The sequence below is a fragment of the Pogoniulus pusillus genome, chromosome 14 (genome assembly GCF_015220805.1).
Source record: "Pogoniulus pusillus isolate bPogPus1 chromosome 14, bPogPus1.pri, whole genome shotgun sequence".
Classification (NCBI taxonomy): domain Eukaryota; kingdom Metazoa; phylum Chordata; class Aves; order Piciformes; family Lybiidae; genus Pogoniulus; species Pogoniulus pusillus.
This window is the reverse complement of record NC_087277.1, coordinates 6,944,456-7,088,634: the sequence shown is the minus strand read 5'-3', so window position 1 is coordinate 7,088,634 and position 144,179 is coordinate 6,944,456. Positions and strand designations below refer to the sequence as shown.

The window sequence follows — 144,179 nt, the reverse complement described above, 5'->3', positions numbered from 1 at the left end:
TGATGTGGCTGTGGCTTTCTTGCCACATACCCTGGAAAGCAAATGTATTTCATGTATCTTCTCCTCAAGACAGCGTAGTGCAAGGATATCAGGGAGTGACAGGTCTAGGGGGAATGGAGTGAAGCTAGAGATGAGTAGGTTCAGACTGGATGTGAGGAGGAAGTTGTTCAGCATGAGAGTGGTGAGAGCCTGGAATGGGTTGCCCAGGGAGGTGGTTGAGGCCCCGTTCCTGTAGGTGTTTAAGGCCAGGATGGATGAGGCTGTGGCCAGCCTGCTCTAGGGTAGGGTGTCCCTGGGCATGGCAGAGGGGTTGGAACTAGATGATCCTTGTGATCCCTTCCAACCCTGACTGATTCTATGATTCTAAATAAAATAGGGCATTGGATTTAAAAGAAGAACAATGATAAGTCTGTGTCATCCCACTCGTTTGCTGGTTCAGGATGAACAGGCAACAGTATCAGGAACTGTGTGGCCTGTAGGACAAGGTAGTTTATTCTTCCTCTGTACTCAGCATTGGCCAGGACACACTTTGACTATTGTGTCCAGTTCTGGGCTCCTCCATTTAAGAGAGATGTTGAGACAATGGAATGTGTCCAGAGAAGGGCAATGAAGCTGGTGAGAGGCCTGGAATACAGCCCGATTTGGAGGGAGCTGGGAGTGTGCAGCCTGCAGAAGAGGAGGCTCAGGGGTGACCTCATTGCTGTCTACAACTACCTGAAGGGAGGATGTAGCCAGGTGGGGGTTGGTCTCTTCTCCCAGGCAACCAGCAACAGAACAAGGGGATATAGCCTCAAGTTGTGCCAGGGGAGGTCTAGGCTGGATGTTAGGAGGAAATTGTTGGCAGAGAGAGTGATTGACATTGGAATGGGCTGCCCAGGGAGGTGGTGGAATTGCCATTCTTGGAGGTGTTCAAGCAAAGACTGGATGAGACACTTAATGCCATGGTCTAGTTGATTGTCTAGGGCTGGGTGCTAGGTTGGACTGGATGATCTTGGAGGTATCTTTCAATCTGTTTGATTCTATGAAGTGTGCTGCATAAACTGCTCTCCTTTTCACTTCTTCTGTCTGCCATTCTGCTTTGCATTGCTCCCTTATCTCTTTCTTGACCTTCCGCTGGCAGACTGCATCTTTGAGGTACCAAAAAAGGGAGGTACTGAAAAGGGAAGGAGGAAGAAGGGAGGCAGGTAGCCCATTTTGGGTTTATTTCTGAGTTGTAGATAATTGTAAACATATGTAAATATATTTCATTCATTGTATTTTATGCTTTTAGATTTTAGCTTTGCTGTAAATATAGCTTATTTTTTTCTTCCAAATCTTCTGAGCCAGTCTGGTGATTTTGTTTTTGGAGGTAATTTTAACTGTACCACAGGAACTTTGCCTTTTTTTCTGCTGTTACCAATTGTCACCAGCATAGGCTATTACTTAGGAGAGAAGGTAAAATTTCTCTTAGCCAGGGTGGCTGCATACCTGATGTAGTACCACCAGTAATCAATGTCATTCCCATCTCAGCACACTGAAATCCTGTGAGCTCACTGGATTGCACCAAGCAGAGTATGATTCCTTCCAGATGAAATCAGTGTTATGGGATAATGACTGGCAGTTCAGCCTGCTGGGCATAAACACATCACATCTGGCAGAGCTGTTGGGATTGTGGCGTCACTGGGTAACTGCAGAGAGCTGGGCAGGTAATGGTATCCCTGCCACAGCCTTCTACGGGACAAGTGAAATATACCCAGGCAGGATAGTGTTCTGTACTGGATTTGATGCTAGAAAATATCCTTGGTAAATTCATTAAGACTTTTCTGTGGGGGTCTCTAACCAGAGTCCCACAGCTGGGCTTGCAGGATCCTGAGACAAGATGTAGAAGTTTTCCCCTTGGATGAGGCCCAGAGACTATACTGGAAACATAAATGCACACTTCTCATCTTCTTTCTTTCTCTGTAAAACGTTTAGGCTTAGATCTTCCCTGGAGATAAATTGGCAGAGTTTCACTTGTTGCAGCAGAGCTGCAATAATTTATGAAGGGCCTATGCATTTTAAATCCCATCAGTTATGGCAGAGACAGAGGGGATACTGCAAATCCCAATCCCTTCCAAATGACCACATCCCCTCCAACTCCTGGTCCTCACTTTACCTCTTTCCCTATCTCTAGTTACAATCCAGGCCTGCTGGAACTTTTCTCATCCACCAGCACCCTAGTTTGACCTGGGGACAAAAAGCACCTGAAGGAGCATTGGAATGTGCTGCCCAGCAAGGTGGTTGAGCCACCAACCATGGATGTGTTCAAAGGTCTTTTGGATGTCTACAACTACCTGAAAGGAAGCTGTAGCCAGCTGGGGGTTGGTCTCTTCTCCCAGGCAGTCAGCAACAGAACAAGGGAACACAGTCTCAAGTTGTGCCAGGGGAGGTCTAGGCTGGATGTTAGGAGGAAGTTGTTGGCAGAGAGAGTGATTGGCATTGGAATGGGCTGCCCAGGGAGGTGGTGGAGGCACCGTCCCTGGAGGTGTCCAAGAAAAGCCTGGATGAGGCACTTAGTGCCATGGTCTAGTTGACTGGCTAGGGCTGGGTGCTAGGTTGGACTGGATGATCTTGGAGGTCTCTTCCAACCTGGTTGATTCTATGATTCTATGTGGTGCTTGGGAACATGGTTTAGGGGTGAACCTTGAAGAGTAGTAGGGTTATCAGTTGGACTTGGTGCTCCCAAGGGTCTTTTCCAACCTGAATGTTTCTGTGATCTGTGATTCTGAGCAGACCTGCAGTCAGAAGCAGCTCAGTGTCTGTGTGCCCACCCTGGCCAAGCCAGTGTGATCCCACTGGCTGTTCTGAGCATATGCAAAGTCACTGCTGCCTGCAGAGCTGTGGCCCAGGGAGCCCACAGTGCCTCTGCAGCCATCCCCAGGGCTTGCAGGAGGAGCTCAGGTTGCCTCACATCCCTTCCACTTCGCAGCCTGAGAGCAGGGCCCCATATCCAGCCCGGCCTCAGCAATCCCCCAGCCTTCCCCTGGAGCCACTGCAGGCTTTGGGGGTTTCCATTTAGCAGCCCTCTGAAGTAATTAATACAGAGGGCCCTATGCTGATTCTGCAGAGCCCATTAATCACTTTGCTGAGACAGAGGGACTGTTTGTACAGAGTTTGCAGAGATTATCGCCCTGGCTCTGGGATTTGTCACTTTGCATTACAAATGGTGTTTTAGTGAGCTTCTCAGATCCCAGTGGGCCATAACCTGTCTGAGGCAAAGTCAAATATTGTTGAGCAGCAGAGGTTTCCCAAGAATGGGCTTAGCTGTTCCAGATTGCATGATTATATATATAGGACTTCAATATGAGATACAAATGCAATTAATTCCTCAAGGGTTACTTCTGATAATGGCATAGAAATTAATCTTCAGTCACAGCAATAACACTGCCTGTTTCACATAGTTTGAGGAAAAGCCTGTAGAGATATCCACTCTCCCCCAAAATATTGCTATTTTTCCCTTTTAAAAGCATTATATTATTATTCTTTTAACCTATTGAGATTTCTTAATTTAATATGTTTTAACAAAGATTAATTTGCTAGTAAGTGATGGAAAGGGCACAGCAGTCACAAGCTCTGTCCTGCATTAGTAGGAGACTGAGCCAGCAGTTTTCAGATCTACTCCACCAACCATAATCTGGTAAAAGGATGAACCAAAGTTGAGTTCTACATAGTCATTTAATGTGCCTAAGTACTCCAGTGTGAGTTAGCTGCCTAACAGCACTGGGGAGCTCATGCTAAATACCATAACAGGTCATTTCCCATGGGCAACTGGGAAACTCTTCAGTGATTCTACGGGGAGGTGCTGATCATAAACCTGGAAAAGTTTACCAGCAAGACACTCAGATAGGTAAAGACAGACTAAAAGTTAAGGGCATTTGTGAAGAGTAAATGTTTTCAGGACTGTATTGTACATTTTTCAGCCATTCCTTCTGCTCCTAATGGAAGCACAGAATTTTCACTTGATTTTTTACTTAAACTAAATTCAGATAAACTTAGAATCATAGAATCAATCAGGGTTGGAAGGGACCACAAGGATCATCTAGTTCCAATGTCCCTGGCATGGGCAGGGATACCTCACATTACATCAGGCTGTCTAGAGCCTCATCCAACCTGGCCTTAAACACCTCCAGGGATGGGGCTTCCACCACCTCCCTGGCCAATCTATTCCAGGGTCTCACCACCCTCATGGTGAAGAACTTCCTTCTAACATCCAGTCTGAATCTACCTGTTACTAGTTTTGTTCCACTCCCCCTAGTTCTATCGCTACCTGACATCCTAAGAAGTCCCTCTCCAGCTTTCTTGCAGGCCCCCTTAAGATACTGAAAGGCCACAATAAGGTCACTTTAAAGCCTTCTCCTCTCTGTGAAATTTACTAATTATTAGTACTGTAGATGCCTATTTTTAAGGTTAGATTTGCTTTCATGGGCAAAATCTACTTACACATGTAAATCATCCAGTGCCTTCCCTAAACTCTTGGTCTCCATGTACTGTCAGCTATGTTCTGTTCAAAGCCCATACACTCTGCTTGTCTGTACAGAAGACTGAAGCACCTAAATGCCCCAGAGAGAAGAAAACATGGGAAGAGATAAAGGAGTGAGAGAAGAAGGGAAAGGAAATGCCAAGTCTGATGAGAGGCTGATGCTGGTGCAGATGTACAGCCAAAGGTAAGTGGTGTTCATGTCTCACCCAAAAATACCAAATAAATGGTGCTTACTTCTAGGCAGGTGAGTATGACATCAAGACTGAAAAACAAATGCTGAGAAAACCTGCAGAAAAAAAGTAAGGAAAAAAAGGAAAAGATGAAAACCTGAAGAAAGTCAATGCAGAGCACTAGCCTTCTTCAGCATAAGGTCTTAAGCATGAGGGAGCTGGGGAGGCCTTAAGCATGAGGGAGCTGGGTTTGTTTAACCTGGAGAAGAGAAGGCTCAGGGATGATCTCATTGCTGTCTACAACTACCTGAAGGGAGGCTGTAGCCAGGTGGATGTTGATCTCTTCTGCCAGGCAACCAGCAACAGAACAAGGGGACACAGTCTCAAGTTGTGCCAGGGGAGGTCTAGGCTGGATGTTAGGAGGAAGTTCTTCACAGAGAGAGTGATTGGCATTGGAATGAGCTGCCCAGGGAGGTGGTGGAGTTGCCGTCCTTGGAGGTGTTCAAGCAAAGACTGGATGAGGCACTTAGTGCCATGGTCTAGTTGATTGTCTAGGGCTGGGTGCTAGGTTGGACTGGATGATCTGGGAGGTCTCTTCCAAACTGGCTGATTCTATGATAATGGTACTAGAGTTGTTTGTGGTGGAGGTAAGCTTGTATATAATAAGAGAGAAACCCTTAATTGAATGTAGTTTAAAGGAGAAAACAACCAAACATCCATGAAATAGAAGTTTTGTTATTTAGAAGTTTGGTGATTATGTATTTTGAGCAAACCTACCACCTGCAGCTTGAGTCAGCTAGCTACTACAGAGACTTCTGGAAGGCACAAGTGAACAGATGGTATGTTTGTGACACCATCAGATAGTGGGCAGTGAATATTAGTAAACTGGCAAGTATCCATCAAAAAGTATTCCAAAGGAGGTAATTAAATAAGTTATAAATAACAACAACAAAATCTCAATCACTGAAAGAAATGAGAGGAGGAAAGCAGTAAATGTTCAGATTAATTATACAGCTTTATTATGTACCTTTCCCTAGGCCACAACACACAAAGATCAATTAAAAAAAGCCAAAACACTAAATATCTGTATTTAACACAGATAATTGTCTGCCACTCTGCCATGGTCAAGCATATGTAATAACAATGTTCTGGTTTTCATTAGCATTAAGAAATAAACAGCAATTTGAAATCAAAATTCTCCAGACATTACAAAAAGCAAGAGAGATGGAAAAAATATTCCACTGATTGGCATAGAGCAGTGGTTTGTATGAAAGCCATATACTCATTTTAATGCTACTATCTTTAGCCCAGAAACTTGGCAGGCCTGGGTTGTGATAGCACAGACCTTGGAGGTTTAGTGCAAATTTCTCTCTGTCTCAAGCTTGACACCAAAAGCATGGCTCTTACTTAGGGCAACAGAGGGAAGACAAGGGGCAACAGGAAGAAGGTGCACTGTCAGAGGGAATATCAACATCTGGAATGGGCTGCCCGGGGAGGTGGTGGAGTCACCGTCCCTGGGGCACTTTAAGGCAAGGTTGGACGTGGCACTTGGTGCCATGGTCTAGCCTTGGGCTCTGTGGTAAAGGGTTGGACTCGATGATCTGTGAGGTCTCTTCCAACCCTGATGATACTATGATGATACTATGAACATAGAAAAGATATTTTTCACAGAACAACCTTCCCAGGGATGTGATGGAGTCACCATCTTGGAACAGACAGCTGTATTATCTTATTATCTTGGCTTGCCTTCCCATGACAGGTTGGACCATATGATCTAAAGCTTCTTCCAACCTGGGCTGTTCTATCACAGTATCACAGTATCACTGTATTCTATATGAATTATCATTTATATCTGCACTTTAGTGTATGGGGATACCACTGCAAGTCTAGCATACAGATGAGTTTTATTTAGGATTTATTCTGCAATGGGCTCTTACAACAGTGCCAGTGCAGCAGCCTGTTGACTTGTGTATGCTAGTGATCCCAACCACTAAAGTGCTTGGGAGCTCAGAGAAATATTTACACAATCCTTGTGTGGTGCAAGAAGCCATTACATGTCCAAGGGCAACAGCATTCAGCTCAGGGACCTGAGGAGTGGGCAGCAAACCAATAGCTGAATGCAGAGTTCCTGTCCAACCTCATTGCTGTCTACAACTACCTGAAGGGAGGATGTAGCCAGGTGGGGGTTGGTCTCTTCTCCCAGGCAACCAGCAACAGAACAAGGGGACAGAGTCTCAAGTTGTGCCAGGGGAGGCATAGGCTGGATGTTAGGAGGAAGTTCTTCACAGAGAGAGTGATTGGCATTGGAATGAGCTGCCCAGGGAGGTGTTGGAGTCACCATCCCTGGAGGTATTGAAGAAAAGACTGGCTGAGGCACTTAGTGCCATGGTCTAGTTGACTGGATAGGGCTGGGTGCTAGGTTGGCCTGGATGATCTTGGAGGTCTCTTCCAACTCGGTTGATTCTATGATTCTCACAAGACTCCCCTTGTCCATGCTCTTCCTCAAAGAAAATCCATCAGAAAGCAAAGACATTCCGGTCTTCCCAAGTGGGCTTGAATAAGTTGGAATGTGCTTCCCTGTTAGGTGCTGCAGAAGACACTTCAGCCTGGAAAAATGCTGAATGAAGAGAAATCTCACAGAGGTCTATGCATTCGTGAGTGGCATGGGAAGGATGACTAACTGCTTAATGTTTCATCCATTACAAGGGCTAGCTGGTAGGTAGTGCATACCAAACAGGCACATGACAATGTTTTTCCTAAGATGCATTCCCTACCAGAGAAAATCAGTGGCTTAAAGGTTACGTGACCTCCAGTAGAGACTGTACAGAAATTAATTGTACACTGTTGAAAACAAAATATTTTTCCTGGGTCAGGAACTCCCTAATGAATTGTCAGAAAGTTGGAAATTCATCTGGGGAAGATGAAAATAATGTTTTGTCCATTTTCATTCTATCCCTGAGGAACAGTTTTTGACCACTAAAGCTGATGCTGGGCTAGATAGATATTTGGACCATCTCGGAACAGCTCTGCTTGTGTTCTTGGGAGCTGACAGAGGTCATGGGTGGAAAGAGTGAGCCAAGAATTCTAGAGAGCTGCTTTCTTCACTTTTTTTTTTAACCCTGAAAACCTGCCTGTGAAACTGGTGCCAATTCACAACATGAAAAATCTCCTCAGTGTTTCTGCAAGACAGGCTAAAAGAGTAACTGCCCTGAAGAGTCAAATCAGTAGCATCTTCGGCCACAGAGGACTGAATATGGCAAAAAGATCATTCTGGATCAACCAGAAGTCAAGACTGAAATGACAAACTTTTTAAGTCCCATACTGCAATGCTGGAAGGAGATTAGACATTAAAAAAAATACTTATACCATGCTTTGGGTCATGGTTTCCACATCCAGGAGAGCTTCTCTATCCTAGGCTATTGCTCTGAGTACCCTCAGGAGCAATTAAAATACATGGATTCACCCTATCAATAATGGAATGAGAAAGGCTGCTCCTAGATGTAATATCTGCTTGCTGGGCAGTGAGCCACGAGCAATGTCAGACAAACTCCACAGAAGGATTTGGCTGCAAACCTGACAGTGAGTATTTGGCACCATGAGACCTACACTCTGCAGGAACTCTTGGGCTATCAGCACAAGATCTGTGAAGTGGGTTAGTACAGCTCTCTGCTCGGAAAAGGCAGAAACCGAGTCAGAAAGAGTAATGAACTGAAGGGAGTTGGAAAGGTGGGATTTCTAAAATTTGTTTATGGTTTATTACTCTGTTCCTTGCTCTCCCTGACCTCTAAGCCATTTTTGGTTCACCTTTCGCTACTGACCAATTCTTTCATCCACTTAACACTCAGAATTCCTCATATATACTTCTCTCTCTCCCTTCATTCCTTTCAAATTCCAGTGACTAATCTGCTGTCTCTTTTCTTCCTCCCAGTTCTCAGTGGTTTTTAATTGGACCCTTGTTAGCAGCTTTGTTGTTTCCCTGTATCCATACACGGAGCGCTCCCTCTCAAGTGCAGCAGAAATCAAGTCCTCTTGAGAAAGCCCAGCCTGTGAGCACTGTAACAAACCATATCAACTTTAGCAAATGACGACCTCCGTGGGCAGACAGCTGAGCTCTCCAAGACAAATTTGGGGCTTGGAGTGCACAGACATAATCATTACCAGAAATACATCATAAGCCCCTCTCTCAGCATAGTTAGGCATTCCTAAATCACAAGATGCAGTCTCCCTCTCTCACTCGGGTACAAAAACTTCTGCTTTCTGCCATTCTCTCTCGGTACACTGCAATCTTTCTCCCTGAAATTGTAAATGATAACACCTGCTGGGGCTCTTATTTGTTCATTCTCTGTATCTCCGGCTGCTCCCTGTGTGAGATATTACGCCCACATAGAAGCATAAGAAATACAGTGGCTGCTCATGAAACTTCTATATGAAAGATGCAATGAGTATAAATAATGGCACTGTTCTGATGTTCTTCATCTTATATCTGACAGAATATGTTCGAGAAACTCCAGGAACACTCTAAAGCTGATGAAGAAGTCATTCAGGGTGTATCAGAGTAGCTGAAAACAAATGAGGAGGACTGCTCTGGACATCCTATTTTCCTTTCACTATCACAATGTATTTATTCTACAAGTCATACCATATTTCATATTTACTTTAATGATTCAAAAACATCCCGGGCTCCAAAAGCTTTTAATTAAATCATCTATTTAGTGCTGTTAACAGATGCTCAGGGAGTGATTTATTGTACAATACCAGATCACACCAATGCATAAATCCAGCCAACTGAATTGGCAGGCACTCTGGGTAAGTATCTTCTGCTGCTGGTAGATGAGACCGTCCTAAATTCAGCGTTAATGCCCTGCAGACTGGGGCTGAAGTATTAGTTTTCTTCTTCCATTACTCTGCACATGTAGCATAGATTGTACTGTACAACACTGTTTATTTCCATATTAAAAATAATAATAAACAAGAAAGATTTAGTGAGGTACTGTGTAGAACTCAGGGTATACATTTATCCTGAGAAGAGAGGAAATTGATGGCCCCAAAGAAGTTGTCACTCAGGCTCCTTTTCACTTTCTTCTGACTCCTCCTGATATCCCACAGCAAAACAACCCTAAACTTTATTGAAAAATTCACATTGGGAATTCCATCTCTACTGGAAGTATGACCAGCCCTCCAAATCATTTATTGCTAAACAAGAAGTGGGACTGGCCACCACAGTTTTGGGCAGATCATGGAGCTGAACACCCACAACAGCAAAGGCACTTCTGCAGTGGCGTTTCACATGCCTCGGGATGCTGCCACTGACTCGCACTGCTGAATTACTAGAGTCCCCAGCATGGTTTCTAGCCTGGGCAAGCTTAACTGCGACCATATCTTGGCAGGCAGATGCAACACAACCAGAGAGCATCTACTGGGGACCTTTTGCATGTAGCCATGCTGATGCACACCATGAGAGCCCAGCATGGACAGAGCCAGCCCACACCACCTGGTCTCAGTGCTACAGCCTGCTCTGAGTGTTACCCATTTAATGACAAAAACACAGCCTGTCAGCCTCGCCCTGCCAGTCTTAGTTGGAAACTCAGGTAGGTCATCCTTTTTTTCACCTTTTAAAGGGCTAACACCACAGTCTAACTGCCTCTGGTTGTTGACTGAGTGGGAGCTCTCTTTCAAACCTGAGAAGTAAATTATTCACAGCACTTGAAGGAGAGTTGCAGCTATGTGGCAGTCAAATTTCACACCCTTTCCTAGCTTCCTTTTTCATTCCAGCTTTTCCCAACAGCAATGTCATGACTCAGTTTGTGTGGATAAAAAAAACACTAAGGGAGCCTACAGTAAAGATGGAGAAAGATTTTTCATAAAGTTGTCTAGTAACAGCACCATGGGGAATGGCTTTAAGCTGAGGGAGAGTAGGCTGAGATCAGACCTTAGGAAGAAGTTCTTCAGTACAAAGGATCTGAGACTCTACAATAGGTTGCCTAGAATGGTTGTGAATGCTCCCTCCTCAGAGGTGTTTAAGATCAGACTGGATGAGACCTTGGGCAACCTAGTTGAGAAGCATCCCTGCTCATGGAGAGTGGTTGGAGTAGATGACCTCTGAGGTTCCTTCAACCTGAGGCACACTGTGAAGAATAAACTAAAGTGGACATGATAGAGATGTCATTATAGTTTCAGCAATCACCTTCCATGATCTTCTTAACAAATACGGATCATGAAAAACAAACATAGGAGTTTATATGGAGTTTACAGAGTAATTTAGGCTAGAAGGGAGCTGGTGGAGTCAGCGTCTATGGAGGTGTTGAAGAAAAGACTGGATGAGGCACTTAGTGCCATGGTCTAATTGACTGGATAGGGCTGGGTGATAGTTTGTACTGGATGATCTTGGAGGTCTCTTCCAACCTGGCTGATTCCATGATTCTAGAGGGCATCCAGCCACTTTGCAAAAGAGTTCACTTTTGTATTCAAACAATACATGTAAATAAGTTACTACGATCTTTTAATGTAGTTGCATATTCTTTAACAGTACAACCATCAAGACCAGTTTTAGGAAGAACAGTAGAAGAAAGAGGTCTAGTATCCTACCAAAACCCAAATGAAACCCAAGAATCGTTTCTAAAAGATTGCTACCAATCATGTGAACTCTCTGGAAGTAATCAAGACATTGGAGAGAATAACGAACAGTGAGGGTTCCTACATATTTTGTCACAAACCCAATTACTAAGCAACAGAATAAATTACTAGGAAGAGACTCTGCAAATGTTGAGATGCAGTTAATAAGCAGTCCTGCCTCATAAAAAAATAATGCATACTATCAGTCTGATTACAAACGTATCGATCTTTCTTTTTGCAAAGTTCAAACAATGTTCAGATCCTGCACTGTTTACAAAGATGGGTTTTATTCTTCTTCATTCTTCTGCACTGATTGCATGCCTTCTGCTTTAACCCTATTTCGTTTTCTTTTTCTTCTTTTCTTCTTCTCTGCAGAAGGCTCCTGACCCTCTTGGGTTTTCTTTTTCTTCTTCAGACAGCTGAGAGGATTGGGGCCACCTGCCCTTTTACGTTTCCTTCTCTTTGCACCTTCTTGTTTAGCTAGTCCTTCTTTTTCTTTAAGCTGCACAATACTTTGCTTCTGGTACGCTGGAACGAGCTGATCTGTCTGCAACTTTTGAACAAACGTCAAAGATTTAGGAGAAGGTTTATCTAGCACCATAGTGTTCTGAATAATAAAGAGGAGAGGAACGCCGGCCTTCTTTTTCACTTTGTTTGCTAAATCCTGATCCTGTAAAATTAAATACTTTAGTCAATATTTTGGGATTAAATGGCATTTGCAAATCAAATGCACATACTTGTAATACAAAACTATGAAGATAAATTACATTATGAAAAAGAAACAAAACTTCATCTTGTAAATATACATGTCGGTGCCTTTCAGAGCAATTTAAATTTCAGTTTATCTCTGATTAGCTGTACTTCTGATGGAAAATTTATTAGCATTTTCTTTTTAAATGCACTTATAAACATAAATGCATTCTTGAGGAAAAAGCCCAAGGTCATTAGTATGCAGTCCAGCACTTCACAGGAGGCAACATAATTTCTTCTACAAGTCACTTTAAACTCCTTCTGTCTTACATGAGTGTACAGAACTCTACTGTAATCCATTTTATATAATTTATACCTACAGTCTGAAAAAGAGACCTAAGAAAAAAACCTGCCTTTCTTATTTCTCCACAAGTTCCACCTTTATTTAGTTAAAACTTCCCAAGCTTCGTAAAATTGAAGTTATTTTTCTCATTTAGTACTACTGTGCAAGAGAGTTCAGAGCGGGAGACGCACGCACAAGCAGTACATAAATGAACATGAATCAGCTGTTTTCTTGCATCTCAGTATGTGGTCAGTATGTTTTCTACACTGTCTGCTAAACCCTTTTACCTTCTAGGGTTAAAAGTTGTTCAAGACAGAAGATTCCCTACTTCAGAATTAGCAAACACATCTAAAGAGTGAGTAAGGCTTTAAAAGACTCAAACCAGGAGAACAATTAATTCCCATGAGCTACTAAAAAATCTCACAATCAAGGGTCCTGTAGTTTCCCTTATCCTCATGTATGAAGGATCATTTCAAATGGAATTATGTTGCTCAGAGGCATTTACCTGTGTAGCAATAAAGAAGTGATGAGGATTGCCATCTTCAATCATGGAGAGTAAACAGGCTGAACCACTCACAGGATCCTTGTGGTGAGAACAGTTTCGAATTTCAGATCTTTGGGCAATTAATTTTGCTCCATACAGTGCCTTCCCCAGTGATTGCAGTTCTTTTAGAACACATCTGAAAACCAAAAGCAACAATGATTTCTAAAGGAGGGAATAACTGCATGTTTTTTTTTTTACAACAGAAGAAGGTTGGCATGAGTCAATTAGGAATGAGCAATGGCCAGGTGCTCAGGTTCTATGATGGCCCCCCAGTTAGGGAGGCACATTGAGATCTTGAGCATGTCCAGAGAAGGGTGATGAGGCTGGGGAGAGGCCTTGAGCACAGCCCTATGAGGAGAGGCTGAGGGAGCTGGGATTGGTTAGCCTGGAGAAGAGGAGGCTCAGGGGTGACCTTATTGCTGTCTACAACTACCTGAGGGGAGGTTGTGGCCAGGAGGAGGTTGCTCTCTTCTCTCAGGTGGCCAGAACCAGAATGAGAGGACACAGCCTCAAGCTGTGCCAGGGGAAATTTAGGCTTGAGGTGAGGAGAAAGTTCTTCACTGAGAGAGTCATTGGACACTGGAATGGGCTGCCCGGGGAGGTGGTGGAGTCGCCGTCCCTGGGGCTGTTCAAGGCAGGATTGGACGTGGCACTTGGTGCCATGGTCTAGCCTTGAGCTCTGTAGGTTGGACTTGATGATCTATGAGGTCTCTTCCAACCTTGGTGATACTGTGATACTGTGTAAATGGCACCTGGTAATCTGAAGGCAGTAGCCCACCCATCTGAAGACAGCAGCAAGGTTTCCTTGTTTCCATGTGTTCATATGATTAAAAATCTCTGAAGTTTATGGTTCCACAATGCTCCGACAAGAAAATGCAAACCTAAAATCTTCCTCTCAGCAGCACTCAGAGCAGATGTTCACACCATAGCAGTCTGTGAGAATGCTAGCTTGGATACTCAGAAGTGAACAGGAGATGAAACTTAACTTACTCCAGTCACTGAGTCTTACAATTAAATGTAGGCAGGGGTAGGAACACATGGCCTTGAAACACAGCCTCGGGGATATGGCATCAACTATTTTCTTTTCAGAGAAGAACGTTTAACCTTTGAGGGCAATTTCTGGGGAGACTTGAGCCAGTTCTGTTTGCAAAGACTCTGACAGCAAGCCAGCGTATTTCCTCAGGGAAGTTCTGATCATGTCACCGAGGTGCTGCCTCACCAACTTAGTATTCTGTCAGCAGGGAAAACAAGTCTATTAAGCTACCCCAAGTGAAAACAGGTCAAAAAGACCAATAGGTATTGCTGAAAGAAGGAAGCAAGATGTGACATTTAGACACGACTGGAATATATGTTGGATCAAAGTGATTCGTAAACCTTTTGCAGCTAAGGTCATCATTTGGTGCTTTCTACTGTCTAGAGGCATGGGCTAGTCTTGTGTCTTGTATGCTTTGCACGATGACTCAGTGTTTCTTTTTTTCAGTCTGGGGTATGTATCTCCCTGGTATCTCCAGTACTTGCCTGCAGGATGGGCAGCTGGCTATTCTGTCATTGTAGAAACCTACGTGAGGGGCATTTTATCGGAGACAATATACACACTCAAGTGAAAACAAAGGCAACTTCAAGGTAACTTAAATTATGTGTGTACACTTCCACGCCCGTCTAACGTATCTTGTTCTCTCTTAAAAACAGCTACTTTGGGAACAACTCCGAACTGGCAGGCTGGGACTCCAGACGAGTAGGAATTCCTTCCTTGTCCAAGAGATCCCAGTTTGCCTCCGTTGTTCTCACACTGCCAAGAAGACGCTGGCAGTGGGACAAAGTTCACCCAAGCATCTCTCGTACATGGGGGTTACTTCTCATCCCACTTCATCGATGCCTCGACAGTTTCTGCTATCTTCGGCAGGGCGGATGGTATTGTAACAACTTCCTATTCCCCTGCACGCTAACTGCGGGCCAGAGGGCTGTTTTTTCACGACAGCTACCGCCATCGCCACATAACCAAGGCGGCCTAGAGCCCCAAATCCCCCACAAGCATCCCAGCAACTCGCCCGCATGCGCGCCTCGCCTGGTCGCAGGGCCGCCGGGCATGCGCGGCGCGGCTGCCGCCCGCCCCCTGCTCTCTTACCGGGTGGTGCACAGCTGCGTGATGCCGCCGAGGTACCCCGGCAGCTGCTCCCGGATCTGGATCTTGTTGCGGAGCGCGGCCTGGCAGAAGGTGCCATCCAGCAGTACCTGGAAGGGCTGGCAGAAGTGGAAGTTGTGCTTGTAGAAGCCCATGATCTTCTTGGCGTGCTTCTGCCGCCGCACCTTCATGGCTGCGCCGCCGCCCGCCCGGAAGCTGCGCCGGGCCCTGCCGGGGAGGGGGGCGGGGCCGGGCTGGGCTTTCCGCCGCCTTCCGCGCCGCTGGGGCCAGGGGAAGCCGGAGCTGGGGTGAGCGGAGTGTGTGCGCAAGGGCCGTGTCTGTGGCTTGGCGAGCCCTGCGGGTGCCATCCCGCTGCGGAAAGCGGCAGGCACGGCCCGCGCCTGGCTCTCTCGTCCCTGGGCGGCCAGGCTGCCGTGCAGGCGGCCCAGGGGAGCTGGCCCTGCGCCCCCTCGGTTGTCTGCAGACGGGTTCATTGCTCTGCCTTCTCTGGTGCTGTGCTAGCCCCTCTCCTTTGCTAAGATAAGAAGAAATACGCGCAATTTGCCTTTTAATGTACCACAACGGTTAATTTAGAACTACTGACCCAGAGACTGTAGTTTTATTAGGCATTGGCATACTTCGGGAGGCTTAACATCTGTTTACATTGTTTGCCTGTGCTAAGAGTCAGCATAAGCTCTCTGCTCGAAACTGAAAAGCGTGTAATAAACATTACAGTAGCGTGTCCCCTCCCACGACAAAGAGGAAATCAAATTTCACTGCAGTCTGGGAAAACGACGTCTTCCCGAAACACGGGATTGGCCAAACCTCTCCTGTCCAGCTCGAACCAAGAGCGCACCACGCACTGAGCAGTTAAGGAACGGAACCGAATGCCTGTATTTTAGGCAGGCAAAGGGATGTGCTATGCCCACCTAAATGGTAATTGGAGACGGCTGTCCTCCTACGCAGGTACAGCGTTTCTCTGCCAGAGACAACTTCAAGCAAACCTGCGGGTTCTTGCCAGGTAGCTGTAACCGGTCAGAGCGCTCTGGGGTCATTTAAGCAAATAGCCAGCCGTCATACTGGTCTTTCTGCGTGCAAACAGACATGGGCAACATCTGCTTCCAGGGAGGTCAGCTAGTGTTAAGAGAGAAAACTGAAAAATAATGCATTTAATTGCTGTTCTAGAAAGTAACATGTTTGAATGGGAATATGTTTTAAAGTACTTAAAAGGATGAAAAGTGGCAAAAAAAATAGGTGATTATTTTCCATAGCATCTGAGGATCAGATCTGAATGGAGTATCAGTGTACTTGGCACTGATGAGGTCCTACCTTGAATGTGTCCTTTTGTTCTGTGTCCTCAGAACAAGAGGACACAGTCTCAAACTGTGCCAGGTTTAGGCTGGCATTAGGAAGAAGTTCTACATGGAAAGAGTGATTGCCCATTGGAACAGGCTGCCTGGGCAGGTGGTGGAGTCACCATACCTGGAGGTGTTTAAGAGGAAGCTGGATGAATCAGTGCCATCATTTAGTTAATTAGAAGGTTTAGGTGATAGGTTGGACTTGATGATCCTAGAGGTCTTTTTCAACCTGGTTAGTTCTATGATCCTGTGATTATTAGGTCATTTTTGGGGCCCCCCACTACAAGGAGGATATTGAGTTGCTGAAGCAGATTCAAAGAGGAGCAACAAAACTGGTGAAGGGTCTAGAGCACATCTTACAAGAAGCATCTGAAGGAACTGGGGTTGTTTAGCCTGGAGACCTTCTCACTTTCTACAGTTACCTGAAAGGAGGTTGGAAAGAGATGAATGTCAGCCTCTTCTCCCAAGTAACAAGCAACAGGACAGGAGGAAATAGCCTGAAGTTGCACCAGGAGAGGTTTAGGCTGAATATTAGGAAACACAGAAAGGGTTGTCAAGCCCTGGAAGAGGCTTCTCAGGGAAACAGTGGAGTCACCATCCCTGGATGTATTTAAAAGTCCTGTATATGTGGTACTGAGAAACACAAGATTAGTGGTTATCTGGCAGTGTTGGCTTAATGGTTGGACTTGATGATCTTAAAGGATCCTTCCAAGCAAAATAATTCTATGAATCTGTTCTATGCATCTATGATTGTGACAGTAGTCTGTCATTAAATCCATCTTTCAGCTGTCTTAGGGGACAGCTGTGTATGCTCTTGAGTATCTTGGACATAGATAGACCCAATTCACTGGTCTTTATCCATTCCTGTATCACTGTATTGGTGGGTTGTCCCAGTTCTTCTAACTGCATAGTTTCATAATTTAAAAAGAGATGAAAACAGTGAGTTTCCAGAGTAAAACCTTAGAAGATATTTATTTCTTTTTTGGTCAGGTAGCTTTTTATTTTCCCTTATTTTTTGTTTGTTTGTTTGGAGGGGGAGCACAGGCAGTTATTTCTTATTCTAGGAATGCTTTCCCCATTCCATTATGCTAGGATGCGGAATCTGCAATGGTAACAGCTGCTGTTGCAAAGTGGAGATGAAAAGGAGAAACAAGTAAATAAGAGCTTGAACTAATCATCATTTTGAACTAAGTGCAAAGTAAACTATAACCCAGAGCAGAGTGTTAAATACTGTTGTGATGAGATACCCTTTCTTGGTAAATAGTATCATCACAGACAAGTTGTAATGTGATTGGTATGGCAAAATATGTTCAGAAGGCTGGCTAGCAGGCAAAACAACAGCACAGATTTCTTCATTGTGCGGAAGAAAGCGTTAATTGTGTGAGAAACTATTGCAGTACCATTCTGTTAATTTGATTTCACTTTTATGCAATTCTTTTAAAGCATCTTTAATACATTTTAAATGTTAATGTCTATAAGAATATTACAGCAGTACTGAGAAGTTGCAGTGTCACAACACCCTCACTGTAAAGAATTTCTTCCTAATACCTAATCTAAATCTACCTTCCTCAAAGCTTTCTTGTAGGTCCCCTTCACATACTGGAAGGCTGCTCAAAGGTCTCCCTGGAGCCTTCTTTACTCCAGGCTGAATAGCCCTAACTCTTTCAACCTGTCCCCATAGGCAAGTTGCTCCAGCCCTGTGATCATCTTCATGGTTGTCCTCTGGACTTGCTCCAGCAGTTCCATGTTGCTCTTATGCTGGGGTCACCATAACTACTCCAGATGGGGTCTCATGTAAATAGAGAAGACCACCTCTTGGCGTGTATGAGTTCAGCTCTGGTTTTGAGATGCTAGGTAATACTATCAGAATTAATGACCATAAAACTGTTGTGACATGGATTACTTTTAAGTGAAAGCTGTTCTTTATCAAAAGAGCTTTGATGTAGGCCTGGTAACAAGAGTTTCTTTTACAAGCTGGCACCTGTAGCTTGGCAAGAAAAAGATCTCTGCTCCTGATTCTCGAAACTTGCTATGTGTCAGACTTTTTTAATCTGAATGTGTTGCTTTTGGGCAAATGTTGTGCTCTGTGGTTATCACCATGAAGTTTTAGCACCAGACATGCTTAAATATGAAAAATTATCTGGCATACAAGAAAGAGAAAAGGGTAGGGTTTTCAATTAGAACATTTGGAAATGAAACTATAAACACACGACAGGAGTGTGTCTGAAAATGCTGAGGTGTTTTTATGAGTTTTTCTGAGTTGTATATAGGATACAGAATAAGGTTCAGCAGCATTTAACATCCTAAATTTTATTTGTCAGTATGTTTATTATTCATGGCTGGCTCCTTCTGTCATTGCCTTGGGGCTGCTTTTGAGCTGTTGAATTTTAGCCTTCATCCTGTACATTCATCTTTTCCAATACCTGTTTTTCTGTTACCTCATGGGAATGCAGCATCTGGATTTATAATAAACATGACTGTGACAAGCTTTTTTTTTAATGTATGGATTGCTGCAAACTCAGCAGATGACAATATTGTATACAGTAAAGCTTTCTGCACCTTCCTGGCTATACTGTTACCAAACCCTTAGTAAGAAAATGAATCCTATAACTGTCCATCAGAGTATGTCCTACATTAACTATCTTGTAAGTTGTGTATCATAAGAAGTACACATTTACTGTAGAGTTTAGGATTTTTATGCATGTAGAAGTTAGGTGTTAGCATCTTCTCCCAAGTAACAAGTGACAGGTTGAGAACAAATGTCCAGAAGTTGCACCAGGAGATGTTTAGACTGGATATTAGGATAAATTTCTTCCCTGAAAGGATTGCCAAGCATTGAAACAAAGTTGCCTGGGAAGCAGCTGAGTGACTGTCCCTGAAGATATATAAAAGACATACAGATGTGGCACTTAGTGCTAACAGTTTAGCAGTGGACTTGGCAGTGCTGGGTTCATGTTTGAACTCAATGATTTTAAAGGTCTTTTCCAACCTAAACATTATATAATTCTATGATTTATTTTCACTATATACTGGTGACTTCCATGAGTAAGAGTATCTCTGCAGCAGATATCTATACAGGTATTTAAGTGTCTACTTACAGCAGCAAATACTTTGAGACTGTTCTATATCTAATCTAAGTCTACCTTTCTCGTGCTTAAAGCTTTCTTGTAGGCTTTCTTGTAGGTTGCCTTCACATACTGGAAGGCTGCTCAAAGGTCTCCCTGGAGCCTTCTTTACTCCAGGCTGAATAGCCCCAGCTCTCTCAACCTGCCCCCATAGGCACGGTGCTCCAGCCCTTATATTAGATAATATGGGTTCATACTAAATACAGATTAGATATAGATTAGAAGGTTGCTACCTTCAGCATGTGATAGTTTGTGTGTGGTCATTAGTTGGTTATGAAGGTGAGGCAGAACAACATGACATCAAGAGGACAATGTTTCTGCAGGGAACTTTAGCTTTCTTACTAGAGCTGGAAGAAATCACAGGGCTGAAAATAATCAGTGAGATTTTTGCTATCTTTTCTAGTGTTATCCCAGCTTTGTTTTTCTCTCTTTTGACTTTGAACCAAATTCACATGAGTAAAATCAGATGTTACCTCCTTTAAGTCTTTTGTGTTTTTAAATAGATACCACTTAGTTTACGCAGCATTATTTTGTTGATGCATTTACGCAGCATTATTTTGTTGATGCAGCTCTTTATGGTGTACATGTTAAACAACAGGTTTCATGCTGCTGCAAGGACATGCAAGGGCATCTGCTCAGAGGAGCCTTTCCTCCCTGCACTGTTCATTGAAATCTGCCCTAGTTAGTTGGCATTCTAATCTGTGTATACTCACAGAGCTCACAGAAGCCTTTAAGAGTGGTGTAGAAGTACCATAAATGACAAAACAGGAAGTATAGGAAGTCTGCATGGAGTACTGGAATTGTAACTTCAATTCGAGTAGCAGGAAGAGTGGAGAAGAAAGATATCTTGTAAAACACTGATTATGTGATAGGTGATGTGCTAGGTAGAGGAAGAAAATGCAGTGATGTTTTACAGTGTCTCCTATTATGCCTATGAAAGGACCCACTGCTTCATTTTAAGTATAACACCCCTCTTGTCCTTTCAGTTTTTCTGTCAGAAAGTAAATATATAGGCTCTTGTAAACAACTACATGGTTTTACTTTGGAGATTGCAGGAAAATGAAAGACATAAGGCATTTGGGATTTTTGGGATGCTTTCTTCCATGTTTCCTCATTTACTGTTCTCCTTAGAGAAGGCTGTTACCTTCAGCAATTGATAGCTTGTGTGTGTCCTCAATAATTATAAGGTACAGTAGCTGATTATGAAGATAAGGCAGAACAAACTGACATCAAGAGAGAAATTATATAGGAAGCCTATCTCAGACAAGAAATTAGCTTTGTGACCAAAATTCTGGTTTGTGCAAAAGTATTTCGATTGCTTGAGACACTCTACATATTTTCTCACTCTTACTGATTTCAGGGGGAAATCAGTTATCTGGGAACAAAGAAGTGGTATCCTTACATTGCAATGATAAATTGTATATATTCTTTATGCTTACATAATTTTCTAACTTGATGCTATAGCAAGAGTCTGGTGTTGCTCAGACACACATAATACCTTTGTATAAGTAACTTTCCTTTGTTTTACAGGCCAAAATTAGCACTTAAAATGTCTCAGTCTCTTTCATCAATTGTGTTGTCAATTAGATAATTTTACTGTTAATTCCTATATTCCTTTTCCTTTCTGTTAGTTGTGTGCTAAATGTTTTGAGGTGCTATGCTAAGAGATACATTAGCAATAAAAAATAGCTATAAACAGCTGTAATGTAAAAAGAGTGGATCAGAATATAGGGTAGCTAACAATGTTTATTAGAAAGCAGAGGAAAAAAAATGTGCAGTGGAAAAAAACCTCCAACAACTTTCCTAAGAGAAGAGCTTCTATTAGTATTATTTCCTTCATGGGCAGAAATAACCTTATTGTGCTACTGTCCAGGATAGCTGTTCCTTTTATATATATATATATATATATATATATAATGCTTTTACATTTAGTCAAGCAAATGCTAAAAGGTTGCCTCTCTAAGAGCATGGCTGAAAACATGTTGGCCTCTGAAACCTCCATTCTTACAAGAAAGAAATTGAATTTTCAGAGCTCACATTCTGGTCCTGTAGTTCCTTTATTGCGTTTCATGTTTGTCCTTGGGGGTTTTTATGCTGCTGCAGCTCCCACCTTTACTGTTTCTCTATCACTTCAGCACCTTATTACTTTCCATTTCCTATTTCAGATAAAAAACCCAATAACACCAATTTCTTCACTTTCTTTCTCTTGAAGAAAATTAGAAAAAAAAGTGGAATCAAGTTCAGTATTAGTACCAGTAACTTCTGAAGTCACAATTAGTCTCATGAGAAATAATAGTACTTAAATATTTGTTGGCATAAAATGTCCATGCAATTATGTAGCCTGATAGTAAATTTTCACACTAAACTCCAATGTGTGAGGTCATAGAATCATAGAATCAACCGAGTTGGAGGAGACCTCCAAGATCATCCAGTCCAATCTAGCACTCAGTCCTGTCCAGTCAACTAGACCATGGCACTAAGTGCCTCATCCAGGCTTTGCTTGAACACCTCCAGGGACAGCGACTCCACCACCTCCCTGGGCAGCCCATTCCAATGCCGATCACTCTCTCTGGGAAGAACTTCCTCCTAACATCCAGCCTAGACCTCCCCTGGCACAACTTGAGACTGTGTCCCCTTGTTCTATTGCTGGTTGCCTGGCAGAAGAGACTAACCTCCACCTGGCCACAGCCTCCCTTCAGGTAGTTGTAGACAGCAATGAGGTCATATTAAGCACTGGAATATCTGACACTAAAGATTGTTATTTATCAGTGAAACAGAATCCTGTAGATGCTGTACACAAATACAGAAAGGGTCTTGCATCTGGGTGATTTTTATCAGTAATATCTAAACAAAGTAGGTGTAGAGTACTACTGTATTTATCAGTGAGAACTTTTTTAACATGGAAGCTGATATGCCAGTGAATATTTCTTTTCCTTTAGGCTTAAAACACTGTGATCAGCAGAACACAAGTGGCTGAACCCCCTGAATTACACAAGATATATATACACAATGCTGCTTTCTGAAGCTGTAGTTGGTATATGGAATTACCTGTGCATGACATGCAGCACTACTGAGTATAACTGCAACTAATGGAAGAGTAATAACATGCTTGGAAAAACTTCATGCTCATTGCTGTCTACAACTACCTGAAGGGAGGCTGTAGCCAGGTAGGGGTCGGTCTCTTCTCCCAGGCACAACTTTGTATTTGAGGTGGTGGTGTGTTTCACTTCAAGTCTGGACTGCTGTATGTGTATCCTAAGTGATTCTTCCTCTACTTTGTGATAATGAATTGAAGTTTGTTAAGGTCTCCCTGAAGCATTCTCTTTAGCCCAGAGAAGAGAAGGCTTTGAAGAGACCTTATAGTAGCCTTCCAGTATCCAAAGGGGACCTACAGGAAGGCTGGGGAGAGACTATTTACAAAGTCTTGTAATGACAGGATGAGAAGTAATGGGGCAAAACTGGCAGAGGGGAGATTTAAACTAGATATTAGGAAGAAGTTCTTTACAGTGGGGATGGTGAAACACTGGCAGAGGTTGCCCAGGGAGGTTGTGGATGCTCCCTCCCTGGAGGTGTTCAAGGCCAGGTTGGATGAGGCCTTGAGCAACCTATTCTGGTGGGAGGTGTCCCTGCCTATGGCAGGGGATTGGAACTAGATGATCTTTGAGGTGCCTTCCAACCTAAACCATTCTATGATTATGTTTAGAAATACTTGGAATTGCTGAGAGGGAAGGAGAACAGAATTCAGGCATGACCCATTTACCAAGTGGTAACAAGTCATTGCAGGTTAGCCCATCTCTGGTAACTATTCATGTGCACAGTCTTAGCCCGCAGCATACACAAACGTAATTCAAGTTGGTTTAGCCCTTAGTCTGACAGTTTGGAAGGGATTACATCCTTGAACCCTTAATGAGATAATTTCCATTTAGCAATGCTAGTCCTGCTCATACCACTGATACAGTGTAGCAGTGCTATAGACATAAATGACACCTGAATTATTGCAAGGTTTTGCTTATGCACGACTGGAGAATAAAAGTTTCATTTGATTCCAGCTGTGTTTTGATTGAGAGTATCATTAAAAGATGATTAATTAAGTTTGTGCACTACTTGAATTTTATAAAATATTTTGTGATGGAAGTCTTCTGTTTTGTGGTTTTCCTGACTACCTTGGGCAATGTTGCTAAATTTTTTGTCTGATGTCCTTTTTATGGCCTCCTATTCAAGAATTCAGTATTTGCACTGGTCTCTTGCCTCCAGTGCTCTGAGGAGTCCTGTGAAGCAGGAAGTTGATATTTGTGTTTCATTTTTCATATTAATCATAATTAACCAAATTGAGTGAATGATTCTGGCAGTGCACTAAGTAACCTAAGTCCTATGCCAGTCCCTCAACTAGAGCTATTTTGGGTGCCCACAGCAATGTCTTTGAACATGCTGTTCTGTGCTGCAGCTACTTGTTGGTTTGGGTGGGTTTTGGTTTTGTTTGGGTTTTTTTATTTGGGATTTGGGGTTTGGTTTTACACCCCCCCCCCCCCCCCCCCCCCCCTTTTTTTTTTAATTGCATTGGGTTTCTGTCCAAAGTTGATAGGCAAGAGCAATGTATCAATATTTGTATTATCCAGTTTAATTCTTTTCCATATCCCTAAGAATTGGACAGTGGTAAAGCACTGTGCATTTTGTGACTGAAGGCACATTCTTCCTACTTAAAGACCCTTCAACAGCATCTCTACAGTAGCCCTCAGATCTCCAGCAGTCACAGGATCACAGGATATTAGGGGTTGGAAAGAAGTCCAACCCCCCTCCCAGAGCAGGACCATACAATCTAGCACAGATTAGAGAGGAACACATCCAGAGAGGCCTTGAAAGTCTTCAGAGAAGGAGACTCCACAAACTCTCTGGGGAGCCTGTGCAAGTGTTCTGTGACCCTTACAGTAAATAAGTTTCCCCTTAAGGTAGAACCTCCTGTGCTGCAACTTACACTTACTGCTCCTTGTCCTGGTGCCAGGGAGGCAAGTGAACAGAGCCTGTCCCCCAACTCCTGACCAGCCCTCAGATGTTTATAAACATGTATTAAATCTGGTCTCAGTCCTCTCCAGGACTAAAGAGCCCCAGGTCGCTCAGCCTCTCCTCATCAGGCCAGTTGCTCCAGCCCCCTAAGCATCCTTGTAGCTCTCCGCTGAATCCTCTCCAGCTGATCCCTGTCCCTCTTAAACTGGGGTGCCCAAAACTGAATGCAGCACTCAAGATGTGGTCTCACCAGGGCAGAGTAGAGGGGAAGGAGAACCTCCCTTGATCTGCTGGACACACTCTTCTTAATACACCCCAAGATCCTATTGGCCTTCTTGGCCACAAGGGCACATTGCTGACCCATAGTTAACTTGTTATCCACCAGCACTCCCAGGTCTCCACAGGGCTGCTCTCCAGCAGATCACCTCCCAACCTGTACTGGTGCAGTTTATTATTCCTTCCCAGGTGCAGGGCTCTGCACTTGTCCTCGTTGAACCTCATTTGGTTCCTCTGTGCCCAGCTCCAGTCTGCCCAGGTCTCTCAGCCTCCAGCTCTATCAGCCAAGCCTCCCAGCTTGGTGTCATCAGCAAACTTGCCGAGCAGACTCTGCTTGTCTGTGTCCTCAGCAATGTCATTGATGAAGATGTTGAACAGGACTGAACCGCACACTGATATTTGGGGGACTCCACTGGTTACAGCTCTCCAGCTGGACCTGGCACCATTGATCACCACTCTTTGAACTCTCTCTTGTAACCAATTCCTAATCAGCCTCACTGTCTGCTCTTCCATCCCACACTTCCTGAGCTTGCTCACTAGGGTGTCATGGGAGACCGTGTCAAAGGCCTTGCTAAGGTCAAGGCAGGCTACATTCACTGGTCCATGGAGTGGGGCTGAAAAACACTGTAATACTGTTTTCTGATTGCAGATGATGCCCTCAGCCCTGCAAGGGAAGCCTCACTGCAGCCCACTGGGCAAGACTATCCCAGTGTTGCGGCTTGTAACTCTGGATGACGGTTATCATCGGATCGCCTGTGGAAGCCACGCAGATGCACAGCCCCAGATCCCCAGGTTGTCAGAGAAAGCTGCCAGGCGCCAGCGGGCATGTGGGCGGGAGGGGCAGAGGAAGGGCTCCTCTTCCGCCGCAGCTCGGGTGAGTTCGGATGGCCACCGGTGCCCGGCAAAAGGCGCAGGGTTTCTGTTGCTCAAGGTACACCTGAGCGCCTGTGCCGGCTGGCCAGGCCCAGCGGGGACCGAGCTGCCGCAGCGGGCGGCCGCATGGTAACTCCGCCACTCCCGCACACTTGCGCCTCCCGCCGTGTGCCCGGGCCCGTTTCGCTGCGCGCCCGCCGCCGCCGGCTCCGCTGTTTTCGCTTTCTCTTCCGGCCGGTGCGAGGAGAAAAGATGGCGTCGCGCAAGGAAGGCTCCGGAGCTGCCGGCAGCGGCTTTGGCGCCTCGAAAGGCAAAGGCAAGGCCGCCGCCACAGGCGACTCAGCCGTCAAGCAAGTGCAGATCGACGGGCTGGTGAGTGGGGGGGCTGGGGCTGCCGCTGGAGGAAGGGGCGGGCGGGGAGGCCGCGGCCGCGTGGACCTGCCGGCGGGGGACTGGCCCCATATGTGGGGCGGTGTCGTGGCCCAGCGACAGTGACCGTCCCAGGATCGGGGTCGCCGTGGCGCCCCGAAGGGTAGGAGCGATTTCATCCTCCCGAGCTTCCTAGCCTGTTGCCAGACTTCGTCTATGCACGTCCCTCTCCGCCGAGAAAAGTGACACTGCCCTGGGGAAGCCAAGGCCTGGGCAGGGCAGGAGTAGTTGCTTTTAAATACTCGTGTGCTGACTTGGGCTGTGCTGGTGCCTCGCTTTTCAGCTTCGTTCTTCAAACCTTAGATAGTTGAAAGCTACACGGATAGAAGGACTGGCAGGCATGGCCTGCTTTCCTCTCACCCATTGTGCTTTTTGCTTTCTCTGTTAAGATTTGTTGTCTTTTACTAATAAGAAATAAAAGAAAATGGTGGCTCGAAGGGATTTAGAGAATGAAGCCACCCTAGTTGAGTTGTTCTTTGCAGAACTAAAGCAGAAGAGTGTCTACTGAAATTGGTTCTTGACTTTGCTGCTGGATGTTTCGTGTGCATGTCTCACACGATTGATCTTACTCACGGTGACAGATAGAGGAAAACTGCTTATCAGCTTCATAAGGATAGAAGTGTTTGTTGTTTCTTCATTACCTTTCCCAGGTGTCACCAGAACACTATACAGCGGAAGCATGAGGGAGAGCCAGGATGCCAATAACAAGAAGGAAGATTCTCATTCTGGGGCAAGCTGTGAAGCCCAGTTGACGTTTTTTAGTGACAGTACCCAGTCATGATTGTGAACTTAAAGAAGTTCAGCAAAGCCAGGTGCAAGGTGCTGTGCCCCTCGGTCAGGGCAATCCTTGGTGTCAGTGCAGGCTGGAGATGAAGGGGTTGATAACAGCTTTATGGGGAAGGGCTTGAGGATGCTCATGGATGAAGACTGGGACATGAGCTGGGAGTGTCCTGCTTGCAGACCAGCTATTTCCTGGGCTGTATTAAAAGCTTGACCAGCGTTTTGGGTTCTGTTGTGTTCTGTTTCACTAGCTTGAACCTTGTCTGTTTCCTGATTATTTTTGAGGGATTTGTAGCAGGAAGGTTATGCAAGCATACGGTTACAGTGGCAGTTCTGAATTAGCAATGCCTTTTATGAGGTGTGGTAAGCAAAAGTGGATGGTGTTCTTCATCCAGCTTGACTGCAATATCAAATAAATTTGACTGCATCTAGTTTGTTTTACAACACAGAAGATGACACTTTACTGAATATGGATTCAGAGCCATTGATGTTGAGGAGGTTTGTTAAATAAGGCATCTTTGAGGTGCTCTCTTTTAGTAACTGATCAGAGTAGTCACAAGGAAGTATGTTGTTGCTGGGAAGCCATTTCATTCCTTCCAAATCCTCTCGACATGAGGATATTCTCGGAAAGTAGAAGTAAGGTAAAAGAGTTCTTCATCTAGTTAAATTCTTAAACATTAATGTATTTGTGTTTTGTTTTTTTTTCCTTCTCTTTGGAATCCTAACTTCTTGAATTTAAGTACACATTCAGGAAATTCTGTTCTTCAAAAGTATTATTGAATACAGCATTGACAAAATAAGTTTTTCACGTGCATTACTCTTGCATAACAGTGTAACTGGAGCCATAACAACGTGAAGGTGACACTGTTTTGGGGCAGGGGTGTTGATCTGCTTGAGAGCAGAAAGACTTTGCAGAGGGATCTGTACAGGCTGAGGATCTGATGGGCTGAGGCCAGTAGGAGGTTCAACAGGAACAAGTGCTGGGTCCTGCGCTTGGATCGCAACCATCCCATGCAGCACTATAGGCTCGAGGAAGAGTGGCTGGAAGGGTACGTGGTGAAAAATGGACCTGGAGTTGTTAAATTGACAGCCAGCTGAACATGAACTATTAGTATACCCAGGTGGCCAAGAAGGCCAACAGTGTCTTGGCTTGTATTAGAAATAGTGTGGCCAGCAGAACTAGGGAAGTGATTGTACCCCTGTACTTGGCACTGCTGAGGCCACATGTTAAATACTGGGTTCAGTTTTGGGCTCCTTATTAGAAGAAAGACATTAAGATGCTAGAGCCTGAATAAGTGCATTATTTTTTGTGCCATTAATGGGATGTTTCCTCTTCTATTAAAAACACTGCATGTGAGTTCTCTTTACAATTCTATACACCACACAGAAATTTTGCATACTGTAGAAAGTAGTAACAGTTATGTAGACTTATCAAATTAACTATAAGTTTCTCCTCCTTTATCTTCATAGCTGTTAATGTGGACAGCCTTAAGACCAGTAGCCAATTGCCATTCTGTAGTTGATAAAATGGCTAGAGCTTTCAAGAGGAACCTTCATGGATAGCAGTGGCTGAGGGATACCTGAATCTTTAAGTCATCACATTGAAGATGAAGGTTAGAGGCCATGTTAATACTGTCAGGTAATACTTGTTCAAGTGATTTAATTCTGTGAGTCTTTGAGAATATATTTAGATGTGCTTCTTAGAGCTTGCAGAGAATTTAATTTAAGCCTTTAGATATCCATGTAATTTAAAATACAAACACACATTGGCTAAAACATAAATATGTCAAGAGATGGGCAGAAGTTGTAGGCTTTGTCGCATTTGTATTTGCACCAGGGTAGCCATAGTGTGGGTATTTCTCTGTGTCAGATGTGTGGTCTGGTATAGGTGATCCTGCTCTGGCAGGGGGGGGGTTGGACTAGGTAATGTTTTGAGTTCTCTTCCATCCCCTGACATTCTGTGACTGATTTGATCAGTGATGATTACTTTGAGCTTCATTGCATCATCTCTGATTTGGTGACGGTGGTAGTGTGCCTAATTTAGGTTTGTATTCTTGTCTATGGTGGGTGCAGGTTTTTGATTTTTGATTTTACTCTCTTTTCCAGACATACATAAAAGCATATGGATCAGCCTTTTAAAAAACACCCTAACATTATTGTTCATTAGTTACTCGTAGTTCTAGCATTTAAGTTGCCTGTGCCTTGTTTTCTTATCATCAGCCATCTACCAGCATATGATAGAATTGTATCCCCAGCTATTAATAAGGAAAGCTTAGTTATCTTCTTGGGTGAGGAGCTCTTTAGGATGATATGTTTGATCGTTGCAAGTGAAATAAAGTACCCTCTTTACTGAAAATTGATTTTTGAGGCTCGTCTTACAAATGTTTAAATACTTTTTAAAATGCCAACTTTGGGCATTCTTGAGAAGAAAACGATTCATTTCCTTAGTGTTTGAGTAATTGGTAATAATAGTGAAGACTGTATTGAACTGGCTAAAGATCTTTGATATTTCTTAAGCTGTGAGGATTGTACTCTGACTAGCTTTTCTGTACTTTTCTCCGTTCTCCTTTACCCTTCTGAGGACTTCACAAGAATGCTCAGATAGTGTGTTCTGCCTGCTGTTCTCTGTACAGTTTCTTGATGTTTCAGAGCTGTAAAACAGCATTTTAGAACATAATGTCCTTCAGGCTGCATTGTGTTTTCTGTGTCCTCCAAAGGAATTCAGTGGGATTTTAAGTTGAAGTTTAATCTTCTCGACTTTTCTTTGCCCTGTTCTGCTAAAAATTTAGGTGAGGTTGTGCTGGCACTGAGCATTAGTGGTGAATTTTGTACTGGCGTGATGTGGTCATGGATGCCTTGAGAAGACAGAAATGTTTTGTATTAGCTGAGTGATATGTATATATTTTCTGTTGATCTTCAGGTACAATGAATTGCATGAATCTAACCCAGAGGGGAACTTCTGACACAATCCGAACTTCCATTTAGAAGAGAGCATTGTTATGTAATAGCAAGTTGAAGGGGCAAGAGCCTCCTTGGAACGTAACACTTTGCAGGCTTAGTGAAATACCCACATCATGGTCTGAGGATTAAAATTTCAGTGTGTTTTGTCAATGAATATCAGGTATACTTGCTGATAGAGCACAAACTTTAAATGATTTGTGAGAGTGTGTTGGTGCACTCAGCATCTACTACGTGTCGGGATAAGTATACTCTAGTGAGGCATTTAAAACCAGAACATCTGGTATCGCTTCATGCCGTGAAACTAGTGTGCTGACAAAAGGAGTTAATCTAAATGTGGAGGTGGCTATAATGTGTTGAACAGTATTACACTTCAAGACTTGAAGGGGAAAATATTATTTCAGAACAGCCTTTTTTTTTCTCCTTTTCAATGTGCAAGAAGAAATAATGTGTTGCCCTCTACACTGCTGTCATCAGTAGTTAAACTTTTCATTGTTTTTTGTTCCTGTTCAGTGCATACCAAACTGATGCCTTGCCTTGTAATTATGTATGGGTGTCTGTTGAAAGCAGTAAATTGTGCTCTTGTGATGCTTATTTAACTGTCTTAATACCAAGGAAAAGAGTGTTTCCACCAAATATCCTTCAGATAACTTACTGCGTGTTAATGATTAAAATGTTAAGTCAGAAACAAATGTGATAATAAGCATTAGCTTTGTCCCTTATTCAGGTGTTAAATTTTACTTGGCCACCTATGAATTTAGAGACGACTGACTTTGTTCCTGAGACAATGCATTATGTCCTCTTGCACTTTGAAACATGTTAAATGTTCTCCTTTTGTTTCTAGTTTATTGTAACAAAAATAGACCTTTGCAGCTGACATGCAGCATGGTGTAATTCAGGGAAGCATACAAGATACAGCAGCAGGCCACAGGTAGAAAAAAAAGCAGATACAGATATTGAAAGGCCCTTATGTATAAAATTAAGATCTTTTATGCCCTGTTATTTTTTAGGACTTCTCATTCCACCTTTTGAATAAATGTTACAGACTTCATGAGCAGCCTCCTAAAAAGAGGAGCAAGTCTTCCATTTTTTTTCCTTTATCTTTGAAAAAGGTTGATGGATTTTCAGCTTATTGCTTCTGTACATGGTATGAATTCTTCTAGAGGTGTTTTTTGGTATGAGTGCTTTCTGTGTTATTTTTCCATATTTAGACATGTGCTCAAAATACATGCTCAGTGATGATGCATTTCTGAGCATGCTGTTCTTATGTGCTTGCTTTAGTTTTCAGGCAGCATTAGGATTGCAGAGTTGTGATACCTGCTGTAACATGCTTCAGAAATAATGCTTAACAGTTTGTTACCACATAATGAAATAGAAAGGAAATAAATTGTCAATGTAATAAATTGGACATTTTTTTGGGCTTGTAGAACATTCCTGTTAGCATTTTTTGTAAGACTATCTAGTAATCTAATAAGAAAGCATAGCAAAGACAGTATGACTTGTCTAATTTGGGTAATGTTCTGTAGCAATCATACACAACACTATTTAGGAGTGAGTGTGAGGGTATTCTGGAACGGCTTGTATGTGGCTACTTATTTGAAATTAGCATTTCACTAATTTCTTTTGGCTAGTGTAGTTTTAAAGTCAATATTGAGACTTAACTTGCTGAAGTTTGAAGATGCACTTGAATTTTGCTGTATGCATGCAATCACAGGCTATATATGTATAAATATTTTGTCTTTTACTGGTAAAAATGAGATTTAAGATGTTTGAGCATATAATGTCTTTGGCTTGGTTCTGCTTGAACATCGTATCCTGCTTTGCAGTCCATTTGCTGCACATCCTGTCAGTGCAATATGCAATATATATACCTATTCATATTAAGCAAGTGTAGTGGTCTTTGGTATTTATGATCATGGTTGGAGGTGTATGTTACTTTTTGTCAGTATTTGGGATTTTTTTGATCTGAGGAAACTAAGCAAAGTTATTGACAAAATTCTTCATTAGCAGAGGGATGAGTGTTGAACACTTAACTCAGTTAATTTTTTACTGTTTCATTATTAGAAATGCAGAAAGTATCCATTTTGAATGCTTTTATAACTTTAGATGACAAATGGAGTATTTACTGCAACTATCATCACTTTCTGGGAAAAATCTAAAAGGCTCACTTGTTGGTGCTCTAAGTGATAAAATTAGAATGGTTGCTTTTAATCTCATTGTCACAGTAGCTGTTACTAGAAATAAGAGCTCTTTGGGAAGTGGCTCTCAGTTGGCCATGTCTAGATGGTGGTACAAAAGCAAGTTTACCTGTATTTGAAAGACGGGGAAGCTGAAGCTTATCAAACACTAACTTTCATCTCTTTTCCTCAATTTCATACTTTAAGTCAGAAGGAAAACTGAGTCTCAGTCAAGGCTCGGTTCTCTGGATTACACTACCTGTTATGAGGAGAATCTGTCTCTTGTTGCAGCCCCTTAGCACATAACCAGTGCTTGAATGTGGAAAAAGTTGTTTCATAGAAGGTTGTAAATTATTAAAATGACATGGAAGTTGTGTCCAGTAGGGATTTTACTAGTTTCTTAGAAGCATCTGTTTAATGCATGTGGAAGTTGTGATTTTTCAGACACACCCATAAGTAGTATTTTTTTCCAGTTCTGTTTTGCAGGGTATAGTCTTCGAAAAAGATCAGTAGTTTCAGCTCATCCACACCACTCCCCTTCTCCCCATCTAGCTCTACTTTATTTTACTAATTTTTTGAAGGTCATATAGATAAGAGTAACTGTCTTGCAGTTTTTCTTGAACTTCAAAATGATAAGTTTGGCACAATCTGATACAAAAAATAGGCTGTTAAATAAAATTTTCTACTGCTGCTTTTGGCTGTCATCTTTAAATCTTTATAAGAAGCTGCTAGAAGTTGATACTGAGGAGAAAACCTTTTACTTAGAAATACTATGTTAGCTCAGTGAGCACCATGACTATTTGAATGATGGTGATTGACTAATACACAGAACATACTTATCAGCTGATGCTGAAGTAAAGTAAGGCTCTGGTGTATCGAGCGGAAAGTGAAACACTATCTGCCTTTGCTGCTTCTATATAGTTTCCATATGTTGTGCTGTAAAGGAGTATATTAATCAGATTTCATTCTTGAAATGATGGTTAGGTATTGAATTCATTAAAAATAATAAATATAAATGGTTTTAGCAATTTAGGAAGATTGGAGTACTGAATGCCTTCAAAAGATTTGAATTCAGTGTGATTTGTGAAATAAAAGAACTAATACACTAAGTAGTCCTGGGGAAATACTACTCCATCTTATTTGTAGCAAGTAGAATTTTGGATGTTAATCTTATTACGGCCTTATCACTACCTCCTGACTGTGTGCTAATAGCATCTAATGCCCTACTGCTCATACAATTGAAATCCTGGGGCTGCCTTATAAAAATGTTTCTGCAAGGAAGTGATTCTGCAGTGCCTGTGGCCCTGATGGTTTCCATGGGAATAAGTATGAATCCATGTACTGTGAAATGTGTTATGAAACTTGGCATTGCAGGTAAAAACATTATACCAGTGTGTGAACAGGGCAATGGAGAATTTAAATACACAGATGTAATGATGTATGTTCACTTATATTGAGGTCACATTTAAAGTATACTAATGTGTTGTGAACAACAATGGAGATGGTTGTTAACCTGAACTGTTGTGCAGTCTGAGAAAGAATAAAAATGGGAACAACAGAAAATAGACAAATTGGAAAAGAGCATTAGTTAGTTTGGTAAAACACACCTTAATTAACAGTTGATATCTTTTCAGTGTTTCTGTGGTTTATTAAACTTTACTTTTCTCCCCTGTTTAATGACTTTTTCCTTCAGTCCATAGCAGTCTGTGTTTAACTTTTTCCCTTTGCATGAACAAGAAGCTCACTTGGACATAAGTAAATAAATGACTTAAACAGATGTTTCATGGTACCTACAAGACATTAGCTAATTAATGTAAGTTCCTAACAGAATCAAGAAGAACCACAGCATATGAAAAACCAGCAGGCCTCTAACCAAAACCAGTAATCACCCCTTCTGATGTTGTATTTGTACAGAAACAGGCTTAGTGTCTGTACTATTTCAGTTCTTCAGGTTGAATGATACCCACATATTTATATCAGATATTTACCAGTTCTAGGTATTAACTAATGGTTTGTTTCATGTTCTGGGCTTGGTTTTATGTCAAATCAGTAATCCTTTACAATTTGGAGAATGTAACCTGTGTTTACAGCAACAGGGTGTGCTCCCAGTGCATGCAATGTATGTGCCAATCATTTGGCAGCGTCCTTAGAGAACATGGACTTGCACTGTGTGAATAATTACCTTCTCTGAAAGACTGGGACTGTTGGATGGTGCAGCAGGCTGGCTGTGCTGCTGCAGAGTAAAGCTGTTCTCATTAGATTGAGTTTCTGACCTTCATAAAGTGGAGAAATAACAACTGGAAGATCAGATGCTTAACAAAGCATTTTGTATTGGGCATTTCCAGGTGGTGCTTTAAGCTTTGCATTTGTTTGCATTGAATGTGTGGCTGAATAAGTTACAGAAAGTCAAAAAGAAATGGAATGACTACTTTTCCCAAAGTGAGCTTCAGAGTAAGCAGGGTACAGCTTTTCTAGCTATGCCCCAAATAATGCACATAACCAGCTCATGTATAGGAAGGGATGATAAAATACTTCTTGTCCTGTCACTAGATTTCACTTGTGCTTCAAGTCAGCTGCTTGCTGAGATGAAGTGGCAAGATATATTCTGTCTAGCTTAACACTGTTTATGGATTTTGTTGCCTTTTCTGTATTGTTGGGAAAAAGACTGACTCAAAGGCAAGTGTTGAGTCAAGTGGCCATAAGCACTTCATGAGGCAGGAGGTAATAAGGAAAACAGTTGAGATTCCTACAATTACAATGTAATAGGGTTCCAAAACCAAAGAGAAATCAGTGACAATACTACTGTGAAATCAGTAATCAGTTATAATTTGAGTTGTTTTCTTCAGCCTCATTTACATCTTGTAGAACTGCATTTTTTGAGGATTACTGATGTTCCCTTTTGTACATAAATCTTGAGGGTTACAAGTGAAGCACGTGATACGATACCAGCTGGTGTAATATAAGTCATCCAGGGAACAAAAAGCTTTGAATGCTTTTCATAAATTTCCTAATACTCAAAAATATTCAGATGTTACATGCTCCTGTACTATTCCTTCCTTGTCTCCCATGTCTTCCCTCACAAAAAAAAAAGCCAAAAAAAAAAAAAAGCCCTATAGTTCAAGATGTATTTCCAAAATAATTTTGTATGGAGGACCTACATGAGACAAAACTAAAAGTATTCCATGATCTGTAATGGCTATGTAAAAATGTATGTAGTCTCATCATATGTACTATACTGCTTTGAGTACCACCTCAGATCAATATGCATTGTTTGTGATAGTTGAATTCAGGCATGACTGCAGGAAATTTCCACTCACATGAGAAAGAGATTTTAGTATTTGCACTGGATTGAGATGATATGAAATGGCATACACCATTCTTTTGTGCCTCCTATATAATTACTGGGTTTGAGCCCCAGATTTCTGTCAAGTTCAGAAATAAGATTTTAACATCTGGTGTTTATTAGCTGTTGAGTGACATAAAATTTAAGCTAACTATTCCAAGAGCTGTACTTCCAAAGGCTTTCTCTATGTTGGTGTTAAGACTAGCTAGTGAAGATAAAGGCAAAATATTGTGGATTTGTTGAGGTCTTATATCCAAAGGATGACACTCATACTTGCTTGACAGAACACTGGGGGCTAAGACTCACTATTCTGAACTTACTGTTCAGAAACAATGTTTTTTTAAAAGTCACCTTGGTTTTTAGGTCTGCTCAGTCTTGTCCTTTTGGCTTTAGATTTTGTACAGTGTATTCAGATGAAGTATTTCTGATTACCTGTCAGGATAGAAGATACCTGTCAAAGAATAGCACATTAATGGAAAACAACGTGAGTTTTTTGGTTGGTTGTTTTTTGTTGGTTTGTTTTTTTTTTTTTTGACTTCTCCTGAGATAAAATTAGTCTAACAAAGAGCTTTTATTGCAAAGTTAAGGAAGAAAAGAGTAAATGTTTAGACATCATGTGAGGAATGGTTAAAAATCAGCGTTCTTGAATCAAACAGTCTAGAAGATTTAAAAGCTCTCTGCTGATGACCTAGAATGTGCATCTAAGTCAATTTAGAGTTTCATTGTCAACAGAGGTTGGCATATTTCTCACAATTAGTGTAACATGAAAAATTCAATTTGATCTCCCAATCTTCATTTCACCTCATGTCATGACTTTGTGGTGGCAGTCTTATATGTGAAGTTTCATATCCATCATCTGAAGGACAAGGGTATCAGGCCATTGATTTTGTGCCTTTTGACGCTTACTAAATGCTTTTTGATACTTTCTAGAATATGTTTGTGTGGACTGCACTGATTAAGTTGGAATTTTTTATGCGTGTCTGGAAACATCTGTCTCCTTAATCATCTGAAGGAGAGTGTTATGTATATTAGACATATGTTTTCTTACTCTTAACTGTTACAGTGGTATCTTTAATTTACTTTGGAGGTTCTCTTCTCCTGATAGGAAAGTAGAGAAGTTTCCTTGCCATCTTATCAAGTAGTGCTTTAGCCAGGAGACAGATCAGCTCAAGATAGGTTTCTGCTTGGTCAACTTCAGAACTTGTCCTTTTGTGAGTGTAAGATAAGCATTTATCTGTCATGTGTGAAGAAGGAAAGAAAAAACCCAACAAAATAACAAAACAGAACAAAAAATCCCAAACCTACACAAACTTCCCCTCTCATCTGAAACTATTAGAAAAGTGTTAACACTACCCACATTTCACTATATCTTGCTCTAATTATTTTTCCCCTCAAGTATTTGTTTAGGAACAAGGCTGTTCTGTGCTTACCTGTGAATTTCAAAAGTGTTTAATTAAATTCATTTTTGCTGACTCCATTCTAAATGTGTAGGTTTCAGTACAACACAACTTGCAGATTTGTATCCGTAGCCTGTATTTGTGCTTGGGATTGTCCCAACCCATGGGCAGGATGTTGCTCTTGGCTTTGTTGAACTTCATGAGGTTTATGCAGGCCCACTTCTTAAGCCTGTCAGGGTCCCTCTGCATGGCATCCTTTCACTGCAGTGTGTTGACAACACCACAGCCTGGTGGTGTTAGGAAACTTGCTGAGGGTGCACTCAATTCTACCATTCATGTCACTGATGAAGATATTGGACAGTATTGGGATCCCACCAACAACCCCTAAGGAACATAGCTTGTCTTTTGTCTCCAGTCACATAGTGAGCTGTTAAATGTTGCTCTTTGCGTGCAACCATCCAGCCAGTTCTTTATCCACTGAGATGTCACAGAATCACAGAATATTAGAGTTGGAAGGGACCACCCAGAGATTGAGTCCCACCTCACAGCCAAAAGCAGGATCACATAGGGTAGGTTGCACAGGAACACATGCAGGCATGTTTTGAAAGTCTCCAGAGGAGGCTCCCAATTCCTCTCTTGGCAGCCTGTTCCAATACTCAGTCCCCCTTTGTCCATCCATCAAATCTATGTCTCTCCAATTTAGAAACAAGGATGTTTGTGCAGGACTGTGTTGTATACTTAGCAATGAAAGAGATGAACTAGCATTAAATAAATAATAAAAACCAGCATTAAACATATTAGCCTTCTTTTTTTCCCCAAGAATGTTATATATACCTTTTATGTGTATCAGGTAGATGTATTCTTGACTTTAGCATAATCCAAGCTTAGTTGCAAGACTTAATGGCAGTGTTAGTTGAGATCTATCTATTGAAAGAACTACATTAACCTAGCACTTGTCTGTGCTAAGGGTATAAGTAAAATTATTCATGCTGTCATGCTTAAATGTTAAAGTTTATGGTTTGAGTTGTAAGAATCCATATGGAGAAGGATCCATGTGCAGTATGGATGTATTCAAAATTTATTAAACTGTAGTAGCTTTCAAGTCTCTTTTGCCAAGCTAAATATTGATCACAGTTTCACTAGTGTTAAATGCTGAGAGGATGTGGTCGTCGTGGCGCCTTCCACATTTGATGTCCATGTTGGTTATGGTTGGTTTGAAAAGAGCTACACAACAGTGTTATTTACACTCTCTCCCCATCCTTTCCCCAGATGCTGGCAATTGGTGCTTGTGGTTGTGCCGACAAAGCTTTCTTGGGTGGAAAAAAATGTTCAGCATTCAAAAAGATATAAATACTTGATTTGAGACTGTAAATTGTCTTGTTACATCATGTATCCAATGGGCCAACAGAAGCCATCTCTCGTTTGAGATCACATCTGTAAGACACAGCACAGGAACTGGAAATCTCGTTTCAGTGTGGTGACTTGAAGCTCATTGGAGCACAGTGATGAATGAATCTTCCACACTTTGATTTGCTGTTGTCTCTCTTTAGGGAAATACAAAAATGTATATCTTAGCATATTTGTGTCTCTGCAGCAGAATCTTCCTAGGACCCTTCAAAGGCTCATGGTATTTCAGCTGATGGTTCATGTTATAGCTATTTCTGTAATGAAATACAAACCTTTGAAATTTACAACTGTAATATTGGGATGTAACCAAAGTTAAAATTTAACATTATGTTCTTACAGCTAAAATACCTATCTTTGAAGGGTTGGGTTGTTTGGTGATTGGTTTTTTGTATTATAATTTAATTCTTAACATTTGAGCAATACTTTGAAGATTAGAAGCACTGCCCAACTGCAAGCTTATTGAAAAAAAGCCATTGAGGGTAAATGGCTATTAAAATTTGACAGGTGGCTACTCCAAGTGATTAAATTACTTCAGTATTTTGAACAATAAATTTACAAGGCTGGGGGATTGTTGAGTTTTGTTTAGGAGTTACCTGTATATCCTTTTCTAAAGAGTCTTTGTGTACTTGGGTATTTCTCACATACTAATTACATTTACTAAAGCTGCATATGGTTATTGACTTGTATCAGAATTTTGAAATCTGGCTATTTATTTATTTTAAATCAGTAAATAAAATTACCTTGCACATTTTCTATGTGAGTATATATAATTTCCTAGTTGGCTGGATGAATTACTTAAATAGCAGCAACAGTTTAAATGTGGTTTGGTTAGTGCCAGTTTCACCTAACAGCAGTGAATGGGCTGGGGGTGTATAACAGTAGTATTTAAAGGTATCTAAGCAGTGAAGTATCTAAGGGGTATTGAATGCCAAAGGGGCAATATCTCTTCTTAGATGAGTAGGTGGATGGGAGTTGAAATTAGTGTTTGGAAAGTGAATCAGTGTTGGATGAAAGAGGGAGATCGTTGAATCTCCTCCTCTGGAGATGCTCAAAACCTGCCTGGGTGCATTCCTGTTTGATCTACTTTAGGTGATCCTGCTCTGGCAGGGGGTTGGACTAGATGGTTTTTTGAGGTCCCTCCAACACCTAACATTCTGTGAAAGACAGGTTATACTGGTGTTCTTTTACATTTCTTTGAGATTTTTTTTTCCTGTGTCACTTGGAAGAATTGATTTGCATCACTCAGTGTATTGTTATTTGTATTATTAACATTTCTTACAGTTATTTTCAGTCCAGACTGTTCAGATTCTCCTGTGATGCTGCTTTTTTTGGGGGGAGAGTGATTTACTGAATAGGAAGTACTGGTTTGTGTAGTTAAATTGGTAAATGTAATGGTGTTGTCATTTTTAGAGTGATCGTCTCTTCCTGCTTTATCTAGACTAGCAATTAAATGGTAATGACATTTTAAATGTTTGAAACTGGTCTTGTTAGCACTAGATAAATAGTTTTACTTTATTCTCAAAGGTCTGTTTTTAGTATTGAAGCACAGGTTCCTACATGTTTGCTGCTTGCTCATATGGTAGTATTTTGATGTCAGGTTTTTCAATCCGAGTTGTGGAGCTTGCTATGGTAAAGGCTTCTGTCTTAATGTGCTAAATAAAACTGACCAGAACAAAGAACAAGTTGAAAAGAAGAATCATATTCCATTGCATGCATTTCTCAGACTCATTCATTTATCTTATATGTGATTTCAGTAGCTAAATGTATTTTCCAGTGAAGTCATAAACCTGAATTTCTCTAGCTTGCTAACAGGTGTGAAATTTAGAATAGTGAGATCATGACCTCTCTTTCTAAAGGAGTCTCTTTCTCTTATGGTTAATGTTTTATCTTGTTCTAGTTCTCAGAGTTAAACATAAAAATTAAGTGTAAAGCATTTCTAGCAAATTATTGACTATTGTTGAGTGTTCATACTATTACTTGAGTTCAGATGTAGGGAAGGAAATGACAGTTACCTTAAAAATATGAGTAATTTCTACTCTGTCTTTCCCTTTTTCTTTTCTCATTCATTATTCTTAAATATCCTGTGGCACAGTTCAAAAAATATAAATTAATCTATCATCTGAAGCAAAACCGTAACGAGATGTAACAGTGAAGGTTAATGCATCTGAAATTTGATGCCTTTTGTACCTTAAAAAATTCCCTACTGGTTTCTGCATTGTTACTTTCAAGGCATTTTGTTTCTTGTACAATGTTTTCCTCAGGAGGGAGCTTATTTGCCCTTGCAAGATAGCTTTTAACAGTTAAAGCAACAAGGCAGAGTAGAAAGGATCAATAATTCATTTTAAAAGGGTGTTTTTAGAAAATTGGTTTAGAACTGCATTTTGACCATTCATTTAATGCTCTCTTTTATTCTCCTATAATGCTGTTCCTCAACCTGTGTTAAAATTGCTGGTGGTTAAGCCAGTAGCTCACTTGGTTTGCAGCTCTGATTTATGCAACACTTAACAAATTAAAATTATCTAATAAGTAGTTGGAGAACAAAACCTACCATTGCATATTGTGATTGTCTTGTTTCATGTTCTAGGTTGTGTTAAAGATCATTAAACATTACCAAGAAGAAGGACAGGGAAATGAAGTGGTCCAAGGAGTGCTGCTGGGTCTTGTGGTGGATGACAGACTTGAAATCACAAATTGCTTCCCTTTCCCTCAGCATACGGAAGATGATGCAGACTTTGATGAAGGTAATGGTTACCATTTTGCAAGACTTTAGGTAAAACCCCCCAGTGAAATCTCTAGGTGTAAAAATAGGTGGTTTGTTTTGGGTCATGGTGACCAGAAGCTCGTATGTGATCAGAGGGTGTTTTCTGTTTGCCTTGAGGAATCACTGCGTTACCTACAATGCTATCCTGACAATCCACCTAAGTCTTGTCTGTGTAAGGAAAGTTATAGGGATAAAACCTGAGTTATATAGACACAGCTATTTTAGAGCAAGGCTGTCCACACAGGAAGCAACATTACTTTCCAGGTTATAATTCATATAGACTTCAAACCCTTTTCATGGAAATGGCTGTGTGGATGAGTATGTATACATAAATCTGTGTATGTATGCAGTCAGGCATATAGATTGTCTCTTCGTGGGTTTGTTTATTTGTGTTAAGTACTCGTTGAAAGCCTGCAGAGCAAAGCTTTTTAAGCTTAAGATGCTTTTAACTTGGTTACTTGAAATTTGAGTGATATTTTTACTTCTCCAAGTGAGCTTGAGGTAGCATCTATGGTTTCTAACTGTCTTGGTGATTGCTTGCTAGTCCTAGTGATGTTTTGTTGTTGCTATGTAAGTCATCATAATTGGCTTGACACAGAATGATATACAATTTATAGAATAAAGTTGAAGTTCTGATCTTGGTTATATATGATGTATATGTATGTGGGTATTTAATTATACTAGTAGAAATACTTCTTTGCTAGGACTCAGAGAGATTAACTTCAAAAGTAACTAAAAAGGCAATATAGTCCAAGTATTTGTGGTTGGAAGCTTGATTCTATCTAATTTTGATAATTCCATTTGAGCAAGATTATTTTATAAACTGCTTTCTTTTGCTTGTAATGAGAGTAGATATTATTAAATTAATATCTTATTACAGAAGAATCTCAGAGCTTGCCTTTAGAACAAGTAATTTTAAGAATTATTTGCCACTTGTTAAGGTTTCTTAGCTGTTTATTGCTTCTGTTGTGGGATTATACAGTTTGCTATATGAAAAAGAAGAAAAACTTGAGGGAGTCTTAATTGTTATACATTAATAGGGTACTTGAGTCAGATCTATATTTTATTAAAGTATAAAATATGTTTTAAAGATTCCTTCTTTTCTGGAGCTCTTCAAAGGATCTGAGTAATCTTAAATTTTTGATTGGAGCCCAAGCTACATTTTTTTCCTGTAGAACATAGTTGAATTATTTTCATGTAGCTGATAGATGAGCAACGCCTGAAATACATTTCTTAGATATTGAGATGGATTCATCTCACCATATGGTGACTACCATGCTGAAGCTGTGAGCCTGTGAAGTGATATGGAAGGTTCAACTCTTCCTGCGTGGGAGAAACTTCCTTCCAAGAAAATGACTCTTGTTTCTAGTCTATATTCTTTCCTTTTTTAGCAAGTGGGCAGTAATCCTGGCATTAAGTAAGGTGCAAAAAGCAATGCCTGTGGAGATTCCTTCACCTGGATGCCCTGGCTTGCCAACCTTCTGTTGCCATGCTACAGGCAGAGAAAAGAAAGTGAACTGCATCCAGAGTGGAAGGTGAACCTGTTTTGGAGATGCTGATATGCACCTCTAGCATGGATAGGGCATTTGCAGCCAAGTTGGGCAGCCTGCCTGTGCTGAACCCTCTAAGAAAACCTCAAGATTAATTTTGTATTACTTCTCATCTTTCCTAGCTGCTTCTGTATGGGTAAAAAAGAGGTTCTGTCTGTATCCTTCTCAGTGAAATAGTTAAGTATTCTGAATCACTCAGGAAATGCAGAGTGCTTATGTTCATTCTGCATTCCCTTCACCTAAGGCTTGTTTGACCTATGTGGTGGAGGGTAGGGAAGATGAAAACCCAAACAGAATATCTCTGAAGGTTGCCAGCTGAGCATTATATGCCTTTTTAAGCTCCTTACAGAGTTGTCTTCTGTCTTGCCAATGTGAAAAACAATAATGTTTTATAAACACTCCTTGTTTGATTTCCCTGGAGCAGTATTTCTCTACACGACCATCCTGCCAAATTTTCAAAAGATATTTTTTCTTCTAGATAAAGAAACTCCAACAAAGAAATCCCTTGTAATATGCCAGAACCTCAACATTCAGCCTGCTGAAACCTAACCAGACAAAGCACCTCCCTTCCCATAAGACTGGAATCAGTATTACAATTTGCTTTATGTATTTGCACAAATCCAAGCCTACAGATATGGAAGGAAAGTAGAAGGGTCTTGGCACTTGAGTGCCTCCATCACCGTAATGTTGTTCTCTTTGGGCAGAACAACATTGTGTTGTCTTTTTTCCTTCCTTAGTATGTGTTTTTATTTTTTTTACTCCTCTAAAATTCTGGGATAGGAAGAATCATGTTGAGATGTCAAGTTTTTGGGCCTGCAGAAAGCAGTTAGCAGACTTCAGTCATACTTTATCTTACGTTAATGCAGGGAGTGATGCGCTGTCTGAGGGACCAGACTCTCCTTCTGAGGGGAGGAAGTGGGGAGCAACCATGGTGTGTTTATCTCTTGGCAGACTCCTGGTGTGCAATGCTGACAACTGAATAAATACATGCAAAATCACTTTGTTCTGTATCATTCTGGAGGATCTCTAGGAACAGATTACATGAAAATTACTGCTCTGCCTTGTGATCTCAAGGTGATCATTGTTAAGGGAATTTTGCTTATGTACAGGAGGGTTGTATTTGCGCAAACAAACTGCTGGATAATTGGCAAGACACATTGAAGCTAATGTTTTCCTTTTGTAAACTGAGCAAATCTAATACAAAACATATTTTCAAGGGTGCTGAGAAAACATTATTAATTTGAACTTGAAATATGCCTGCGTAATGTGTAAGAATGAGTTTGATAAAGATTTATTTCTAGCTTGTTAGTGACAACCATTTCTTCAGATCTGCTTAGATGTGCTTTTGTTCTGCTGCCATTTTGCGTCTCACTGCTAGTGCCTGAGGTAATAGTAAAGTATTTGCTGCAGTGGAATTCCATCAGAAGTGATACTTTTAAATAAAAAGATGTATACTAAAGCTTGTTCTTTTAGTACAGGAACATTTTCTTAGTGTATTTTTAATTAGACAATTTTCAGAAACTAAAGAAAACAAGAAGGTTTTTTTAGTTTCAAGTAATTCTTATTAAAATTCTAGGGTGATTGTTTGCCATTTCTGAATGCACAGGTGGTTTTCATCTTAGAAAGTTTCTCCTACAGTGTCATCTTCCTGTGGTTCTTTGCAAAAAATGTAATTTTTTGGTAAGATTTTCCTGTCAGGGAAGTCTTAAACACTTAGATCAGCCTGCTGCAGCGCAAGATTTTTGGAGGGGGGTGGGAGGGTTCAATCCAGCTTTCTGTGTTAGAAATCTGTAGCTGAAATTTAGTTGATGATGTGTGAGCTAATGGAGTGAAACTACAGAACAGGGTTAGGTTGTTGAGTCTTCAGCAAAAGATGCTTCAACATGAATCTGTGATATTTTAGGGCTGCACTCTGGACTTTCGTTCAGACTTTTACTTCTCAGATTGCTGTTTCCTTACTACTAGGGCACTTAAGTCCTTAGGGGTATTGAATTTATTTCTCAGCACACAGGTCTTTAAGAAGATAATTTCAGGTATTGTACATGTACAACCCCTATTCCTTCCTGCACCCAATTCTCTACCCTATGGATTCAGCTCTTGTTTAGAGAAAATCAGGTTTTTGCTGTAGGGATTTTGGTACTTCTGTAAAAGTCTTTGTGAAGGAAGTTTTCTGAGAGTTTCTGAGAGTTCTTTTACTTTAGAGTGCTTCCAAACTTTTGCCTGAGCATAATTTTGCCTTCTTACAGATAAGGTTTACCAAAAAAAGGTGTAATGCATGAGGTTTATTTTCTTCCTAAGAAAGAAATGCAGTATTCTTGACTATAGATCATGTCCATGAGTGACATGTCAAGTTCAGTCCTTTGTACTACATTGTTTTTATGTTCATTGCTATTCATTGAGTAGTTCTTCTCCCTGTTTCAAGGAAATTTATGTTCCTTTCATAGAAAGCAAGAGTTAAAAATGTAGCATACATCTTGTGATTCATTGTAGATCTTGAGATGTTATTTTGATAAGGTATTTTGAAACAGGTTTTATTTCAACCTGATGTATTTTAGTACTTAGCAAGCTGAGATGATAAATTAAGTGCTGTGGTAATTGTGCCAACTGGAGGCAGTTATGTAATTATACATTGGTAGGTTGTAACTTTTTTTGTCTTTTATTACTATTCAGAGTTAACATTAGATCCCCAGTGAATTGCTTCAGATAAAAAGGTGATGCTGCCTTCTCCTCCCTCCCCCTACAATTTTTACTTTTTTGATAAGGGAAGTTAATTTTGTTTTTGCATTTTCAGGTTAGAAGTATCTAGATGAATACAGGCATTAGAATCTTTCATTTTCTGTACTGTAGGCTGAATTTTATCATCAGTAACATTTCCACAAAAACACTCACCGTTTTCTTTTCTTAGGGCTTCTGTATAGCCTCACATGAATGCAGCTGCATACAGAGAAATTGTGTCATAGCTCCTACATAGTATCCCACATGGGGTGACAGCAGTTCTTGCTGCTAAGCCTTGATTGCAGTGTTGTAGGTACCTGTGATATGTTGTCCTTGCAGAAGGAGAGGGCTCTGGGTAGCTAAAAGAAACATGTTTAGAAAAGTTAATTTAGGATAAAGCAATGAAGTGAATGGGTGCTTTTGAATTGTTGCCTACTACAGTGAGAATACAGTGGGTGTTGTCTGTGTCAAGGCCCCTTCCGTTTTACTGAAAGACTTTTTCTTGAGACTACTTTCTTGAAGCAAAACCAGTTGTCTGCTACACTGGTTTAGCATTATAGAGCCTGCAAGACTGAAGTTGTATGAGTTCACAGGCTTTTCAGTGTGCTGTGTGCTATTGTGTAGGTGTGGTGGTGTTTGGTGGACTGTTTTGGCTTTTTAAAAAGCATCTTAATAAAAAAAGGCTACTGTCTCATAGATTTCTATTTTTTCAAGTTAGTGGTGTAGCTCCACAAACAGCCTTGTGAGCACAACTAGAAAGGCTGCACTTAAGGTGCTTGAAACCCCTGTAATGTCAAACCAGAATCTCCTGGACAGCATATATACATCTGTAGGAACCCGGTGGATGCTGTGAATGTTCCTTTCTTCTACAGTGTTACTGTAGAAGTCCTGATGACATTAAATCACAGCCCTCTAGCTGCATCGATTATCTCTTTTCTGTAAAGAATTCTGTCAAGCCTAAATTTGGTCAGTTTTTCTTGTGAAAAAAAATCCAGTTATTCCCATTTTAAAGCTGCTGGTGTTACCACTCAAACATTTATCCTTGTAGGCATATCTTTCATTTCTCTTCTATTGTTGCAGGACAGAACTTGAGCATGCTGTAACCGTTCTGAAAAGTCAGATGCAGTTTTGGCTGTCATTTTTTCCCCCTTTTGTTTTGTTTTGTTTGGATTTATTCTCTTTATGTATGACAGTTGGCAAAAAAAATAGAAGTCACATGTGTTGTCTTGTCTTGTAAGAAATTTGAGCTTTTATGAAATGCAGAAATCCAGTTAGATGAATTTTAAGTTTTATTTCGCTAAGGACAGGAACAGATGACCCAAAAGCATTTAAATCATAGCCACGGTTCTGGCTTCAGTTGTAGTCCATGTGAATTCCTCAACTGTGGTTTTTTGCAAGTTCCTGTAGTAATTTAGGAAGAAACCTATGCTATGTAAATGTTGACTTTTCAGTTATTAAGTGCTGGCAAAAGCCCATCAGGTTTGTGCTTGCATTTCTGAAGTTTCACTTTGTGCTGTATGTAAAAAGGATATTGAAGTTTAAGGTGTCTTTTTTCTTTTAAATTTATCATTTGAATTAATTAAGTAGTCTGTGGACTATTTAATTTATAGAAGGGATTTATATAAGGATTACTTTATATAAGAAATTCAGATGACTATGACAGAAGGTAGATGATTACAGAGGATAGAGAGTTGTTAAACACAAAACCAGTTTTGTCTGCCTTTTTTACTTTGGGTTGCCAGGACTGATACTGGAATAAACTGGTTGGTTATTAGGTGGGCTTAATTGTCATGTAATAAGATGTATCTCATAGTCAAGGTTCTTTAAGAAAGCTGTTAATCACACCTGAGTTGTTTTGTACTTTACCTGCCACTACTGCCAGATCTCAGTTTGTTTCCTAAAAGGAAACTAAGAGTGATGCAGTTTGCATAATTGTTACGGTTCGGTGGAGCAGCAGGCATGCAGCATATCAAATGTTTTGCAGAAGTTTTCCTGCTGTGCAGAATTACCTCTACTGAAGGTTTCTGTCATTATTGGGCCGAGAAGAAATTAAGACAAAAGGCTACTTTTTAGGGCACAGTCTGAAGTGCCCTTTTTGTGCAGATATGTGGGCTTGTCTATGTCAGATACAGCAACATGCCTTGAAGTACGTTTTTGCAGTCAAAGGTGCCCAAGCAAAAGTGCTTTTAGCGATCTTAAATACGACAGAGAAATGAGAGGAGTACGTGTGCATATCCTCATCTCCGCTGTAAAGCTCTTTTCCAGGCGGCGGTGGCTGCAGGCGGCGGGACGGCAGCAGGCTCGCTGCAGCCCCCGTTAGAGGGCACTCGCACCCAGCGCACCGCGCTCCAGGCTGGGCTGCTTCTGAGCCAGAAAACCTGCGGCTTGCAGACAGACAGAAGAGGGATAAACATGATTTTCATCTGATAAGATCCATATAATCTTTGATACTAAAGTATTCCGAAACTGTTACAAAGTGCACTGAATTAAATACAATCCTACTGACTCAATGTTTTTTCATTTCTTGAGTCAGCCTGAAGGTGCTGCGGGAACTGTAGGTTGGCAAAATTGGATTCGGGCACTTTTATATGTGTCTCTGTATCCTAAAAGCAGAACAGAAGCTTTCTTGTTTTGCAGGTTTTCTTCTTCACTTCCTAAGTCTACCATGCGTAACTAAGAACTTATTTAAGTGAGTTTATACTACTGGACTGTGGAGGCTTAAAATAATGCATATTCCTTTTCTCATAGTATTGCATGGATTACCTGACATGCTTTATTGATGGCATTTCTGGATTTTCAACTTGATTTTTACTGTAGAGGCAATGCTTTAAAGTGGTAGGTAAATTCTTCTGTTCAGCATAATAATTTTAAATCAAAAAAGAGAGATGATTTTGCTCTTGAAAGCACCAGGCATATTAAAGTTTTATTTAAATCCAGTGTCATTAAAATTCTACTGCAAATGAAGTTAGTGTAATTTGCTTTTAAATGCAGAAATATACTGGTTTTTATCTCTTTTTTTAAGAAGAAAACACTTTGTGGCACTTTTCTCTGAGTATTTAGAAACACAATCCTATGGCTGCCTAAATTCTGATAAATTCAGTAATAGTTTAGTTTAATTTTAATTCTTTTTTGAATAATCCACAACTGCAATGGTCATTGTTGTTATATCTAATAAACTTCCACACTAAATTATACAGAACATTGTGCTTAAGAGTAACCATTTAATAATCCTAAAAATGAAGCTAGAGAAACATCTCCCTTAAGTGATAGGTAGTTTGCTGTATGTAACTTTAACAGTGTTAGAATAAGCTGGAAAATTATATCCAGCTCAGTTTTGCATTTGCCCATTTCGCTGTATGGAAGTTTGGAATTGAAGCTGAAATTTTTACTCCATTTTGTGTTCTGTCTCAGCTGCATTTTTTTTATTTATAATCATGATATATGGTCATTTAGTTTGCCATATGGATATTTCATATAGTTCTGTATCACTTGCAGAAATTCAGTAGTTTTTATGTAATCAGCAATGTGAAAGCCCAATTTCTTCTCCTTGCAATTTAGGTAAAATATTACAAATAGGCTATTCTAAATTTGATCTTTCTCGCTAATACAATCAGCTCAACTTTGACTAAAGACATAAAAAGGCAGAAGAGAAGGTAGCCAATTAAAGTAAATTTGGATGTTTAATATCTGTTCTTTGATTTCAGTCTGAAAGTTGTGCCTATATCTGCTTTAAAAACATTAATCCTTCTGCATTTTATTTATTAGGGAGAAATAAAATGTACAGGTTATTTACCCTGAGTATCCAAAGCTGTAAAACTATTTTTTGATGAATTGCAAAGAACCTATAGGTTATTTGATTTTTACAAATTCATGTAGTGTATTATTTGTTCATTTTGGGGAATATGAAAGAACTCTGAAATACATTTTTTTATTCTCACAGAATTTAAATGGCACAGATGCAAATGACCTCGTGCTTGCATTCTAACATTAACTTGTAGAAATATGGCAAACAATATATAGTGTTCCAGTTCCTATTAAAAGCAGACTTCTGTGTAATTCTTTTAGCTTTTCTACTACATATTAGTTCATGAAATGACATTGCTGTGAACGTATGGCAAAGGTGAAACTTGCTGGCTTTTGTTGTTCTGCAGATGTACTCTCATCTTTTACTAAGCATTTGAATTTCACTGTACTGTAATTCAGAAAAAACGTCTGGATATAGCCATTTGTATTTTAAGGAAAGTTTTTTGCAGGCAATTGCTAGAAAGTGCAATGGATATCCTGGTAGGTCTTGTGTTCATGTTACCCAGCTGGGGTGGGTGCTTAAAAGTTAGAAAAGGAGTAGTTTTGGGCTGCCTCTGTGTTTGAAGGAAGTAAAATTTCAGTCCAGAAGGAATCACAGACCATGTAAAGTTGATGCTGTCAGTTCTGATGAGACCTTTGTAGTTCTTCATCCTTAATTGTAATTCTCCAGTCTTGGACACTGCTGTCGGAGTGGATATTCCTGTTGGACTGTCTGGATCACTCTTTCTGTGCTTTCTGCATGTCTTGTTTTTGTTTGTAGCATGTTCTTTCTTAAGAGACCGATTGCTTGTGGTCCCTGTGTTCCTCTGTAGCTTTGGCCAGTTATTTTGACTCTGTGTCATATTTGTTCTTTCAGTAACACTTTTACCACTGTGACTGGACCAAGAGGAAGAGAGTGTTCTTATAACACATTCTTATTACCTCTTTCCATTCCCCCTCCTTTCCTTTTTTTGCTAATGCAAGTATTTAGCCATTTCCTTCCCTGCAGAATGCTGCAATAAACTTGAGGGAGCTGAAGAAAAGCATGGCAAAATGAACAAATCCCACAGACCAATATATTTTTTCTGAGAACCAAAATGAAGGAAATGCCTTCAGTTCTATTGAACAACAATTCAAATCAATACACCTGGGTGGGAAATACTAGAATTGATCGAAATTAAATAATAGTAGTAAATTAAGAAAAATGTTTGGTTCTTATTTCTTGCTCCATTGTGGATTTTTCAGCTTTATAATCTGGAAAAATTATGTAGCATTATTCTTTTCTATGACAAAATGATAGATACTTGAGGTATAAAGTACATTAAACCCAATCACACCCTTTTTGTTCATACTGTTTGTGTTTGCGTTATTGGTGGTTCAGTATTGAATACTGACTAGAATACTTGAGGAACAGACCTGAAATCTATTTTACTAACAGGAAACCTACTTCATCAGGGAAGTTGAAGGGATAAGAAATTGATTCACAAAGATTACTAAACTGAAAAGATTTTTTAAGATAAATACTAGCCTTTGATAGAAAATAGAAAAAAAATCCTTAGCAGAGTTTCAAGTTTAGATCTGTATTTTAGCATTGTTTATTTACAGTTACTCTATGTGCTTAAATCCAGTGATGCAGTCAAAAATACATGCAGAGACTGAGGAAGCTCAGACGGAACAAATCTTGTCTTTTGCTGGTGTCTGCTGTTACTAAGTTTCTATATACTGGCAAGCCAGTGTATAGAAAATTAATAACAGGAACATTTAGGGAGAAAAACTAACTTGTTTAGAACAATACTGAAGGTGATCCAGGTGCATAGCTGCACATGTAATAGCATCTAGCATCTTAAATCTGTATAGTGCCCTATTGGCTGTATCTGCATCACATATTTATTGCAGATGAAGAGTTCTCATCCATGTAACTGCAAGACATTTAGCATGTTTTGGTGTGTGGTCAAGAAGTTGCTGTACTTTTCAGCTCGTCTTTAGTTTCATTGTTTGCTGAACACACAGTTTGATTTCTTTTATTGGATTACATGCTTCAGTTCAGTGTAAATTCTCCCAGTAGAAAAATACACATTAAAATAGATTGTTTACTCTTCAGTAAAATAGTCTTGTTTTTGTAGGTTTAGTATGATAAATCTTCGATGCACATATTTATAGCCACTACGCGGCATTGTGGCATTTTAGTCAACAAAAGAAATGGAAAGATTTCTTAAAACTTGTTTAGAAAACAAGACAGACATGTTCTTTGTGCAGTATATTTAGGTCATGAGGGACATCTACTTAGGATAATTTTTTTAACACTTGCTAACAATCCTAATGTAATATGTTCTATTCATCAGCTGTATTGTTCCTTACTTAGCTAGTGTGGGTTTTAGTGAATCCCGATGTGCATTCAGACTCCTTTAATTGCTAGTTTCTTGCTGTTCTATCTTATTGTTTTTAGGACAATGCATAAGCAGGCACAGAATAATCAAAACTGTTTTCCTGGCCATATTAGGCACCTAACAGAGATTTATTTGCAGTGCATGTTTTTGCAAGTGGAAGTTGCGTTGAACCGAAATAAATCTTAACGGGAAACTAATTTAACAGATTTGAACATGCTTTTCAGCTTGTCTGTGAATATATATCTAAAAATATCTATTTATACATGTGTGTGTATATATATACTTATATATATTTCTAAAAAAGCCCCTAATACATACAATATATTCTTGAGCTTTTATAGCATGCATTTATGCGGCAGAAAATGTAGCCATGTTAATTAAGAAGGCACTAGAATTCAAGATTGCTCGATAAACTTAAATTGTGCCACTTTTGTGCTTTTGAGAAAGAAAAACTGATTCAGAGACGTTTGCAGAATAACTGAAATGTAATCTTTTATGTTCTCATGAACGCAGAATTTCACTTAGCTGCAAGATGTCCACACAGCTAAGTGACTCCTGAAAAGGTGCATGTGATGTTCTCAGACATGCGAGGGAGAAAATAAGGTGGGCAATGGGGGACTTCATTGTCTTAGGCAGAGATGTTATGGTGAGTTTTAGGTTTGAAACTAGTGAAACAGAAAAGGTGACCAAGTTTCTGAAAAGGGTATTTGCACTTTGAGTTCCACATGTAGATGGATATAGATTTTACTTTTTGCCTTTCTCCCTAGCATGTTCCTTTTTTTTTCCTTTTTAGCAGTTTGCATTACTCCATACTCTGTTCTTACTGACTTATACAGTAATAGCTGTTTAATGCTTTAGGATAATTATTCTAATTATTAAGTATTTTATCTTAATCCATCTTGGTGCAACTCTGAACTATTTGTGATAATGAAGAAAAAAAAAAGTAGAAATTGTAGTTTTTGCAGCAGGTTGGAGTAAGCTTTCTTTATAGCTTATTCCAGATGTTGAATCTTGTTAAGTCTTATCCCTCTGATCAGTTTTGGGAGGAAACAAAAGAACTTTCTTTGCTAGATTTGTTACTCTCATTTTAACACAGTTATCTCAGCCAAGCAAAATAGATGATCTTTAAAATCCCAAATGGCTGGAAACCATGAAAATTAAGGTTACTTTTGTTTAATTATTTACGTGAGCTTTAGTTCTGTTCTAACAAAAACTGTTTTGGAAAACTGATTCGGGCCACTAAAGCAATACCAATGATTGGGAATAAATCATCTTGTGGCTGTTAAGTCAATTGAGTACAGTTTGAAGGGCTACAGTTTTTGAAACTGTTGATTTCATTCAGAGTTTAACTCTGTAACAGTGTGGCTTAATTGAAGCATTTTACCAGACTGGATACTTGTTCTCCACATTAAATAGTTGAATACATGATTAATCTATGCACTGTTGATTAAAAAAGTTTGGCAAAAGCTTTATATAAACTAGTTTAAGGAAAATATTCTTTGTGAAACGTACAGTTTAAGCATAGAGCTGATAGCTTTCTGTGGGTTCAGCCTGTAAGAAAGGCACAAGGCAAGACCATTTGAGAGAGCAATTGAAGACGCTGTTGTAAGGATGCAGTTTGGACACTGGGTGCCACTCCTGGTACACACTGAGGCTCAAAAACTTTTCTCAGCCAGCAGAACAACAAGCACTCTTAAAAATGGAGGTCTTTGTTACTCATGAAATTCTGAAGGGCTGAGCAGAGTGGTTCTTCTACTTGAAAAACATTGCTGAGTTCTGTCAGGAGCACCTAAAGCTGCAAGGACAGGATTTTCAACTAAAAAAAATGTTTTAATTCTAATAAGGAGGATTTTCTTGACTTGATGTGGTGCTCACCAGTTGCATAGTACCCATCGTGTACAAGAAAGACAAGAATGGAGCACCAGATATTCAAGAACAAACCAAACATGGCAATGCTCCTCTGGAATGGGGAAAAGTAATTTCAAAACAGAAAAAAAAAGAATAAAATGTCTCCTTGGATGTATTGTAGGTGGTTTTTTTGTTGTTCATTTTTGTTTGGTTTTTTTTTTGTTGTTCTTTAGTTATGTGCTTGTTAGATAATAACTGTCAATAATCATTGAGTAGTGTGTTATTGATGGAAGACTAAGTCTCTTTGGGATTGGTCAGCTTACAGAAAATTCAGTTGGAGACTTAGTGATGGCTTCCAATGGGCATCAAGTGCTGAAGATATGAGGAATGCTGAGAAGACAGTGTAAGGAGTGCAAGTAAGAAGTGTTCAGATGTAAATCAGAATGAGGTTATTGCTCCCATCTTGAATGCTGTGTAGCTCGGAGTAGGAAGCATGACTTGATTTATGCTTTGTTCTGCTCATGCCCAGAGGTGTCAGCTGGTGCTGGGTGTCCTAAACATTGTACAAACACATAACCTGCTTAAACGTTTTAGAAGCAGCACGTAAGCCTGGATGTTCAAGTCTTTATGGCTTTCAGTGGAATATTGGCATCTCTACCTGGCTGATGTAGCAACTGAAACGTTAGTTGTAACTGAAAGGCAAATGAGGGTTTGAACGGCACATCTCCCTAGCATTTTGCAAATATTTGACTTCTAAACCAGATTTCTGTGTAGAATTTTGTTCAAATAGTGGATCAGAAATTTGAGCTGGAGAGGAACACAAGATGCTACTTGAAAATAGTGAATGGCATAGTGAGAGATGACAGAGCTCCTTGTGGAATTCCGCTTTGATGCGGTGGTGTAGACTTAAAAACAAAAGCCTCTCCGTCCTCAAATGTAGAAATTCAAGCTCTTAGTTTTACTTTTTAATACAATATTTGAAAACAGAGTCCTGTTGTTCACAGTGCTCTATTCTGTGATGTTTGAGTAAGACTTTCAAGCCACTTTTCTTATAATGATATTTCAAGTAAAAAATAGATTGGAGTGTTTGGATGCATAAAGCACAAAGTTAAAACGAAGAATAAATATGAAATTATTATTTTCTTTCTTTTTGTTTTGTCATCTTGCTGTCAAAGCTTACACTCCTTTTAAAGGTGGAGACTTTCTAAAGTAATTAAAAATATAAAAATACTGATTTTGTTTATAGTTGAAACATGCAAGTGAAGCCTTTTAAAGCTGCTGTAGCAAGCAGCTAATGTATTTACAGGACAACTAGATAGGCCCCTGGAAAACTATTGCAGACATGAGTATCTCCTTTTGTAGTTATCTCAGCTTTATATAGCTAATGAATAATACAAAGCCATGTTGGTTTCCATGGTTTTGCCATGACAAAAACCCCTGACTCTTAAAATATGAACTTAAAAAAAAATAGACCTTCTTATCAAAAAGCACCAAATGCATAAGCAGAGCCAGAACTGAATGAACTGGCAACAACCCTTATTTTGTTGACACCTGGAAATCTGTTAAATAGGCCACTTGTAAGTATGGCATCGGATAAGATAGAGGCACCTTGGTTTTATTAGGCGAGTTGCTGCTTTGATCCCAGCTTTAAAGAGTTATCTGTTCATAGTGTCAATATTTCTTGTCATTGCTGCCATTTAGATTTTAATCTAACACAATACAAAAGGGAATTGCAAAACCAAAACAGTACTCACCCTCAGCAATTGGTATTGGAGAGATGCTAGTTCCATTTATTTATCTTGGAACAAAAACAGCTGTTAAAGGAGACCTGTAATCTGAAGGAAGGCTAGGAGATGGTTTTCAGCAGATGTGGGACACTTCTGCACCATGCCGTGGGTAGCAATGAGATAGCTCACACTTTCTGGGGGCAGAGAGGTTCACATGAAGTGGTGTACTGCCATCTTGGGAGGTATGCAGACATGCCCCTTTAGGATTTTCCTTTGCTTTCCTTTCATGCATTTAAATGACACTTTAAAATGAAAGGAGTAATGCTTAGGTCCATCCTCCAGTCTTGCTCATTCTTGCTAATAAATTAGTAAAATGTGATCCATCTTAATAACTTCAGTAAGGAAATCTTAGTTACTTGGATAAGGGGAATATCTGTTCTTTCTCCTAATAAAATTTTGATGCAGTTTTGCAGATGTGAAACAAAACCATCACTCTGTACAAAATGGTTGTAACTTCTTGAGGCTTTGCTGATTGGCAGAGCTAGAGCTATTTGTTTGATAGCATCTGTGCACTTGGTTTCATTGTGGATACTTAAACATAGTAGTCAGCCTCCAGCAATGCTACTTTCAGTACTGAGTTTATCTGCTCCTGAAGCTGCTCCCTCTTCCCTCATCACTTTTTTTTGGTTGTTATTATTACTTTTTTTTTTAGTACTATGTAACAGAGTAATGGCTAGGATGAAACTACTTTCTAATTGAAACTGTCTTTGTGCCTCTTGTGAGATTTTGGGTTTTTCAGAGTAGACAAAGTGAATGAACACTTGGTTGTCCTCATTAAGAAAAAGGTTTCTGCCAAAGGAAAACAAAACACCTTTTTTGTCCTTTTTTTTGTTTTTATTTTCATGCCTTTTTTCCTTCCTCCACTCTCTCTTCCTCTGCCTTTTCCAAGATGGCTGTAAGAAGCAGCAGTGAGTTTAACTTTTATCGCAGAATCATAGAATCAGCGAGGTTGGAAGAGACCTCCAAGATCATCCAGTCCAACCTAGCACCTAGCCCTAGCCAGTCAACTAGACCATGGCACTAACTGCCTCAGCCAGGCTTTTCCTGAACACCTCCAGGGTCAACAACTCCACCACCTCCCTGGGCAGCCCATTCCAATGCCAATCACTCTCTCTGTGAAGGACTTCCTCCTAACATCCAGCCTATACTTTCCCCAGCACAACTTGAGACTGTGTCCCCTTGTTCTGTTGCTGCTTGCCTGGCAGAAGAGACCAACCCCCACCTGGCTACAACCTCCCTTCAGGTAGTTGTAGACAGCAATGAGGTCATCTCTGAGCCTTCTCTTCTCCAGGCTAAACAACCGCAGCTCCCTCAGCTTCTCCTCATAGGGTTTGTGTACCAGGTCAGTCATGAGCAGAAACTCTGTAAGGGTCTTGGTACTGGTCGAGGGGAAGTCTGGAGAGGTCTCGGAGGACTCGTTAGCCAAGTGCTTACTACAAACAGCATATTACGAGAGGAAATGCCTATCAAATGACTTTTAGCTCTGTTCCTATGATTTTGGTATCCTATTTATCCTGAATTTCAAAGAGATTTCTGAATTACTAGAATCTATGCATTTCAACATCTCCAATTTGATCAACTTGTTTGGTAATATTCCTAATACACTACATACCCTCCTGTACGTGGAAGTCTTCATTTGTGCAGAGATTGATGTGAAAGGGGTTTGATTTAATTGGAAATATTTAGGGTTATGAAATGAAAACCAGAGTTTGTATGAAAACATCTCAAACCTTGCAGTTTCTCAGAATAGTATAAAGAAGAAAATAATATTTTACTTTGACATTTTACTCAATTCTTTGTGTTGCAGTTCTTTTTTTTTTTTCCTTTTGACACAGGGGAAGGTAGCTGCTGGACATGGTAGACACAATGTCACATCTGGTCATCTTTGAGATTCACTATGTTATAAAATGAGAACAGGTAGACTTTTTTTTTTGTTTGCCTTTCATAGTAAAGTCTTCCAGATATTTGGCTCAGGTAGAGTCCCATCACCAGGAAACCATTTGTGGTGGTTTGAGTTGATTTGTGATGGTTTAAGTGTTACCCACCCCCCCAGCACTTAAGAAAATCACCCAGACTAGACTCAGCTGAGCTGGAAATGAGAATGAAGCTTTATATTTACAGCTTAGCACAATATACAAGCAGATATTTACAGTATCTACAGCTATAGACAGAAATGTACAAGTTAAAAAAATAATACAGAAACACAGCAGTCCTCCCAGATTCTCCAGGAGAGGCTCCCAACCACCCTTCCACCTCCCTTCCACCCTTACGTTTAAGGTGAGTGCGGAGAATCAGCCAGGGGGTTAGGAAGAGGAGGGATTAGTTACATGAACAGCAAGTTAGGGAGAGAAGTGCATGCAGTCAGAGACAGAGAGCAACTCTGTTAGCTGTATTTTTGTTCTTGATTTTATACATTTCAGGAAGCATGTGTGTGAAGTAGACATCACCACTGTTTCCTTTTCACAGTCTATAATCTAATTCTTCTCACCGGAATATTCCAGCTAGCTTCAAACTAGCACACCATTAGAGAAATAAAGTAATACAAGTTCCAGTCTCATGAAAGATCACTATCATGTTTTGATAGAAGCAAGATTCCCTTTCTGGATTTATCTAAAGAGATGTCTGAAAGTAGATGTGTCTGAATAACTAAAGCTTTCACTAAATTTCATTTACTGATACTAAATATATTTTATCTATAAATTCATTCAAATTCTTAACAAGCTAACATCCCCCCTTCCCTTTTTTTGTTATGTGGGAATAGAATTAATGTATCATGACATGAAAAAGCATAATTGATCACTATTTTTAAACACTTCACCAGTCTTTTAATTTAAGAAGTATTAAATATTTAGAAATGTCATTGCTGTTTTTCTTCCCAGCATACTTTTCTTCTCCAGTCAGGACGTCTGTAAATGTATGTGTGTGTCATTTTGTCTCTGTATAGCAGAAAGGTGTGTAGTGCACTGAACATCTATAAAACTCTATTGCTGTTGGCTCTGTGGAAGAGGAAAAATATTCAGAAGAGACTTGGAAGAAAAGAATGGAAAGGGACCTTGGTTTCAGTCCTGTGGAATTATAAAGCACTTCTGAGCTGCTGGAAGGAGAAAAAAAAAAGGCTTTGTTTATACTAGTAAATCATAACTAGAAGCTATAGTGAATGCAGAACTAAAGTGGATTTAGCCAGTGTTGCACAACTTTGATCATCAGCATGGTTTGTTTTGCATTTCCTTAGTGGTGTCCCACCAGGCTGTCTTTGAATTGGTTTTATTGTCATCATGTCACCTGTACGTGCAGGCTCAGAAACTGCTGTTCTTCTGTCCTGTCTGGAATCTTGCAAATGCTATATTTTCTTTAACTTTATGAAAGTGTTTTGCATTTTCTTCCTTCTTTATGTGGGAAATATCACTTACGGTAAATTAACTTCTACTGTCACCTCTTTTCTCCCATCTAGGTTATGGCATTAGGGTAGCAGTTGATTTATGACTATTCTCATCTCTTTTCTTGATCTTTCTCCTTCCTTCCCCCAGTTTGTCCTGTTAACGTAGAGCAGATCTGCCCTTGCTTGCACCACTGCTCTTTTTCCCCTGCACTTCCTTCTTTGAAACCTTTTCTCTGCTTGATCTCCTGACCTGCAGACCAGGCTGATAAAAGCACTATCTCTTTTCTGCACTGTCCTTTTTACTACCTCTGCTGAGTCCATACTGCCACCAGGGAATCATGGCTGGATTTTCCAGCATTTATGTTACTGCCTGCTCCAAACTTAAATTGTTTTATTAATTTAGAAGGAAGTCTTCATCTAATGTATTATTTAAATAATGCTATGAGGAATAAAGTGCAGGCAAAAAAACCTTGCAAAGATGGCCAGTGGGCCTTTTGCTCTTTCTGTGCTCCAGGTTTTATGCAAGTTAGATGGTATCTGGCAACATATCTGTTACATGCAGCTGACAGAAGTTTCATGGATCTCATAGTACTGCAGCCAAAAACTTGATGTCTGTATGCAGCTCACAGACTGTGTATTTGGGCAGTCAACCTGAAGCTGCAGATGTCTTGAACCAAATGCTCTGTTTTATGCAGGAAAGTGTAGGTAGCTGAACCACAAAAGTATACTGTGTCTAAGATGTCTGCTGCAGGGAACCTAGCCAACGTGTGTAGTAGAGAATTTAAATGGTTGTAAAGCTGCCAACACCAGGTAGAAGGTGGGATAAGAATGATTTGTACCTAGAGTGTGAGATTAATACTCTGCACTTGCATAGCACCTTTCATTTGAGGATCTTGGCACACTTTATGATCAGTTAATTGCCTCATAACCTCTCTGTGAGGTAAACTGTCACTAGTTTACAGCTCAAGAAACTCGTGCATAGAAGAATTCAAGTAACTTCTCTGGGATACCTGGATAGTTGCAAAAGAAAGTGTGAAGTTTGTCTCTTGCTAATTTTGGAATGTCTAACATCACAACACTTAATTTCTCTAAACAAAATACAGTAACTGATTCTCACTCTTTCTTACTCCTCCATCTCTTCAATTGTGTGGGCTCCTTTTCTACATTTTTTTTTGGTTGTTTGTATGGATTTTTTTCCCCTGTGGTCCTTTGAACTGTGGTCTTACAGGTGGCAGCCATAGGGAACTGTTGGAAAGGGAAAAGAAGTGCTTTTTTAACTGTGAGTTATAAGTACTGTGACATGTTTGTCTTTTTTAACATGCTGAAAAGATGAGTTTTACCTCAAAAAGAGTCGAAGTATTTTCATTTCTCATTGCCTTCAACATACAGCCGTCTTAAAGCTTCTCCTGTATGTTCCCTACTGTTCTTGTCTCTTAAATCATAAACCATTAATTCTGTAGCACCCTATTTACCATGCTCATTCACCAAATGCATGTAATTCTGGTGATGGTCTAGCAATGCCAGGTGAGCTAGACACTGCTAACTAGTAGCGCTTATGTTGAGGTGTGGCTTTGTCTCTCTTAGACTGGTGAGCATTAAATAAAATTGCAGTTCTATTTTACTTTATGAATTCACCTCTTTGTGGCCCAAAGGAAAAAAAAATCAGAGTTAACTTATTCCTAACATGAAGAAAAGGCCAGTTAGGAATAAGCTATCTCTTTAATTGTTTTAACCATGTCAACATCAAATTTCTGTTTGTCTGTAGTGGTTATAATGACAGGAGTAAGTAGAAGTTAGTATGCGCCACAAAAGGAAGATACATTGGGTATTTGGTTGAAGAAGTGTTAGAATACAAAGTTAAAGGTAGTCTTTTAGAGGAAGTTCTACAGGCTGCACCATTTGTAGCCATATGTATAAAAAGCTGTGTTTAGAAAGGTGACAGAGTAGTAATCTTTAAGATTGAAAAGTACTCGAGCATTTTTTGGAACTACAACAGTTTATGCTCCATTTTGACTTACACGTGGATAAAAATGGACAGTGAATGCACTCTTCCCAACTTCATCAAATGTAATTCCCTTATTATATGTACCAGATCTTGTCAGTAGTGAGCTTCTTCTGGTTTTAAGGTGCTGGACAATGAGAGGTGATGACAAAGATGATATTAGCCACGTGCTTAATAAGCACAACACAATTTTATTTACTTTGGAGAAGCAAAAAGGAATCAGGACTTTTCCCTTAAGATACTGCAGACTTGGAAAGACTGATAACTGATTTTAATATTTCATTTCAGCTGCTGTTACTTCACAGGATAAAGTATTTTTTTCTTCTGCTTTGCAGTAGGCAGTAATGCATCTCATGCTGCAAGGCAAAATCCTAAAGTCAAGTATTCAAGATTGACAAAAATTTTATTTACCTAATTTTTTAACTCCAAAACCACTGTTTAATTGTTCTGCTTTCCTGATCTGTGGTTCTTTTTTAGTAAAGCTATTCAGTACTTATTCCTTAAAATCAGAGCAAGTAGACCTGAACATAATTCAGTAGTTTTAAAAGAGAAATGTCTTACAAGACATGTACAAAGTTTGTTTTTGTTAGAGGAGGCAATTTTAGAAACTCGTTAGATGGCACAAGGATGGCTGTTGTGATGGGAGAGGTAATGGAGTGTTTCCAGGGAGAAAACTTACCCAGCTGTAGGTTCAAAAACCAACAAGTCAGGTGGTTTTTGAGCTAGATGCCATCTGCTAATTCTGATTGTAAAAATGATGCTTTTACTCCTATGGTATATTGCATACATGTAATATTAACCAGCTTGCATCCTAAGTCCAAGGATGTTAATTAAAATTGCATTAGTTATGTTACAGATTTCAGAGATCCATACTGCTAAGTGTTCAAAATTGCATGATAGATAGCTGGGCAGAATTGTCTTGTAACTACACCTGCAAGCCTTCTGACCGTGGCAGTTAATGGTACTTGTCCTGCATTTGGGTTGTAAATAAAGAGCAGGCATTACTGGAGTACCTGTTGCTGTAGCTGTAGTAAAGTTATGGTTATCTTGGAGAAAAACAAACACCTTTGTCCATTTTTGTTTTCTGTGTATTACAACAAGGGGGCCTACAAAAAAGCTGGGGAAGGACTTTTTAGGATATCAGGTAGGGACAGGCCTAGGGGGAATGGAGCCAAGCTGGAGGTGGGGAGATTCAGACTGGACATGAGGAGAAAGTTGTTCAGCATGAGAGTGGTGAGAGTCTGGAATGAGTTGCCCAGGGAGGTGGTTGAAGCCCTGTCCCTGGAGGTGTTTAAGGCCAGGCTGCATGAGGCTGTGGGCAGCCTGGTCTTGGGTAGGGTATCACTGCCCATGGCAGGGGAGTTGGAACTAGATGATCCTTGTGGTGCCTTCCAACCCTGGCTAATTCTATGAACCTGTGTGGTGTTTTGGAGCTTTTATTCATTCACATGCCCCTTCTTTGTGGGGTTTCTCTCCTGGCTGACTTAGATGCATTTTTCATTCTTAAGATGGTAGCAGTGCATCACCCTTTTTCTCTGCTCAGTTAATTTGTCACGCAGAAGATAACTGACTCTGCCGGCCATAAAATTTGCTTTATTGCCAATACATTTAAACGCTTCTGATTAACTTTTATTGGGGTCATTTTATTAAATTTGATACTTGTGAGTATCATGCTGAGGTAAAGATTGCTACTTCAGATGCCACAAATTTTATTAAATTGTTATCTAGGAGCACGGTGCTTCTTTGCTGCTGGCCTGGACATGGAGTTCATTTGGAATCTGGCAAAAGAACAGGTTGTTTCCTTCTTTTAAATTGGTATCATGCTAAGCAGTAGGGCCTCCCAAATGATTTGCACAATTATTTTTAAAAGATGCATAAACCCCCCCAAAAAAATATGAAGAGGCTTGTTTTAAAAGTGTGGATGGCTCATTTGAAGGACAGATTTACTTGCTTTGCCTCTTCTACAAGTGAGTGCACAAAATAATGACCAAGAAGATGTACCTCTTTGCAGGTAGTTTTATTGTCTTTGCAGAAAATAATGCAGCTGACCTATTTGAAAGACTTATTTGCTGTTTCCCTTCACAGTGGGCTGGAAATGAAGTTCTTAGCATTTAATGATTCAGCCCTGGAGGAGATTTTTTTTTCTTTTTTTTTTTCCTAAACTGAAGTAGCTACTTTTAGTGCAAGTTAATTAGATTTTACTTCCAAGAAGAGTAAGATAGTAGTAGTCACATTGCTGCTCAATATTGATTTGAATAGCATTTACTTAGTTTTTATACTTAATGTAAGTATTTTATATACTTTATATTTAAAAGTATATATTTTATATAGTTTTATATACTTTAATATACCTAAAATATACTTTATATACATTTATATACTTAATATATACTTAGAATCATAGAATCAGGCAGGTTAGAAGAGACCTCCAATATCAGTCTCAAGTTGTGCCGGGGAAAGGTATAGGCTGGATGTTAGGAGGAAGTCCTTCACAGAGAGAGTGTTTTCCCATTGGAATGGGCTGCCCAGGGAGGTGGTGGAGTTGCTGATCCTGGAGGTGTTGAAGAAAAGCCTGGATGAGGTACTTAGTGCCATGGTCTAGTTGACTGGCTAGGGCTAGGTGCTAGGTTGGACTGGATGATCTTGGAGGTCTCGTTCAACCTGGTTGATTCTATGATTCTATCCAGTCCAACCTATACTTGCATTTTATTAATATATGCTTCAATAAAAATACATTTGCATTGTTTAAGAAACATTACAATTAGAGGTAGATTTTCTTACTGATAATATTTTTTTTAATTGTAGTTGAAATTACATGTTTCTACATCAGTGAAGACTTTATGTGGTAATTAATTGATACCATAGCAGTCAATAATGTCAAGTCCATTATGCTGAGGAATAGATGTGTGCCAAACAGTTACATACTAGGACTTGAACAGGTCAAATAGATTATTCATTCTAAGTAATAAATTGGATACTAGGTAATTTTTACCTACAATAGATGCAGGAAAAATAATGCCTTTAGTAGACTTTTGGAGAAAATTTTAGATGGATTAGCCCTAGTCCCCTGCTGTAATTGGAGGCAAAGGAGGATTGACAAAACATATCAGAAAGTAATGCTTAAGAGTAATACAGAAGATGATAGCTTAGTGCTTTTATGTTTGCAAGATGATGATTTACAGCTTTTGTGTTTACTGAGTGAAAGTTGCATAACTAAACAGGCAAAGCTTAAGCAACAGGAACAATGAAAAGAATTATGAGCATTAAATCTGCTGAGAGATCGCAACAATAAGAAGTGGGGAGAGAAGAGAAGAATTTATACGTGAAGAAATAATGTGTTTTCTGTGGTGTGAGCTGTAATTTGGTGTTAGGATTGAAATGGTGAAGGGAAGTAGAGTTGGTAAGTCTAAGTATTGGTCTTTTTGTTTGAGCATTGTCTCTCTTTTCATAAAGATAAGGCTAAAATGAGCATGTTTATTTCCTGCATTATAAATGTGGAAGGATTTGATTTAATGCATCAAAACAGCAATTGAGAAATTTCATGTACTGTGTACTAGGTGATTATTTTACCTCCATGAGAGACCCTGAGTACCTGCAAGTTTTTGACACTTGAGAGAAATGTGTAATTGTTTAAACTTAACTCCTCTGCTAACCTGAGTAAAAAGAAGGCTTTGGTATGGAAACCTAATGTTGTTGTCGTAGCACCGATACTGCGTTTCATGTAGGCTTTTCTGTGGCTCCCAGTAACACAGCTGCTGAACCTCTGACAGCAATGAATCTATTTCCCCATGAACTGGTAATAGTCTGTGCTTTGGGTGAGAAGAGGATATGAATGTCTGATAGCAATGAATGCATTTCCTCATGAGCTGGTAAAAGCCTATGCTTTGGGTGAGAAGAGGATATTATCTTTTGCCTTGTGTCACATAATCTGATATTCAGTTCTGCAGTTACATAAACACTACAAAATAGAAGTGTGGGCATCTGTTCCAGAACATTTGGTGAATTCTTTTTTAGTAATTTCCATTTTCAGTTTGTGTCTTCTGTTAGAAAAGATTATTTTCTTGTTTTCATAGGCTTTCATGGACTTATCCTCTGCCTTTATATTAAGTCATGGCTTTCCTTTATAAAAACGAATCAAGTGGTTGTGAAATGTCTAAGTTCTTGGGCATTAAGCGTGTGCTCTTCTGCTCTTCATGTGAAGAGCTGACACACTACAGCTCCCTTTTTTAAGCAGTAATATCCTTTATATATTTAAAAAAACCCTAAACCTGTATTAGCATTACGTGCTCCATCATGGTAGGCTGAATTTAATGATAAACACATATAGAATCATAGAATCAACCAGGTTGGAAGAGACCTTCAAGATCATCCAGTCCAACCCATCAGATTACAAGAACTCACTGTACCGTATAGATGTTATGCAAAATGGTCTGCCTACATACTAGGAACAATGTTTTCTGCTACTCAAGCCCAGATTATTTTCTTAAGAGATCTGTTTATGGAAAATATTGTCGCTTCAGGATGTATAAGTTAGTGACTAGACGTTTCTGAGGTACCATCAGATGGTGGTGTTTTTGGAACACCATATTATACTAATATTCTAAGGTTGAAGGACAGACCCTGTTTTAAACATAGCATATCCAAGGATTGGCATGTAAATAGTGCTGCTTCTTCCCCCTCACCTCCAGCTGAAACACTTTATAAAAGCTTTGTTGGAGATATTTACCTATGTTGCTGTAAAATCAGACGGAGAACAAGATCTGAATTGATGGGAGAGTGTTTGAATTTTAGTCTCATTGCTGTTTTTAAGGAATATTTTTTTCTTTACAATTAAGAAAGGCTGGATGGCCTTTGCAAGAGCTGAAAAAGAAAGAAGCACAACTGGCTTCTTAACAGACTGTTTAATTTGATTCTGAATGAAAAAGGGATACTTCACAGCTACTGGAAGACAGTGGGTGATGATATAACTAGCCAGAGAAAAATAAAGCTTGTGGTTCTTGTTGTGATACTGAAAGGGAAGTAAAGTAGAATCTTGAGAAATATTTTATTGTGTTGTATTTCTAAGTGTAATTAATTATTCCAAAGGTGTTTTTCCATGTAATTTGTACAAGCCAGTTGTGACTTATGGAAAGACGAAACACAACCAACCTGCCAATTTGTCAGTTATTTCAGGAGCTGCACTGTCTCTTTGAATGGACAGATGGAAGCGGGGTTTTTAAGCATTTCTTTAGAATAAGACATCTGCCTGTTCAGGTCTGAAAATTTTGCTGATCTCAGGTAATTGAGGGAAAGGACACTGATACATTGAGTTGTCCCTCATCTAGTCACACTTGACACTTCTGTAGGCAGAAGGAATCCTCCTGTTTTTCAGCTTCCTTGTTTGACTGTCTTAAATTAAGTGCAAGTAGCAGTAATGTTTTTCTAATCTTTTGCATGTCTTGGTAGCTGTAGCTGCTGTGGAAGTGATGGGTAATTGCAGAGGGAACAGTTTGCACAGCTGGAGGGAGGATAAGGTAGTAGCTTGTGAATGTCTCTTGACAATATCTCATTGGCCCAATTTATTCTATCAAGACAGATTTCTCTGGCCCTGCTTTTCATTTATGAGATGAAGAAGCTCAAATATAGCTAATATGATGGTAGGAAAGCTGGTATTTCACCTCAGAATGAGAAGGTATCTGTGAGCTGGCCATAATAAAGGCATGCCACTGAAAGGAATTAAGCAACAAATGATAAAAATAAATATTCAAAGTAGTGCCTAACTACCATGTTAAATGTTGAAAGTGTTTACTGAAGGAGATGATAATTTGTCATTACAAGTTCATCAGGTAGGACTATGTCACATCCTCACAGACAAAGCAAAGAAAGGGTAAGATAAGATATTGTTTATCATAGTAGAGACAGGAATTGCTTTTCAAGTTATAACAAACTTTCAGTGTAGCATCACTGGCTTTAAAATGCTGTACTGACTTTTAATCAAAAATTTCCTGTGCTTTGGCTGATACATTGGTTTTATTTTGCAAAACCTTCCATGAGTTCTTTGTTTAAGCACAATTTAAGCTGTAACTGCACTTAATGTTCTGGTGAGATGGAGGAGACTGTATCTGAGAGATTTTTTTTTTAAACTATGTACTAAAGGAGTTGTTAAAAAAACTCTACGATTTTTGTCCTTATGTTACTTTAGTCTTCCTAGTATCCTGTGTTAACAAACTGTCTCCATTCAAGCACAGACATTTTTTTTTCTCTGCTGTTTCTTACATGCCTAGAAGAAAGGCGTCTGAGAGGATTTTTAAGTCATTCATAAATTGCTCACAAATTTCCACAGAATTCAGCCTTTCCTGTAGATTACATTTAAGTGACTCATAAGTTGTAGATGGGCTCCTCAGTCCCTATGTGTATAGGAAAATATCTTCCTCTCTGCTGCTACTCTGGTGTAGCAGTTAAAACCTGTATGAGAAATGTGGGCCCAAAAGGATCCTATAAATTTGCTTATTTGCATTGAGATGTTTGTCAAACCGAAATGTGATCATGTCACATTTGTTTGATGCACCAACTGTGGTGTTTCACTGCTTGGAAGTATCAGCAACTTGAGCATAGGTAATAAAATAGACCTGATAAAGTAATAAGACCTTTATAAAGCTTCCTTAAGCATCGTGTCAGGAGCATTTTCTCAAAGAATAATGAGAAGGACTTACAGCTCTTCATAAGCAAAAAGGGCAGTGTTTGTGCCTTTCTTCCTAAGTTTGGTTGCAGTACTTCATCAAGGTGTTGAGGATGGGATGTGAGAAATAACAAGGAAACAGACTTTTCAGTACTGAAGGAGAATTTACATATGGAAAGGGGAAAGGCAGACAAAATTCTTAAAAGTACAGAGGTCAACTTTTATTTGTTGTAACTGTAACACCTCTTCTGCACCAGCCTTTCTTATGCTGTATTAGAATCTATCAAAGCAGTTGTGTAGAACTGCCTATATCAGCTTTGTCAATTGATATGTAGACATTGTTAGTATAGTGCTCAAAGCCAAGACCAAACAGTTGTCAGGTTTATAATCAAGAAAATGGATCATTTAACTGTCCAGTTTTTGTTCCTGGATGTGGCAATGTCTGTGTTTTAAGTTGTAATTGACTTCTCTTAAAGATGTGTCTAGGATAGAACTTGAGCGCATCTCCACATGCTGACTGTAAGCAGTGTATTTAGTGAACTTCACATATCATATGTACCCAAAGGTGGGAATTTTCATGTAAAGTAATCTTGTTTGGTTTGACAAGCAAAAGAGCCATATGAAATGTCAAACTAAAAAGGAAGGCTGACTATTAGGAAGAAGAAAATACATTGTCTAGTTGTTGTCAGCTTTTCTATTGGAGGACATTGAAGGAAATAAGGAAAGGGTCATTCAGACTGTTGTATAAAGCCTGAGGTAGTGAAATCGCTTTCATTCAGTAGCAAGATGCTCAAAGTTGTCACTCCTCTATGAAGAATTTGGAGGTGTTAGCTCGTGCTGTAGTAAAACTCATGCTGTTGTGATCAGTTCTGCAAGATCAAACTCAATTTGGAGATGTTCCTGCATGCACTGCAGAATTAAAGATAAGAGTTCACCCATGTAATTTTTCTGCTGTGTTACCAGCCTCCTAAGAATAAAAATCTCTTCTCCCTGTCACAGCAAATGCGATTCGTAGGTTGGAGGTTGAAAAATATTCATTGTGATTTAACTTGTCCCCCCCTCTGCAGAACTCTATACAGCCACGTTCTTTGGTTCCTGTCTGGACTTAGTTCATGTAATTGTTAATTGGTCATGGAGTGAAATACAATATGTACTGTTGTTTCCTCTGCATAATCTGGTCCTACTTGACCCGCTGACAGCACCACAAAGCTATCTATCTGTATGGGGGGAATGGTTTGCATGCACTGTGGGATGGGGAGAAGAAAGCAGAATTGCTTAAAGCAAGAAACGTCAACATCTCCAATCCCTGTAACTCTACTTGATGATAGAACTTTTCAGAGGAGATTTCATAATAATTTTATTTTATATAAAATACTGTAACTGTAAGCAGCCAGGAGATCTTCAGAATTAGTGCATTTTTCTGCTGAATATTTTTCTATTTCAAACTTGTCTGGGAACTTTCCTTTAACATTAAAAATACTTTCTGTATTGATACACACTGCTGCCAAAATACCTGGTTTTGAGGCAAAAGCAGGTGCTTACTCTTTACACAGATTTTTATGCAATAAGCTTTTATTTTAACTTTTTTTTTTAAATAAAAAGATCATTCTTTGGAAATTCTGACATTCCTTCTTAACATTTCACTGCATAATAAATCCTGTATTTGTATGTGAGGCACCGTTGAGTATTGATTTCCCCTAATTCACATTCTACACTTTAATGAGTTAAAGTTTGCAGTTAATGTCACAAACTTTTGCTTTGGGTATTACAATTTTGTTTTGTTTTGTTTTTTCTTATGTGAAAAACAAAGTAAAACTGGACACAAATACTGTTTAGATAAATTCTGGATGATATAAAATAATTTTAATGCTATTTACTATTTTTCTTTGGATTCTTCTGATTCGCTTTTGCTTTTGTTAAGGCACACATTACTAGGGGCAGTCCATTTCATTGCACTGCCGTTTCTGAAACAAAGAATAGTTGCTACAGGGAGACTGTTTTGAGTAGTGTTTAATTTAAATATGTTCTTGCAGCAGTCTCTTGGCTGTTAAATTTTGTAATTCAAGCATCTGTCATTCAGAGCTCACTCCCTGGCAAAGCAAATCTTAGGTAGCAGAAGCATTTATATTGTGGGCTGGTAGCGGTGGTGTATTGATTAAATTGGACGTTTTCAAGAATGGTAAAATAACTGTAACATGTAATTTACCCCTTCTTTGTTATTTTGCTAGGTGGGTTTTCTGAATGATGTATAACAAAAGAAAATAAAACTGAGTGCTTCTAGTTAAGGTACTGTTCATTCTAGATGATTTGTTGTCTGCAGGTGAACTTTATTAGTACGTGCAATCTAATCTAACAGCCAAGGCATGGGAGGAGTCCCAACTGTTCCTCTGTATACTTGGCTGCATGTTCCTGCCTCCTCCCTCATATAGGATCTAGCGATTGCATGGCCATGACATGAGTCAGATTAGTTTGTTGATCCATTGGAGAGTGAATCCAACAAGTTGATGCAGCTCACATAGCTGGAGGAAGAGGACGATTGAGTAGGGAACACCCATTTCAGCAGCAGTTAAGAATAAAGAATTGAGTGTAACATGAAACAGTGTAAGTTTTGTTCTTGTCTGTCTTTGTTGTCTGTTAACACATCGGAGAGTTTATTTTATCATAAAATGATCAAGAGCTGTAAATATTACTGGGATGATTTGTTTTATTTTAACTAAATATCTAGATAACATGTCAGATACGCTAATTCTGGAATAAGGCTGAGCAAAATATTATCCGTACCACAGATGTAGACTTAATTGTCAAATCACATAGAAATGCTGAATAACTGTTGTATTTCTCATTAGAAAAAGAACTAAATTTGAGCTCAAAAAAACACATGAACCAACTAAGTAAGTGATACTTAGCTTGAGATTCCTTCAAATTGCTGTCATGGACAAGGTAGTGTAAACAGGTAATGATTTATAGACCCTATCTTACAAATTTCTGCACGCACCTTTTCCGCACGCACTCATTCCAACCCTCCCCACTTACACTTCCACTGTACTCACCTTACCTTATCAAGTATCAGGAAGGGCTGAACTCAGGATGTGAATGCTTTAGCACAGCTTCTCTTCTGTTCAGTGAGCGCTCAAAGTGGGACAACAAAATAACGAGCACATTGGAGATAATTTTTCATTTGAATAGTCTTGAACATTTCCAGACCTAGCATCAACCTAAGTTTCTAGCCAGACAATAAAAAAGCTTAAGGTCAGGCAGCTTCTGCAGGAATCTTCCAAACGTTTAAAAAGCTTTACAGCACTGAACATTTCTGACATGGCTACAAAACAAGGACAGGTGGCAGAATTGTTTTGTTTTTTAACTTACATTCTCTTGGTAGCAGAGAAACTGTTTGGAAGGTGGATCACGTTCTTGGTTCATTCAGGACCTGTTTGTCTCTACCAACAAATAGCTTTATAACATCACAAGTACAAATACAACATTTCAAATGAGCCAACTTAAAAAAAAAATCTGGATTTTTTTTTCTTCACCATCTCCAGTACCACTGAGTTCTCTCACCAGAGAAAGCAGACAGAAGACTCTCAGCCACAATATGTTCAGTCACTGTTTCTAAATGTGTTTAAGAATGCTCAGCTAAATAACAGGTAACCTGGCTCCCCTTAGCGGAGAGGCCAGCTAACAGGATGCTTGGAGTATTAAGGCAGGCAAGGTCACCTACTGCACTGACTTTGCTTTCTTACTAGCAAAAGGAGAAAGGAAGAAATATCAAAGCCAAGTATAAGTACCCTAACAAAATCCAGCAGCTTCTTGTGATCCACCAGTTTTGTAGTATGCTTGGTCAAGAATTTGTGTACAGATGCAACTCAGAAGCATTTCTGAAACTGCTCTTTAAGATGAAGGTAACTTGACACTCATAACTCCCAGAATTAATGGAACTTACAGACAATCACATCCAGGGCTTTCTGTGTCACAGAATGCTCTCTGCTCGAAGAACTCTGCTGGTAAATTCATTTCACTTGGCAGACTAGATTTTTCTAAATCACAAATATTAAGTTCAGTACATGAAGAGAATTTAGAGGATATGAGACTAACAGCAAAGCTGCTGCTAGCCAGGTGGTACTTTGCATGAAAGAGAATTTAGAAAATACTGGCTTCACTGGATTAGGACTGAGTTTGGATAAGGCTGAATGCCCTGAAAAAGGAAGGACTGAAATAAAAGGGAGATGTCCAGTTCTGGGCCCCCCACTTCAAGAGGAACATAGAACTGCTTGAGAGAGTCCAGCACAGAGCCATAGAGATGGCTAAGGGAATGGAACATCTCTCTTACAAGGAGAGCCTGAGGGAGCTGGGGCTCTTTAGCTTGGAGGAGACTGAGAAGTGACTTCATTCATGTTTATAAATATGTAACGGCTGAGTGCCAGGAGAATGGAGCCAGACTCTGCTCGGTGATGCCCAGTGTCAGGATAAGGGGCAGTGGTGGAAGTTGAAGCACAGGAAGCTTCATGTAAACATGAGAAGGAATTTTTTCACTATGTGGGTGACAGAACACTGGAACAGGCTGCCTGGGCAGGTTGAGTAGTCTCCCTCTCTGGAGATACTCAAAACCCTCCTGGACATGTTCCTGTGAGACCTGCTCTAGGTGTTCCTGCCCTGGCAGGGGGGTTGGACTGGATGATCTTTCGGGGTCCCTTCCAGCCCCTGACATTCTGTCAAAATAATTTTTGTGTCAAAATAATATTTTGGTCATGTGTACAGCTTCTATTTGGTTTAGTTGGGGTGGGCTCCCCTCCTACCCCCAGCTGATCTGAGTTATTAATAACTTTTGCATCACTCACAATCAAAGTATTATGAAGCTGCATTGTAAGGTAGAATATTTGCAGCACTTCTTTGGAACAGCAGTTGAAACTTGCCTGCTCTTTCTTAAAACTGAACAAACATGAGTGACCCCTCTGCACCTCTCTGTTTTCACTGTGTCAGAGGTGGTCCCTTTCTTTATCCTTTCTTCTCCTGGAACCTTTCATTGCTTTTCTGCAAGGTGTGAAGGAGCAGGACACAAATCTAATATAAACACCTAATAATTTCATGTGCTTCATATTGCAATTCTATTTCTGCGTGATAGATTCTTTGTCTTGTGCACAATTTGTATCATGATACTACTCAACCACATTTTTCATGGTCTCTGTTTTCCCTAGCTGACCACATTACATTTATTTGTTTCCCATTTTTGTTTCATGTCTTGTGTTAAGTACATGTAAAACTGTTTTTATTGTTGTAATAAAGACTATTATGCAAAGGTAGGTGGGATAGAAGGGCTTTGTACTGAGAGAGTTCTCAGCAACACAGTTTGTATTAATGTGTGGTCTATTTGGTACAAAATTTTCAGTGCTTTTGTGATGGTATGAAACATTTTAATCACTTTTGATTCTCCTACAAAAATTTGATCTGAGGTGAAATAGGTTTGGGTCTGGATATTACTACTTCATCTTTTCTTTTTGACTAACCAGGTGCCCAGTAGTCTATTTCTTCTTCTGATTTTTGTCCCAGGTTTGATGTACAATTGTTTAGTGACCAAGCTCTGTTTCCACTGTCGGCATTGTTCGTACCATTTATAACACTGTGTAAAATTCTGCCTCTCTTTCATCAGTACTAATGGAAGTGAATGATAGTATGAGGTGATGGAAACATTTTATTTCCTAAACACTTCTCAGTTTGCTATTGATTTTGGTTACTCTGGAGGACTGATCTTTCACAGCTGTTGCAAAATGTGAGTGAGTTCTTTTCTCTGCTCTGCAGATATCTGTTTTTTTCTAAACTCTCCATGGCACAAAAGAGTCTTTTTAAAATGTCACAAATATAAAGGAATTTAAGCTGGCATTAAATGTAAACATTTTGCTGTCGTTGTTTATGGAAAAAATTGAAAGTTTAGGAATGACAGGGTAAAAAAAGATAAATATTGAGCAACCTTCTTAGAGAAGCAGGAGTACCAATTGCACAGAGTTTATTCTTTGTGAAATACCTTGCATTCACTTTTATCAGTTCCTACTTGAAAATACTTTGGGCTTTACTCTTCTATAATTACAGTAACTATACCTTTTACTGTCTACTTTTGTTTTTTTGCAAACAGGCTTTGTCAAATGTAGTGATGTATGGATAAATTAAATGTTGTAAGCTTGGTGTGTTCTAAGACTAGTGAAAACTATGTATGTCTACCTAGTTTTATCTTGCTGTACATGCATATATATGTCTATATAAATATGCTTAGAAAAATGGTTGCATATGCATAAAATTGCCTAAAGCCCTCTGTGATATAAAATACAAGGATAGGTTTTAAATGAGATAACTTTGCTTTTAGAAATCATTTTCCACTGAGAGTTAGCACTGGACATTAATGCATACATATGGAAGCACAATGTTGATTCAGATGGAAGAGGAAATATCAATTTAGATTGAGGAATGTGTTCCCTATAATCCTCCCTGTTCTCAGTTATTCTTATAGAGCTCATAGCGATGGAGCGGGAATACTAACTTCGGTAGCAGATGTGAGCCTGAAGCTTATTACATGTTTCACCAGATGTTTCATTTATCTTTAGGGCAACCTTCTGGTTTGTTTTTCATATCAAACACTGTGAGAAATAAAATTCAGAATGTATTTTAAACATGTTATGGGTATTTGGAGATAAAGGAATCCTTTAATAATCTGAGGAAGCATTGTAATGTCTCATTTCAAATATATATTTCTTTCAAACTGGTTCAGCAAGATACTTTATAATTCCATGTATTAATCCAGTTTGATTTACACTAAGATTGTTTGTTAAAGATAATGTAACCCTAAATGGAGCAGATTTGGGTTTTTTAATATAAGGTCATTGTCTACTTTTGTATTTCTTTATTAACAGTTCCTGGGATTTTAAGATCTTACATATTTGCTGTTCAAATTTGTTTACAGCTTAAAGTAACCTTTTGATTGAAGAAGCTTCAATGTTTTCAGTAATAACCATGAATCTCAATAAGAGACCCCTTAGACAGAAGGATTCATTTGGTAGTTGTGGAAAGATAATGATCTTTGGGCTGCCTCTGTGGCTCACTGTTTTTGTTTTTGCACAGTGGCCACTACCACTGTGCAGAATAAGAGATCAGAAATTCAACTGTTTTCCAGCACCTGCTCATGTACTTAAAGCTCTGCTGTCCTTGATGCGCTTTAGTTATTGGATAGTCCTAAAGCTGATGTGTGTTTGGTGGCTGTTCATGAAGGTTTTTGCACTTGTGACTTGCAGTTCAGGAGTATAACAAAAGCATTTTTTTCCAGGTCTTACCAGGTGAAAGTTGTAGGGACCAGCCAGTGAGGTATCTGCGAAGTCTCTCTAGGGATTTTGCTCATCAAGCACACTTAATGACGCTGGTTATCAGGCACCATCTCTGCCTTCTGTTTTTTCTTTCATCAACATATTGGTTTCCTGAAAAAGAAGTATGTTGTTCAACAATAACAACAACAAAAAGTAAATTTTTAATCAGTTTCAACTGAAAGGTAGGTAGGAGGCAAGTGAACACTTAAATCTGACTCTGTGTTACACTTGAGTTCTGGAAAAAGATGTCAGACTTTGCAAAATCAAACAAAGATTGAGTGCAATTCCTGCACTTGAAATGTAGTATTGGAAAAGTTCTTTATTGCTCTTGTCCTTGAAAGTAGTTTTTGAAGCCTTGTGTAAGATGGAGCAGGTCTTAACAAAGGCTATTCTGTGTACGTGCTCTTCGATTTGTGGCTCTCTCCTTTGTGCTGTGCAAACGTCTCTTCCCCTTTGGGACTTAATTACATAGCTTTCTTGTAACAGCTACGATTGCTTACATAGAAAAGTAATATCAGGAGAATTTTTTGTGTATTTATAGCTATCACTTAAACCAACAGCTGGCTACCAGAGTCAGCGTGATGTGATTCAGCAGCTGCTCTCCAAAACATAACTGGGAAGTCTATTTTAAAGGCCAATGGATGTATCGCTCAGTCTGTTTTCTCTTCTTCCTCATGCTTCCATAGTAAGAAAGGAGACCTTGATGCTCTACTTGCATTGCTGTGTGCCTTTGTGGGGATAGAGGAGAAGAGAGAATGTTGCTTGGGCTCTGCTTTTCCTTTAAAAGAAAACAGTGGAATGGGGAAAGCTCCAGTTGTGTTGGTGTGATTATATAGCTAATTCAGCCAGTTGCCTAAAAGTCTCACTGAAGAGTTGTCCATTGTATCAAATGGTATCGTTTACTGTGGACCGAGTTATGGTGGGTCCCTGGGGAAGTCTGGATCTGTGGAATCATTGTGAATTCAGCTCTCCCACACTGAGATTTTGGTTGTGCAATTGTCAGCTTGTTGAGTAGTTTTGACTTGCAAGACTCTGAGGCCATTTTCCACATGGAGTCTTCTAACCCAGGAAAGGAGTGGGACACTTGCTTCCAAGACTCCTCAACTCTAAATGTAAAAATTCAAGAAAGGTTATTTACAGAAATGCAGACTTGGACTCTTAAGCTAAACAATAACTGAAACTATTCACTATGCATTAAAAAGAAGTTCTTTTATTATGTACCAGCTAATGTAGTCTAGCTGGTGTTTATGCTTAAGGACTCCACACACACCACAAGCTCTATGTGGATATATTAATGGATCTAATAAGCATGCTGTGGCTCACAGTCTTCCTACAGAAAGAAGGAATTTTTACTTATTTTCAGTACCCTTGAGCATGTTCTTGTGATAAAATATGGAGGAGCTATTAGAAACACAAATTGCAGTTTTTAAGGAGCTGTTTGGAGGCTCTGGGAACGGTACATTCATTTTTCATATGAGGCATAGAAAACCTGACAAAGTTTGCAGTGTTTCCTGCTGGCTCTTGGTTCTGTAATTGTGATACAGAAAAGTAAATAGGGAAGTTTAAAATAATTATTTTATGTAAACAGAAATTGAGCTTAATCTTAATTACCACCTTTCCAGATACTTCAGAGTTGTCACTGGTCAGGTCATTCAATGTCTGTTGTTCTGAACTGTTTTCTGATATGAACATGCATCTATGGCAAGTACATTTTTGGTTTTCAGTAAAATGCTTCAGAAAATAGAATTCTTTGTAATATTTTGCAGAGAATAGATCTTCAACAGCTCACCTGAATTTTATTCTGATTATGTTAGTATTTAAGAGAATTCACTGACTTGGGCTGCAAAAGTATTTCTCAGTCTTGTTTTAAAGGCATTTTTAAACAGAGGAGATCACGGTCAGTGTGAGATGCTTTTGAATTTGTATTTCTTTCTGCCATGTTTCCCCATCTGTTGAACAAAATGAATTCTCTAGGCCTTTCTTTTCAAGTCCTCTTGACATTGCAGTTCAGTGTTATTCAGTGCTTGGCTTTGTTTCCTTTCTGTCCTTTGACAGTTCTGTATTTTCATGTTTGCTTACCGTATTGAACTGCAGTTGCAAATCTAAGCACAATTTGTGAAGCAAAATAGTTTTGGACTGGCTTACCCATGTTAATTTTTTGAAACCATTTCTGTTGTATTTTTGACATTCAATGAGAGTGGCTAAAATAAATATAGACTGTGGCTGTTAACCAAGGATTTTTTTGTACCTATTGTGACTAGTGCCTTGTTTGCATTTGAAAAAGTATTTAGGTTGAATCCTTTGAGAATTTTATAGTGCTCTGCATAATTGCTTTTAAAGTTTTCAATAACTAACTAAATGATGAATGCAGAATGAAAAATAAATGCTTTTGAAACACAAAAAGTCTCCTTTGAAATTTCACACTATGGTTGGTTGTTTCTAAAAGCTTGTGCTTTACTCAAACCAAACTTTAGGTTACTTAAATCACCATAATTTTTCTTAGTATGTAGCAGAACTTTGGGGAACTTGGACTCTGGAATGTAAACAACAAAAAAACCCCAACAAACAAACTAAACAACAGTATTTTATGTGACTTTAATTAAGGTTTGGTGTTTTTTTGATTATTTGGTTTTTTTTACCATGTTCTAAGTTAAGCCATCTTTTCCACTTACAGAATCACTGAAGAGCTCATGTTGGAAGGGATGTGTAGAGGTCTCTGGTCCAATACCTCTGTTCAAAAGCAGAGCCAACTGGAACAGATTGCTTAAGGATTTATACATTTGGTTTTTAATCATCTATGAGGATGGAGATTTCGCAGCTCTGGACAGCCTAATCTAAAGTTTGTCCCAACCCCACAGCTTTTTATTTAGAAAAAAATGAAAAAAAGAAAAGGAGGAAAAAGAAGGTTATTTTTTGACTCCTTAATTTTAAGATGAATTTCCTGTGCCCATTACCTCTAATCCTATCTTTTTACACCATTGAGACGAGTCCAAGTCATTCTTCTTTATGTCCCTGTCCCTTCCCTGCTGAAGTATTTATGCACATGATTAAGATTCCCTGGAGCCCTCTCTTCTCTAGACTGTGCAGCCTCAACTCTCTCAGCCTCTCCTTTTATGATAGATGTCCCTATCCCAAGTCATCTTCCTGGTCTGTTTCTGAACCCTGTCCAATAAGATCATGTCTGTCTTGTACTGGGGATCCTAGCACTGGACACAGCACCCCAAATGCCTGCCACCAGTGCCCCTTCACCTGCTAGTAATGCTCTGCTGAGTGCAGCCCAGGAGGCTGTTGGCCTTTGCTTCAAGGGTATGTTGCTGGCTTAGAGTCAACATGGTGTCCACTAAGACCCCCAGGGTCTTTTCTGCAGTTGCTTTCCAGCCAGTCAGCCTCAGTATATGCCTGGTGCCTGTTGTTAATTCCTCTTCAGAAGCAGACTTTGCATTTCCCTTTACTGAATTTTAAGATTCCTTTCAGACTATTTCTCAGGTCTGTTGAAGCCTCTCTGGATGTCAGCACAAATCTCTAGTGTATCAGCTGCTTCTCCCAGTTTTATATCAGTGCACGCTGGCTGAGGGTGCACACTGTCCTATCATCCAGGTCATTAAGGATGATGACAGATGAGTGTTGGACCAGGTATTGACCCCTGGGGCATACCACTAGTGGCTGGCCTCTGGATGGACTTTGTGCTGCTGATCCTGCACACCTCATCATCGTATTGTTTATCTGCAGTCTGTTTGGATAGTATGAATCTTGATGAACTTTTTTCCCTTCAGATTTAATTCAGCTTTGTAAATATAATTTAGTTATGAAGGCTTTTTGGCAGTCAGTGAAATACAGGTTACCACCAAGTGATTCATCTTTGCCTCAAACAGGGCTGTTTTGCTTTGGAGCTGTGTTCAGATTAAATGGTAAATGCTGTCCCAAGGGTTTATAATCTTCAGAGAAGAAACAGGAATGGAAAGAATTGACTTGTAGAGCCCTCATCAGGTGGTCCTTCAGCTAAGTGAGCAGTAGGACTGTAGCCTTCTGCCTCCAGCTCTGATGTACTGTATGTTACACTGCTTTTTCTCTTGTTAGAGAATTGATTACAGGTGATCTGTTCCCCTGCTTCCCAACTTTGTTTCTCGTGTACAAAACCTACTTTAAGTTTATAACTTCCTCCTTGGCAAAGTGCACTTCTGCCTGTTTAAACAGGGTGTGAGTTTAGTTCTTGGCCACTTTAAAAGAACAATCCACACTTAGATAGGAAAGTTGCTATGTTGCTGAAATACTAGCTTTGGCTTGCAGAATCCTGCCGTGTGATGTTACAAGCCCTGGAAAGGGGAGAAACTCACTCTAGCTGTCTCATGTAGCTGATCTAAAAGCCATAAGCTCTATGCTCTAAATTTAATGTTCTTAAACTGTTGAGGCTTTTGTTTAAATTGCTTTATATCTTTTGCATTTCAACATAATGCATGATCTCAACTTGTTAGATGCCAGAGGCCGTTTATGAGAAGGCATAACTGTCTTTCACCTCAAATATCTAACCACTTCTGTTTTTATTGTGCCTCTTGCTGTGCTATGGGAAAGACTTTTTGAAACTGAACCTGAATTCATTCTTTCTCTGAGGACACATAGAAGAAGTTATACTAACAGGCTTGCTGTAGAAACTACTGAGTAATAGCAATGGTAGTGCTAGTCAGGAGATACTGTGCAGTGTTGTGGTCTCTAATTGCAACACTAAAATACAGTGAAATAGGAATTTGTGTTTTGGACAGTGGTGTGGATTCATAAGCTGGATTGTTTCTTTCTTTGGGAGAGAGGAGAGTAGAGACAAGCCATGTAGTGCTGTGAACAATCACAGGCTGTCAGGCTTCTGCATGATGTTCATTGCTGAGAAGTTCTCTCTCCACTACTTACTGCTCAACTTGCTTTACAACACCCTTTTTTCATGTATATAAAAGTACAATGATGTGTACCAACATTTAAAATTGTATGCACCTTTAGTTTTGGTTAAATGCATATTTAAATGGGAGAGAGAAGGTGTTTTTATATGTTCTCTATCCTCCTCTTCATTCCCCTCCTGTAAATGGTAATCAGAAATCTGATTTCCTTGTGAAGAAAGTGGGCTCTGTAAGAGACTGTCCTGGGGTCTAGATCCACTCTGTTCATCGCTGTGACTTAACTGATGGACTAGAGAGCACAGGCTGAAAATCTGATGTAGAAATAGTTTGGGGATTTGGGGAAAGTTAATGCATCAGCACAGTTGGGCTGGATTGATTGTGGCCAGTTGAAATGTCATTTAGTTGGACCAGATATAATTTTCTTCATATCCATGTGGAAAGCCTCTGAAGACTAAACAATGCTTGATGAAGTACTTCAGTAGATTCTTGGGTGTTAAAACAAGGACTGGCATTTCTTCTCCAAAAGTGTGGCATGCTAAATTGTGTCTATCTTCCCCAGATTGAGCATTCTGATAAGGTGGTGGGAACTGGGGAAAGAAAAAATTACTTTTATGGTTCATGAGTCAAAATAGTGTAGTTGCTGCCAGTAAGCCTTTCAGAACTACCTGCTGGCTTGCTGTGGTAACTATGTTGTAAAGCTGCAAACCTTGTGTTGAAGTATCATGGTGGAGTTAGGTGGAAATGTGTGCTGCTGTGCCTGAAACCACCACATTTAAATCTCTCTGTACCTCTGTACAAGTGTTTCACTAATTAAATGTTGCACATGATAGTTACTGACTGTTGTGGCAGCAGTCATGTGAAGAAATAGTGCAGTAATATGGATGTGATGTTCTCTAACATTTCTGAGCTGGACTTGGCATCAAAACAGGGTTTCATCTAATGAAGCATAGCATACTTCCTCAACTGGTTAGCTCCAATTTTTTTAACATGTTGCTTTTCTTCTGACATCAGTGCTTATCTGTGTAGGATGAGATCTGTTGAACATTTGTTCCATCAGTTCTGCATGATGATTTTCTGATCAGAATGTCATGTCTTGTAAGCTCTTGCTGCCTGCTATCCTCCATGGCCAGTAAAATTTTTCATCTTCAATACCCTGCTAATGCTGCCGTATGCTGTGTTGACATTTACATTAAGTTATTTGGCTTCAGGAATTAAAGGAGGCTGGCTTTCACATGCAAGAGGGGACTGCCTCTGTCAGAATCTGCAGCCAGCAGATTCCAAAATGATTGTGCCATGACTGGCAGGGAGGACTTGATAGAAAGGCATAGGTTTTCATGAGATAGGAAAATATCTTGTCATCTAATTGCAATAATTGTGCAATCTTATGAACCAATTGTTCTAGTTTGAAGCTATCTGGGACATTTTAGTGAGAGGAATTAGACTATAGGCTGTGAAAAAGAAACAGTGGTGATGTCTACTGCACTCGTAAGCTTGCTAAGATGTATAAAAACGAGAACACAAACAGGATAACACAGTTGTTCTCTGACTTTGGCTGCTTCCCTTCTCTCCCTAACTTGCTGACTGTGTGACTAATCCCTCTGCTTCCTAACCCCCCTGGCTGATTCTCCGAACTTACCTTGAACATAAGGCAAAGTCTGGGATAAGGTACAGGGGAGGAAGGGAGGTGGAAGGGTGGTTGGGAGCCCCTCCTGGAGGCTGAGGGAGCTGGGGTTGTTTAGCCTGGAGAAGAGGAGGCTCAGGAGTGACCTCATTGCTGTCTACAACTACCTGAAGGGACATTGTAGCCAGGTGGGGGGTGGCCTCTTCTGCCAGGCAACCAGCAATAGAACAAGGGGACACAGTCTCAAGTTGTGCTGGGGAAGGTATAGGCTGGAGGAAGTTCTTCACAGAGAGAGTGATTTCCCATTGGAATGGGCTGCCCAGGGAGGTGATGGAGTCACCGTCCCTTGAGGTCTTCAAGAAGAGACTTTCCCCTCTAAGTGCATTAAACACATTTGAAAGTTCAATAGACACTTGTGTGATTTTGGATCAAAAGATGTGATTCGGGGAGTGTAGCTACCATGTTTTGGTAAAAGTTAGAGCATTTCTTGACTGATTCTCTCAGCCAAATGTTTAACGTTTCAGATGGACTAATGGAGATTGCAGCAAACAAACAGCTTGGGTGTCTCTGAACTGATGAAACAGTCTGTAGCAACTGGGTTAAAATACAGCTTGCTTAGTTTGGGATTCTTTTTTTGAGTCTTGATTTACTAGGAGGACAGTTCAGGAAAATTGTTGTGTGAGGGCTGTCTGCTTCGGTGTTCAGATCACATTTTGTGCTCTTGAACCTTATGAACAATGTGAAAGATTCCTCAAAATAGACATAGATATTTAATACCAAGCTATCAGAAAACATCTTCACAAGATGGATGTTTTGGCTTTAAGTAACTTGTTGAAGATGTCCCTCCACTTTCCTGTGCCCTTTAAGTTTTGCAACGCAAACACTTAAGAGTGGTACAAGATACCCAAACTGTGAAGCATTACAAATCCCCCAATATTTTGTCTGCTTTTCAAGAGGAGTTGGGGAACTTAAAAGTCCCCAAACTGCTTACATGAAGTCATTGTTGTTCTTCTTCATTTATGGAAAAGTTACTGATAAAATGAGGCAGAATTGAGATGCACAATGTATGACATTGCTGGCTGTCAAAGTGCAGTGATTGCAAAGTTGCTTTTGTGTCAGTGTCTGTTCCCACTCTGCTCTCATTAGATATGAAAGTCTGTGTTAAATTAAAAAAAAATACTTAAATGATCATGTAATTCATTAATCTTTGAACACCTCCTAGGGTTTTTTTCCAGGTAATAACTTACTTGAACACCTTTAAGACAGAAAATGTCATAAAAATACATTAATCTGATTGACATTTATGTAGGACAGGATTTATATATTCACCACATTTTTTGTGTTATTGTGAACCTAAGTGCTTTGTGACTTGTAGCAATAAGATAGAATCATAGAATCAACCAGGTTGGAAGAGACCTCCAAGATCATCCAGTCCAACCTATCACTCAGCACTACTATCCAGTCAACTAGACCATGGCACTAAGTGCCTCATCCAGGCTTTTCTTCAACACCTCCAGGGTTGGTGACTCCACCACCTCCCTGGGCAGCCCATTCCAATGGCAAATCACTCTCTCTGTGAAGAACTTCCTCCTAACATCCAGCCTGTACTTCTCCTGTGTGCTGTTAATTTAATACTGTGTTAATGCTGTTGGTAGTGTGTCAAGAAAGAGCTTTTAACTGTTGGTTTGGCCTCACTAGACTAAACAAGCAAAAATCAATAGCCAGTGAAAAAGTTTAGCAAGATTTTGTCATTTAAAGGAGGTGCTCAGTCAGATACAAGGTTACTCTAACATATAGTTGGTCTTTGACCATGCCAATTTCCTTTTCATGCCTTAAAGCCTACTTTGCATTTTATCAGCTAGAATGATACTCACTGGACAAAAAAAAATACAAGTGAAAGCTTTAAGGTGCTGAAGTTCATGGGAATGCATTCCTAATTGAAAACATTTGATGCTTTCATTAGACATTTGATGTTTATTAGGAAATGAGATAGCATCTCATCCTTTTACAAGGAAAGCAAGAACTAAGTTGCCCAGCTGGCATTTTTAGTAGTGTAATTTATTACTGTCATGACAGTATAGGCTGTCTGAAACTTTTTTCCTGATAAAGATTTTCATCTTGTGCACAAATCCATCTTCAGTCAACATAAAAATAGTTCTGCAGTCATCCAAATTGTTGCTTAGGTATGGATAATGTTTACCTGCTGTACAGGAGGAGATGGAGGATTCAGTGTTGAGTTTGTATAGGATACTGTGAAGTTGGAGCTTTCTATATAAATGCCAAGAAAACTACTCCAAATATATGGCAGAAAGCCTTCAAAATAGGCTGCCTTTTTTTCTGGTATTTGCTTCTTTGAAAGTCATTGTCAACAAGATAGTGAAAGGATATTGCTTGATTTTGTATTCCATTTCAAGATGCTTAATGTAAAATGTATTTCTGAATTAAAAAATGCTTTTAGAAGCTTCAATTATTTTAATATTTCTAGAAGATAATATTGTATTTTGCTTTTATCCTTTAGGATAATGTAGCAAGCATTAGAAGAGAGTTTTGCAAGTTACTCTGGCAGTTCTGCCTGTCTTCTTTAGACTTTTTGAAGCTCAGGTGTGTTTATTTAAAAACAGTGCAAGTTTCTATTATCTTGAGCTGTATAGAGAATTGTGTGGTCAATGATATTTATTTAGTTTGTCCAAAGGCTTCTCTTGAGTGCTCATTTATGTGTTAATAAAATCATAGAATGTCAGGGGCTAGAAGGGACCTTGAAAGATCGTCTAGCTCAGCCTCCCAGCCAGAGCAGGATCACCTGTACCAGATCATGTAGGAACGTGTCCAGGTGGGTTTTGAATATCTCCATGATATTATAGCTTGATTGGTTTGGTTGCCTCCTATTTCAGTGGTTATGTGCTTAGACCATAGCCCCACGAATGCTGTCAGAAAACTCAGGGAGAGTGCCAGCACATGTGCAGGATGTGGTTTGCTTCCATTTGCTGCTTTCCTCTTGTCCCGTCACGCACATCCCTATGCTCTCCACTGCCTTGTTTTATTCCTTTGGGCTAAAAACTTGTCTTCATCCTCCTTTATTCCCACTAGCAACAGAGCTACACTTTCCCACCTTGCTCTTGTGCTGGCCCACATTTTGGAACCAGCTCTGTAAAGCAGCAAGGTGGTGATGGGCAGTTAGTGCTTGCTTTGGTGTGATCTTCCTCACTCCAGAGCAGTTACCGCTGCCTGTACTGCCAAGCCTCTAGTCATGAGCTCTGGTGGAGACTGTGCAAGAGCAACTGCTGTCTAAAGTGCTAGTAAATTAGCCTGGAGACACACACTTACCTACTGGGTATCTCCAGACAGAAGCATTCTAAACATGTTGGTTTATTTTTGTCATGTCCCTGATGCTTTTCACTGGTCACATTACTGCTTGTGGTACTTTGAGTGTCTCATACTTTTTCTTTAGAGCACAATATCACACAGGGCTAGTAAATGTTAGCAAAGCTAACACTGAGCTGTAATCGAGGTTAAAAATTAATGAGTTGACTGAGCATACACAGTAAATACTTGCTTTATGTTTTCCCTTTTCTCTTTCTCCCCTTCTTTCTCATAAAAGTTTTTGCTTTAGGAAGTGTTAAGACACTATCAAAGCCATGGTTGCTGCAGTGAGCATCTACCCATGAAAAGCACTTGGGCTTGCTCTTACTCAAGTAGTGGCATTGATGGCATAGGTGGACATGGTTATGCAGACTTGCTTTCAGTTTCTCCCATAGGCTATAAAGAAGATGCAGATTTTCAGGTGGTTTGCAGGTTTTCTACCACAGTTGCTAACTTATTAAAAGTTAACAATTCCTTAAATTTAATCCACTTTGGGCAAATATTTTCTGCCTTTTTTTTTTCATCCTTGAATTTATCAAGTGAGATGGAGTTGAATTAAGCTTTTTAACTCACTTTTGGTTTTGTGTTTTTATGATTGATTATAACTCTTGGACTTTTGCCTGTTTTCAGGTGATTTTTTTTTCCCTATCCAGCTACTCACAGTCCCTAGTCTGCTTAGCTTCCAAGTTTAGAGCAGATCAGGTGCTTTTAGCCCAGTACAGAAAAAGTGCATAAAATAGAGTACTGTTTTGTAACACTGACTTGATATTTCAGAAGAGGAAATGAATATTATTGAGGAAGGCAATATTTATTTTTAATTTTTGTTTCTCTCTGAATAGGAGAATTGTTGAGTTGCTGAGCTTGTGCATTTGTCCTGGGAGAAGTGTGAGGAGGTTGGATATAGATAAAAATCTGCAAATATATGCACACTTAAGCTGAAGAAGTATTTTTTAAGCAGTATTTAAAGGCTTTTTCAGATAAAATACTGCCTTTGCTGGAAGTAATTGTGAATCCTTCTTTCTCGTTGTCCATCCTTCTTAGTTGTAATTTTAAGCCAGAGTTAAGTTGATTGTGGTACTAATTATCTGTATCTTCATCATTGGAATGATTATCAATAGATGCAGTCATTGTGATTCGTACTTTTTTTAGACGATCGAGATATGTGTGTGGAGGGAAACTAATTAATCTGTTGTCTCTGTAATACTCTGTGCTTAATTAAATAAATCAGTTTTCCTTCTTTTCAAATGCATATGCTGGTTCCTTGAACTAGCATCTGCTAACTTGCTTTAGTCATTGGAGATAGTGTCTGAATCATACATGTGGTTTGGCAAAGCTTAATATGTATAGGGAAAAACGGAATTTTCTGTGCTGCTAAAAGTACCATGTAGTGTATAGCACTTGTACAGTACACATGGTAGCACTTCAAAAGAGGCAAATTATTGCCTTTAAAATACTGTCCACATTAGTAGTGGTGCTATAAAGGAATGATTAATTGTTTTTTTGACATAGTTTGACCAGAATAAGCAGAATTTGCTGTGTTCATGTTGCCAGCTAAATCCAGAGAACTGTTAGCTCCCTGATGGATGCTCTTTCTTCTGATGGACTTCTGGGCCCTTTGGAATGTAGGCCCATTCTTGAGTAAATTTGGCTGACAAACTCATCTTTTAGTTGGATGCCTAAGATTCTGCAAGCAAATGATATTCATTCTGTTATTAGTGAAGGAGCAGTAAAGGTCCTTGAAAGAGTGACCTGCTCTCATGAAAATGTAGAACTTCTGCTGCTTGAGTTCATCATTTAAGGATAAATATGTTAAATTTGAGTCAAGACACAAATACTTACTTGTGAAATCATGGCTGAAGGCTATGCAGTTGTGGTTCATAGTGTAGAGTTGTTAGCTCCTTTTGTGGTGCTGCCTGTTTGCAGTGGACGCTGCAGCAAAGTGGCTCAGCGGCAATGTGAAACCAGCTTTCAATGTAGGATGTCATGTGTGAAGTTCTACTTTGGGGCTTTTTTGAAGACATGTTGGTTTCTGCTCTTAAAAATCAAATTTCTTTAGGTCTATCAACTTAAAATATATTTTGACAATTAAGACTTTGAGCATCTGAAGTACTATCAAATGTATTGCCTCCAGGCCATCTTTAGTCAATGTTCCACATGTCATAATATTTACCAGCAGTCTGAATGTGGCCAGGCTGAAATGCATCTCATCTGATGGCAACAATGACTGTTCAAGGACTAAATTTTGGCAACACATACATTGATATGTGACCTCCTGAGAACTGGATGTTAATGATTTGTTTATAAAGAAATAAAAATGATACAGTTATAGTGACAAATAAACTTGCACTATGTATAGACTGCAACAAGAATACTTCTTTTGGAATAGCTTTGGAATTAAGCTGTTATTTCAAGAAGGATGTGAATTTGCCAGTTACTTGTAAAGTCTGGTGTCTTAGGTTTGTTTAGATTTCAAGATCATCACATGGATTTTTTTTGTTTCATTTTTTTAGTACTTCAATTGGTTGGACCTATTCTTGCATTAGAAATGACCAAGGATATTGTAAGGTGTTTAAAGAACATGACTGAGTTGCCCCAATGTTACACATTACTGCTCAGTTCTTGGCCTTGTATTTGTTGTTTGGATATATTACTTTCTTATTGGTAAGGTGGTTTGTGTACCTTGTACATGTTAAAACTCAGTTAAAATTTCCAATACTATCAGTATTTTAGGAAAGGAGAAAATGTTTACATTATTTTAGTGTTTGCCTTAGTCCTTTGCAACAAATTTGTTTAAAAGTAATTGAATTCAGGGGTCAAAAATACCCACCAAATTATTGTAATAAGATTTACTGTTTCAGTCAAGGTATTCTCTTAAGCAAAGATTCACATCAGCCACTCATATGGAAGCAAAACACCCACACTGTATAGTTTTGCATTTTTTCTGCTTTTACATGAATCATAGTAACACTTTATAGCTGCATTAATCTCTCCCATTAATTTGCAGACTAACAGAAAAATTAACCTTTTTGAGGAAGGCTTTTAAGAAAAGTAATAACAAAAGAGGCAGTTTTCTGTTCAAAAGAAGTTCATCTTTGGAGAGATGCTCAGGAGATGCATGGTGGCTCAAGAGACAGAGGCTGTGTGTTCTCAATGCAAAAAGCACACTGAGAAGTGTGAGCACAGAGAAGTGCAAGCATAACTGTTGGCATCCCCAAACACATAATTTACTTAAAAATATAGATAAACTGTTTACATGTGTAGAGGATGGGGGGAACATCCTGGTCTGACTGTTCCCCTGCTCTTTTCCTTGCTTTCCTCAGTTTTGGACACCATCAGACTTTGTGGTGCTTTTTAGTGGTACCTTTGTGGTGTGGCATGGGGAAGACTGATTTGAAACAATGAACTCCTTAGAATTGCATGACCATGCTATGTCCAAGCAGACTGAGGATTGGGTAGAAGGAGGGAGTTCTTGCATAGTTTGTGCTGAAATTCTAGATAAAAAGGTGGTGTCTTCTAGACTGGGCAAAAGATGGGAAAGAAACAGCAGTAACAATATCAAGAAAAGCATCTCATGGCTGTTCCCCATTTGTGGAAGCTGGCAGCTTGTTAGAGTTATCTAGCTACTAATACACGTTATAAAATGTATATGTTTGGTTGAAAGAGTTTCCATTTCTCCATGGTGGAGACTGCATCATGTTTTAATTTCTGTGGTTGTTTTCCCAAAGCAGAGATGTTAGCTATTGATGTTTTATTGGGTCTTAGAGACTTTTTCGCCTGTTGCCTTCATTATCATCTAACTGCTAACAGTCATGAGAGGAGGAATTGCTGACTTGAAATCTGGATAGTTTTCAGTAAAATATTTCTCTTCTAGGCCATATCGCTCACACTTGTGTTCAGTTACATAGTGCTGATTGTACCATGTTTAAGGAAAGTAGTTGTCCTGGGACTTGATTACCAGTTGACTGTTAGGTCAACACTTCTAAGGGTATGATATACCTTTATACAGGTTTGTAGAAGATCTGGATGTTTTTATGGGATATTCCTTTTCTGGAGAACCACAAAAATGATTAAGGTAGTTGAACATATTCCTTATGAAGAGAGACTGAGGGAGCTGGGGCTTTTTAGCTTGGAGAGGAGGAGTCTAAGGGGTACCCTCAATAATGTTTATAAATATGTAAGAGGTGAGTGCCAGGAGGATGGAGCCAGCCTCTTTGGTGGTGCTCAGTGACAGGACAAGGGGCAGTGGGGGAAACTTGAGGCGTAGGAGGTTCCATGTGATCCTGAGGAAGAAGTTTTTCATTGTGAGGGTGACAGAGCACTGGAACAGGCTGCCTGGGGCTTTGTGGAGTTCTCCCTTCTGGAGATATTCAGGAACCGTCTGGATGCGTTCCAGCGTGAGCTGCTCTAAGTGATGCTGCTCTGGCAGGGGGGCTGGACCAGATGATCTTTTGAGGTCCCTTCCAGCCCCTGACATTCTATGATTCTATGATTCTTGACCTCTTAAGGGAGAAATGATCTGATTGGGTCAACCACATGATTCCATAGGAATATATTAGTGTCTTCCCATCATTTCATGGTGGTTACTCTGTCTGTGTCTTTAGCTACAGCTATCTAAAAGTTCACACTTCATTCTCAAAAAAAAGTTTTATTTCTTTCAACTGCTTTTTGAAATCTATTTCTTTTCCTTTTCATGACTTCATTTGGCTAGAAAGGATCTAAGCATAATTTCATGTCTTAGCGTGTTGTAGCACATCATGTCAAAAGCAAGTATTGCTTTCCACATAGAGATATCTTTGCAAAACCTTCTCTAACTAAAAAAGTTTATTTTAGCTACATTTAATAAATGGAACATATGCTTTTTCAATTCAAAATCGTGGTCACAGTGGGAGGGTTTTTTTTGTTTGTTCTGGAGGAGGTCTGTGTTTTCTTGTTTCAGTGGTAAAATTCAGAAAGTCAATGCCTTCCCCCCACAACAACCAACAGAACCTTTAAGTTTGAAGTCTGAGCTTCTTTGACAAGATAAATCTTGGCTTTGCTTTTGTGAGAAATGTTGAGATGCTGTCTGCTAAATCATAAGGGCTGCTATGTGAGGACTATCCTTTAAACTGGCCAGTAAATCTGGACTTGTACAATGAAAGTGGGATTAAAATTTATTTTGATCTGGCAAGGAGAAAGATTTTTCAAACTGACCTTGAAATAATTAATTGGTCAGTTCTACTTAGCTGTCTGCCCTGGAGCATGTAGTGACAGCTTAGTTTAGAAGACAGCCAAGTGGTGGAGGCCTTTTCTTTGCTTGCGCTGTTTCATGAGATACCAGACTGTAGCCTGGACGCTTTCATTGTATGAGTTTTGAGCTGTTGTATTATATTTTGGATAAAACACAAATTGGAGGTAATTTATACTAAGAGATTATGAAATAGAATGTAAGCACCAACATGTGGATGAAAAAAGTCTTCAAGGGCTTATACAAGTGTAGATAGATTACGTTAAAAACAGTGAGATCATGGCAGTTTAGTAACAAGGGCCATCAGGCTGCAGAATGTAGTTTGTGCTGTAAGGATGGTAAGTTGGAAAAGTGTAGAATTGTGAAAAAGATCTCCTCATATCTTCAAAGAATATGGATGGACTTTTGTCTGCTCTTGAAAGGACATAAAGTGGGGTCTGAAAACAAAGCACATTCTGTCCTCTATTTGATATTGCTTCATTTCATAATGAAGATCATATTTTCATCTTTGCAAGGAGAAGCTTTGAAAAAATTAGCACAAATGAATGCGTAGGAGGAGTCTGAGTTTTATCTTTTTCAGTTTGCAGCTGCAGGCAAAACCTAAGGGTTGTGTAGTACTGCTGCATTTGATTTCCTATCAGGTGGCTGTGAGCATTGATTCATCTGATAATCACCCTGAAATCACTGCTTCCTTAAATTTAACCATTTTAAAAGGTCTGCTAAGTGATCAGGTGTGTTGATCTGCTCAATGGGATTATGTTAAACTGAATACAGGCAATCTGTTTGAACAAGACATTTTAGAAACAGAATTGATGTGTTGGTATAATGAAGCATTACAGCTGTTGATGTAAAAGAAACCAACCAACAAATACCATAAAATGTTTTCTATTGTCTAAAACAACCTAATGTATGTAAATGTGATATGTATAATATATGCACACATGTATTTATATAGTTCTAAAAAGATGAAACAGTGTTGAAAATCTGAAGGTAAATGCAGTGAAAACTACCTGCCAGCTATAGCTGGTCCCCAAACTCTGGTATTGAAATCATAGTTACGCAAAATTTTACTGCTTAATGACACTCAATATCTGGGTTTTTTATCAGCAAGGGAGGTAGTACACCCTGTAAATGAGATGTAACAGTTTGGTGATCACTTTAGCAATTAATTGCAGCTGAAGAACATTTGCTTACCTAGACTGGTCTTACTCTCATTGTTGGAGGGAGCTTTGGATTTTAATGAAGACAGTCTGGCAATGAATAAACAACCTTCTATGCCATTGCGAAAACTCCTCCAAAATAAAATGCAATTTACTCACTTAATACCAAGCTCTCTCTTGAAATAGTACAAATTGTGTAAGGTTATTTTTTAAGCAGACTTTTTTCTTTAATCTAGTTCAATACCAGATGGAAATGATGCGAAGCCTCCGCCACGTAAACATCGATCATCTTCACGTTGGCTGGTACCAGTCCACATACTACGGCTCTTTTGTCACTCGTGCCCTCCTGGACTCCCAGTTCAGTTACCAGCACGCAATTGAGGAGTCTGTAGTTCTCATTTACGGTTAGTATGAGGTTTCCTTTATTATTCTTTTCCCCTCTTAATATTATTACTACTATTTTTGTATTCTGTCTTTTGCCTGTAAGAGTAGCCTGGCAGGCCTTTTCGAGTAAATACCAACCCTGTGTCTACAGCAGCCTCAGCAGCAGCTAAGTCTAGACAGGGTTTCCTTCTTTCTGTTTATTTTTCTTGCTATCAGAGCCCTGATGTGTACGTTTTGGAATGCTGGAGTAGCTGCTTCATTTTTATTCCTTCATCTCCCCTCCCTCGTCGAAGGGGTGGTGGAACTGGACCAGATGTCTAACAAACCCTGCTTGCTAGCGTGTCTGGCTCTGTACGTGACTGACCAATCATCACACGACTTGCCAAGTTTTTTTTTATACCTCTGACAGAAGCATACAAAACCTGGACTGTTTCTTAGCACAAAGATTTTTTTCTTTTCTGCCTATTTAATGGTGTTTCCTCAAGCTCTCCAGACCAGATGTTCTGTGCTGTATCAGAACCGTAGGCAATTTAACAGCTTTATAGCCTCCCCCTCCCCAAACACTCACAGTTTGCCATATCTGGCAGACTTGCATATAGTTTCCAGCTGAGAAGTAAATGTAACGTCCTGAGTATCTGTCAGAAAAAATACTAATGAATACGATCAATCTTATGAGCTGCCCCAAAATTGTTTCAGTATGTTAACAATTGGATTACAGTAAAGAACAAGTTGTTAAAGTATACTTATATTGGCTGGAAACATTGCATCATCAGACCTTGATGAATTTTCCACTTGTTTCAGTCTATTTTGGTTTTCATTTTATCACCGATTGCTAAAAGTTTTACTGTGTTAAGGTTTCAGACAACATGAATGTTAACACAGCTTTTATTCTCATGTTGGCATGCTTCAGCCGTTATCATGCTGCAAGTGTTAAGCTTCTTTGTCCTAGGAATGTAACAGTTTGTTTAGAAAATTTCCCCCTAAATTCAGTAGGCTATGTCAAGGCAAAACTAATCATTTTATACACCACTTACATTGTTATGCACGTAGCAGCAGGGCAACTTGATCTGAATTAGCTCCTTGCTACTCTAATTTTTTTTTACATTTTTTGTTATTGTATAATGTAGTTTAGTGAATAATTTACAGCAGGAGAAGAAAAAACCTCTTTAAATCTGGTAGCTTTTACATAAATGCTGTGGATAGTTCATATGAAAAGAAAGAAAATTAATTTGACCTTTAATGGGAAAATAATGTTGTGAGTAGATCTCACAACATTGATGTGAGTGGGGGGTCTAAATCCCTGCAATGTTCTTCAACTTAAGTTTATTAATTAGCTTCACTGTACATAGTTGGATGTAATTTATGTTTCAGTACAATAGGTTTACAGCTGTTGTAGTGTCTTTTCTGTGTTGGTTGTCTTAACTTTTTTAATAGGACTCCTTAGATAATTTTCCTACTCTTTATGTCATTCAAGGCAATCTGGGGTTAGCAATAATATGCTTCCTTCATTTTTGATAATAGATCCCATTAAGACTGCCCAAGGATCTTTGTCACTAAAGGCATACAGGCTGACTCCCAAACTGATGGAAGTCTGCAAAGAAAAAGACTTCTCTCCAGAAGCGTAAGTAACTTAAAAGAGTGTTTTGACCTAGGCTTTGCTGAATTACTTGAGAGGCAGAGTGGTACATGGAATGATGAAATACTCTGTTGTAGCAACTGTTGTAACAGGGCATGCTGGGGAAACTGGATTTATACGGGTAGTGATAGGTGTGTACTGATAACAGTGGACTGAGAAGGCATAAAAGTCTGCCTTTGGATACCTAAATAAGGGCTGAGATGATGGAAGTTGAACAGATTTTGGAGGTGGTCACCGGACTGGCTGTAGGGACCATGATGAAGATAGCTGTATCTGGGGAAAGAGTCAAAAATATAGAAAGAGAAATGGAGAAGAGGAAATAGCTGGTCTGTCTTCAAGCTCTTCTGTTATTTTTCCAGAAGGAAAATTGATCAGGTATTCTGGAATAGCTGTTCTTCTGTGTTTATTCCAAATTAACTCCCCCGTGTGGACACAGTCTTCTGGAGTAAAGTAGGATAATTACCATGTTTCAAAAGATTAGCTGCTAGTAATAGATGTAGGCCTTAGCTGTCATCCTTCTCCTCAGACAGCTTGGTGTTCAACAGCAAAAGCACAAGCATTTATTAAACTTTCTTTTGTTGAGGAAAACCGGAATCATTTCATTGCTTGGTGTCTACACATCATATTTTTGTGATGAACAAACAAATCTGTGCTTAGTTTAAAACAAAAAAAAGGGGAGGGCAGGGAGAACACAGTAGGCAAAAGCTTTTATTCCAAAATCCAATATGCATTAAGGATGTATTTCCTTGGAAATGATTAAAATAATTACTGTCTGATTCATTATAAGGCCATAACAATAGTTTCTATTGTAAGATTACAAAAATACCTACTGGAATGTGGTATTTTAACACTTTTGTCAGTGTAAGTTTTGGTCAGTAAAACTTTTAATTATTCAGCTGTTGAGGGAGCTTTTTCTTTGTAGCAGTTAGGGTTTTAAAGGTATTTCAGTGTCATATGGTAACTAACTTTTCACTTCTATTTAAAAAAACCCTGATGGCAGGGAAATGAGTAAAATCTTTTGGAAGGGGCAGAGTTAATCCTGTCAGTTCAGTCTTTTGCTGCAGGCTTTTTCATGTAAGTAATGTATTAGCAAGCAGAGTGACTGCTTGACTTTGGGGAGTTTTTCCTAGAGCAGCTTTTCCTTGTCTTTCTAACTGTGAGGTTTTGCCATGCAAATGCTTTCTTACCAAAACTTGACTCGTGTTTGATTGTGGAAGAGTGAAAAGTTTTTACAGAACTGTCAACTGCTGAAACTACAATTCAACAAAAAAAAAAAAAACAACCAAGAGAGCCACTGCTTGTATTAATAAATATTCTTCAATTCTTTTTTTCACAGCTTGAAAAAAGCCAATATTGCTTATGAAAACATGTTTGAAGAAGTGCCCATCGTAATAAAGAATTCATACCTTATCAATGTGATGTTGTGGGAACTAGAAAAGAAATCTGGAGTAGCCGATAGACATGAATTGCTCAGTCTGGCTAGCAGGTAAGTACTTGTTACAACAATGGATGTATTTTTATTCACTTCCCCAAACCACAGTTTAGCACCTTAGGTGAAATCCCAGTCTTATTACAGTCCATGGAAGCTTTGCCTTGGCTTTTAATAGGGTTAAGACTTTACCCTTCGCGTTCGTTTGCTGAAGGAAAAACTGCATAATAAAGCTATAGCATTTAATTCAAGGGCTGATCTCAGTCTGTAATTCACATATTTCTCTAGTGCTTGAAATGTAGAATCTTCTCAGTACTGTGTGTTTATGTAAAAAAAAATAAAAATACCAGCATTCAGAAAATTCAGGCAAATAGACCTGAGAAGAAAAATTGGTTTTGATAAATATTCCTGAAGTAATTCTATAAATCACTGTAATAAGAGAATAAATCACATTCGTTCTACTTTGGTAGCAGGAAGCATTTGAAAATAAAATGAAATTAAATAATAAAGCCCCTATCAGAGAAACTGCCAGAAATAGTCCAGCTGATTATTATAACAGCTCGCATTCATGGTGTCGGAGTCTGTTACAGAGTTTCTAGAACGATCATAACTTTGTCTAAGAGTAGCTTTTTATTCTTGTTACGCTTTGCTCTGAAAGTACATTTGAAATACTGAAGTAGGCATGACTTGTAGCAGGACTACCAGAAATTTGGTGGTTCTTAAATCTTACACAGCAACTGTTTTGACAGTGAACTGGATTACTACTAGGCTGACCAAAATAATCTGACAGACAAAATGATGCAGTATTTAGCTGCGTGTAGAAACTGAGATGTACTCACTGATAGATTTTTGGGGTGTAACTTTTTTAATGTGAAAGCCAAAATTCTGATTCCTTCTCACAACCAAGTTAGCTGATTAGCTGAATATGACTTACTTCTTTTCTTTTTCCCCTTCCTTCCAGTCCCCCAGTATCACTCCCCGACCTCCCACGTAAGGGGACCCATATTACTGGTCATCCATATATTGTCTTGAGTTAGCAGAGCTCTTCCACTCTATTTTTTTTTTCTTGAGTTTATGTGAATATACTGAATCACAGATAGCTTTTAGAGAAGTTGATCAAGAGAGAACAGGTAAAGGGTTGAACTCTGGCAGCAAATTTGCAAATGTTGCAAGAGATACTGGAGAAAAATTTATGACTAAGTTGTGACTTTGCACCTTGGAATTATTGAAGTGAAGAATTTTTATACACAGAAGTTCAATCTGTGACTTTTCAGGCTTTCTGTCAGGCTCTTTGCTTGATCAAAGATCACAAAGCTTTTCCTTTCTGAGAAGGTAGGCACTGTGTGTACAAGATGACAGTGATTCCTCATAATCTCTATCACCTCACTGTAAGGAGACTGTGCTGAGAGCACAGCAGGTTTCCAAGTGACCTGACAGCATTGCCCTTGATGGTTTCTATGATATTGCTCCCGTAAAAAATGTTGAGATTACCCAGTCCCGTGGATCCTAGCAGGGGCTGCTGCTAGTCATACAATACAATTCTGGATATGGAAATTAATTTGAACAGATCACAAACCACAGCTGGATTTTTTCATCAGCTTCACATCTTACGTAATAACTGTTCCATACCACTGCCCTAATTCAAGATAAAAGATAAGAACTGTACAAATTAATTTCCTTCCTACAATGATGTTGTTAACAGCCTGGTGCAATATAGGCTTTTGTGTTGGCCTTCATATCAGTAAACAGGAAAAGAAGTGAACAAGAAAAGCAGGAGCCCAAAAGAAAAAAGAGAATTTGTGTTTAGGAATCCTTTACAGCAAGAAAACAGAGGGGATGTTTTTTCCGTAGTGAATCAAAGTTTCTTTTCAATAGATGTTTTCTTGGGGCAGTTTCTTGCAGATCTGCTGACATGGGTGCCACTGGATTTTTTTGATAAACCTGGTTAAAAGTGCCTTTTCAATTAAGTGTGCTTCTTTGAACTTACCCAGTTACTATCCTATGTAGTGGCAGAAATTTCTTGAGCTTATTGAAGTCTAGAATTTCCCACTAATGGGAGCTTAATTAAATGGATTCATCAGTTTACAGAGGTATTTCTAAATTATCTTTCCTGACAGCATTCTTCTCACTAACCTGATCTGTTTGAGGAGGTTAAGGTGCTTAGTTTGCATTGAAGGAGAGAAAGTTTTGGAAATTACCCCAGTGGGTTTATTTGAATGTATCCTTTAAAAAAAACTATTTGTTAGTTGCTTTTAGTTATCAGACAGGTTACATCCAGTGATACCTTACATTGGTATAACTCAGCAGCTGGCAAATTAAAACATTCTAGTGCTCATTTATTCAAAGTAGAGTGATTTATACTGCCTACTGAAATATTTAACTAGTTTTTACTTGAATTCAACTATGAAGATTTCTCTGTTAAAGAATATATTGCCTGAAGTAGGGGAGTTGAAACCTCCACTCTTCTGGAGTTTTATTTTAACTTTGCATTTCCTTATGTTTGTGTTGGGATAGTTGCGACTAAAACAATTCAGATCAACTTTTCATTTTGATGCATATCCTTCTCACTTAACTTTGCAGCAGAAATTAGTTGGCAGTAAATGTAGTGCTACCTTCTTTTTTTAAGGTTTGGGATTGGTTGAGCTTTTTAGGGGGTTGGTTTTGGGTTTTATTTTTTTGGTCTTTTGAGAGCATCCCTGAACTGGTTTTTAATCTTCTGAAGGAATGATTTTGGCAATGAAATTACTTACCTGTAGTTGTTCTCCTCCGGAGAGTTTGTTTCATCAAGCTTCTCACATGTTCAGCCACCCACTTTGTCTGAGTTTGAAGCTGTACCTATTTGAGGTGCTTTGTCTGCACCATAATATCTTCTTTTGAAGTGCATTTGTGATAATTGTGTAGAGTAATTTATTTTTGGGGGCATAACTTTGTTTCTCTTGTAAAATCTGAGTTCAGTGGAATGTTCTAGGGAAAGAGGTTGAAGGCAGAGTAGCGTAAGGCTAGCAAGTAATAGCAAGTAAGGCCTTTTGCTCAAACTGTTATGCTCCTGCTACCCTGAAGGACCAAAATGTCTTGAAGACCTTGGAGTACCGCCAATCTTTTGATAGAGACTCAAGAATTAAAATCCTGTCAGATAATGTTCCAGATCTTCAGAGAAATAATTACAACCAACTTTTCCATTCTCATCCATCTCTTGCCTATTCTATTGATGATCTAGTTTAAATTAAAAAAAGCTTTTTTGTGGTCTAGCTTCATAATAGGGTTGTTTTATAATATCTCAATTTGTCTGAAGCGATTTTTCTGATGGTGTGCGTCAGTGGAAGCACACATGTGCTCAACATTTACTGCACTAACATCTACTTGACAGATGCCTTTTTCAAACATCAGATGCAGTATTCTTGCAGAAGTGACAGGGAGGGTCCCTTTAGCTTTTGAAAGCAGTGTTAACCTTTATACATCCTACTGCTTATTCAGAAATCTCAATGCGCTTAGCGGATTATTAAGATAATTATGAAAATCTCTAATTTGCAGATGAGGGAAGCTGACACAGAGAGGGTAAATGTGTTGCCCAAAGGCACACATCAAAGTCAGAGCAGAAAAGGGAATGGAGTTCAAGACTCCCGACTTACATATCTCATTCAAACAAAATCCTCTTAAAAAGAGCACAGGTTGAACTAGGGCTGAAATGCTGAGATGTAAACAGGTTCTGCTAAGTGGTGGGAACGGTCCTTAGAAATATTTCATCAAACAGATGTGCTTTGCCCGGCAGTACCTCTGTAATCCACCCAAAGCTGTTCCTCACCAGGAGGAGAAACGCTGCTCGGGGTGGCACCTTTCCTAGAAACCAGTGACTCTGAGAGGGGCCTCAGTAGAGCTGATGGAAAATGGAAAAACAGAGCAGCACATGCAGCATTTTCTTACGCTTCCTGTTCTCGTCTTCCTTACTCTGGGTGCAAGCAAACTAGGATAAAATAAATGAAGGGGTCCATCTATGGAGATTGTGGGCAAGTTTAGGGAACTCTCTTCTTTGGACACCTCCAGCTTCAGAAGCATTATACTGAAAATTTTGAGATGCTTGGGTACAGCACAGTGGAGGCTGGGTGCCTCTGCTCTCTCCAGGGCCAGCACCAGTCGGTGAGTTTGTCTCCAAAACTGCAAGGTGAGGTTCACTAACTGTGTGTAGAAACAGTTAAAACTAATGAGTAGGGTACGGGAAGCTAAGAAGGATGTAAATTGCTGCCTGTCTTTGAAGTTTTGGTGTCTGACTGGAGGCTGAGTTTTGGATGTTTCAAACCTTTAGTGAGTGTGTCTCTGGAGTCGTTTCCTGATTAAAGATGCTGAAGTAAATGTGGGCTTCATGTGTAGTTCTCCGCTATGAATCCTACAGAAGCAGAGCCAGTTTGAGGTTCCAGCCCCAGCAGCTTGCATCATTTCTCCCTACTGCCCCCATTTCATCTCTACACCCCTCCTGCCTCAAAGATTTTTATTCCCTCATCTGTTTCAGAATATGGCTGTACAAATAGCTTCGTGGAACAGTCTGGTGGAAAAAGTCAGGCTCTCACTCTTCCCTTCCAGCTTTTCCCTCAGTCCCCTAAGAAAAAAGAAGCCCCAACAGAGGGTGGTTTTGCATTTACAGTAGACTGTTTCACTGGAAGAGTTTGAAGTGTGCCCACGCAAACAGCTGAATCCATACAGCTGAGAGTGCTGTAATCCTTGGGCAAAGAGGGAGGGAGAGGCAGGAAGATCCACACTCTGGAACCTCTTAAACGAGCTTTGCTGGCACTAGCAAACTGCACCTTTACTTTCCTTAAAGTATATCCACAAAGGGAGGTACAGGCATTCTCTCACAAAGAGGGGGGGTTGCATTCCAGTCTCTTAGATCCATATCCTAGCGGGGTATCCTCCTGTAGCAGGTGATCCACAAGTTTAATTAATGTATAGTTGTTTTCTCCTTCTGTGGAGGCCAAATACAAGGCTCACCAATGGGAAAAAGACAGGAAGGACTATTGTCATCTACAGATTGGGCTACTCTGTCTGCACGTTTCTGCTTCTCACCCTCAGAATTACTTGACCTTTCTATTTGATAATTGCTAAGCAAGGAATCAGAAGTAATCCACGTGTCCAAGACTTGATTTCATGGGTGAAGGATTTTACCCAACAGCAGAAATTCACATCATGAGAAATTGCTTGGAAAGCTACTACTTTCTGGTCTGTTTGTTGGCTTTCAGTTGGTTGTGTTTGGTTTTTATTTTCCTAAACAGACTTTGACAGTTTCCCATTGATAAGTTGTATGAGTTTATTCTTTTCTGTAATGTTGTTTTATGTCATCCAAGCTACACAGGCAGGTCGGCCAGGGGGGTTAGGAAACAGGTGAATTAATCAGGTTAGGTTAGAGAGAAAAATGCAGCCCACAGCCCAGACAGAGAGCGACTCCCTTTACGTTTGGATTCTTGCTCTTATACCTCTCAGCAAGCCTGTGAGTGAAGTAGACCTCACCATTGTTTCCCTTTCACAGCCTGTAATCTAGTTCTTCTCACCAAAACATTCTAGCTAGCTTCAAACTAGCACATGGGCTTTCTGAGCCACATTAGAACAGGTGGTAAGAAACCCCCACTGAATCACATGTAATATGGACATTGATTTCTTAGAACCAGCTGTTTTCCTTCATAAATCCATTCCTGTTGGTCTACAGTACTCACTTATCTAATTACAAACTCAGTTTCACTGATTCTTTTGCTGAATCAACTGACTGAAATGCATCCCTTGGAAATGCACTTTCTGTATTACTGGTGACCTCAGGACAACAATGAATGCAAGTGCTGAGCTCCATGGGATCTGCATTTGACTACCACAGAACCCTCTAGGAAAGTGTGTTGGTGGAGACACCTTTTTTTTTTTAATTAAGGTATTGAAGTTTTTAAAATTATTTTTAATCTTTTCTTTAATTGCATTGATCCAGAGGAGTCAGTTAGGTATCTGGCAATGTGATCTCTGAGATCTGCTGTAGGGGAATGCATAAAGAGCTGTCTGAAAGAGCCTTTGAGCTGAGGAAGTGCACGCATGGTGAGTCTTAACGGGCTGGAGCAATGCAATTTAACTTTTAAGTCTCACCAGGACAAACTTCAGCTGAATTGAAACTTGCTTAAACATGGTATACACACATTTTTATAAATGACTTCCTATTGGGCTTTCTAATTTTTTTAAGAGATGGAGCAGAAAAAAGGATGTCAATGACATGAGAACTGAGGAAAAAGCTGGTCCTGCATTTGCAGCATACTTATCAGTTCGTGTCTTAGTTCACATCTGTTTAAGTTATCTGTTTTTAGCTTTTTGTTTCCTTGGCAATGAGAGCAAACATCATATTACTGCAGCTTCTAACAATAACTCTCTGTTTCTGTATTCTGCTCTACTAAGCTGGTCCCAAAGAGATTCACATAAAATCATTCTTAGTGTCCATGCAAAATGTAGCTGCTTACAATCTGTAAAATAATTAAGTATTCCTGATGTGCACATACCCTACAAGGCCATTACTGTGTACCTGCATTGGCATTTCAGATAATATCCAGTTCTAACACTAACCCCTTATAATGTAAACTCTATAAAACACTGAAAATATGCACACTCCTAGCCATGGCACTATTCCACAGTTCTAAATATCATGTGCTTGAAATATTAAACCAAAAAAAAACCCAACCCCAAACCCCAGAAAGTTTAAAAATAATTATTGTAGTGGTGCCTTTCTTGCTGCTGTGTAGCTGAGGTCCTCCTCACCATCTGCCCTGTACATAACTGAGATTTAAAAGTCTGGCTTGAAAATGAGTTGTAATCTGAAGTTGCTGATACAGCCTTTGGTTTAGTGAGTAGACAGCTCAACTAGTTAAATAGCTGTCCTAATATTTGGAGGTAAGAGTGTCTTTGGCTAATTCTTGACAAGTACTCTTTAGTTCCTTCCTAGCTTCTGTCTCCAGCTAGGAGTTTTTTGGGTTTGGGGAATAATTTACACTTAAGGGATGATCTTAGCATTGTGTATGGGATTCCCTTTTTCCTTCATTCCTGTCTCTTCCAGTTAATGTGTCCCCAGTCCACAGGCTGTAGTATTGCAGGAATGCATTATAAAAAGCAGAAAGAAACTCAGGTAACATGGAGAAGCAGTGACTAAAGGATATGATTCTGATATAGAAGTGCAGCAGACATTTTAAGGAAACTCTGAGGAGTAATAGTGGATTTCAGTTGAGGAGAAGGATAGAGTTTAATGTTTTGAGTCACTGGTCTTCAGCCAGGTAGGACTCGGTAATGCTTAGATCAAAGCAAACAAACTCGTTTCTGATCCAAGGAATCAAGAGAGAGCACTAAGTATCCTTTTACTGCACTACCCGGCAACACAATTTAGGATGAAGCCTGTCTCCATGGGCACCAACCTAAAAAATTCCAAAACTTCAACTTGGAAGCTATACCTTAACTTGAACATTCCTGCAGAATACTGAATCCATTGCTAAAAATAGTTACAATAAAAGTTGTTTAACATACTGCATTTGTCTGGCCAAGGTAGCAGATCGTGTAACTGGAGCTGGACACTCCCAGCCTAGCTGCTTCCATGTTCCTGTGGTACAGAATGTGGATCTGGCTGGGCTGGACACATCACTCCCTCTCAGGAGATAAGAACAAGCAGTGTCTGCTAAAGTTTGAGAGACTAATTCATGAGATGCAGTTCTGAAGAATATTTAACTCTCCCTGCAAACAAACAGTTAAATGCTCATGAAACTAAACTACTTGAACAGAATCATAGAATCATAGAATCAACCAGGTTGGAAGAGACCTCCAAGATCATCCAGTCCAACCTAGCATCCAGCCCTAGCTGACTAACTAGACCATGGCACTAAGTGCCTCATCCAGTCTTTTCTTGAACACTTCCAGGGACAGTGACTCCACCACCTCCCTGTGCAAACACATCCCCTGGAACGTTGTTCAAGGTTGCATGTCACAAAACCATCAGACTTTTGTATTTAAATGTTTGATCTGCATCTGTAATATCAGTAAAGTCACACAGGGCATTGTTTTTTTTTCAGAACTATGAGGTTCCCTGCAAAGACCACACTTAAATAGGCTACTCATGATGTGGTAAAGATACTAGAGGAGGAGATGCTGAGTAACACCAAATCAGTATATGAAGAAAGATAACCATGAGCTTAAAAGTGTACAGACTGTGCCATTAGTGCAAAAATGCTGGTCAAATGACTTGAAATTCATTTTAAAATTGGGCATATTTTTAAAATAAATTCAGTCTTTCATGGAAGTTTTTTCTGTTTCAGTAATCACTTAGGGAAGAGTCTGCAGCTGCTGATGGACAGAGTGGATGAGATGAGCCAAGACATCGTTAAATACAACACTTACCTGAGGAATGTGAGCAAACAGCAGCAGCAGAAGCACCAGGTTGGTAACAAGGGAAGCCTGAAGGAGAGGAACACAAAATGCATGCTGGGTGGTCTTATCAGAGAAATTTGTATTTAAGCAAGATAAAATTCTTACAGAAACATTCTTGAAGTTGATTTCTAAAATGAGCGACTTAGTGGGGACTTATCCAGTGGATTCACTTGTGCTGATATGTAGTATCATAAAATCAGCTATGTTGGAAGAGGCCTCCAAGATCATCCAGTCCAGCCTATCACCAAGCCCTGTCCAATCAACTAGACCATGGCACAGAATGCCTCATTCAGTCTGTTTTTGAACACCTCCGGGGACGGCAGCTCCACCACCTCCCTGGGCAGCCCATTCCAATGGCAAATCACTCTCTCTTTGCTCTGTTACATGTTTGTTAGTGATTTATGATGAAATGAAAACGTTGATATACTAAATATATATACTGTGGACACAGGGATTAGAGGCTTAGTAAATGAAAGAGCTGAAACTACAAGTGAATGGTTCCAAAACACATTGTGTTTGAATGCCATCACATTTAGTCATGCATCTAGAAATAAAGAAACGTAGTCCATCTGTAGAAGACAATGGCCTGTCCTCTGATCAGAAGTGAGATTTTTAGTCATGTTTTATGTCAGCAGATATTGATAATGATCAGGTAATGCTGATTTTTAATTCCTCATTCCAGAGGGCCTCTTTAAAATCCAAAATGGTCTGATAATACTGAGTTTGGAGATGGGCTTTAGCAGATGCCTGCTTTAGCAGATGAGTTGGGCAAAGTGACCTGCAGAGCTCCTTCCCACCTTAGCTGCTCTGTGATTTGGAGATGGTGTTGCTTTATTTGCTGTTGCTGTGTTTGACAGAGCTGTGCTGTGCCTAACTATGGAAGAATGCTGGTAAATTGGAAAAAAAAGCACTGTGTCAGTGATTTAAAAGCCCAGAAAGCAGATTTTGGTGAATGCAATTCACTTCACGTGATAAGTTAACAAACGACTTGCTTACTCAAAAAGTACCAGCGTGAAAGAATGAATTTAAGCTCTTTAATCTAGCAGACAAGGATATGACAAGAGTCAGGATTGGCCAGCTGAAAATGGGGCAGGCTGTTTTAAAGATAGTACTGCAGGAATTGCTACACAGAGTAGCTAATTATTAAAAAGAGCACCTGTGCTTCATGCAAAATGCTTTATCACTGCCTGTTTTTTAATCAAAATTGGCTTTTTCTTCACTTAAAGTATAACTTAGATAGGAAGTACTTTAGGGAAGCAGCACATGATTAGTGGTCTCCTGGCTTTGTGATTCCTGAGGACTTAGAAGCTTCATGCATGTTATCTTCAGAAAATTTGTTTTCCTTTGTTGCCTAATTTGAAAAGAAAGATGGCATCCACTTCAAAGCTTTCTGTTAATAAAGGAATCTATTTGTTTTGAAAAGCAGAGCAAAGTAGGTTCCATGGTGTCTCACTTCATTTCTTTATTAACTGTAGCTGCTTTAGTAGTGGCTCTTTGCAGCATAGTTAGTGGTCTTAAATTCATTTTTTAAATGGAGCAGTTGTGATTAAGAGCAAGCTGTTTCAATAGAGAATAATAGGCAGACTGCTGAGAAGTGAATGGGGTAATGCAAAGAAAGAAGAAACTGCATGCAGTTCACATACAAATATGGTCATTTAAGATTTTATTTTTAACATTGTCTAAAAACATGTATTTGTCACTCGCTACTACTGGGAAAAAACTTGAGTATACCACCAAGTATGAACTGTTTTCAGACTCTTATGCACAGATACATTTATGTATGTAAATTCACACACCCTGTGCTCCTTGGCTTATTTATTTTACATATTTAGTGTGTGTGTTGAATATGAGGGCTTTGATAGACAAACCTTTCAACCAATTCCTGCCTTGAGTGGGAAATCTCAGATGCATGGTTTTCATATCATAGAATCAGTCAGGTTTGGAAGGGGCCACAAGGATTATCTAGGTCCAACCCACCTTGACATGAGCAGGGACGCCCTACCCTAGATCAGGCAGGCCAGAACCCCATCCAATCTGGCCTTAAACACCTCCAGGGATGGGGCCTCAACAACCTCCTTGAGTAACCTATTCCAGCCTCTCACCACTCATGCTCAGCAGCTTCCTCCTCATGTCCAGTCTGAACCTACCCACCTCCAGCTTTGCTCCATTCCCCCTGGTCCTGTCACTCCCTGATATCCTGAGAAGTCTCTCCCCAGCTTTTTTGTAGGCCCCCTTCAGATACTGGAAGGCCACAGGAAGGTCACCTGGGAGCCTCCTCTTCTCCAGATGGAACAGCCCCAAGTCTTTCAGTCTGTCCTCATAGCAGAGCTGCTCCAGCCCTCTGATCATCCCAGTGGCCCTTCTCTGGGCACGCTCCAGCACATCCACATCCTTCTCGTAATGGAGGCTCCAGAGCTGGATGCAATGCTCCAGGTGGGGTCTCACCAGAGCAGAGTTTTGAAGGTCTGTACTTCTGCATGAACTAATGCTAGTGCCATGGTCTAGTTGATTGGACAGGGCTGGGTGATAGGTTGGACTGGATGATCTTGGAGGGCTCATCCAACCTGGCTTATTCTCTGATTCCATGATTCAATAGATGCAGAAGTGGTCTACTTTAAATTGTAGAAGCTTGAGTAATCTGCATGTCCAAGAGGAGCACTGAAAACAAATCTATTTGGTTTAATATTTTTTTCTTCCTTTTTTTAAGTAGCAGAATAATTTCTGCAAACTCGTGCTCTAATATATCCTCTGCTGGCCCACAAAGAAATGGCATCAAAGTGGCAGCACGGAGAAATGAACCATTTGTTTTGTTTCTGCCACTACTTTGTTCTCAGTTGAGAGTTTATATTTTTTGGGCTTAATGCACCTTGTTTAATCAGGTTCTCTTCCCCTTCCACATTAAGATTGCTTTGACCTTTAACTTGCATAAAATTGAGTATTTCTACTTTGTGTAGCTGTTTGAGGTAATGGCTTCCCATACCTATCTATTCCAACCTTGTTTTTCTTTCTTGTGTGGGGAAATGGAGACCTTTATCTAGTGCTGTGCTCTTTCCATCAGATCCAGTATTTATGAAGATCTTTTAAAACCTGAACCCCACCACCTCAGTACCGTGTAATTTTCCAGTGCCTCACTTATTTGAGGTGCCAGTGTAGCAGAGGAAGTGCTTATTAGCAGTGAATTGAAATTAGCTATGAACTGCATGTGCATTATTTGAAATTAACCAAATTGCACCAAGTGTCACTTTTGAAACCTACTTTCTGGTTGGGTAAAGAACATCCAAAAAGAAAAAGGGTTTTTTTTCTGCTTTAGAAGTGCTGTTGCATTCCATGTCCTGTTGCATTCCATTCCTGTTGCTTTGTTTTCAGTACCAGCAGAGGCGTCAGCAAGAAAATATACAGCGTCAAAGCCGAGGAGAGCCTCCTCTTCCTGAGGAGGACATCAACAAACTCTTTAAGCCACCACAGCCACCTCCAAGAATGGAGTCACTCCTAATTGCAGGTAATATTCTAGCAGCTTCCTCACTCTTCTCACAGATGAATGTTAGCTTCAGAAAATGCAGTTGTTACCTTAGAAAGAACTTTAATTTTTGGTCACCTTTGCCATTGTGGTGTGACGTTTTGGCATCGGTAGTATTCCAAAGACAGCCCTGTATTTGGTCATAGGTAGTGGTTTCTGTGATGGTTTGGGTGTTCCCAGGCCCCCCCACACTTTAGAAATTACCCAGACTAGACTCAGCTGGCTCTGGGAATATAAATGAAGCTATTTATTTACAGCTAGCACAATATACAAGCAGCTATTTACAATATATACAGTTACATACAGAAACTGTTATACAAGGTAAAAGGTAATACAGAAAAACAACTCCCCTCCCAGAAACCTCAGTCCCCAGGAGGGGCTCTCAACCACCCCTGCACCTTCCCCCTGCCCCTCTCAACCTTACCCCAGTTCCAAGGAAGAATAGAGGTTCAGCCAAGAGGTTATGAAGCAAAGTGGGTTAGGCCAAATGGAAGGTGAGGTTAGGCAGTAAGATGTTGCTCAGTCAGCAGCCCAAGGCAGAGTGAGACAAAACAGTGAGAGTGTTATCTAATGTTTTTCTTTCTTCTTCAGCAAGACTCTGAGGGGAGCAGACATACCATTGTTTTCCTTTCACAGCCTATGATCTAGTTCTTCTCACCAAAACATTCTAGCTTGCTTCAAACTAGCACAGTTTCAGTCTGTGATCCATAGGCCAAGGGACAGAGATACTACAAACAAACAAACAAAGAAGTAACCTTAATGCTAATAGGCAGTCCGTGGCTTTGTGAGAGAATAGGAGAACTTTGTCTAGGTGGGTAACAGAGAAGTTACCCCAGCAGATAGGAACACATGCCATTTTTTTGAAAGCAGGGCTCTGTTACCAGAATGGCTGCCTAGAGCTTTGAACTTGATGTTAGGAGACTTTTCTCCCTTTATTTCTTACTTTGCCGTGGTGTCTAGTTTCCCCTTGACAATCTGTGCCTTGTAGGGTGATGGGAAAGGACAGGAGCAGCAGCCAGAGCCTCTTTCTAGCTCCATTCTGAGGGAGTGAAATGGGATTTTGAAGAAGAGCTTGAGAAATACTCCACAGATCAGGCTTTCTGCACTAATGGGTGTAGTGACTGGTGCAGTTGATAAGCTGCTCCCTGCGCTCCTAGCCAAGCTCCTTCCTCACCTCAAGAAGTTAGGAGGCTCTACAGACAAGCGGCAGGAATAAGCTGTTTGGGCAGAGCAGTTGTCTGCAGTCCCAAGGTACTTATAATATCCATAGATGTTGAACTGGATGTTGCAGCAGCTGAGAAGGTTTTACTTTTAATTTTCACACAGACCTGGCATAATTTCTTTGATTTCTGTGGCCAGAGTTTTAGGGACACTATTCTCACCTTCTTGCACCCAAAGGTGAATGAAAATGTAGTCAGAAATAAAGTGAAGGTTCCCCTGCCCCAGTTTCTTCAGGTTGCTGGTACGTTGGAGTACATGGCCACAGTTTGGTACAAAAGTCAGTGCCCATTCCATGCCTCTTGGAAGGGTAAAAATACCTGATACCTCAGAATGGCAGCAGAAAACCAAAATGCCCTGCTAAGCAATCTAAATTTGTGAAATATCATGAGAGAGCAAATTGTTTAACTGTAGCAGGTCATTTGGATCAATTAGCTGTCCCCTTCTTTTCTACTGAGAGAAAATGAAACCAAATGCTTGGTGATTTAGTGTATAGGAGAGAGTGCTCTGACATTAAAAAAACACAAACAAGTGAGTTTGAACTACCACTCTTCTATTTTGGAGTGACCAAAACATTATTTTAATATTAATACTTTTTCACACCACTAGTAAGTGGAACAAGGGGACACAGTCTCAAGTTGTGTCGGGGGAAGTATAGGCTGGATGTTAGGAGGAAGTTCTTCACAGAGAGAGTGATTGGCATTGGAATGGGCTGCCCAGGGAAGTGGTGGAGTCACCGTCCCTGGAGGTGTTGAAGAAAAGCCTGGATGAGGCACTTAGTGCCATTGTCTAGTTGACTGGATAGGGCTGGGTGATAGGTTGGACTGGATGATCTTGGAGGTCTCTTCCAACCTCGCTGAGTCTGTGATTCTAAGTGCTGCTTTTAGAAGACTTAATCTTTGCAGAGTTTGAAAAACCCCTTTAGTTTTTACCTGTTAATGAATCCTAGTAACATTAAAATACTCTAAAATCAGCTTTAGCATAGCTTTAAAATGCAACAGAGGTGTGTGTGTGTGTGTGTAGATGTGTTTATAAAAGTGATAGCTTAGGATGAATCACTTCTTACAAGAGGGGGAATTGAAAACTATTGTAACTTAGCAGTTTTCAACCAAAACACTCTCTTCATTTATTCTCTTACCATAATCAAGGGAAGAATTGAAGGCATCCTCTTCAACTTAGATGAACTAAAGTTTGTGGATAAAGAATAAAACTTAGCTCTTTTGTCTCTGAGGCATTAAAAAACTTTTGAAATGGAGCATTCGATTGAGAGTTTATTGGTCTTCTAAACACTGTTAATTTTGATTCAGATGGCTTCATGTTTTGCTATTTCTAGCTAAGAAGGGAAATGACTTGTAGTGTGATGCGTATAAAAATGTTTTGATGGGCATATTTGAACTGCAAAGCGCTGACTTCATCCCCTGATGGTGTTTGAAATAGCTGATAAAGGAATGTAACAGGTGGGGAAAAAAGACTGCAGCAAAGTGTCAGACAGGAGAACTACAATTTTCAATCTGCTGCTACTGAAAAGTATTTGTTACAAAATTTGATTTAGGGACAGGAGATGCATGAGACCCCAGGACTGAAATATAGTCTGGTAGTGTTTTTAGAGCAACTAAACCAAACAATTGAGGTGGTTATGATTCCAGTACAACAGCAGCATGAGTTGTTTATTCTTTTTATGTCATATGTCTTTTCAGGAATTGTAAGCAAAAGAATTTTAGGGAAATTAAGGGGGTTCAAGCATACAAACTTACCTATTCTGCTCATTTCGTTTCTTCTTCCCCAAACCTATCTGGGAATACTAAACAAGTAACAATGTTTGTCAGGTGTGGAACAGATGAGTTCTCCTATAAATCCAGAATGGTTCATGTATGTTTGCCTTATTAAAAATGATGTTCTGAAATGTCTTTGTGAACTTCAGAGTTGACAAGTTTTTGCTCTTCTTTCCTATTGACAGGTCAAATTAATACCTACTGCCAGAACATTAAGGAGTTCAATGCACAGAACCTGGGCAAGCTTTTCATGGCTCAGGCTCTCCAAGATTACAATAACTGAAGAAACTTTTTGCTGTGGCCCTCAACAAGAGAAGTTAGTTACAGTTTCGTACTGTACATGATCCTCTTGAAAATTGGCTGTATTGGGAAAAGAATCTTGTAAAACACTCAACTTGGTTTGTGTTATATTCTGCTTTAAGAAAAATAAAGGCAAATTTTAATGATGTTTTAGTATTTCCTTATTTGTTGGCCCTATTGGACTGGAATTTTGTGTGGTCACACAGGTTTTCTACATGTTTGGCAGTTATTCATGTCTAGTCATTGCAAATAATACAAATTTTATTTAACTTGGAATCTGAAATCAAACCAAGTTATTACAAATGTTCAGTTTAGCTGACTTCACAGAAGGAACCCAGAATCTCCTAGTTCCAGTTGAGAGCTTCCAACCGTAATGTGCCAGTCATATGGAACAGTTGCTTGTTTTTATCTCTTTGGACAGCCTGGTGCAGTGGACCTTCCATACTACAAATTTTGCATAGGCTTCACATTCAGAACACACAAAACTGGTGTTACTGAGAGATTGATCCCCACTGTATCATGCTAAACTGTATTCTTATTTTCAGTTGCCACCACCAAGTGGATTGAAATTCAGTGATGCTGGCGAAGTCTTCATGGTAGAAACCTTTAAAGGTTTGGTGCATGGCAACTCACATGTCTCGTTCTCTTTTGATTCCCTTTTTCTTTGTTGCCTGTCATCATGTGGCAAGTTCTGAGAGCCTAAAGCAGCTAAGGAGTTTTGTCTTTTAAAGTAAGTAACATCCTCTAAACCGGAGCAGGTTACCCTTGGAATTGGTGGTGTCACTGTCTGTGAAGGTGTACAATAAACAACGTGGACATGGCACTTTGGGACATGGTTTAGTGGCCATGATGTTGTTATGTGGATGGTTGGACTTGATGATCTTAGAGATCTTTTCCAACCAAAATAATTCTATGGTTCTATGAAATACGAACCTAGCATAGAGTGTTTCAGCCCCTATAAACACCAGAAGTGTGTGAAAACTGGGAATTAGCCTAAGAGCTCATTCTATTCTAAAGTAAACTGTAGTGATTTCGGTATTTGTGTAAATATGGATGCAAGCTTTGTTCAGCCCTCACATCGAGATGTGTACCTGTATTTCTGCTTCTGGCCTATTCAAGGTTGGACTAAGCTCCATCTGAACTGTAATAATCTTGCTGCCGACTGCCTGCATGGAGGTAACGTGGGGTGCTTTTCCTTACTCTACATAAGGTTGTTGTCTCCTCTTGCTTCTCAGCTCCACATGATATTCTCCTGCAGACTTAGATGTTTTGGAGGCTGAATTTCTGCTCCTCTGCATCCTATCAAAGATTGGATTGCTGTGTTCAGTGTAAGATACTAATGGGAAGTGTTTGTGCAAATGTGAACAACTGCACAGAGTAAAGAGTAGAGAAGGTCTAGGAGAGGTTGCAGATGTCCTTTTGGATGCTATCAAAGACATTGGATGGGATTTGCAGTGGCAACCAATAACACAGAGAAGATCTGATGTCTTTGTTTTATGCTCTCTATGCTTTGCAAGTTCCTGGGCTCAGAGTCATTCATTCATTAATCTGGTTGGTCAGTATCAACTGATTTTTTTGCCTTCAGATGAATGTGTGGTGTGACAAATCACTGATGACAATACGAGGCATCTTTAAGAGGCAAGCACTATTTAATGCTTTTCCCTCGATAGTCACAGGACTCCTGATGTTCTGTTAAGAAGTTGTTAGGAGCAGGTGATGCAAATAATATCACCAGCCAAAATTTCTGCAATGTGTGCACTAAGAGGAATTGAATTGTTCTCCGTAAAACTGCTTCTCTTCCAGATTGCCAGCCCTGGGGTGAGAGATGTGTCCCTCATGATTTTCAGTGCCTGTGCGTTTTCTTCCCTTGGATTTTATGCTTCCTTTTAAATTTCTCCAGATTTTGCCCACAGCTTGTTGATTTTTAAGCAAAAAAGAGCATACTGCTCTAAGTCAAATGCCTTCTGTCCTTACTTTTGCATGAATTTATAAGGAAAGCTTTGTCTGCAGTTGGTAAGGTGCTTTAAATTTGATGGTTTGAAGATCATCTTCATAGTGGAAGTTCCAGTTGCTTAGGTGACAGGTATATCCTGAGTTCAACTTTCTCATCACCCTGGTCTTCAGCTGCAGGGCACTGAGTGTGTTGGCACTTCTCAGGAGATGGTGGTGCTGCTCCTTGGGCCCAGTCCAGGAGAAGTGTTTCAGAAGCTTTTCATAGGAACTTTAGAAGTGGAAGGAGGTTTACACAAAGTTGGGGCTGTGTTTTATTTTTTAATCTTTTAATCGACAGAACAGATTGCTGTTGACAAAACTCATCATATGCTGAGTGGTGGTGAACTGAATGGAGCTGTAGAGGATGTCTTTAAAAATAACAGCTTTGGCAGAAGGCTCCTTAGTGAAAGAAAAGTTAATGGCTTACTTCAATTAAAGGAAACATTTATATGCGAGGCAGAATGGCCAGATCCATTTTACAATGATATTAAAAGGCATTAAGGTATCAGTAAAATAAACAAGGAAGGATAGCAATGTGTTTTATCCAGCAGAAATGCAGTTAAAGACTTCAAAACCTTCATAAGATGAAAAGAGTGTGTGCAACAAGCATTTCCATTCTGGCTTAAATGATAATTTATTCATCTCTCAGTATTACTGAGAGTGGTGGTCATTAGACACTGTGCAACACGTCAAGCTTTGGCTATTTTTTCTTCCTCTGTGCTTGTGCATGACAAGTTTAGTCCTACATACAAAAATATGTCTTGTTATCATCACTCTGTGTGATTGCATCTCATACCTCAGTAAAACTGATGGATGCTCGTATTCAAGAGGTTAGGAAGTTGAAAGCTAATTGGGAGGTCTCATCCCATATGCAGTGTTTGCTTGCTTGCCTATCCTGACTGCTACAGGCAACCACTACATTTTATCTCCTTTCAGGAGTTTCTCACTTCTCAACGTGTGCTGCTCCTGTGCTCTTCCCCAGGTGCCTGACTCCTGGCAGGCACATAAGTTCTCTCTTGCTGCCTACTTCCAGCCCCTCTTGGACAGCGTATGGTGCAGGTCTTCTCTGGGACCTTGGCTGCTCAGTCCACTCCACTATCTCCTTGCACTTGGCCAATATGTTTACAAGTTCCCAGAGTGGACTTAGGAGAGTGCACAACTGCATAAGCTCTGTTTCCTCAGAAAAGATCAACATAACCCTTCATTTATGCACCGTGCAGCGGGGGTGTGAAGAGGAGGCTGTGTAGATCTGGGTTCACATGGGCCACCAGTTATCCAGATGGGTAATGCAGATTGCAGTTGGAATGTCTACTTGGAAATGGAAAACTACATTTGCTAACGGATTTTCATAAGACTTCAATGAATATTTAATGAATCCTCACTCTCAAAGAAAAAAACCAGGATTCTACTTGGGAAGGGTACCCAGATGTTTTAATTTTACATATCTGTAGCAGGGGAATAGGGTGATTGATGAGAAGAGGCTTCTGAATAGAGCACTAAAGCAGTTACATGGTCACCAAGTGATGAGATTGCGTCTGTGTGCAAATAACACAGGCTGGCATAAGAGTAAAATCCTGGTGTGACTATTTCTTATGTCACAAGAAGTTTCATTAGATCACAACATGATTAGGAGGGGCTCCTGTCCTATATTTGTATTCTTCAGCTGTCATGTAATAAATCACTGAAGTGGTACAAGTCAGACTTCTCTCTGAAGTCTCTCATCCCCTTTGTAGGCAGCTGCTGCTTCCTCTTTTGGGATAGCCAAAGTTTAGGTTTTCTCCTACAAAATGTAAAAGAGGTTTTGTCACTGAGGCAGGCAAGACAGGACCTGAGCTATGGGCTGAGCAGTCCTAAAGGAGGAAAATATGCCTGGAGATAAACCTGTCCCTGTTTTGTGGCCCACTAGCCACAAACTCTCCTTCCCACCATTTCTGCCTGCTGCTCAGGCAAAAGGTATGAAGCTGCCACTCCTGTTACCAGAGTAGTTCTGCTGGTAGACTTAGGTGAATAATTTCCTTACATAGAGAGCAGCTTTGCTTGGTGTGGAACATAAGAGCAGCTTCATCATTCACGATAGACCAGCAATAGAGACATGAGTCTGGCAGGAATCCTGTGCCTAGATCTGGGTGGAGTAGGTACAGATAAATACCCTGAACGAACGGGTCCTTGAATCTTAGTGCTTTGCTCCACCAGTGCAACAATGATTCTGCCTCTTTTGTATTGTCAGAGTGTAAGCTCCTTAAGGCAGATATTATGTCTGTCATATACACTTAAAGTGCTTCATGTGCTCTATCCAGCCTGCGCTCAGCAGGTCCTTCATATCATTGGGAGAATCTAAGTGTAATTGCTTGGTTATTACATCTTACAGGGAAAATGGTGCATGATGAAGCCATTAAAAGGTGGTGTGCTGAGGAACTGGATGAAGATTGCACTGACAGTTCCAAGTTTTTCCTGTCTTTTGAGAGCTTAGGTTTCCAAAGTTTAGTAAAGCAGGTTGTACTGTATGAATGTGTGAAGGCTGCCACGCCAGCTGCATTTTGAGATCATCTTTGAAGCACAGCTATCCTCTCTCAGAACTAGGAGAGTGGAGAGCAGCAGCACAATGCTATACCGTACCTGACAGCAGAGGGGTGTTAATAAGCTTCTTTGCTACTTGGCAAACTGCAAGGAAGTGCTGAGGCCAAAATGCACTGATGTGATGAACACTCCTAGCCTTGTAACTCCACCAACCGTGACAAGGTTCTTCTGCTCTCCTCTTCTTAGCACCTGCTTTTAATTTCCTATGTCTCTTCATTCTATAATTGGCTCATCTTGTTACTTATTTTCATCTGTGTTCTGTGTTCTTTCTCAGCCCTTGTCCATGGTCATTCTTTGAATTTCCAGCAGGATGATGATCAAAACTCTTGTTTTACTTTATAGAAGCACCAGAGCTTTTCATGTGAAACTCTCCTTTTTCTTTTCCTTTTCTGTAACCTCAGTCTTGGAAACAGCTGAATCCCTTGAGCAAAAGCTTCCCAAAAAAGATCCTGTTAGTCAGACAGCTCACATCAGGAATGTTTAGCCTGAATTGTTCAAAGTTATCCTGAAGCACAGTATTACAATGGAAAATGTTAAATAGCCTCTGCATAAACGCAGCTACTTGTGCTGCCATTAATAACTTTGGCCTGGTAGAGAATGTTCTTGTGCTAGCTAAATTACATTAGCCAGTAGATTTTCTCCATCTTTAATGTCTGTCAGATCTAAGACTTCTGGGCTTAAGCCTGCTGCCTCTAAACCTGATGGCAAAACCGCTGGGTTCTGTGTGCGTTGGTTTCCCAGGAGCAAGGTCAGAATTCTGTGCTGTCGAAACCTGCGTCTCGAGAACACAAGAACATAGATGTTACAGTGCAAAGCTGTGTCTCGAGTTGTGCCAGGGGAAGCATAGGCTGGATGTTAGAAGGAAGTTCTTCCCAGAGAAAGTCATTTGCCATTGGAATGGGCTGCCCAGGGAGGCGTTGGAGTCACCGTCCCTGGAGGTGTTCAGGAAAAGCCTGGATGAGGCACTTGGTGCCATGGTCTAGTTGAGTGGCTAGGGCTGGGTGCTAGGTTGGACTGGATGATCTTGGAGGTCTCTTCCAACCTGGTTAGTTCTATGATTCTAAAGTGAGTAGCTTTCATGCCCATCTTCAGTGTGAACGAGAATGTCTATGGCATTTTAGCCAGCTTTAACATTAGCAGCCTCAAGCTGTGCCAGGGGAAATTTAGGCTCGAGGTGAGGAGAAAGTTCTTCACTGAGAGAGTCATTGGACACTGGAATGGGCTGCCCGGGGAGGTGGTGGAGTCGCTGTCCCTGGAGCTGTTCAAGGCAGGACTGGACGTGGCACTTGGTGCCATGGTCTAGCCTTGAGCTCTGTGGTAAAGGGTTGGACTTGATGATCTGTGAGGTCTCTTCCAACCCTGGTGATACTGTGATACTGTGTATGAAGAATGTAGAAGTCCCCATGGCTTCTGGTAAAATTACATGTTTAATATTGTAGAAAAGAAATTTGGTGTAGGATGAAGGGTTCAATTGTGTTTTTCTGAATGCTTCATGTATCTGAAGAATTACAGCTCTTGGGAGAGCGTAATGTAATACCTGCAGTCAAATTGGTATTTAATGTTTTATCATTGTAGTCCTGCTTGCAGCCTCTGCCCCTTCCTCCAGCACGCTCAGATGTGCTGTGGTGTTATTCAGATTTAAATAGCTTTTACTGCTCTCTGGCAAGAAAGCTGCTCCAAATATATTGCCTGCATCGATTGCTGAAAAGCCTGAGAATATAAGCTGCTGCCCTTTTCAGCTGGTGAGTGCTGTGTGGTGCCACTATTAAATAGCAGGTAAACAAGCAGCATCCTGAGGTCTCAGCTGGCACATTGTCACTTGGGCTCAGTCATGTGTGCTCAGCTCCTAAGTACAAGACATCTACAGCTTTAAAATACTGAGCTATTTTGTCCCGTGTTTTGCACGTACTAGGCAATTTTTTCCCCTCCTGATCAAAGTCTAGAGTATCTTCAGTGTGATTTCATGCTGGTTTTGAGTCCCCAGAAGTTTTTTTCTTCAAAGCTGAGGAGTTGCCAGAGCAGAGCTGGCTTTGGTAACAGTGAGATAAATCTTTGAGATAACTCACCTAGCTGAACTGCTGTGATATCCCAGCTACCTGGAACATTTTCATGCTGCTCTGCTAGATATCACATGGACAGCTTTCAGCCTCAGATCCCTGCACGGAAGATGGGCTGTATCTGTGAGCTGAGCCACTCTGCTCAGCCTGTGCTTTGATCCCCACAAGGTGCCAGGGATTAGAGAGCGAAGTGAGAGGTTTCAGTATGTCTAGGGTGGGAAGTCTGTGCTGCCTCCTCCCCAGTTTGAAAGCAAGAGTTTTACTGGCTGCTCCTGGAGAGCAGGAGCCTATTCCTGGCAGAGGAGACCAGATGGCCCATAAAATGTGCAGGGACAGGAGTAGCTGCTGACCCAAAACATGCAGAGTACCCATCAACTCATATCCACCACATTCATGGCAAATGCTCATACTTGACCTCCTTGCAAAGGGATCAGTTCAGCTACAAAAGAACATCTCTTTTGGATGACTTTGCTGAGCTAAAAACAAGAACCTCTCTTTATGGCTGATTTTAATAGCAGCAGTTCTCATCTTGTGTGTGTGTGTGTGTGTGTGTGTGTGTGGCTTTAATTGTGCACGTCCCATTAGTGTTAATGGAGTTACACACCTGAAGTCCTGCGCTTGGAGATGAGACTATAAATCTAGGGTTACAACCTCATTAAAGTTGTTTATTTCATATGCAATAGCCCTTTTGCCACCAAGATGCCTTAATTCATTACAGTATTTGTCCCTTTGAATGAAGTCTCCTCGTCTCAAGATCATAACTGCCTCTTTTGTGCCATGCCCTGAGATGACCACTCGTACCTTTCTCCATCTCTGTTGCTCAGCATGGCAAGGGAAGTCAGGATCTGTCTTCTGTGAGTTATTGGCCAAGTCTTTCAGGCCTGACTCATTTCTGGGTGGTTTTCCATTTTAAGTGCAGAAAGGTGCTGCTAGGCTATGCCATTTCTCAGCACGATTGTGGTGGTTTGGGAGTTACCTACCCTCCCCCCCTCAATGAATTCACCCAGACTAGACTCAGCCAGATGGAAGCTAAGGAATGAAGCTTTATATTCACATTTTAGCACAATATACAAGCAGGTATTTACAATAGATTACAACTATTTACAGCTGTATACAGAAATATACAAGTTAAAAGTAATACAGAAACACAGTGCACCTTCCACAAATCAGAGTGCCAAGGAGGGGCTCCCAACCATCCTTCTGCCCTCTTTCCACCCCCTCCTCTCTTATCCCAGAATCTGCCTAAGTTCAAGGGGGGTTAGAAGCAGAATGATTAGTTGGGTTACACAGATCCAAGAAGAAACAGTTAATACAGCAGAAGCCCAGGGAGCAATGAGAGAGTCATTGGACACTGGAATGGGCTGCCCGGGGAGGTGGTGGAGTCGCCGTCCCTGGGGCTGTTCAAGGCAAGGTTGTACGTGGCACTTGGTGCCATGGTCTAGCCTTGAGCTCTGTGGTAAAGGGTTGGACTTGATGATCTGTGAGGTCTCTTCCAATCCTAATAATACTGTGATACTGTGATATTTGTGTTCTTGTTTTTATACATCTCAGCAAAGCTATGAGTGAAGTAGACATCACCGTCATTTTCTTTTCACAGCCTATAATCTAAGTCTCATTAAAATATTCCAATTCCAGCACTATGATTTACCATTGCTTTTGGAAATCTAGTGGTATTCAGCATTTCCTGGTGGGCAGTGAGTGCAGGCTGCAATGTGAGAAGGGTGCAGCAGCAGCCAGGCTTGTGCTGGAGAAGCTGAGTGTGTGGAGTGAGCTACTGTGGCACATATGGGCTACCCAGGGAGGTGGTGGAGTTGCTGTCTTTGGAGGTGTTCAAGCAAAGCCTGGATGAGGCACTTAGTGCCATGGTCTAGTTGATTGGATAGGACTGGGTGCTAGGTTGGACTGGATGATCTTGGAGGTCTCTTCCAACCTGGTTGATTCTATGATTCTATAGGGTCTGGGCTCTTAAACACAAGAAGGGGAAATAGGTATAAGCCTGTAGGGATAGAACAAGGGGCAGTGGTTTGAAATTAGAGAAGAGGAGATTTAGAGTGGATGTTAGAAATAAGTTCTTTACCATGAGGATAGTGGAATGCTGGAACAGGTTGCCCAGAGAGGTGGTTGAGGCCTGTGCTAGTTTGAAGCTAGCTAGAATGTTTTGGTGAGAAGAACCAGATTACAGGCTGTGAAAGGAAAACAATGGTGATGTCTACTTCACTCATAGGCTTGCTGAGACATACAAGAAGAAGAATCAAAGCTTAGATAAAGGCACTTCTCCTGCTGGGTTCTTCAAGCTGCATCTCTCTCTGACCTCACCCTCTGTTTCTTTGACTAATCCACTTTGCTTTGTAACCCCCTGGCTGAGCCTCCATTCTTCCTTGGGACTGGGGTAAGGTTGAGAGGGGTAGGGGGAAGGCAGAAGGGCGGATGGGAGCCCCTCCTGGGGACTCAGGTTTCTGGGAGAGCTGTTGTGTTTCTGTATTACCTTTTACCTTGTATATTTCTGTCTATAACTGTATATACTGTAAATATCTGCTTGTCTATTGTGCTAAGCTGTAAATAATAAGCCTCATTCAATTTCCAGAGCTGTCTGAGTCTAGTCTGGGTGACTTTACAAAGTGGGGTGGGGGTGAGTAACCCAAACCATCACAAGGCCCCATCCCTGGAGATCTTCAAGGTGAGGCTCAACAGAGTCTGGGCAACCTGATCTAGTTGGAGACGCCCCTACTGACTGCAGAGGGTGTTGGACTAGATGACCTTTGGAGATCCCTTCCAAGCAGAACTTACTATGAAAAAAGAGCAAGTGTGAAAGCCAGAGGAGGACTGGGAGTGGCAGGAATGAAGAGAGCTCACTTTCCTGAGAACAAATGCCAGCAATTGATGAGACAAAGAGATGGGTTTCTCCAAGTGTCAGAAGTGGGTGCAGGTAAGGCCATTTCTAGAGGGTGGTTTGTGAAGGGATGGAGTGGGCTAATGACAAGCAACCTACAAGGGCCACTGAGCAGAGGTGTTGGTGAGCTGTGCAGAGAAAGTAGAGATCTTAAAATAAACTACTTGCAGTACTAAATGGCAATCAAAGTGACAGAATAGGAAACTTCTTCCCAAGTAGTAGCTGCTCATTTTCTAGATGACAGGTTTGTATTTTTTCTGGAAAAATCAGAGTACATCTTTACCAGTCAGACCTGCACCATGCCCCCCACCCCAATTGTTCATCATATCTTCTGGCACTGTCCTGTGCTGTCTGAGGATTGCTATTTCTGCTCTTGTGTGCAAGTCTCTTTGTGAATAAACATTCAAAGCAGACACTCCACTTTTGCATTTGGCATTCAATGTGCAACTCATTGAGTTAATTGGCAAGGGTAGTTATCGTGGTTTGAAACACCTTCTTTGAATCATAGAATCAACTGGGTTGGAAGAGACCCCCAAGATTGTCCAGTCCAACCTAGCACCCAGCCCTAGACTAGACCACAGCACTAAGTGCCTCAGCCAGGCTTTTCTTCAACACCTGCAGGGATGGTGACTCCACCACCTCTCTGGGCAGCCCATTCCAATGCCAATCACTCTCTCTGCCAACAACTTCCTCCTAACATCCACCTAGACCTCCCCTGCCACAACCTGAGACTGTGTCCCTTTGTTCTATTGCTGGTTGCCTGGCAGAAGAGACCAACCCTACCTGGCTACAGCCTCCCTTCAGGTAGTTGTAGACACTAACGAGGTCACCCCTGAGTGTCCTCTTCTCCAGGCTGAACACCCCCAGCTCCCTCAGCCTCTCCTCACAGGGCTGTGTTCCAGGTCCCCTAGCAGGTTTGTCGCCCTTCTCTGAGCACGCTCCAGTATCCCAACAGATCCATTTGGAGATGGATTGGATGGCACAGCAGCAGGTACCAAACCTATGTTAAGTGTTGAAATAATAACCAAAATGGAAGTCTATTTTTTTTTTTTCATTTCCATTTTATTCTGTTACTAATTTAAGTGAATAATTAAGAGTTAGGTTGCTCCCAAGTGTCTTTTTCACCTGAAGCTGCATGGTACCCTGGGCAACTGGACCCACAGAGGCTACCTTAGAGGTGTTTTAAATTGATTTAAAGACTTAGAAGGTTGAGACAGCTCAGAGATTTCCAGTGCCCTGGATGTTTTTGTCTGCTCCACTGTGATAAAGGTCTGCCTGCCACCGGCATGCTTTCAAGCTCCAGCACAGCGAGCACAGCCAGTATCCAGATACAGCTCTCTTCGTCCGTAGCTGAGACCATCATTTCTGTGCCATCCCTCAGTGCCCTGCTGGCAAGGTAAGCAGCTAAGCTGGCCTTGCAGTCATTCAGTTTGTGCAAGCCTAGGGAGAGAGTGAGCACCCTTCAGTTGAGGACCCTTCAGTGAAACTGCTGCCCCTATCCCTTTTTGTGATAATCACAGACATTTATCTATTGAAAGAAACAAATTTAGACACTGCCAGTTTGTACCAACTTTCTGTTCTTCTCCACTGTTCTGGTTTGTTGTGCACTTTTTTGGTTGTTTCTAAGGGTGGCTTTTCTTATTTTGTTTTTGACCAAATAGTAGTGGCAGTAAAAATCAGACCATTTTATTTTAACATCTGTCTTTGAGTCGTGTTTGACCTTGGCAGGGAATAAATAAAGGCATTCTGTTGTTTGCCTCTGAAAGATTTAAATGGTTTGTTTTTTTTCCTGAGCTGTTAGGTGTGTTACTGTGCTCTGCAGAAAGGACATCCCATAGTTCCTCATGAAACTTTCCTAACTGTGGGCTGGGCAGGCTGCATGTTTAGCAATCAAGTTGGCAGGGGAAGCTCTGCTGGGAACTACCACCCAGGAAGCACCTCACCACCTACTGCTAGAGCAGATCCAAGACTGATGGTGCCACTGAGATCCTGGCTGCCATGCCACCCGGGTTGCTGGTTGCTGGCCTGGGCAAGCCCTTTGATGAGGCCACACAAGCTGGTTTCATCTAGAGGCTACCACCTGCAAAGAGCTCTTGTGTACCACCCAACCATGGCACAATTCATCTCAGCTGGCTTCTGTTACTTGTGTTGGACCTGATCTTCTGGGCACCTCTGAGGGGAGTGTGTGAGGATGAGGGCATCATATGTCAGCACCTACTTTTGAATGAGATGTTTGTACCCCAAGCTGTGCTGATTGCAGAGCAGGCATGGGGCTACCTGATCAGGTGCATTCAGACTCTCAGTCAAATGGATGTAGCCTCTGGTGCCTCCAGTGAGACCGCATTAGAGTTAAGGGTCCAACTTACTTGTTTCTATCTCCTTTATCCCCTTTAAATATGGATGAGGTCCATCTCTTCACCTGGATATGTGCTGCTATGAGTTTCCACCTGGAAAATGGGAGCAGAGCAAGTCCACATGAAAGGAGCATCCTTGCCAGCCTGTGCCCTGCTAAGCTGCGTCTAGCAGGTGCTTTGCATGTGTGCTGCTGCATGCTCTGAAAATCAAACCCCCACTGATAATCAAGCTTTGAAATATGGTATGTGCCCATCCTCTGCTGGTTACATCAAGTGTATCATGTTGCCAGCTTTCTTGATATTTTTGTACAGCTACAACTATTTTCTCTCAAGTTTTATTAAGTGAGACCCACATACTTCTTCCAGCTGGGACTCTGTGGTCTGTTCCTACATAGCTGTTCACCCCGCCCTTGCTCAGCAACACTTCACAGTCATGCTGTGGTGCAGATGAGGAATTTGAGTTTGAAGCTGACAATCTGATTCCCATTAAAGCTGTATGGAAATTTGCCACACACCTGCCTAGGAAGCTGGAATAAATAACTCAGTGCTGCAGTGATGCCTAATGGCAAGCAGATAACTTGACTAACCTTTTGCTGGGTTAAGCTCCTCAGTGCTCTGTCCTTTCATGACAAGAGACAGAAAAGAAAATGCCAAGACAGACACAGAGAGGTTAGAAAGAGCTATGGACTTTCTCTTGGAGTGCAGTTTCAGCCCTTCTGGAAGGAAGAAACTGACATAGAATAGAATCAATCATAGAATCAACCACGTTGGAAGAGACCTCCAAGATCATCCAGTCCAACCTAGCACCCAGCCCTGTCCAATCAACCAGACCATGGCACCAAGTGCCTCATCCAGGCTTCTCTTGAACACTTCCAAGGATGGTGACTCCACCATCTCCCTGGGCAGCCCATTCCAATGCCAATCACTCTCTCTGCTAACAACTTCCTCCTAACATCCAGCCTAGACCTCCCCCAGCACAACTTGAGACTGTGTCCCCTTGTTCTGTTGCTGGTTGCCTGGCAGAAGAGACCAACCCCACCTGGCTACAACCTCCCTTCAGGTAGCTGTAGACAGCAATGAGCTCTGCCCTGAGCCTCCTCTTCTGCAGACTGCACACCCCCAGCTCCCTCAGCCTCTCCTCCTGTGTTCCAGGCCCCTCACCAGCTTTGTTGCCCTTCTCTGGGCACGTTCCATCTGGTACAGCTGAGGAATACAGCAAGGTGAGCAAACTGTGAGACCCAGTTAGAGTTGCTGGGATAATTGGCACCACAGAGAAAGTAGCAGAGTTAATTGCTGCATGTTAATAACCTTACAGGGTGGGAGGGAAAAGAAGAGAGGAAAAAAATAGTGTAAGTCTTTGTGTCTGACTCCTGTTTTCAGAAATACCTTTAGACTTCAGGAACAAGTCTCATAAGAGCGATTTAGACTCTTCATTACATGGATCACTTTCCCAAGGAATGCCACCTTCTTTATAAGCACCTATTAACCAGTAACCGGGGGAGAATCTCTTCTATGAGCATGACTGAATTGCTGTCCCTTGGCTGCAGCTACAGAAAGTTATTTTGGCAGCTAGGAGGGCAGAAGCATCAAGGTTTGAATCCTGTGCTGATTAGGAGCTCCTTCATTCCTAATGTTTTCTCACTTAAAAAAAAAACCAGGGTTTAGTTACATGTCTATAGTGATAAATATCTGGAGTTAAAGCAAGTATTATCAGATCTAACTGCTGGTGTTTTGTTTTATAGCTCTAAAAGGCTAAAGCCATCATAAAGGCTATGATTCTATGATGGCTTCATGTTTTCTTCTGCAGTTCAGAAGCTGGTCTGTGAGAAAATAATCATAACAGATCATAGAATCATAGACTCAGGGTTGGAAGGCATCGCAAGGATCATCTAGTTCCAACTCCCCTGCCATGGGCAGGGACACCCTACCCTAGAGCAGGCTGGCGACAGCCACATCCAGCCTGGCCTTAAACATCTCCAGGCATGGGGCCTCAACCACCTCCCTGGGCAACCCAGTCCAGCCTCTCACCTCTCCCTGGGCAACCCATTCCAGCCTCACACCTCCTCACAGTGAGGAGCTACCTCCTCACATCCAGTCTGAATCTCCCCACCTCCAGCTTTGTTCCATTCCCCCTAGTCCTGTCACTGCTTGAGAGCCTAAAAAGTCCCTCTCCAACTTTTTTGTAGGCCCTCTTCAGATCCTGGAAGGCCACAAGAAGGTCACCTGGGAGCCTCCTCTTCTCCAGAGTGAACAGCCCCAACTCTTCCAGTTTGTCCTCCTAGGAGAGGTGCTCCAGCCCTCTGAGCATCCTCATGGCCCTCATTCTCATCTCACAGGGCAGTGCTCCAGCCCCTTCATCATCTTTTTAGCCCTCCTTTGAACTCTTTTGAGCACTTCCCTGTCCCTCTTCAACTGGGGAGCCAACAACTGAGCTCAATTCTTTCCAGGTTGTATGGCAAAGAGATTTTTCCAGCGTGTCTGCACTCAGAGGGAAACAGCAGGTCAGTCCATGTGCTCAGTGTCAGCATTTAATCTCAGGACAGGCAGGTTTAACAACTGGTGTCTCAATGACATTAGAGCACGCTGTGTTTACGATGTCAAACTCAGGCCATTCTGCTTTTTTGGCTTCTCTAACCCAGCCCAAACACTGTGCTAGGAAATAGTCACTCTTTTATGTACGATGTGCCAGGTTGGGGTAGTGAGGCAGGCTTGGGACCTTTCCAGAGAAACCAGACTTCTGAGATGCTTTGGGCTTTTTCTGTTTCGTTCCACCCCATGCAATCTGATCTACTGCTGGTCCCATGTGAAAGCAGTTTATGTACCTTTGGCCACACAACCCCAGATGATTACCAGCTGAACTTTCCTGGCTCTTAGAAAAACTGTCAGGCAGCTTTTTTTTGCCCTGTTCTTAGCTCCTAGCAAGCGGAAACAGGGAGCTTGCTGGCCCTGCTTCTGTGCACAACTGCTGGGGAAGGCACCCAGTGACAGAACAGGGGGACACAGCCTCAAGCTGCACCAGGGCAGGTTCAGGCTGAATGGTAGGAAGAAGTTCTATGTGGAAAGAGTGATTTTCATTGGAATGGGATTCCCATGGAGGTGAAGTCACCATTCCTGGAGGTGTTTAAGAAAAGCCTGGATGAGGCACTTAGTGCCATGGTCTAGTTAATTAGAAGGGTTAGGTGATATGTTGGACTCGATCACAGGATGTTAGGGGTTGGAAGGGACCCAAGTAGATCATCGAGTCCAACCCCCGATGATCTTAGAGGTCTTTTCCAACCTGGTTAATTCTGTGATGGGGCAACCAACCAACCAAACATATTTTCTTCCCTTCCAACCTCTAAAGGTCTGTGATTTTGTGGGGTTGGACTTGATGACCTCTGGAGGTCCCTTCCAACCTCTAAAGGTCTGTGATTTTGTGGGGTTGGACTTGATGACCTCTGGAGGTCCCTTCCAACCTCTAAAGGTCTGTGATTTTGTGGGGTTGGACTTGATGACCGCTGGAGGTCCCTTCCAACCTCTAAAGGTCTGTGATTTTCTGGAGTTAGACTTGATGACCTCTGGAGGTCCCTTCCAACCTCTAAAGGTCTGTGATTTTGTGGAGTTGGACTCGATGACCTCTGGAGGTCCCTTCCAACCTCTAAAGGTCTGTGATTCTGTGAAGGCAGATGAAGCAGAGTGGTAAGGCTGTCCACCAGGCATCTCAGCAGAACAGGTCCTGCTAATGTGGTCTGGGGAGCAGGGTGGGGAAGGGTTTTGAGGGCATTTGTCTCAAGATGTAGATTTTGCTGCTTGGTCCTGCTTTTGTTGCTTGCCAGAGAAAATCCTGCTGGTGGTTTCTGTGTGATGGAAGGACAAGCACAAGGAAGGTGACACATTTCTGATTGCAGTGGGAGAAGGCTCAGGCTTTGGGAGCCAAAGTCTCATCTCTGCCCTGTTTCTCAGAAGCTAAACAAGCATTTCCCAATATTTTCAAATCAAAGGACCTACCCACAAGCCTTTATGATCTGGGCACCAGCAGCTGGGGAGAGAATGGTGCCTGTGGGCAGGAGCTGACATAAGCACCTGCCAACTGTGTGGGGTGACGTGTGTGTGTTTTGCTTTAGTCTGTTAATCACTTTTCTGCAATCAATTCACTGACCACCTTCTGATGGATTGTGGCTTGCCCATGGGCCCCACATGAGCTGGATGACTATTACTTAGGAACTTAGGCTGCACCGCAGGCACTACAGGCAAAGAATTTATGTGCTGTTGCCTATATTCCCTGAAATAATCACCTCTGCCTCAAATACTTTGATACTGATAATTAAGTGAGGTAGAATCTGTGTTCCTATCTAGTCCTGGCCTTGTTTTGCAATTATTCACCTTCACTGGTTTCCTCACAGAGGCTTAAGCTTAGCAATTATTGCTTTGCTATGAGATACATTAACTCAGACACTGCATTCAAGAGTTTAATCAGATGAAACATTAGAAACCTTCTAAAATCTGTAACAACCTTTCTGTATTAAACAAAGGAATTCTTTAATTTAACATTAAAAAAGCACACTTAAACGTGATGGGGCTGCTTCAATGTGGCTGCAGACAGGAAATTGGAAGGTGGATGCTCTTTTCTTTAGCCCAGCTGCATGTAAAGTTTCACAGGAGATGGACTTCAAGGTCAGCTCAGCAGGATCTTAGTTTTCTGAGCTTCTACTTTCTGAGCCCTACTTTACAGGGACCATGAGATCTTTCCTAGGGAGTGCATGAAAATCTGGCAGGAGAGTGGCAATCTCATTTGCCTGACTTTGCCCTTGTGGGATGCTGTGTACTCCTACTGCCCCATAGCCCTGCTAGCTTGGGTTCTTCTGAGGGATGTCTGTTTCTGTTGCACTAAATCAGAGAGAGCCCATGGACTGAAATCAGCAGGTGTTGGTTGGTGGTCACAGCATCACAGGATGTCAGGGGTTGGAAGGGACCCAAAGCGATCATTAACTCCAACCCCCTGCCAGAGCAGGACCATACAACCTAGCTCAGGTCACACAGGAACACATCCAGACAGGCCTTGAAAGTCTTCAGAGAAGGAGACTCCACAGCTTCTCTGCGGAGCCTGTTCCAGTGCTCTGTGACCCCTACAGTAAAGAAGTTCCCCCTTGTGTTGAGGAGGAACATCCTGTGCTGTAGCTTCCATCCATTGCTCCTTGTCCTATCCCAGGGAGCAAGTGAGCAGAGCCTGTGCCCCCTCTCCTGACCCCCAGCCCTCAGATGTTTCAGAGAATCAACCAGATTGGAAGACACCTCCAAGATCATCCAGTCCAACCTAGCACCCAGCCCTGTCCAATCAACCAAACCATGGCACTAAGTGCCTCATCCAGTCTTTTTTTGTACACCTGCAGGGATGGTGACTCCACCACATTTATTAAATCCACTCTCAGTCTTCTCCAGACTGAACAGCCCCAGGCCCCTCAGCCTCTCCTCATCAGGCAGTGCTCCAGTCCCCTAATCATCCTCTGCTGGACTCCCTCCAGCAAATCCCTGTCCCTCTTAAACTGCAAATCTCATCTTCCCCTGGAGGGTGTCAGCAGATGCACTGCAGGTCTGGCAGGAGGCACGGGCAGGGCAGAGAGCAGGAAGCACCATTTACATCACCACAGCGAGCGCAGTGGATGGGGGTGGCTGAGGCTTTGGGCAGACGCTAAGAAAAAGCTGCTCTTGCCTCAGAAGGGCTCCGTGCACTGCGTTTGATGCAGAGCTTGTGGCTGCAGCCTTCAACCTGCTGCTTCTGTAGCAGTGCCATGTGCCTGCTCCCCACATCCACCTCCATGCGGGGCAGTTTCCCAGAGCCCCAGAGAGGGAAAGCAGCCCAGGAAAGGTGGGTAATTATTTGATAGTGGTAATGAAAAGGTAAATTAATTATGATGTGTGCAAAGGGTGATTAGGGAAGAGGTTAGCCCTTTGCAGATGAGCTTTTAATCTGTTTGGCCAGGCCAGTTTTCCCAGCGGTGGTTGATAGGCTGCAGCATTTCATCTCCCAGGTACCTACGGCTCCTTCTTTCTGTGGGGAGCTGGCTGAAGTGATAAATCCGTCTAGGGTGCAGCAGAGCTTAACCCTGCTTGTGAACAGCCACTGTAAAACCACGCTGGGCATGTGCTGCATTTTAAACACTGCTGTCATGGCTGGATTTGTTCGCGGTCCAAAGCACTGGACGAGGCGCAGCAGCAGAACTCTGCAGCTCTCTGGCTCTCTAGTGTTTGTTCCTAATCTTTAAGGGATTTTTTCCCCCCCCCACAGTAATAAATAGCATTCTTTTAATTTAATTTTAATTTTATCTGCCACTTTGGATGTGAGGTCTGGTTTATATAACAGGCTGCCCAGAGAGGTTGTGGAGTCTCCTTCTCTGGAGACAGGCAAAACCTGCCTGGATGTGTTCCTGTGTGAGCTACCCTGGGTGATCCTGCCTTGGCAGGGAGGTTGGACTCGATGATCTCTGGAGGTCCCCTCCAACCTCTGAAGTTCTGTGGTTCTGCGATTCTGTGATATACTCAGCATATATACACATTCCTTAAAATAGAAGGATCTTGCTGGTGCTTTGCCTCAGGCACTTTTGCAGCAACAACAAATCTGCTCAAAGAGTGATACCCTTCTGCCCGGCCAGGTGCATCACTTGCAGCAGAGTTGATGCAAGCGATGTTGGACCTCTGTGCTCTCCTCATAGCTTGTCTCTTTTGCAGGAAACCTAAATCTTTCTTCCCAGCTGAGCAACGAGGATTTTTTTGGCCAAAGGAGGGGATGGGGAGAGGAAACCTCCTCACCTGCCCTGAAAGAACAGGGACTCTCCTGTAGTCAGTTTGAAAAATGATGGTGTAGCAGGCTTTGGGAGTTTTTTTGTGTGTGTGGCTCTTGATGCTGACTGTTTTCTTTAAGCCCTGTTTCCTGTGGGTGCAGAAATATCTCAGGTTTCATTTCGTATTAGAAGAAGGTAATTTTCCAAGTTGTGATTTAAATTTGTTGAACAGAGGAGTGAAAGGAAAGCTTCAAAGATCAAAACTCAAAAGGTGAGCAAGAAAAAAAAGCCCTCAGCGTTATTCTTAAGATAAACAAACAAAGCAACCAACTAACCAGCCTAACAAATAAAGACCATCTGGCTCAGTTTGTGATCAGGGCTGGCAGTGCTGTGTATGTCTGTCTGTCGTACTGACGTTGTCAGTGCTCCCTCTGTTCCTCCTCCTACCTCTTTTTTGTGGATAATGTATTTTATTCTTGGATGTGTTTGGTGTTGGTGAAGGGAGAAATCAGGAGAAATGCTACCAGCTGATCTTCTCTGGGCTTGGCTGTGTTTTTCCATACATGTTCCTTGCTTGCTGGCCATGCTGCTGCCTCTCTGATTCCCCCTGAGCTAAGTGTCAGCAGCCTGGAAGGGTGTTGGGTCCTCATAAGGCTGATCTGCTCAGTCAGGGCACTTTTGTGAATATGCTTTACACCAACCTAATTGTCCTCTGCCCTGACATGTCTGACAGCCTTCAGACCTCCCAGGATGTCCCCTCTCCTGCTTTTTTGGCTCTCACTCCCTCATTTTCCATACTGGGTCTCACTGCTAGAAGAGCTCAAAACTGAGCTGAAAATGGAGATATTGTGGCTTTATTAAGAGGGTCTGGTATTGTTATTTACTTTCCCCACGGTCCCTACTCTAATGGCCATTGCAGCTCATGTTTTATTTCAGTCTGATGTTTGACAATTCATTTAAGAATAATGGACTCTTAATTTCAAACTTTGCCTGAAAATATCCACAAGGCTTACGTTAGGAGTTGCCAAAACCAATAGTACCATAGAGGGGAGGCTGCTGCAGCTTCACAGCCCTGGCCCAGCCAGCAGCAAGGCTGAGCATATGTTCTCAGAAGGCACATATGTGCGCACACACACCGCGTACACACCGACATGCACTGCCTACAGGCAGCACAAAGTAAAGCAAACAGATATATGCAAACACAGGTGGTACAAATGACCTAATCCTGTCCCCTTCTCTGGAGGTCCAATGGTAGGAATATAGAGATGTTCATATCTAAAGGTGCATCTTTACAGCAGCTAGCTTCAAATTGGCTTTCATTCTCCCAAGTGAGGTTCCAAGGCCAGAGCACTACTCTAGTTCCTGTGTTCAGACCCCTCTACACACACAGGCACACAGAAGAGAGATCTCCAGTCCCAGAAAAGAATTAGTATTTGGGTTGTTTAAAAGATAGGGCAGATTGCTGCATGAACAGACAAATGCATTGGCCAGACACCCTTTCACGCACAGCTGGCCTCTTTTATAGAATCAGAGAATCAATCAGGTTGGGAGAGACCTCTAAAATCATCCAGTCCAACCTTGCACCCAGCCCTGGCCAATCAACCAGACCATGGCACTAAGTGCCTCATCCAGGCTTTGTTTCAACACCTCCAGGGTCAGCAACTCCGTCACCTCCCTGGGCAGCCCATTCCAATGCCAATCACTCTCTCTGGCAAGAACTTTCTCCTAACATCCAGCCTGTAAGCACCTCCCTTTTGTAGCCTTTCATTCCTCCCTTAAACATCCCACACAATGACAGAATGATGAGTCCTGCCCCCCAGGGCAGGGACCCTTCTCTCTGTGGAATTCCTCAGCGACCTGTATCCAGGGACTCATGATGCTGGGTCTCACCTGCCCCAGGGGGGTGATGCTCTCCTTGAACAGCCCTAAGGGGCTGGATCGTGATTTTGCGTCTTTGACCAGGGCTTTCCCAGTGTCTCTGTGCTCTTCTGTAACAGTGAGCCTTCCATCTTAGAACTCTGCAGGTTATTTCTGAAACAAGAAATTCCCATAGAGTCATTTTGATTGGAAGAGACCTTTAAGATCATCAAGTTCAACTGTTAACCTAGCACCACCAAGTCACCACTACACCATGGCCCTGAGCACCATACTTAACACAGTTTTAAACACTTCCAGGAATGCTAATTCCACCACTTCCCTAGGCAGCTTGTTCCAGTGATTGATAACTTTCCTAATTCAGGTATAAACCTCCCCAGGCACAACTTGTGGCCATTTCCTCTTGTCCTATCACATGTTACTTGGGAGAAGAGACTAACACAAACCTAGCTACAACCTTCATTCAGGTAGTGAGAAGCTCTCACCTCAGCCTCCTTTTCTTCAGACTAAGCAGCTGCAGTTCTTTCAGCCAGCTCTCACAGGACCTGTGCTCTGGACTCCTCACCATCTTTGCTGCCCTTCCCTCCAGTATTTCAGTGTTCTTCTAGTAGTGAGGGCCTGAACACAGTATTTGAGGTGCAGTGTTTGAGCTTTGCCAAGTCCAGGGGGACAATTACTTTCCTAGTCCTGCTGGCCATGCTATTTCTAATATAAACCAGGGTGCTGTTGACCTGCTTGGCCACCTGGGCACACTAATAGCTTATGTTCAGCTGGCTGTCAACCAACACCTTCAGGACCTTTTCCACCGGGCAGCTTTCCAGCCACTCTTCCTCAAGCCTGTGGTATTGCATGAGGCTGTTGTGGCTCATGTGCAGGACCAAAACAGAAACACTAGAGATTATTCCTGGGTCAGCCAAGACAAAGGCATGTTTAGAAATGCCTGAGTGACTTAGCAGCCTCATGCCCTTTCTTTGATACTTAGGAACATAAAAGTCATCACAAACCAGTTGTGGTTCGTGGTCCTGAGATGCTTCCAGACATGAGGCTGAGGCTTCTCTCAGCAATATTTACTCCTGTTTTGACTAACTTTGCACAAGTGAGGATGCTCAGAGGGCTGGAGCACCTCTCCTGTGAGGACAGACTGAAAGAGTTGGGGCTGTTGAGCCTGGAGAAGAGGAGGCTCCCAGGTGACCTTCTTGTGGCCTTCCAGGATCTGAAGGGGGCCTACGAAAAAGCTGGGGAGGGACTTTTTAGGCTCTCAAGCAATGACAGGACTATGGGGAATGAAGCAAAGTTGAGGATTGGTAGGTTCAAACTGGATGCTGAGGCCCCATCCCTGAAGGTGTTTAAGGCCAGGCTGGATGAGGCTCTGGCCAGGCTGATCTAGGGTAGGGTGTCTCTGCCCATGTCAGGGGGTTTGGAACTAGATGATCCTTGTGGTCCCTTCCATTATCACAGCATCACAGTATCATCAGGGTTGGAAGAGACCTCAAGTCCAACCCTCTGACTGATTCTATGATTCTAAGCCATAGAGTTTATACTGTGAAAACTACTCCCAGTATAACAATTTATGGTGAAACTGCATCATGTGTTTTAGAAAGATGGAGACTTTGAGTCAAGACTGGATAAATACTGGAAAATGCATCACATTGTTTAGCAGCTTCCTCCAGCAGCAGCTTCACTGTAACAGTAGTGATTTGTCAAAATCTGTTGTCTGAAGACTAATTTAAATGGTTTGCACTGATTGACAGAGCTGTAGTCAACAACATTCAATGCAGAAATAAGCAGGATATTTTCTTTTCCTTGTGCTTGCTAGATTAAAGAGCTCTCAAGGATCAGAAGGCATGTCTCTGTCTAAGTAACAGAAGCATCCATGAATGGTAGGGGTGTAATTTCCTACCCACCTCCAATTAGACTCTCCTGTGATCCATCTGTCTGGGAAGCTATTGGGTATTGTGTTTTATAATCACTGCTTGTTAAAAATACCACCTTTGTTGAAAGTTTAAAAAAGGAAATCTCAGAAGACCCTCAAAAAAAATTGAAAGCAAAGCTACTTTTAGAGAAAACTTCTAATGAGAAAGAGATTAAAAATGTGAACACTTTACACAAGGATTTCAACTGGCAAAAAGCCGCAAACAACTCATATAAAGCATCTCAATGATGAAGGAAGTGTATGCACGTATGAAAATGTTTTCTGTCACAGAAATGCATTTAAATGTTTATATGAAGATGTCCCAGTGTAATCGTAGGATTGCACCAAGACATTGTAGGATTGCTTGTTCAGGTGCAGTACAGAAGTCTAAGTCTGATCTTCAAGGTAATGTCTGTGCTCATCTCCTCTCCTGTGGGAGCAAAGTGGTACATTTAATTGTCAGGGAAGCTGGATGTATTTGCTAACAGAGTCTGGATCTCCTTGGATAAGGACAATTTCCCCACAAAGCTGAGTTTCTGAAGGAAGAGCAGATGCCTTTCAACCACTGTTTTCCAGTTCTGGGCCCTTCAATTCAAGAAAGATGTTGAGGTGCTTGAATACGTCCAGAGAAGGGCACTACAGCCCTATGATTTGAGGCTGAGGGAGCTGGAGGTGTTCAGCTTGGAGAAGAGGAGGCTCAGGGGAGACCTCATTGCTCTCTACAACTACCTGAAAGGAGGCTGTAAGCCAGGCAGGAGTTGGTCTCTTCTCCCAGGCACCCAGTGACAGAACAAGAGGACATAGTCTCAAACTGCACCAAGACAGGTTTAGGCTGGATGTTAGGAAGAAGTTCTACATGGAAACAGTGATTGGCATTGGAATGGGCTGCCCAGGGAGGTGGTGGAGTCACCATACCTAGAGGCATTTAAGAGGAGGCTGGATGAGGCACTTAGTGCCATGGTTTATTTAATTAGAAGGGTTAGGTGAAAGGTTGGGCTTGATGACCTCAGAGGTCTTTTGCAACCTGGTCAATGCTGTCAATTCTGTAAAGGAGTGGGGACACTGCTAGCTGCCTTCCAGCCTACATACCTGGTATTTGCACAGCAATAAGCTGCTGTGGGAATGAAAACAGCTCTCAGATGTTTACTGCTGGCAAACAGGGGGATCTTGAAAAAGGGATCACGTAAGGGTTTGTGTTTTGTGGTGGAGACACTGGGAATGAAATGTATTTATGAAATGTATTTTTAAAAAGCCACTGTTCTTACTGGGTACCACGGGCAGACTACTTCTTCACATGGTTTCACCTGGCTGGAGTGTGTTTCACACTCCCTGCAGAGAGGCAGTATGCTTTCTTTGTAGAATAAGAGCATGACAACTTCTCTCTCATCCTCTACTCTAAAGGCTTCTTAAAAGGAAGAAAAGTAAGAGCATCTGGAAACAGACTGGCTGTATTACCCGGGAGCCAATGAACTGGGGATGTGAGAGGAGGGTAAAGTACAGTTTGTGAGTGGCCCAGAGGACAGCCACGAAGATGCTCAGAGGGCTGGAGCACCTCTCCTAGGAGGACAGGCTATGAGAGTTGGGGCTCCTCAGCCTGGAGAAAAGAAGGCTTCCAGGAGACCTTGGAGAGGCCTTCTAGTATCTGAAGGGGCCTACAAGAGTGCTGGGGAGGGACTATTGACAAGGTCTTGTAATGACAGGAAAAGGAGTAATGGGTTTAATCTGGCAGGGGGGAGATTGAAACTAGATGTTAGGAAGAAGTTCTTTCTGGTGAGGGTGGTGAGACACTGGCACAGATTGCCCAGGGAGGTTGTGGATGCTCCCTCCCTGAAGGTGTTCAAATCTAGGTTGGATGTGGTCTTGAGCAGCCTGTTCTAGTGGGAAGTGTTCCTGCCTATGGTGGGAGGTTGGAACTAGATGAGATTTGAGGTCCCTTCCAAGCTAAACCATTCTCTCATTCTATCAGCAACAGAACAAGGGGACACAGTCTCAAGTTGTGCTGGGAGAGGTCTAGGCTGGATGTTAGGAGGAAGTTCATGACAGAGAGAGTGATTGGCATTGGAATGGGCTGCCCAGGGAGGTGGTGGAGGCACCATCAGAAAAGACTGGATGAGACACTTAGTGCCATGGTGTAGTTGATTGGACAGAGCTGGGTGCTAGGTTGGCCTGGATGATCTTGGAGGTCTCTTCCAGCCTGGCTGATTCTATGATATGATCCCATGATTCAGTTACTCTCCCTAGTATCTCAAATTCGTCTCTCCAACAGAGTTACTATGGGGGAACCACATGAGTACTGCACTCATAGTCACAATTCAGGTGTTGCCCCTGGGGATCCTAGCACTGGATAGACTGTAATTCCCAAGGAAAGTCTATAATTAAAACACTCCTTAACCTCTCTTGTACATACCTGGAGTCCCTGGGGAACGCTCAGAGGTGAGTGCCTGTGGGTAAAACCCCTGGGGTGTCCTCGGCTGGGCCACACACATGTGTTTCTTCCAGGGCCATATGTGGTTTGTCAGGTCAAAAGTGGCCTGAGCTGAGGCTGCCGGGGAGATGGGATAGCAGGGCAGACAGGCTGCCCTGTGAGGGCACTAGGCACGGTTTGGCACAGAGCTGCCAAATCTTTCTAGTGGCCAGAGCGCCCGAGGAGGGGAAGTAAGATCTCCCCGCGGCAGCGGCTGGAAGCGGAGGGGGAACTTCTGCGTCCAGAAGGGAGCCAGCTTTGCATAAGGAAATAATCTCCTCTGACAGCCTGATGAATTTGTGTGCATGTATATCCCCGCTCGCTGCTGGAGGCAGGCCAAGCTACGTGTCTGTGTGCCATAGGCCCTCCACAGCTCACAGCAAACAGAGAATCCCTTTCAGCCTACGTGGTGGGGAGCTGTCCTTCTGGCAGGAGGCGTCCCGGGGTCATGGGTCACTTCCCAAGCTGGGCATTTTGGCTTAACAAGGCTTGGGAAAGAGACTTTGGTTTTTTGCTCTTTTGCACTAGTGAAACGTCTGGAAAAGGCATGGCTGATTTTGTGGTGTCACGTTTGATTTAGCGATGGCAGAGCTTTATTGGAGAAGGCTCTCTTTTTCTTGTGCAACTCAGAGAGCCTGTCTGTGCTGAAAAGCCCTCTCCTGGGCAGGTAAGACCTGAGGTGAGCTGGTGCTCAGCCTGGATGGGTCCAGCTGAAAACATCCATTTGCTTCAGTCCAGGAATGCGCCGTCAAGAAAAGCGAGTCACAGAGCGCGCAGGCGACTGCGCTGGCAGCCGCTCACAGCATGGCTGAGGCTGTCTGCCCAGAGCAGGTGGTGGGAGGAGAGCAACTCCCCACCAGCAGAGCTGATGTGGGGCGGTGGGGTGGACTGAGTGATCTCTGTTCCCCCACGCCACGGCCGCCCCAGCCTCCCTCTCTTCCAGCAGTTACGTCAGAGCCTGTGCACTTTGCCAGTCAGCTTGATAGGACTGACTAAAAGCACCATTTTCCTGGTAAAACAAACACAGGCTCCTTTTTAAAAACACCTTTGGATACTTTATGAGCAGGGCTGGTGTATGTAACCTATCAAGCCCAACATATGGCTTATTATGACATTTAGCTGATTAAAATAGTCTAGACATAAACTTGAGATTTCAGAAATGTTTAAGCTAAGTCCGAAATCCGTTTTAATGTACAGTAGATGCATGCTGCAATTTGGGCCACCTGTGTCCCTGTAGGAATTATGGAGCAGGAAGTACTTTTGACTCAAGAAGTGTGTCTGAAAATTGAGGCTGTAAATTAACAACAGCTTGTCTATTAGATTATTTCGCCCATAAAGGAGTCTGTATATTTCTGCCCGCCTCGTGATTCTCAATACCTTGCTGTTGTTGCTTTTATTAGAGAAGGAGATTGCCAGCAGTCTGGGCTGCTAGGCTGAGGCACAGCTTTAGGAAGGCACAGAACAAACAGCAGCAGCCAGCCAGACGGGGGTGAAGCATAGCTGTGGCCACAAGAGGAGGAAACCCCAGCTTGGCCTGTTCGTGGGCACAGTGGTGCTGGTGTCCCTTGGCATCCAGGGCCAGTCCACCTGGCTGCAGACGATGAGCCTTGGCCGCTTCAAAGCTGAAGGCAGGACACTGTGTGCAGGCTGCTGTTAGCTGCTCCTGCAGAAGGTCACACAGCTTACCTCTTTGTCAGCTTCCCAGTGGCACTGCCTGACTTCACGCCAGCATCTGGCTTGTCTGCCTATGGCTTTGCTTTTAGAATCATAGAATCAGTCAGGCTTGGAAGGGACCACAACAATCAGCCAGTTCCAACCCTCCTGCCATAGGCAGGGACATCCTACCCTAGAGCAGCCTGGCCACAGCCACAGCCTGGCCTTAAACACCTCCAGGCATGAGGCCTCAACCACCTCCCTGGGCAACCCATTCCAGCCTCTCACCACTCTCATGCTCAACAACTTCCTCCTCACAGCCAGTCTGAATCTCCCCATCTCCAGCTTTGCTCCATTCCCCCTAGTCCTGGCACTGCCTGAGAGCCTAAAAAGTCCCTCCCCAGCTTTCTTCTAGGTCCCCTTCAGATACTGGAAGGCCACAAGAAGGTCACCTGGGAGCCTCCTTTTCTCCAGACTGAGCAGTCCCAACTCTTCCAGTCTGTCCTCACAGCAGAGCTGCTGCAGCCCTCTGAGCATCCTCATGGCCCTTCTCTGGACATGCTCCAGCATCTCCACATCCCTCTTGTAATAGGGGCTCCAGAACTGGATTCAGTGCTCCAGGTGTGGTCTCAGCAGAGTGGAGTAGAGGGGGAGAATCACCTCCCTTGACCTGCTGGCCACACTTCTCCTGCAGCCCAGCATCTGGTTGGCTTTCTGGGCTGCAAGTGCTCACTGCTGGCTCCTGTTGAGCTTCTCGTCCAGCAGCACCCCCAAGTCCCTCTCCTCAGGGCTGCTCTCCAGCCACTCACTGCCCAGCCTGGATTTGTGCTTGGGATTGCCTCAACCCAGATGTGGGACCTCACACTTAGTCTTGTTGAACCACATGAGGTTGGCTTGTTCCCACCTCTCCAGCCTCTCCAGGTCCCTCTGTATGGCATCCCTGCCCTCCAGCATGTCTGCTGCACCACACAGCTTGGTGTGCTCAGCAAACTTGCTGAGGCTGCACTCAATGCCTCTGCCATGACACCAACAAAGATGTTGAACAAGACTGGTCATAGGACTGGTCCTTGAGGCTCTCCCCTTGTCACTGACCTCCACTTGGACATGGACCCATTGACAGCCACTCTTTGGGTGTGGCCATCAAGCCAGTTCTTAATCCATCTCATGGTCCACCCCTCAAACCCATGTGTCACCAGCTTGGAGACCAGGATGTGGTGCAGGACAGGGTCAAAGGCCTTGCTCAGGTCCAGGTAAATGACATCAGTTGCTTGCCCCTCATCTTTGAATGTTGTGACCTGTTCATAGAAGGCCACCAGGTTTGTCAGGCAGGATTTGCCCTTGGTGAAGCCATGATGACTGTACCCAATCTCTTCTTCACTATTTTCACATCTCAGTAATGCCACCAGGAGGATCTGCTCCATGATCTTACCGGACACAGAGGTGAGACTGCCTGGTATGTAGTTCCCCAGCTCCTGCTTCCCACCCTTTTTGAAAATGGGAATTATGTTTCCCCTTTTCCAGTCAGAGGGAACTGCACCAGACTGCCATGACTTTTGGAATATAATGCCTATTTCCTGCCTTCCAGGAGCTTGGTCTATTTACAGCTGTTTGTCTGTCTCTGGAATGGACAGAATGAAAAACTAAGGGGAAAAGGGGAAAAAAAGAGACTCCTTCCACATGATCTATCCCAGGCATCTCTAGAGTAGCTCTCAAAGAAGGAAGCAATGAATCCTGAAGAGCTGTCTCTGTAGGCTCCTAGCGAGGGGCACGAGAGTAAGGCTGAGCAGGGTAAGTGCATCAGCAGCAGGGGAGCAGGGCTGGGGCAGAGGAGGAAATACCTACAGGAGAATTTCCATGAGGAGGAAGTTGTTGGACAGAGTATCATCCTAGCTCCTATAAATTGCTGTGTATTTCCCATTTTGCTGAGTAGTTCTGCCACATAAGTTAGATCTAATGACTTGCACAGAGCATAAGAGTGGCCTACATGGGGGTGATTATTTTGGCAAAGAGCTGTGTTATGCTCAGTCTGGTCATTACAGCAAGGCCTAGGTACATTACCCCTCCGTGGTTCACCTCAGGAGAGGTCTGCACCCCCTGCATGGACATCCCCCTCCTGCTAAATGGAATAACATATTGGATGAGGTATGGGTGGGATCCTGTTACATGGGCAAACGTTTGACCCACAAGAAAAATGAAACCATGAGTGACAGCTCATGGAAACTCTTGGTTGACTTGAAGAGCAGCTGGCTGTGGTTTGGTAGGCAGGACTCCCATCGAATTGCAATGCCTCTTCTGCAAGAGGGGTTGGCAGGGAACTGGCAGGAGAAGGCAGTGGAGGATGTTTTGTTCATCTGGATCTATGGTAACATGCAAGTGTCCTTTCTCCATCCAACACTATCTGATGGTGGAATGATCTTGTTCTACCTGCAGAGAGGTCTCCCTGTCTCATTAGAATTAGTGGCAACTGCTCAGGATTGCTGCAGCACAGACATCTGACTAGCAACCATTTCAGTATGTCCAGGAGCACAGCGAGTGCAGAGCCCAGGTGAACTGATGGGCTCCAGATGGGTACCTGCTGCAAGCTGAGTCGAGGCAAACATGCATGCACAAACCCAGAAAGTGCCCTGAATTTCCTCTCCTCTTTGCTGGTTTCTCCCTTTTGCAATCCCTTGGCTTTGTTGACTTGGTGTTGCCTCCATCCCTGCTCTTCCAGGCTTGGTCCGTCTGACACATTGGATGCTAAGTCACTGCTGGGCAGGCTTGCCAAGATGCCTGGCTCTGGCCTACTGCCCAAAGGCCTCTTGGCTGACTTTTAATCCATGAATGAAAGCAGGCCAGGCAGAGGGGAATATTCTAGCTTTGCCACAGGGTGTTTGGTGTGACAATGTCAAGCAGAAATGCAGTTTCTTCTTTGCACGTGCAGAAGTGGCATGGACTACAGCCAGAGCCTGCTTACAGGGGCTGCCAGGTGGGTGAAGGACCCCTGTGAGGCTGGTGAGTGGGGACTTGGAGGTGTTGGGGGAAAGGGAGCAGTTGTCACTCTGGGCCAGCTTCTCTTGTCCCTGAGTGCAGCATATTAAAGCAATTAAGAAAAGCTCTGCTCAGCGCAGGGATTTTGAGGGGAAATATGAATGTAAGGATACAGCATTCCTCAACCAGAGGGGAGAAATAGCAGTGGGTAAATTAAACACAGCTGGAATGAGCATAAGAAATAGATTAATTCCACAAGAAGGTTTTTTTTTCCCCCTTTCTGTTCTTTACAAATTATAGGAGCTAGAAAAACTAGCACTTCTTAATTCCACTTGGTATGCAACCCTTTAATCCCCCCCAGCCTGTCGGCCAGCATGCACTGAATTCAAGTACCAGCCCTTCACCCCACAGACCTTTAACCTGGGACACCTCTGCTCTCCCCCACGCTCTCTGAACATATCCTTCTCACCTCTCCTTGAGCTGCTGTAAGAACAAATCCTGCAAACAGAGGAACACTGGAAAACATTGGGAAATGATAATTGCTGGGATGTTGTGATCCTGGTTCAAAGCAATCAAGAGTGCTTATTTGCAACAGCAAGGTCAGGACTTCCTCCCAATATGCTTGTCAATGTGGTGATCATCCCTCTGCTCTAGTCTGCACAGCACCTAACATGACAATGTCTTGGTCCACGGCACAAGGAGGTTTTAATCTGTGACTCAGGTGTTTATTTTAGTGAAATACCTATAGTAAAGAGTAGTGGAGTCTGGACTGAGGCTTGCAATTTGCTGCTGCTCAGATCCTCTTGAGTTTGGGCATCTCAAGACCAGTTTGGACAGGAACTTTTTTTTTGCTGCAGCCTTTCCTGCTTGGCCTTGCTTCCTTGCAGCTTGAATTTCAACTGATTCTTCTGTTACAGCAACTGAATGTGTTAATGATGCTTAAAAGACTCCTGGACAAGAGCAGAAGTGAGAGCATCTCCATGAGCAGCAAGAACTTGCCTTGCCAGGAACAACTGAGCTTCTCACTTGTGGTAGGAAGTACTGAGAGTATTGTCCTTTTGACTAGCACTAAGAGCTATAACCATTTGTTTTGAGGCAAACTGCTTTCATTTCTCTTCTTCTGTGACCCATGAAATCCTGAGCTTCATCTGAGTGTTCCTGAGTTGTAAAGAAACAGGAGCAAAGAAGAAAAAAACAACACAATTGTGTTAGTATTGCCATATATTGCACTCACCCCTACTGGATCCTAAGTAAAGTAAGCGGGGAAGCCACGTTGACCATGGCTTCAGGACAGAGATCAGCTTCACATCACTGACTTGTAGGGCATAGAGCATGTGCTGAGAAGGTAGCTAAGTGAAAGGATCGGAGTCCATAAATGTTGAGGTGAGGGAGCTGCTGTCGGGGGATGCCCAAAGCTGCAGGTGTATGAAGCAAACTCTCCTGACATCCCCTAAGTGCAGACTGCTGCAGAGCTCCACATCCTGGGATCCTTCCTGCACCTTCCTATGCCAGCCCTGACCCTGCCCTCAACTCAGCTGCCTGCCAGCCCCTATCCTATCCCTCTCTCCCTCCATCTTGTAAGGGTTTGTTTGACAGGAAAATCCATCTTTACATTTGTGGTTGGTCTTTTATATCTCATTCCACCAGTGAAGGTCTTGGAAGGGCTCAGCCCCACTACTCTGTGATACCCTCCCTATGGTGGCTGGGCTGCAGAAACTTTTGCTTTGAAAGGGTGGAAGATGAAAAACATCAGGAAAAGGATACTGCTAGGTGCTTATTGTGGACACTGCTGAAGCAGGAAAGAGTTTGATGGAACAGGCAAAGCTTGTTTCCATAACCTGCAGGTTGGTACATTGGCCAGCACTGGACAAGAAATGCAAGTTATGGTTGGCACTTGGCTTTTACCTCATGTAGCTGCTGGATAAAAGCATAATGCATAGCCTTGACTTTGAATCTCTTGGATTCTCTTGTGTTGCAGCCATGATATTAAGTAAATATCTGTTTTCTTCTGGGGAAGAGTTTGCTTTTTTTTTTCCTTTGGCAATGATAGAGGGTTTTTTTTTTTTTTGTTTGTTTGTTTGGTTTGGTTTGCCTTTAGTTATTTATTGATAATTTAATAACTCAACATATGATCAAATCATTTAGCTCAACCTCATGGATGACTTTGTTGGAACTTGCCCATTCTTCAGTTAAAGATATATTTAAGCAGGATTAAAATACAGTATGTATTTAAAATGAGGTGAATACTGTGTTTGAGAAAAGCCTCTCCCCAGTATATCCTGGTATCTTCCCCCCCAACTAAGTGTAATGTTTTCAGTGATGCAGCCTGGCTGTCAGAAAGGTTTAAATTCAGCAGGTATGTACAAAGGTCCATGCAAGAGCACTGTATGGATAAAAAGACTCTCTAGGAGGTCTGGGAGCCACAACTATGTTTCCTAGTGTTCTGGGCACCACCTGGCCTAAGCTGGGTTTCTGGAGGAGGACCCTTTGAGCTCTCCATGCTGCTCTCCTCTTCCCCATCCTTCACCCTGAGCTTCCTGTTGCTCTCCTCCTCTTCCTTCAGTGTTGCTGTCTCAGGAAAGCCGATGGCACTACACTATTCCCAAGGCAGAGGGCAAACTGTGTTATACAAGTGATTAGGCCTCCCATGCCTTAAAGCTTTTTAAAACATATGTATTATTTATGTGCTTATGTTTTTAGTTATTTTTATCAACTGACCACTATGAAGAATCCTTAAAAGAACACAACTGAGACTATGGTTCTGGAGTCAATGGATAAAAATGAAACGCAAAGTAGCAAGCATCCCATAGATGCAGCTGCTGTGTTTTGGCACATCAGACTCTGTTTCTCCTACTTCCCTGAAGATGCTGATTGTTTTGTTTCCTCCTCAGTATGGCAGGTCCCCCAGAAACCTTCCAGAGCAATCAGAGGAAGATTTTGCAAGACAGGAAGTTTAAAGAATGTTCAAAGTACATTTTATAGACTTGAAACAAAGCTGTGCAGGTAATTTAGGGTGCAAGACTGTAATTAAGTAGAGGCCCCAGGGAGGTGGTGGAGTCACCATCCCTGGAAGTGTTGAAGAAAAGACTGCATGAGGCACTCAGTGCCATGGTCTAGTTGACTGGACAGGGCTGGGTGATAGGTTGGACTGGATGATCTTGGAGGTCTCTTCCAACCTGCTTGATTCTCTGATTCTATGAAAGTGTATGCGGTGATTAATCCAGCTACTGTGATAAGTCCACCTACTGTTCTCATAGCATGTGATTGATACAGTGGGCAGAAGGCCAGGACCAGAACAGGTCACGGGCATGCGTGAAAAGCTGTCTTCTACAAGTGTGTCAGATCTGATGTGCTTCTTCAGGACAGTCAAATATTGGTTCAGATTCTCTTCTGGCCTCATTTGAGGAGGCCTGCAAAGATCTATCCCAAACAGGTTACTTTCTTCCTTTGCAAAACCTACTCAAAGACTTTTCAAGACTACAAGCTTTGCGAAATATGGATGAGAAGAAGAGACAGGATCTGGGTATAAAAAATTGTGTAAGAGTCACAGTGAGATCACTTAGAAGCACTCAATTTGAAGCTCTTATTTCTCCAGCCAGACTTAGAATTGTTGCCAGGTTGCAGTAAAATGGATTTCAATGAGAAACTCGATGTGTAGTGTTGGAAGCGAAGATGAAGCAATCCTGCTCTCTTCTTACCTCTGCCATGGACTTCCCCTGCCACACTCAAAGTGTATTTGTCTTGGTTTTGCCATGTCAAAAATGGTGATGTCTATTCTGTTTCCTGAAGGGGCATGGGAGTTACATATGTGTCATCTGATGGATGCAAACTTTGTACTTGGGAAAAGAAAGCCATCTTAAATTGTGTAAAAATTCAGTGATTGCCAGGAAGGCAGAGGCTAAATTTAGGTCAGTTGTGAAATGTGATGGTAGGATTTTATTTCTGCTTTTATACTTTCCCCCCCTGTCTTCTCTGATACTCTTCTTCTTATTTTTTTTTTTTTTCAGTAAGAAACCTTAAATTATATCTTAGGGTTTTGAAATAGCATCAAAGACATAGCTGGAATGCTTATAAATAGCTGTATCTTTTCTTGAAGGTGTGGTGTCCAAGTTTATTTCAAGTTTTGAGGCCACAGGCTGCATGAGCCTGGCTCCCTGGCATGGGCTGTATTTATCCTCCTTGCTCACTCATGTATCTAGACCCTGTTCCTACACAGCCACACCACTGCTTGCTTTGCCTGTGTTACCTGCCCTGGGGGATGCCAATGTCTGTGCTGGCTTGTTGTAGTGCCTCCCACACTTACCATCCAACATTTACCCCCCAAACTCTCCCCTCTTTTCTCTCTTCACTCGCTGCTCCTGTTGGGCTCTCCCTTCCCCTTGATGGGGCAGAGTGCATTTCACTTCCACTTATCTCCTCAAGAAAGACCTAACAACATGTCCCCTTCCTTTGCTGGAGTCTGAAGGCTCCAGACCCTCAAGCACTGCCACCACCCCAGCTGGGCTGGCCACCTCTGTGACTGTCACAGTGTCTCTGTGCCACTCACTAGCTTGCAGTGAGCTATGAGCAGAAAGGAGATGTTGTGTCAGACAGCAAGGCAAAGCCTCTCCCATGAGGAGACTCACAGGAGAACCATGAACATTGACCTAGGGAAGGGTCTTGAGTGCTCCCTGGAGCCTGGGGAAAGGTGGCTCCTTGGGATAGACCAGGAAAAGCTGCAGAATGGCATCTTGCAGTTTAGGCACAGTGGATGTGCTGCTGGAAGGAAAACCCAGAGCCTGGCTCGGAGTCCATGGAACAAATTGTAACCACCAGCCCGTAAATGAGAACATACAAACAACAAACAAACGGAACTAAGACCAAGCACACACTGAGAAAAACAAACAGCAAAAGAAAAGAAAAAGACAGCTTATCCCCCCCACCAAAAAAAAAAAAAAAATCAACCAACAAAACAATCAAAGAGGGAAAAAAAAAAAGAGCCAGGATGGTGCTGCTTTGACTCTGGGTCCTGTCGTCTTCTAGGACTGATGAAGCGACTGGGTGGTTCTTCAGATTCCTGTGGTCTGAACACACACCCTAGTCATCACTGAGATGATCTCGGAAAAAAACAGTAATGAAAGAGGGCTCTGATTTATTTCCTGATAAAATAACCTCTGCTCTCAAAGGCTAACATTTCAGCTTCAGCTTACAAAGAATGATCTTTTATTTCCATCCATCAAAGCCTACGTCGTGCTAGATACCCAGAGAGTATTCTTCACTTACAGCCATGTGCTGGCCAAGGAAGGAAAATTACTACCTATAATTTACTTTTCTTTTTTTTTTTCTGAGGGAAGAGAAAAAGGAAGGGGGGGGGGGGTGCCCTGGAATCTTAAAGGCTGGAGTAATTGCTATCTATTGCAAGCCTGAGTGAGAGAAATTGTTTAAAAGTACTGTGAA

The 144,179-nt window shown here is 41.3% G+C and overlaps 2 protein-coding genes across 2 annotated transcripts; one reads left to right on the top strand and one right to left on the bottom strand.

The window, feature by feature from the left end:
• Positions 1-11,165: 11,165 nt before the first annotated feature.
• Positions 11,166-15,193, bottom strand: UTP23 (UTP23 small subunit processome component). The gene is made up of 3 exons (XM_064154179.1): positions 14,983-15,193; positions 12,819-12,993; positions 11,166-11,950 (listed from the first exon to the last, which is right to left on the bottom strand). The coding sequence occupies exons 1-3, from the start codon at positions 15,168-15,170 to the stop codon at positions 11,567-11,569; spliced, it is 747 nt and encodes a 248-aa protein (XP_064010249.1). The 5' UTR covers positions 15,171-15,193; the 3' UTR covers positions 11,166-11,566.
• Positions 15,194-25,846: 10,653 nt separating this feature from the next.
• EIF3H (eukaryotic translation initiation factor 3 subunit H) lies at positions 25,847-109,387 on the top strand. Its single transcript, XM_064154178.1, has 8 exons — positions 25,847-25,984; positions 40,688-40,844; positions 90,801-90,968; positions 92,470-92,569; positions 93,921-94,070; positions 102,323-102,443; positions 105,801-105,933; positions 109,127-109,387. Exons 1-8 carry the CDS (start codon positions 25,865-25,867, stop codon positions 109,222-109,224), a joined length of 1,047 nt encoding a protein of 348 aa, XP_064010248.1. The 5' UTR covers positions 25,847-25,864; the 3' UTR covers positions 109,225-109,387.
• Positions 109,388-144,179: the final 34,792 nt, after the last annotated feature.

Excerpts from the sequence above, each read along its gene's own strand:
- UTP23 (XM_064154179.1), bottom strand. The coding sequence starts at position 15,170 with ATGAAGGTGCGGCGGCAGAAGCACGCCAAGAAGATCATGGGCTTCTAC. Across the intron at positions 12,994-14,982 it reads ACGCAGCTGTGCACCACCCG|ATGTGTTCTAAAAGAACTGC; the intron begins GTAAGAGAGCAG and ends TTTGGTTTTCAG. Across the intron at positions 11,951-12,818 it reads ACTTCTTTATTGCTACACAG|GATCAGGATTTAGCAAACAA; the intron begins GTAAATGCCTCT and ends TTAATTTTACAG.
- EIF3H (XM_064154178.1), top strand. The coding sequence starts at position 25,865 with ATGGCGTCGCGCAAGGAAGGCTCCGGAGCTGCCGGCAGCGGCTTTGGC. Across the intron at positions 25,985-40,687 it reads AAGTGCAGATCGACGGGCTG|GTTGTGTTAAAGATCATTAA; the intron begins GTGAGTGGGGGG and ends TTCATGTTCTAG. Across the intron at positions 102,444-105,800 it reads AGCAGCAGCAGAAGCACCAG|TACCAGCAGAGGCGTCAGCA; the intron begins GTTGGTAACAAG and ends CTTTGTTTTCAG.